This window comes from Osmerus eperlanus, chromosome 14 (genome assembly GCF_963692335.1).
Source record: "Osmerus eperlanus chromosome 14, fOsmEpe2.1, whole genome shotgun sequence".
NCBI classification, from domain to species: Eukaryota; Metazoa; Chordata; class Actinopteri; order Osmeriformes; family Osmeridae; genus Osmerus; species Osmerus eperlanus.
Window position 1 is genome coordinate 9,684,049 of NC_085031.1, and position 112,908 is coordinate 9,796,956.

Genomic DNA, 112,908 nt, shown 5'->3' on the forward strand with positions numbered 1-112,908 from the left:
ATTAGGCCTACCACAGCAAGCCTAAACTCATCACAGGGCACCTCGCTTGTTCAAAAATGTAAACTGCAAACCCTAATAACAATATTGTGCGATATTTAATATTCTGTGATAAATTATCATACATCCCATTGCTCATGGTTTTGCAGAAAACCATGACTCATTCACACTCAACTTCAACTTTTTCATGGGCGTGTAACTGAATTGCTGAGTTAGAGGGCTTGGGAGTTGGCACAGATCACGTATCAAAGACGAGTGGTATTCCGTTCTAAAAAAGCAGGTTAACGCATGAACGACACCCGCATACCTAGGTGTGGGCGTGTCTCAAACCACATCTAATGTTTACCTTACGGCTCAGCTTGACTTTACATCATATTTTGTACAGTGTCTTGTGTTCGTTTTATCACTCCAACAGTTGTGCAGTTGACACAATTATGTGGAATGCTTAGGTTAGGTGGTCAAAACAGAGAATGAGCTGTGCAATAACAGCCCTTTTAAAACCTGTTTAATAGTATTATAATAACATATTGTATAATCTCATTCATTGTTACATCAATGTACAGTGGTTTTGTGCTTTTTATGTTTTTCCAAAAGTAGAAATAGGACATGGATACACATGTAGCCATCAATAGACATTCAGGATGAACCCAGACCTGTAGGCCACCATCTCTGAGCAAAATTATGAAATTCATGTCCAGTGACCTATGTGTTTATACCTGCCATTGAAACTTGACTATTGGTGACTGACAAGTATTTAAACTAGAGGAGCGTGACACGGACTGGGGACACGATGCTGGTTCCTGTCACTCCCTCGACTAGGCTGTTACAGCAACAGAGAAATGTTTTAGATTCCACAGCCTGTATCTAACAAATATTTGACCAATTAAAATACAATACACCAGAACAACACAAAAAATATATTGGTGGACTACCAATAACCCCCTGGTATGTTTCAGTTTCTGCAGGAATTGTCAGTAAGGCAAGGAACCGCTTCCCCTTTGTAAGAAGTATTCTGGTGCAGGCAGAAGGTGAAAGATGTTCTCACAGGTGAGCATGGGCATGTTTGCTGATTGTCTGTATATAAACTACAAGACAAGGCAACACCTCAACAGATTCATAACTCCAAAAAGATACAAAAGAAACAGGCCAGGACTTTATTGAAACGATCGTCAAGCGAAGTCAAGAAAAAAGAACTGTTTACCAACTCAAATACTGTGTCAATAAAAGTAAATGTAAATAAATCTATAGGGAAGAATATTGATATATCAAAAAATGCCCCACTAAAGCGCCAGGCACATGTTTGCCTCTCCTTCATTATCAATCCCAGAGTGCCTCTTGTTGCTTTGGGAGGTCCGTATACGGATTCATACATCAAACAAGGCTGGCCAGCCCAGGTGCTACAGAGACAGACGTAACCTGCCATAGAGCCTTTTCTCTGGCTGTAGGTACAAAGGAATAGGAAAAATATAATAATTAGTATTGTCATTAGCATATGGATACGTTTAATTAGATCAATTAATTAATTAATATAAGTTATTGTTCTAAAATTGGCAATTGCACTGCTGTTTGATGTGCCCTTTACAAATGTTGAATCGTATGTTCCAATGAGAGAACGTGAAGGAGCATCTTGTGTGCTTGAGTGTGCCAATAAGTGTGAATGTGGGTGTTTGTGTGTGTCTGCGACACAGGCCTCCCCGGCTGCCTGTCTCACACACACACACACTCAGACAAACACAAACACACCATGGCTTGTTTCCGTCAACAACTCTGGCCTCTCGGTTTTCACATAAACAGGTGTCCAAAAAGTCAGGCAGTCCATGCACTCCTTCCAAAGAGCCCCCCGCAGGGGTCAGAGGTTAGCACAGCGCCTTCTCCAGTGTCACACCAGCAGCATTTACACCTGTGAAAGCCTGAGCCTAGCTAGAAATGACTCCCAAGCCAAGCACTACACACAGAAAGCAAAACCTTGCCCAGAATATTAGGACCTGGCCGCTGATTGGCTGAAAATCATAAACTTTTCATTACTCCTTGAATAGACGACACAACTGTTTAAACTATAACGATGCTTTTAGAGTTAATGGTGTGCATTGTGGATTGAACCATACACAGATAAAGAGATGTTATTTGTTAGTCCATGTAGTCAAAATCCTCGGGAATCCCAAAGGCTTTGTCGATTCGGCTGTCGTCGAAACTAAACTTTCTCTTGGCCCAGGACTTGATGGCAAATACATTATCTGAGGAGAAATGAATAGTAATTACTACAACTGGGACACTGTAAGTAAACAGTTACCTATAAAGAAAAGTCACTTCCATCTATGACATGCCAAAACAGAAGACAAGGGGATTGTTCAAGAGGTTTGCTTAAGCCCTGTCCCTTGAGGGTGGAGGGAGATAGAGAGCAGTGAGACCAGCAGACAAGCGGTGTGATTGCAAATTTGAGTGACGTTACCCAGAACAATACTAACAAACACACCTAACAACACTGGAACGAAACCATGTGTCGGCACAAGGGGTGGAGAGAGAGGTGTGCATGTGACTTTGAGAGATGGAAAAAAGTGTGTGTCAGTGATTGTGTCCAGGCATGGAGAAAAGAGTGTAAGCCTGTGGCCACTTGAGAGTAACAGGGAAAGTGTGTGTGTCTGCTCAACCAGTGTTAAAGGGGTCCTAGATTAGAGCGAGTTATAAACTGAAACATGATAGTGATGTTAATGTGTGTGTAAACTCTGACCCTGCTCTTCCTCTAAATACCACCTTAACCCCCGCCCTCTGCAATCACCCAAAGGTCAGCCATCACCAGGGTTACCCCTGGGGTCATTTGGCACATAGAGAGTAGCTTGGGTATCGTATGCTAGTAACTAAGGCATGTTTAAAAGGCAAAGGGCTTGTGGTTGGATTTGACTGTTGGATTTGGTTGGTCGTTTCTGTGTCAAGCTTTGGAGGGGGGGGGGGGGGGGGGCATTTTTTGTATGTTAGTGTGTGTGCGTGCGTGCGCATCTTTCCTTTACCCTCTGTTAAGTTGACTCATCCTAACCTATGTAAAAATACAGTCTAGCAGACAGGTTATGCAACATCAGTAGTGCGTGAGGTGTGTGTGCGCCTGTCAGTCAATGTGTGCGTTGATTTGACTCACCTGTCCACCTGGAAACAGCCTCCTTCGCAGTGACGTTGGACTTCTCTGCAAGATAAAGAAGAGAACAGCCATATTGGTAGGACACAGCATGTCTACGATGCTAGCAATCCAGGCTTCACTCCACTGTGTACACTGCGGTCTGTTGTCGTGTATGCGGGGGAGTGTGTCTGGAAGGACTCACTGCTTACAACAGGCTTCAACGCTGCTCTGCCAAACCTATTCATCAGCTGACACCCCCCCTGCCCCCCCCTTGCCCCCCCCGCCCCACCCACACACCAATTAAATTACAAAGTGGAGCGTAACTCTGTGTGGCCCATCCATTACAGCGACTCTCTGGATGGAACAGGCTCCGGGAGATGGCAGGTCAATGTGCTCTGACACCAACACAGTGCCCAGCGCACACGCGCCGCGGAGACAAGACGAAGAGAAGGGAGCTCCAAAATGAAACAGAGAGAAGGAGGGGGAAAGAGAGGGGATGGGAAGAGAGAAGGGGGGAGAGAGAGGGATGGGAAGATAGAGGGGGAGAGAGAGAGATGGGAAGAGAGAAGGGGGGAGAGCGGGACAGAAAGAGAGAGGGGGAGAGAAAGAGAGCGAAAGAGAGAGGGGGGGAGAAAGAGAGTGACAGAGAGAGAGAGAGAGAGAGAGAGAGAGAAATAGGGACAGAAAGAGAGAGGGAGGGGAGAGAGAGGCGTAGGCAGGCATCGTTCACTCTTGGCAGAGGCATAGAAGTGGCGGCCAGGCTGAACGAGGGGCTGGCAGGCGCAGCAACTGCTGCTGAAATCTGAGTCACTCCACATCTATGGGAAAATCAGAGGATGGCTGCTCTGGGATCAGATTTAGCTGCTACAAAATCTGACCCCAGTCTTTAGATGTAGGAGGGACTGGTCCTGGACCAGCCAAACATAGGGTGACATTTACAGTACCATGTGACCAAGACTGTGCCAGTGAAACGCAAAATCAGTCCTGCGTTGTGATTTTGGTTTCTATCCTCAAGACTTAGTTGGACAACATGGGTTTAAGATAGATCAAGCTAGCTTGCCCTGAATCCTTTAGGACTCCTGTAAATGTGGTGATGGCCTTGTCTGGGCGTCGATCTGTGGCGTTTGCGTTGCAGAGACTGAGAGATCAACAAGTCAATTGGACAAAGAAGTCTCTGACAGCAGGCACATCAGGCAAAACTGAAGGAAACCCAAGTTTATCGTTCCTCAACTATTTGTTTCATGAGTTGAGTTCCGGAAACACGCTGGTCTAAAGCAACTCTGAGAAAGGAAGCAGCCTGTGGTCTTATGACACCTAATAGGAGACCAACACTACCTATAGATGAGCACTATCCTAGCCCAACTGTAAAACATGAACCCAGCACAGCAGTTATGGCTGGCAAACACTAATTAAAGGTGGGCCTATATGTGTGTGTGCTCGCATGTGTACATTGCTGTGTTTACATATAGAACATGCATGTTTGAGCGAGTGTATCTATCTCTGTTGCTGAGATGAGATTGGCGTTGCCTGGTTACTTGAGCAGGTTCAGACAAGCTGTGTTGTGCATCAAACACGGTGGAAGCTGCAGCTAGCCAGCCAGCCACAAATAAACACCCAAAAGAGACAGAGATGGACTCAGGCTCATTCCCTGATGCCAGCTTTCAAATAAGGAAGTTCAGCTCCCAAGATGACCACCAGCCACAGCATGGAAGATGGCATCTTAGTGGGAGTCCAGAGAGAAGGTTTCAAGAGGGGGAAGGGAAGGGGGGGAAAAAGGGTTTCTAAAGGTTCATCTCAACATTGTGGATGTGCGTGTTCGGTCTGTATATGTGTGTGTGTGTGTGTACGCACTCAGCTCCTCGATCACTTCCGGGTCACACTCTCGGTACTTGTCCAGTTCAGCCTTCAGCTGGGCGTGCTGCTCCCTCAACTCCTGCAGCTGCTTCAGCAGAGCAGCCCGCTCCTCCTGCACACACACGCACGCGCACACACACACACGCACAGCAGGATGCATCACACTTTGGGGCAGACTCTCAGCGTCAGAGCAAAGGTGGAGGAGGATTATGAGTACATGTCTTGTGTGCGTGCGTGGGGGTGTGTGCGTGCGTGGGGGTGTGTGCGTGCGTGGGGGTGTGTGCGTGCGTGGGGGTGTGTGCGTGCGTGGGGGTGTGTGCGTGCGTGGGGGTGTGTGCGTGCGTGGGGGTGTGTGCGTGCGTGGGGGTGTGTGCGTGCGTGGGGGTGTGTGTGTGCGTGGGGGTGTGTGCGTGCTTGCAGAGGCACCTACTGTCTCCTGTCGTCCTATTCTGGCTCTCTCCCCAGCTTGCTGGAGAGTCTCTCTGCGTGTCTTGGCCTCACAATGCTACAGTTATAAGGAAACAGAAGAATGAACAGACAAAATGACAATGTGTGGATGTGATAAGAAGTCCTTTTGCTTTCAGCCCCCCACCCTCTACAAAAGAAATCCACCACCCATAAAAATCAGTTCATCCTGAGACAACAAATAGAAAGAGGCACATTTTCTTTCTTGGTTGCTCGGTCATCCTCTGGGCTCATTCTGATGACATCACCTGCGCAGCCAACTAAGGCACATAGTGTTTCTGTTCCGGCCGCAGGGGTCAATCTACTTTTAATTTCCATTCGTCAGTAAAACATTGGTCAGTAAATCCGGAAAACAATTTGAGTCATACATGGTCCTGTATTTATACACACACAAACACATCACTGCTTACTGTCATTTTGTGTTTCCACAGTGGCAGCCCACACGAAAACATGACAGAATGACGGCAGGTGGGTAATTGTCTCACAAGCAGTTTCCCCTTCTAGGGTTTGTTATTACAGGCCGGCTCAGCAGGACCCTGATGACAGACACATCCCATCTCCCTCCTCTGTGTGTGAGTGCGTGAACCTGACTGCATGGAACCAGCATCAGACCGTCACCCATAGCAACCAGGCCTTCTTTCACTCCCTCTGCCCATCGACGACGGAACATTCGCCGACCAGAAACAGTGTCTTCAACGCCCCCAGTCTGCTGCCAGTACCGGCAGAAAGTGGGTCACCGTGGGAGAGGGGGGAGGAGCTAACGAGAGGGTCGGCAACCGTTCCGAACAACAACAACTGTGGTCGGCGCCCACTGCGAGCCGCCGTGTGCCAGCGTTCGCTGACGGCAGAGCCAGGTGGAGATCGCCGGGCGAGCCGACAGGATGTGGCACCTGTGGTACCTGTTAAACAAGCTACACGGGCTACGCCAACCCACCAAAAACAGCAGATTTGTTTGTGTCTAGCAGCGGGGTTGCAGCTCGCGTCTGTCTTCATTAGGAGGTTCGGGGCTCTCACATTCTCTATTTCCAGGCTTCTCCAAATGACTCATTACCCCAAAACAATAATAGTTTGACGCAACACTCGAGTTTGGTGCAAGGCTCATGTTCGTGTTGCGCAAGGACAGTCTTGGAGAAGGTGTCTCAACAAGCCTGTAGTACACAGCATGAGGAACTCGCATACCTAAATCCTTATCAGAGACAGTCAATACGAGAGTACTGTTGTGGAACTGTAGTACGATGTGGGCCTTACAGTAAACTAGTGGGATATACATGATGGTGAGTCATCAGGAACAGGATATGCATCACTCTGGCCCTGCAAAAACGCAGGTTTCCTTCTCAGTTCCACGTCTATTCTAGGCCGGCTCTGTCTCACTCACTCACTCACACACACCTCTGCTATTTGGTTGACTGGTGACAGAACAGAGCTGACAACTATGAATCTCATACCAATGATCATATTAACATCTGTTTAAGGGCTGGCCACAGCTACTGGTAGTGTGTGTGTGTGTTTGTCACCTGTTTGTCCAGCTCGTCCAGGCGGCGCTTGCGTGTGTTCAGTGCCTTACTGGGAAACGCCCAGTAGTAGTTGGAAGTTCCTACCCTCTCACAGTCAACCATGTTGTCATCCACCAGGCTCTGCAGCACGTCCTTCACTGACATGGGGGCTGGAGAGGCAGGGGGGGGGGGAGAAACAAAGAGTGGGAGAGAGATGGGGAGGAGGTTGGAAGTATGTTAACTTACTGCATCCTTGCTTCCTGGGGTTAATAAGTACATTTGGGTGCGGGGGTGTGTGTCTCACGCACGCACACACACAAACACACACACACACACAATGCAGGAGAACAGCTAGTTAATGATCCAGATGTGGTCTCTGGGAAAGTAGCCTAGCACATCTGTGTCCATTATCCTTTTACACATGTGAGAGTGATATAAGGCAAAACAGTGATAGAGTCTGCTTTCTCCAAGGGTCTCTATAGTGTGTGTGTGTGTGTGTGTGTGTGTGTGTGTGTGTGTGTGTGTGTGTGTGTGTGTGTGTGTGGGTTAGTGTGTGTGTGAGAGAACGGTCTTCAGAACTGATGTCTCCAGAGGGTTGGCTGTAAGTGAGGTGTCCTGTATCTGAAGCTAGCTGGGACAGAGTAATATGATACTCCCTCATGCATACCCAGTCCCTGGACTGGAGAAACCAATGGTGCTGTTCTGTTGTTGCTTGGGTCTGCTCTGGGATGTTGGGGGAAAGACACGCATGCGCACACACACACACACATACCCTGCAGAACAACAGGGAGAATACAACTGAAGCAAATAGTGTGAAAACACTCATGATTGTCACTCTCGATTTCTCTGTCACCTTCTCCTCACCCACTTCTCCCTACCCTAACTACATACTGGGGGTGGGGCAGTGGGGGTCTCCCAACATGTGCTTCCAATTGGTGCCCTGGGCAGCCAGATCCAGTTTCCACCAAATTAATGTTGGGCCCGCTGTAAAAAGAGGTCCCTTTTGGGGGCGTCCCAACAGAACGCCGGTCTGGTCCTGTGCACAGGACCCTACATGCATTCCCCCTCCTTCTCAAACATCATGTAAGGGTTCATTGTGCGTTCAGGGGAATGTCATCTTGGTTAAAGGAGTGCCCTGAGAGACCCAGCCCTTTTAATGATGAGATATGATGAGATGTCACCATTGCGAGCCCACACAAGCCGGGTCATGTGGCGTTTTAGCCACATGTCAACGGGAAAGACAACGCAGTGTTACTTCACGCGTCCGCAGACCAGAGAAGAAGAGAACACGGCCACAGGACTGAGGGACGACAGCACCTGAATGGAATCAGGCCAAATGTTGGTCATAAAAAAAACAATCCAAAGGCGTTAAAAAAAGTGTACACGACTACAGCAACCGGACACATTTGGCATTTCTGAGAAGAACCAAGGCTCCCTGGCATCAATGGTTAACATCTAATTGAGGAACAGAAATGTCTTATTCTGCAGGTTTCACTCGTAAAACAATTCCCTCACATCTGGTTTGTCTCAATGAATCACTACTCACTTATTCCTTTTGTCTTGGGGGCGATTTTCTCGATGTCTTTCAGCTGAAACACGTCTTTCTGCCAGGGGAGTGTAGAGGGGGGGGGGGGGGGTCAAGGGATGAGAGAAAACAATTAAACTGCAACTGCAACACAACTCTAATTGTAAAGTAGAAAGACTGTTCTACATAGTTCAAGTTTTCTGTAGTTGTCATTTCACATCATTTGCAGTGTACAGACATACAGTGGAACGAGATGACCCAGTGTACACTGTGTGTCTAGGACTGGGGGGGATAGACTGAAAACAATCTAATCAACTATTCTACTAACAAGCTAACATTCAACTGTGCACAGTGCAACAGTACACTGTTCAAAGGACGTGTAACAAGTTTGTATCTTTTTCATGAAATAAGAATTGAATAAAACATTTCTAATCTGTTAAAAAGGTGACATTAGTGAACCACTGCACCAGTAGTGCAGTACAAGAGCAGATTTCCCTGCCAATCCATCTATTCCGTCTTGTTATTATTAATCTTAAGTAAACAGGTGGGAATGTCTGCAAAGTATGTTCTGTTTGAGACTTGTAGCCTACTTGTAAAAGCTGTGAAAAGGCAACAGTAAGTATTATTCAGATCAAAAAGGACACATATACATAAAATCGGGACCTAGAAAACATAAATATGATGGAGGCATCTTACATGTCACGTAGATGATAATTCAGTAAGTATATGATAAGTATATGATAATTCATTTTATATAAAAAGCCATGAGGGCTTTTTATATAAAATATAAAACAAGATATTACATTTACATTTAGCAGACGCCCTTATCCAGAGCGACTTACAGTAAGTACAGGGACATTCCCCTGAGGCAAGTAGGGTGAAGTGCCTTGCCCAAGGACACAACATCAGTTGGCATGACCGGGAATCGAACTGGCAACCTTCGGATTACTAGCCCGATTCCCTCACCGCTCAGCCACCTGACTCCTGAAGATATAAGAAGAGTGCAATATGTACGATGGAGGAGGGAGGGGGATGTGGATAATATAAGGCATGGGCACACTGGAAGAGGCTATGTGTGTGTTTGGGTGTGTGTGTGGGTGGGTGTGTGTGGGTGGGTGTGTGTCACGTGATGTTTTCTTTGGCTCTCAGGTGTCTTAGCATACCCTGACATCTGTCACAGATTTCTACTGAAGGAACCCACCCCTGGTTTTCACTTGCAGATTCAAATCTTACACAAACATACCATACCTCTGCTTTGATCTAGATATTACTGGACCTAAAGTTAAGTTAAACATGTCTTAACGAAAAGGATTTTCAGGATTTAAACTTACCGTTTCGAAGAAAATCTCCATCATCCGTGTCCTCTTCTCCTCCAAACTCAGACCTTTTTTTTTGGACTGACAAAAAGCTAAATCATTTTAAATTCACTACACACATAATATATATATATATATATATATATATATATAAAGTGTAGGCACATAATCAGTGTGTGTGTGTGTGTGTGTGTGTGTGTGTGTGTGTGTGTGTGTGTGTGTGTGTGTGTGTGTGTGTGTGTGTGTGTGTGTGTGTGTGTGTGTGTGTACACATGGTAGGCTTCCCTACATGTTTTAGACAGTATGATTTATTTATGGTGGAATCTCCGAACCATCCTGCATGTTGTCTGCAGGTGTGCTGCAGACACACCTACAAACTACTAGACCTACTGCACTACAGGTTTAAGGCCAGTGCTAAAAGCTAGTCTAGAACCTCCCTCTCTCACCTTAACCCGTTGATTTTTACTTTACACACAAGCTACTTTGCACAGTGTATGTATTGTTCTCTAAAGTTTGGATGCACTAGCTAACTCTAGCTAGTAATATTTTAAGTGCAATATTTGCACTTAATATTGCAATATATGCACTTAATATTGTAAAATGTGTTTATAAACACATTTTACAATATTGCATAAAACGAGCAGCTGCATTATGCTACTACTACTAGTATAGCTCCCCGTGTTATACTGGGAATAAACTATTAGCCAACTAGCTAACCCTCGCTGGCAAACTGGATATTGTTGCTAGAGCTAACAAGCTAACCACTAGCCTACTGACTGTATTTGGAACTAAAACTAAAAACAGCTAGACTAGCAAACTTAAACTAGTTAGCTTACCTAGCTAACAACAAAGCCAAGACGGTACAACAATAACTTACCATTTCCAACTCGTTAGGTGTAACACTTTAACTGGCTATATATTTTCGACTGTTATTTAAGTCTTTATATTAAGCAAAGGACGCGAAAACATGACAAAGTTCCCGCGGCAAGACCTGTCATCAGAAGGGGTAGTGCGAGCGAGACCATTCATTCACTATGTGGTCATGTGTCGCCCTCATTTGGCCAGACAGACTACAACACAAAACTTCTCATTAAGAAAAACTTCATCCTCACGTAGAACTATATAATTTTCCCTATGGTTTAATTTTCATCATTAGAATATTTCTTTTTGCTGATATTCCAGTATCGGTTCAGTAACCCCTGATCTGCATCAATAATAAATACCACAGTGCTGGACAACATAATTTTTTTTTTTAATTAAGGTTATACTGTACGTTTTTTTTTGTTTTTTTTACAGTTATCAATTTCACGGCTCATTTTTACATTCATCAGATTTTCCATGTTTAGACAGCAGGCTCTGTAACCCCCCAAACTACCGTTGCCATAGCTACGTCTCCATGGGCACCTTAACTCTCTGATGTAGTGTCCTAGATGTGTAGCGTTAGTTCGTTACCGCATGTAAAACTACGCCACCAAGTCTTCTTGGCATGGAAGACATTGCATTAATATCAGAGGTGATCAAAGCAGTGGGATGGCTTTAAACTGTGCTAACGCTCTGAATGCAATTCTTACTGATACAAGACTTAAGGAGGGCATATCTAGTCTATGCTAATCCAGATATGTCTACAAATGAAAGTGTTAAGAGTCCACTTGGATAGAGGGAAGCTATTGAGCTCAACAGAATATTTGGGGGAAGAGACACGAGTAGATATACATCCTTGTATTGGTCTTTATGTGTTACAAAAACAGCTATCTCCTTCAATGCCTAATTCCTAAATACAGTATATATTACATAACCATTATTCTTGTGCTAAAATCAAGTTTGTTTTGCATCCAGTTTCAAAAAAACATAAATCCAACATAACTCTTAACATCTATAACATACATGTTACAAGCTTTGCTGTAGTGAATGCTTTCATTGCTTAACATTGGGTGTCAGATCCCTGTGTAGACCTTAGTAGGAAAACCATACTCTATAAATGTGTGTGTGCAGTGCACTAAAGCCTGAAGAAACAGATATGTCAAAATGCCTTTACATAATGAAATACTCAATCACTCATTGGCTATATAGATGGATGCCATGGTACTGATCACATGTACGATAAAGAACACAACATCATAGGAATAGACTAATAATGATTTTGCTGTCGCCCCCATGTGCAGACTGCCAGGAGATTCTGTTTTGTGCACGTGTGGGTGTTTGTGTGTTCAGGTCAACCAACAGGCAGTACAGGGTAAACCCATCACAATAACAACAATTAAAACCCATTAAATAATGATTACAAACAAAGCAGAAACAAATATAGACATTTTTTTACAATGGGTAGGCAGACACACAGAATGCAGAATATATTACACCGATAAATGGATGTTCGTATCAACCAATGAGAACAGTTAGAAGTTCAGTGTCTCTGACATCATCTTCCACCAGTCCATCAGCTCCTCTTTTTCCTCCTCCTTCCTCTCCACAAGGGACTCCAGCTCAAAATCAACCTGAGGGAGGAATGGATGGATGGACGAGGAGGACAAAAATACAGATTAAGAACATTTAGAGGGTCAGATAGAGGGACAAAGAAAGGAAAAGTGAGTTAATATATTAATGTAATGCTTATGTTTAGTTCCCATACAGTATTCATCCTGATTGCTATGTAGGCCTACTGTAGGCGGTAGGGGATATATGCTATTATTGGATTCTTACCCTGACTGCTGGGCTGAAGGCAACGGCCACCTTCTTGATGATGGTGAGATAACCTGGAGCCGAGGCTGATATCTTGTAGTTTCCAGGTGCCAACAGGCGCCAGTAATCACCGTCTTTGGCTACATAAGTCAACAAGTAAAAAAGATCGATGAAAAGGTTTTAAGACTTATGTTGCAAATGGAAATTGCATTAACATTATAACATCACTAAGAACATCTCTCTTAAGCCTGGTTTTAGCCAGAACACTTTCCATCTTAGTTCAACACACATAGCTACACCCCTACATACTTACAGATACTGACAAAATAAGAATCAGAGCACTTAAAATCGCATGTAAGGCTTATACAAATATGTACATTTATGAAATACTTGTGTGAATTCATAACTTACAGTTACCACCTCAAATTTACCTTAATGTTAAGCCATGATTCAGCAAGCCCTGATTTAACAAGCCTCATAGAAATACCGCATACTGTGACAACTCGGACCTTTGAGGACTGTTGTAATACACAAATTGTCCACGAGATGGTAGCATTGGCTACCTTTTTGGTATGTGAGGTAATTGTGACTGATGTGTAGTTTTGACTTTGTGAAAAGTTGGAACAAAGTTGATTAGGTGGATGTGTGGGGCTATCTTGTTGTTATCAGTGACCTATGCACTTTGTAAAGCTCTCTCTTGGAAGTCGCTTTGGATAAAAGCGTCTGCTAAATGAATAAATGTAAATGTGTACCTGTGGTGATGTCATGGTCAATGCCCTCCACAGAGATGGAGGCGTTAGAAATGGGGTTCCCCTGAAGGTCACGCACAAAGCCCTTTACACCACGGTGGACCTATAAACACACACACACACTTTCTTACTGAACTGTCCGTCTTATTTTGTTATTCATTGGCTGGTAACTTTGGTTATTTAAACATTTGTAGTTAGAAATACACTAACATGTGATGAAGAACGTATTGTGTACCTGCTCTATGTAGTTCACCAGGGAGTTGCGATTCTGCTCCCAGTAGGTTTTCAGAGTGTCCTCAGCTGGGAACTTGTCACAGCTCAGCTCCAGAGTGATCTCAAAACAGTTACTGCTCAGGTAGTTGAAATCCTGCATGCCTATTTATGACAGAGAAACATTTAATCACCACCATTGTGAGTGTGTGTGTGTGTGTGTGTGTGTGTGTGGGGGGGGGTTTATGCATGTATGTGTACAGTATGCAAGCGGTGTTACTGCATAACGACTCACGACTGGACCAAATCACAAAACAGATCTGTTAGCCAGCCTGTGTATGTGTGTGCGTGTGTGTGACTAACCCCCAGGCACGCTGTACCAGGCCCCTCCGTTGGTGATGCCCTCGGTGAAGCTGGAGTCGTCGTCATTCTTGCGGCAGGGTGCTCTCTGGGGGTCCGACATGACGGGGTTGAACATGGAGTAGGCCCGCGCCAGGGACTTGAACGTCACGTCGTCGGGACTGGCGCTGTACTCGTGGGTGGAGCCTGAAGGAGGAAGAGAACGGGGGATGCAGGGAGGGAGAGAGAGAGAGAGAAAGTCAGTGAGTGTGTCTGTGACTGCAGTGAGTGTGTGTGTCAGTGTGTGGATGTGTGTATAGGACCTGGGAATGGGTGTATGCGTGTGGATACGACCTCTAAGTGCCTGTGTGGGCATGCGTACGTATAGGACCTACAAGTGCGCGTGTGTATAAGGTATGAGCGTGCCTGTGTGTGTGTGTGTGTACCAGTGCGGGTTTCGTCGTAGGGGTAGTTGGCCACCACGTCTCCTCCGTGCAGGTTGGCAGACAGGACGAAGGGGATGTCCATGATCCAGTGGATCACTGCTTTGGTTTCTGGAGCCAGCTGAGAGAGCGGGCAGAGATGCACACAGGTTAACCCAGGCCCATCGCTGCTCATGCACAGGTTCTGATTGCGCGTGTGCACGTGAGTGTGTGAGCCTGTTGAGCACGGAGGCTGCTCGTCACCTTGGCGTTCTCATCCACGGCCTTCTTCATGTTCTGCAGCAGGTGGTTGTTGGCTCCGCCCTCCTTCTCGTTGATGTAGATGATGCGGTCGAGGTCAGGGAAGTTGCGATTCAGGTCCACCCCCTGGGCGTTGCTGCGGCCCATGAACCAGTCCTTTAGCTCGCCCGGCTGCACGGCAGGGGAGGAGGAGAGGGAAGAGGTGAATGCAGCTGTTCACTGAACATAATCAGTATTTGTACTAATTTGCATGTTGAAATGCAAACTGCAATGCAAGAAAGAGAGAGAAAAGCTGAGAATAAAGGAGAGAGAGAGAGTAAACACTGACAAGAGATGAGAGAGAAAGAGAAATAGAAGGAGAGAGATACATGGGCTAAGGTCAGGGCTAAGAGGAAGTCTACAGTATAAGCTGTTGTCTGCAAACCTAAAAATACACCCCCAGACATCTTGTTTGCATAACATTTCCTAAGCGGCATTTGTTTGCGCTTTAATATATTAGTGAGCGTGTGTGTGCTGTAGTGTACGTTTCTGTATATGCACTAGTGTACTTGTGTGCATATGTACTGTATGTGTGTGTGGTGTAGTGTACTCTAGCATGTGTGTGTACCTGCGAGGCGGCCTTCTCAAAGCCGTCAGGGTTCATCGAGGGCATCAGGTGAATGCGCGTGTTGTGGACGAGATCGATGATGGTGTCATTGCCCAGCTGGTACTGGTTGCACAGGTACTCTGCCAGGTACACAATCAACTCCCGGCCTACGGCCTCATTGCCGTGCATGTTACCAATGTACTTGAACTCAGGCTCACCTGTGGAGAGAGACACATACCACACACACAAACACGTTAGGCATGACACGCTGTATACTAATGTGTTTTTTTTGTATTGAGAAAAGAGAGAGAATGACAGGGATAGATATAAACGAGACACACTTACTCCATGAGAAATAAACACCCACTAACCTATTGTAAAGTTGTTTTTTATGTGTAAATTGTCTTTCCACATAGGTCATTCAGTTCAACCTGAGCCAATGGCGCCTGAGTGAACTAAAGCCCACTTAACGGCCTGCTTCTTTTCTCTCCCAAAATCTTTCCCAGGTTTCTCTAAACATCTTAAATAGCCACAGACATGCACACAATCACCACTCAGCTCTCATTCATGAGCTGCTTCCTGAAGCTGAGAGAAGTAGCACTCAACTAGCAACTATCTCAGGCCACAATCACTGGTGAGAGCTGCTCTCCTTTCCTAAGTGTGATGAAGAACTGGGATTTTCTATGGAGATTACTAAGGAAAGGAACAAACGCACACACGCACACACACACACACAGCACATCCACACGTACACAGGCAGAGACAAAGGTGTTAACAATCACTGGCACTACCTTCACTATCACACACACGTACACAACAAAAACTGACACCAAATTGTACACAATTCAAGGGTGTTTTAGTATATAGGCTAAAACACTATAGGCTATAGACTACATATATCTTACAGAATAGAACATGTATATGATAGAAAGGGTGTTTAGTGTAGGTACACGCTCATATTTTTCAGACTAGAACAAGATGGTGTAATAAATGTAAAAGTCTTAGAGCTTCTGAAGTATTCTTAATCATCCTGCTCTCTCTCCACGTTCCATCTGTTTCATATACTAATTAGCCGATTCTTCACTCTCTTATTCTCTTTCTAGAAATCACACACACACTCCGCCAGAAAGTTCGACCATTCAGCTGCCTGTTCCCTATATCTTTATTTTCAGTATCCCAAACTCTCTCTCACAAACGAATATTTTAATATCAAACACATTCACCGCTAATCGTCTTTGTGTGTGGGAGCGGGATCGCATGTTTATGTAAATCTCTGAAACCATTTGATCTATCTTTGAAAATACCACAGCAAGCTTTCATGTTTGGGACACATGCATGCATGCACACACACACACACATCTGGAAAGCAGGTTATTTTTAAATGCTAGAGTCTGGTTCCTCTCTCTTTGCTGCTGCTAACAACTTCAAGACTATATACAATTAAATCTCCTTGAATGGTTTTAACAGGGAAACAGACCGCACGCCTCACAAACCTGATAGAGCTGTCAGCCATACACACACACACGCACACACTTTGATGTTACAGTATATTAGTTATTGCATAAACTCTTCTGCAGATGTTCAATGTCAAGGTATCCTATTCTCTTCACAACATGTTTAACTGACTAATTGTGTGTGCGCACGCGTGCGCGTGTGTGTGTGTAGAGGGAATAATGGGATACAAGCATGTGTTTCTTCTTAAAACGCAATAAAACATTTCAAGTTTAAAACTGATTCATACACACACACACACACAGACACACACACAGACACACACAAAACCATGCTAACAGTCCTGAGGCGTAATCCTCACTAATCATTATAAACACTTTGACACCCTTATATACACACTTCTATATACCCCTTTACACACACACATACACACACACACAACAAATGACAAGAGAAGCATAATCCATGTCTGTATTAATCTGTTTATGTAAGGCCACAGAGCAGTTCAGCCCATTTGGAGCCCCCATCCCCTGTACTCTGATTAGTCAACGGCGGTTGGACATGGGGTAGATCAATACAGGCGCCTCTGATGTGAACGCTGCCGTGGCAACAGTGGAGCACCACGCAAAATGTCTCTAGCACATTAGTGGTCTCCATTGTGTCATGGTCACGGTGACAGGTGACACACACACAAACATACAGGTAGTGCGTCATTACAGTGACTCAAAAACAAACCGACTGTTTGCTCTGAGGCAGCTTTAGACACCATTATCACCGTCTGACCTAATCACCTGCCTAAGGAGAACACAGTCACATCCAGACAAATGACTTCACAAGAGACTGATTGGAACAGCCACAGCCTCAGAATCCAAAATGGCCCCCTTAACCAGCCATATATCAGGGGACAGAATAAGTACAGAGACAAAGCCCTCTAAGCTCTCTTGGGAATCAAATCAAATGTATTTGCATAGCCCTTATCACAAGCAATGTCACAGAGGGCTTCACATACATCCATAGAACTGCACCTATCTAAACCCTCCCAACAAGGAACAACAAGTCAGCAATGTTTTTGTTGGAACAGCAAGGACATTGCAGGCAGGGATAAACAAGTAGCAGTGGTGGAACGTTTCAATTCAGATATTTAGTTTCGACTTTGTGTTGCCTGAAATAATAGTCTGCATAAGAATCTCACAGCCTTTACAGCTTACAAGTCCCAACTGAAAATATTGAGGACAAATAAAGAGAGAAAAAGAGCAAGAGAGTAGATAGAGGAGAAAGAGATAAAGAGTGAAGATAGAGGGAAAAATAGAGGAGAGAAAGAGATGGAGAAAATCAATATATTTGCATATGGAGGAAAGGAGAGAAAGATGAGAGTAGAGGAGGAGGGGAAAGGGAGGAAGGAAAGACTTGGCTTTCCTCTGATGTATAATAGATGACCTCTGGCTGGTACCTTAGAGATTCTCTCTCTCCATCTTTCTCTTCCTCTGTCTCACTGTCTCTGTTCCTGTATCTCACTCCTCTATCCCCTTCTCTCCCCATCTCCTTTTCTCTCCGTTCTTCTGTTCCTATACTCCTTTTATCTCTCTCCTCTTCTTTTTCTCTTTCTTTGTACTTTTGTACCGTCCAATTCTCCCTTTCTCTGTCTCCTTATCTAATTACCCCCCTCTGTATTCCACTCTCTTTTCTCTCTGTGTCTGTGCATATCCAGTATGAGATCTTGTATCTTGTAACCAATAAGATGTTCTTTCTTCGTCTTCCTCTGGAGAACAGCTCACAGTGGAACAACACATCATGAAACACTTTTCACTTCTTTGTTTTCTCTCCCATCTCCTCCTCTCTCCGTCTCTGTCATTGTATTTCCTAGATCTTCAGCATGTATGAATATGAACCAGCAGTATTTGTAACCCTCTTTCATGGTCATTGCATGTATTGTACATGTAGAGACTGCTGTGCATGTTTGGATGTGTGTGTGTGTATGTGGATGAGTGCGTTGGCGTATGTATGTGTACTAAAAGCAGGATTAGAAGCTTTCTATTCAGTCTGATTAAATAATCTACTGCTAAATCACACACATTAACATTAACTGAGATGGTAGATGTGAAAACAACATCAAAATTCACTGGAAACTCCCACTCTTTTACTGGGTCTTTATAAACCCAGAATGTTCTGTCGTACAAAAACCAACACACTACTTAGTGTCAACTCCACCTACAGAAACCAGCACACTACTTAATGTCAACACCACCTACAGGCATATCAGACCTGGAAATCAATCACAAAGACCCTTTCCCTCAGTCCTAACGAAGTCAGTGCCAGCATGTCTATACTAAGTCAGGGGAGTTCATCAGTGTGTTTACACACCCCGTGCTAGCCGGGTAGCGTGCGACAGATGGTCGGTTAGCCGACAGATGCACAAGCTCAGAGGACGCCGGTGATCGCAGTCCGAACCGGTCAATCGCGCACTCCCGGGAGGCTCACCGCCCGCTAAGCCGATCTGTTGTCACGGCAACCGCTATTTCGGCCTCACCTTAAACTTCTGACACCTTGGAGGCGATTTATTCACGTAGCAGGCTGTAGCCTGGACAGAGGATATGAACAAAGGGTGATCAATATACAAAACATTTTGGATGACCATAGAGGAAGCAGGACATACAGCCTACCAATAGAATACCTTTCAGGCCAGGCTGGAAAAAGCCCCTTGTAGGGTTCAATACAGAACCTTCCAATGCTGATAATGGTTCTGTCTGAAACCTAAAGGTTCTACCTTGTTCTCTCCCTCTATGTGTGTGAAGGAGGTGGGAGGAGAGGCTGAGGGGGGTTGATGGGCGGTATGTTGCCCCTGGAGACCAAGCAGGGGCCGGGCTGTGGAAACTCATCTGGTTATGATCAGAAGCTCCCTGCTGCTACCATGACTCACTCTGGTTGTAGCTCTACCCAGCTCTGATGTTCTTGACTGCAGCTCTACCCAGCTCTGATGTTCTTGACTGCAGCTCTACACAGCTCTGATATTACTGACTGCAGCTTTACCCAGCTCTGATGTAACTGACTGCAGCTTTACCCAGCTCTGATGTTACTGACTGCAGCTTTACCCAGCTCTGATGTAACTGACTGCAGCTTTACCCAGCTCTGATGTAACTGACTGCAGCTCTACCCAGCTCTGATGTTCCTGACTGCAGCTTTACCCAGCTCTGATATTACTGACTGCAGCTCTACCCAGCTCTGATGTTACTGACTGCAGCTCTACCCAGCTCTGATGTTACTGGTCTGTTAAGTGCACATTGTCATATGATGTAAGCACACAGTCTTCACACACACACACACGCACACACATATATACAGGGATAGTTATTTCCTTCTCTAAATGGTTGTTGGACACAAACGCATATGTATATTTACTTACTAACAAGATCAGGAAATTGGGATGTATAAGGCCTAGTGTAAGAGAACAGAACCAGTTGTGTGTGTGTGTGTGTAGTACGAGAACGTACTTCAAGTTTTATATAGTATGTATTATACAGTAGAGGTACTCACGTCAGCAAGTCACCTTAGAGAGTTAGGTTACTGAAGCCATAGAGCCGCAGTGGGCTGTTGAAGTCATATGGGACAGCCTGATGTTGTACCTGAGACTGTGCTCTGTGCCATTGTCACACCTAACCCATGCATAGTCTATGGTTACAGTTGGCTATAGGCCTGCATTAAACCACAGACAGAAGCATACTTTTACTCATCACTAGCGCCCTCTTGGCCTAAATGTGTCAATCAGGGCAGGGTACGCCCAACATTGATACATCTCTGGCCCATTGATGTTCATGCAGGTTAACTGATAGGACTATACAGTAAGGCTACACTGTACATTAACATTTATATCACTTTCTGCTCAAATGATTTAGTGTACAGGTCAAATGAGACACTCTTTTCAAATGATATTGACAAATGAGTTTACCATTGAAACCTTTTTGTTTTTACTATGTCTTTGTGTGTTTTTGTTCGTTGCCAAACCACTTCTCTATTATCTATTTCACGGTGTGTCCTGTGGCAGGTTCCATTTGCCGTGTCAACACCGTTCTCAGCATCACGATTCAGTGAAAGCTTACTGAGATTCTCTTCATCCAGCAAAATGGCGGCGTCGCCTGGTTGTTCCAACAATCTACACCCTTAAATCGGTGATAGGATACACTGTGCATCCAATGCGGCCCTTTTACGCACTAGGCTACATGACACACCTGCCTGCGACTTTTTCACACCGGACTATGAAAGGCATAAATACACGTATTTCTCGGGAAACGATTATTACTTAAGCATTATTAATGTTTCTGTGTCTTAAATGCTTAACCGCCTGCGAGCTATCAAATACAGCTCGATCACTGAGTGATTCAGCTAGCGCAATTGTGCGTGACGCGTGTGTTATTGACTGTGAAGGGCTATTGTGATAATTGGAGAGGGGAAGAGGAATGGGGGACGCAACTGACCAGGCTCGTGCGTTCCAGGGTTGTCTGACATCTCCAAAACGAGCAGTTCACGGCCCTCGAAGCTCTCCCCGATGGTGTAGATGCGCGTGATGGACGGACACTGCAGCCACACCGACACCAAAGCCTTCCGTAGCTCCTCATAACGATGATACTCGAACGAGATATCTCCATCATCGGCTCCGTTAACTGCTGCCAAGGCAACCAGAGTCCCGAATAAAACTAGTGTAATGACCGGTTTCATTTTGGTATGCTATTTCTCCTCTCTCCTCTGTCCGTCTCTGTCCTGCGACTTGGTGTCAAGCCTTATCTCTGCACCCTTGCCTCGCTCTGGACTATAAATACTATCTATCTTGCTCCGGGATGTGCTGCTGTACAGTACGTCACCTGAGCTCTCTCTCTCTCTTCCACTCTCCTCTCTGGTGCGCGTCGCGCTAAATTGCAATGACGCTGACTGCGGAAGGCAGACATGAGAGGCGTGGCCAAGCTACATTGGAGAAAAGCAGAAGAGTATCACCACAACATTTAAGTACATTCATCCATGGACACTATTGTGTAGTACAGTTCTCAACATCTCACCTATTTTCTGATGTAAATCAAATGAAAGATATTTAATATAGGTGTGTCTGGAAAAATAATGATTTGTAATCTATTTTCGTCACCATTGTCGCACACCTGAATCTACCTTTTCCTGTCATCGGAAGTGTCATTGTTTTCCCCTTATTGTTTAACTAACAAAGGACGTCTCACTTCTGCAGCCTGAACTGGGCATTTTCTGTATACCGAATTGAACTTACCGGATTGAATATCCAGTACAACAGTAACTGGAGAAAGTACACCATTGTTGGAGACAACATAGCATTTCAGCAACATAGCAATAATGTAATTTCCCGCTGAAAGACCTTAGAAATAAATTTTATTCTATTCCTTGAGTAAATGTATGATGAAAGTAACTCACCTTAAATAGAAAAGAAATGCAACATGAATGTATTTTTTATTTCAAGATCATATTTGTGGAGAGGTCATGAAAAATGTACAATTTGCTTGTACCAAAGATTCATGGATCAGGGAACATATAGAACATGGTCTCCAAAACCACCAGTTCTAACATAATAAGGTAATAACATAAAACATACAAGTCAAAATTAAACCATGTAGGGGGCTACAAAGTGCTATAATCAAACATCTCTTAAAGAGGAAGTTTCTTAGAGGTAACACAGATGTATTTCATTAGAAGTAACTGTTACATAAAATAGTTTCAAGAAGAACCAAACAAAATTTAGCAACAATGTTACTGTTCTCATTTATTCAGCTACAGTAACCCCCCAAAATATACTTGTCTCTTCAGGAAAGGCACACAGGTCAGTTCAGAGACACGTCCTCTCTGACCCTGACCCCCACTGGTAATACAATCCACTGCTCAGTCCGGGTTTCCCAATAGGAAACTCTTTTTGTGTTTGCTGTGTAAAAGTGTGTGTGTGTGTGTGTGTGTGTGTGCACGTATGTGCCTCTGATTCAAGGATAATCTTTGTGCTTCAGAAGCACTGAGACTGATTTAGAGAAGAACCCTTAAAAACCGAAGCACCTACTATAGTCACTGTATGTTTGTTTGTCTCCCACGTGTGTGTCTGTATGTATGTACAGTAGGTAGGTGTGTGTGTGTGTATGTAGGTAGGTACAGTAGGTAGGTGTGTGTGTCTGTATGTATGTACAGTAGGTGGGTGTGTGTGTCTGTATGTATTTACAGTGGGTAGGTGTGTGTGTATGTATGTAGGTAGGTACAGTGGGTAGGTCTGTGTGTGTGTGTGTGTATGTAGGTAGGTACAGTGGGTAGGTGTGTGTGTGTGTGTGTATGTAGGTAGGTACAGTGGGTAGGTGTGTGTGTCTCACTGCATCTTCTTGCCCTCGTGTTTCTGCAGGTGTTTGTTGTACTGGTTGTCAGTACTGAACAGCTTGTCCCACCAGGTGAAGGTGGAGGCGTAGTTCCCCACAAAGTTCATGTGGTGGAAGTCATGGAAACGAGTGCCAGCATAAAATGGAATGAGGTGGAGGGGGTTCAGAGGGATGTCATACCCGCTGCATAACCAGGGCAGAGAGAGAGAACATCTATGAATGTTATATAAACTACAAACATAAGTACAAATATTTACAAGTAGGCCTTAATGTAGTTGACATGTATACAGCATTTGCATTTCAGATCCTGTCTACTTAAGATGCAATTGTTGCTCTGTAGTTCAGACCTTATCGTTGCAGTGTACTTGGTAGGTACCTGGTGTGTTTTATCTCTCATTGTGATCACATACAGTTCTTTGACTCTGACCACCGAAACATCACCAAAACTATGCCCTTGTATCTGGAGTATTTGTATGTTGCTTAGGATCAAAATCATCTGCTAAATGAATACAATGTCAATTTAAATGTTCCTTTGCCCTACTGTTTAACATGCAGAAGCTAATTGTGTGGATTGGTCGCCATCCAGTGGTCAACATAGTGCATAAAGCCCATCACTCATGGCAGCGTCACAAAACCTCATGGGTACAAATTGTTCCTCGGCTATACTATTCTGTGTGTGTGCCTGCGTGTGTATGTGTTTGTATGTGTGTGTACCTGTGCACGTCGATGGTTTCCAGAAGCCGGACTGCGACCCAGGCCCATAGCAGGAGCACGTGGTTACAGAAGATCATGATTCCGATGAAGAAGCCTGAGCCCAGAATGACAGTCTCCAGAGGATGGGCGTACTCTGCCTGCATGCCAAACGGAGCCTGTAGGGGGGGGGGGGGGGGGGGGGGGGCGATCTCTTAGTCATGCACGTTGAGGTGTATGTGTGCTAGAGAAAGAGAGAATGTGTGCCTGTCTGTGCCAGTACAAGTGTGTGTGCTTGTGTTACACACATGAACTTGTGGTGGACCTTGTGAATGCATTTATAGATCTGGTGAGTGTGTGTGTGTGTGTGAGGAAAGTGTGAGTGTGTGTATGTGTCAGGGACAGCATGCGGGCGAGTGTGTGTGTGTGCGCATGAGTGTGTTGTTCACCGTGAACTCGTGGTGGACCTTGTGGATGTATTTGTAGATCCGACGGTGGTGGAGGAGGCGGTGGAGGAAGTAATGCCAAGCGTCCTCAACCACTGCACATCCAAAACACTGAGCCACCATGTAGGACCTGGACACACACACACACACATAGGGGAGTATATGAGTAAAGGATAAGGATGAAGTGTGTGTGTGTTGAGAGACATATAAAAAGTTATCTGCGGCAGAATATTGTCAAAGTGTTTATCATTTTTGCAAATGTGTGTTAGAAAGTGTGTGTGCCGGACTGTTCCACTGACCAGCGTGGCATGGAGTCCCAGTCATAGGGGATGCCAAAGTATTCAGTGAAATGATACGTTCCACAGATCATGGGCAGCTGGATACAAAAGTGGTTAAACAGCAACATCTTAAAACACTTCCACTGCTTTTCCCAGGTCTCGGGTTTATCCTGCACACACAGAAACAGAAAGAAACATATTGTTAAACACTTCAACCACCTGCAACTAAAACAGCTCAATTCAGATTCAAGTCACACACGCACACCCACACCCACAAACCGGTTGGATCTTATACTTCTGCATGAAGGGCAAGAACTGGAACAGGAAACCAGGCAGGCAGAAAAAGAAGTAGATGAACTCGTGGACGATGAGCGACCCCCAGGTGGCAATCTGGAACTTAGTGTAGTTGTCCATCATATAGGTCCAAGCATACTTGAAAGAGGGCTGTAGAGGGTTGTCTGGTAATGCTGCATCCACAAACTCCACCGCGAGGTAGGCAGAGCCCAAAATGTCGGCTGTGGCATTCACCTCCATGATGACGAACGCTGCAGGGAGTACTGGGCCCGGGGCTGAGAAGAGGATGGGACCAAAAGGAGCAGGAAGAGAATGGAAATCAGGACTAATACATAAACATGCCCACCTCCTCCCTGTCCTCCTAAAGAGAAGGAAAGAGCCTATCTTGCTTTGTGTGAAACAAAAGGATATAACGCAAACAAATAGAATGTGTATTCAATTACTTTATTCAGGTCCAGGCTACTCAAATAATTACAATTATATGTATTGAGTAAAGCTTAACAGATCTCTTTTATACAAATTAGAAAGCCGCGACAATTAGACAAAAATAAAACACGTCGTAAGTTCGAACTGGTTATTTGAAATGTATGACACTTGATTTCAAACTCTAATTTGGAAGTGCATTCCAGACTATTTTTTGATTAAATATCACTAGACATCAGGCTCAAGTATAAACATATCATGCAGCGAACATCATGTTCTTTCCCATTGGAGATTCTGACGCACATACCTTACATAAACCACACATTCCACCATCTGCCCATACTCTAAAGTCTTTAAACCAACATGCACAATAATTAAAGCTTAAAACTCTTACTGTTAGTACTATGCGGAAATATCTCACCTTAGTTGAATTATCCCGTTTACCTGAGCAAGAGGAAGCCGAGCGAGTGAAGTAGAGTAATATCCAGAATCATGATTGGCCGATGAGAAAGGAGACTGACGTTAGATAGCACAACGAGCGCGATGATTGGTCGACTGTATGGAGTGATGATAGTGAGACGCAGAGTTGCTTGAGCAACGTCCAATCAGAGAAGCGTTGTTGCTTTCATAACCTCCGAGCGCAATGTAAGTTATGGAGAGGAGATGGTACGGGACATGTACAGCTGAACTTTGAGTCACTGAGGTGTGTCCATCATAATTATTCATTCTTTCACCTCACTATAGAAACAATCAACTAATTACATCATAGGTGCACTGCTAATGCAAGTTTAGTATTCTTTTCTCTTTTTTGTCAAATTGCCACGCTGTCCATCTGCAATAAAAAGTAGAAGCAGAGCCAAATAACGAATATATACCCACATTCATTTATGTTAGATATAAATACAAGAAGCATATTTATTAATGAGAATACAAAATAAGTAATGAAACAATTTCAAAGATCATTACACAACATTCCTTGATACACGGACTGGAGACGGAGGCATCAGTACTACTAGCAATACTTAAAAAAGGGTCAGGCAGAAAGAAAGCAGAGGATTCAAAAGAAGAAAAGAGCAAAATACATTTGAGAGAACAAAAAGGGAGAGGTTTGGTCACTTTCCTGAAAGATAGCAAAGATAGATTGATAGAAAGACAGAAAAATGGATAGTGTTCAAAATAAATTGACATAAATAGAGAGAGAGATAGAAACATTCATATCAGGTCAGGGTGCAGTAGTAGTTAACAAGACCCCTACACAGATGTAGTGTGGTTAGGAGTCAGGTTAGAGGGTGGAGGTTCGGACCATGCAGAAGTTCAGCCATGGTATGTGCTACCAGCCAGTTTCAGCAACAGTCTCATCACAACGGGTTAAAAACATCCACCAATCCCATTCCCTTCTTGTCTTTTGGCACCATGACACTAAGCACCTTTTCCTTAAAATCACTTCTTTTTTTTCTTCTTTTCAAAACAGTCAAGTTTATCTTCCACATTCCTCCCCTGAAATGTACAATTTCTACAATCACGTCCGTTACAGTTGTTATAAACAATGTGTTAGCTTCAAAATGGCACCCTATTCACCAATGAAGTGCACTACTTCCGATGGGAGCTACTTAGGGATAGCCTTACACTGTAAATCTATGGTAAACAATAAGCATCTAACTGGAGAATAGGGTATCATTTGAGACCGTTTTAGGTCAGCCATGTTTTAAGCACTGTTAGAGCACTGTGTCAAGCTCTGAGTGAGACAAGTCGTCACCACAGACTCATGGGCTCACACTTGGACATGTACGCACGCAAACACACACTTACACAGGCACGTGCACACACACACCTCCACGCACCATAGCGAGGATGGAAATGAACGTGGCAGAGAATCTGCGCAAATGATCAACAGTCCTTCTAAAAAGAACAAGATCAAAAGTCTCCCATCAAATCATTGCAGCAACATTAAGACAATGTTACTTCTTGAGTGGCCTTGAGTAACTTCTCGGCGATGTCGCAATGGCTTTCGAGAGGCAACTGAAGCTCCTCCGTCCAGCAAAACTGGAATCCTGCTTCCAAAACGTTAAAAAAACACAACCGCGGTCTGACTCAGCCGTTCCAAAGCGCTACCGTCCTCCCGTTCTTTAAGTGCAGTCATCTTCATCATCCTCCTCCACATCCTTGGTGCCTATGGAGGCAACTTCAGGTGGATGTGCAGACAGACCCTTGGTTAGGTTTCTGCAGAGAGACGCGCTCTCTTCAAACAGCAGCTGCAGATCTCAGATCAGTCATAAAGGCTTGTCAATTACCGTCACTCCTGTGGAGCAGTCAACACACACACACACACACACACACACACACACACACACACACACACACACACACACACACACACACACACACACACACACACACACACACACACACACACACACACACATCAGGTTTTTATAATGCGGATAACACATAGTTTCAGACCTAAGACAAGTAGGTATTAATGTAATCCATATTGTTTTGGGAGATTTTGGTTTAAGTAGACATGGAGGGTTTTGTTATGTTTGTGTATTTCTGGTAACAATGTAATTAGTAAGAATCAGAACTGACTCAGTCCACTAGATGGCAGCATATCAGAACAATCTGTGTATTATACCCTTCACCCCAACTTCTCTCCTTGTGTGTGGGTGTGTGTGTGTGTACCTGCGTAGCTCCGCCCCGTACTCATACAGGAAGGCAGTAGTGTCCACTTGTCAGAGCTGGGGTTGTAGAACTCAACTGAGGCCAGGTTACAGCTGCCATCGTCACCTCCAACCACATACAGCAAGTCGTTAACTGCACACACACCTGGAACAAACACACACAAACACAACAATGGTAATAGTGTTTAACACATAACACATTTATGTGGAGCACGACCTTGGGTGTGTGTGTGTGTGTGCGCGCGTGTGCACAACCTTGTGTGAGCGTGTACCTGCGTTGCGTCGACACATGTTCATGTCTGCCACCTGTCTCCAGCTGTTGGAGGTGGGGTCATACACCTCGCAGCTCTTCCTGACCAACGGGCCGTCATGACCTCCAGCTGCATAGAGGAGACCCTTCAGCACTCCAACACCTGTCACACACAGTTTTATAGAACACAAATGAAAAGAACCACCTCCTAACTAAGCTAAACACAACAGGTGTTTGAATCAGAATGCACCTTGTTCGTCTCAGACACACACACACACACACACACACCTGCTCCGCTGCGTCTCGTGCCCATCTCAGAGGTGTAGCTCCAGGTGTTGCTGTTAGGGTTGTAGGCCTCTACTGTACTCAGACACTGTCTGGTGGCACCGTCATACCCTCCCACTGCATACAAGATGCCTGGAACACACAAACACATCCAACTGAGTACGCATCACAGGGAAGGGTACAGCTCAGTGGTAGAGCAGGTAAGGTTGACATTTGAATTCCCCTCTGTATGTCGCTTTGGATAAAAGTGTCTGCTAAAGGAGCACATTGCATTGTCATATGTTCCAAATGTACACGTTTGCGTGTACACACACACACACACATATAGGTGTTAAGCAGACTCACCGTTGACCACGCCCACCCCCACACTGCTGCGCCTGGTGTTCATGGGTAACACATGGAACCACTCGTTGGTCTTAGCATTATACGTTTCCACAGTGGACAGACCTGTGTTCACCCACACACATCCATGAATGCACAAAGCAGGATTTTATGCCCCTAATCACCAGAGGCATCTTCACTATCATTATCACTTAAACTAACACACACGCTTACCTGTGCTGCCGTCGAAACCCCCCACTGCATAAAGTAGTCCATTGAGTACAGCTGCCCCTAACGTCGACCGTCTGTCCTGCATGCTGCTGACACAGGTCCAACGGTCTGTTACCGGGTCATAGCAGTCCACTGTCCGCACGCGCAGCGAGCCGTTAAAACCGCCTACCGCGTACACACACCCACCCACACAAACCACTCCTGCGAACGGAGAGGCAAGTTAGAAAGATATGCACATTAATGCTCGGAGAGACAGACACACAAGCACACACGCGCACGCACACACACACGCACACACACACAGCTTACCTGCTCTGCACCTCCTTGAGGGGAGCTCTGCTAACTGGAACCATCGCTGCTCCTTAAAGTCAAAACACTCCACGCTCCGGATGGCCTTGGGAGCCTGGCCCCCAACCACCACCATCACCTACAACACAACCCATGAAGAACACAACCACCACCATCACCTACAACACAACCCATGAAGAACACAACCATAACACAACACAAACACAACTGAAACACAACTACAGTTTAACCATAACCCCAATATAACCAAAATCACTACCACACTGTAACCACAATATAACCAAAGCACAACCCTTAGCACAGGGGTGGGCAACTTTGGTCCTCGAGAGCCGCTGTTTTAGATGTTTCCCTGCTCCAGCACACCTGTTTCAAATGAATGGGTTGTTACCAAGCTCTGTGGAAGCCGGGTAATGACCATTCATTTGAATCAGGTGTACTGGAGCAGGGAAACATCTAAAACATGCAGGACAGCGGCTCTCGGGGACCAGGGTTGGCCACCCCTGCCTTAGCAGATGCCGAAGCAGTGAGGGCATTACCTTGGGGCAGCAGGCAGGCGTCCTCATGCGTGTGCGGGCAGTCTTCATCAGGGCCCGCTGGTCGGCCGGGAGCAGGTGGTATTTCATGGCCTCGATCAGGAAGTCTTTACAAGCACTGCTGTTCTTCACAAGAGCCTCCTCCTCCACGCGCTGCAACCACCAATCACAGATGCATGTGCGGCTGGATCAGGAAACACTTTGTCAACAGCTAAAGGATTAGAACTTTAACATTTTAATTGCTGCTAATGAGGGTTAGCCGGTTGCCTCTGAAGTGGATATGTTAGCACACATACATGCGCACACACACACACCTGCACCAGGTATTCCCGAGAGAGTAGGGGGAGGCGAACGTGTTCCATGAGGTGGGCCAGGTGCTCCTGACGAACATCTTTGTCATGGTTTACCCAGGCTATGACCGCCTCAAACACCTACACTCACCACACACAAAACAAAGTGTATTTCTACAGGTCTCTGATTATAATCAACTTGATTGCAACCCTATTTGTGTATGTACCTTCTCCTCTGAGGGGATGGTGAGTTTGTCACTAGCAATGAGGCTGGAAACCTGCTCCATGCCCAGATTTAGGAACTCCTCGCTCCCGACCACATCAGCAAAATGTTGCTCTGTGGACAGACAACAGACAGACAGATGTTCAGCTTTGGGGAAGATTACTGTGGACACCAACAAAAAACACTAATTTAACTACACACACATGCCTTCTGACCTGGACAAGTTCCCACACATACACAGAGAGCTCTGACATACACAAATCTCAGACACAGACACCTACACATACCCTCTGACCAAGATATGATTGCTATTTAGAACAGAACCCCCCCCCCCCCCACACACACACACACACACACACACATTAGATGCTTTAAAGCAGAAATGAGGGAAATCAAAGGTTTCTCAGAAATTGTTCATACGTTACTTGTAACACCGTCTAGACCTTGTACACACACACACGCACAACTCCGACTACACACACACGCCCATTGACCAGAGTGAGTTTCCGGTTTAGAACAGAACCCCCCCCACCTCCCACACACACGCAAACACTCTCTGACCTCAATATGTTTTCTAGTTCAGTAAAGACACACACCGACCTGCATAAGTGTTGGCCTGGGTGAGCAGCTGGCAGCAGGCATGCAGATCTGCAAAGGCCCTGATGCCCAGGCAGTTGGACGGGTGGAGCTGGGAGCTGAGGAACTCACAGCACGCCCTCCTGACCTCCGTCAGCTGGAGCAGACCCGCCGCCGGCAGCAGCGCCTGAGAACGCAACAGGCAGGGTATAGATATCACGTGTATGGATATGTACGTTAGAAGCAGCCAGGGTGTATATACATATGTGTGGTACGTAGTACAATCTGTACCCACAAACAAACCTTGTTTGCTGTGAGCTAAAGTACAATATGATTGTTAAAATTGACATATGCACACATATAGTGAGATCCAAGCTATCTATACATTAACACAGGTGATGAGTAGGCGTGGGCAATGAGTAAACTCACTGTTTACTTTGACTGCTGTGTGTGTCTGTGTGCTGTCTATGTTTACCTGTACATTGTCTTCTGTGACTTGTATCTCGGCTGTGTAAATGTAGTCTACCAGCAGTCCAAGAGTCCAACCATCCACCTCCTTTATCCGCACGCGCTTCGCCCTGCTTTCTGCCATCTCGCCTACACACACACAACGCACATGCAACACACACACACACACACACACACACTTTGATTGGAATAAAAGTGTATAATATAGGATATCATGTGCTTATTTCATTGATTGCTGAGAAACACACACACACCTGTGAACATGGCATGGAAGTAGGGGCTTCCAGCAGCCAACACTACTCTGTGAGCAGCAAGCTCCACGTCCTCAGCTACTATGGTCACGTCACACAGAAGGTTCTGACTAAAAGAGAGGGAAAGAGAGGAATAGAGAAAAGGTTGAGTTTAATAAAGAAATGAGGTGAGAGCAAAAGATAGTTATTATTGTTATTTATTGTTAGTTTATTAAACTAATAAACCTAAATCATCCTGTGCTGGTCCTTCTCGTTATCTAAACAGGTAACTTTAGATTGTGTTACACATGAAAACGTCATGTAAGAAAAACAAGGAGTTGTTCAGACACAGTTGGAACCCTTTATCCAAATGATTGAGATGTTTTAACATTGTGCCCTTCAGTGTGTTTATTAAAGCAGGGATGCTTGACTGATAGGAGTTGAATGTGTCACAAGTGTGTGCGTGTGTGTGGGTGAGCGTGTGTTACCTGCGTAGTTCGTTCATAACCCTAAAGGCCTTCTTCATGTGCCGAGGGTTGAGAGTGACTGATCCCTGCTTCTCTCCCCCATCCTCCTTACCATCCAGGACTGTGTGTGTGCACAGCTTGGTACATCTAAGACACACACACACACACTTTATCTCTAATAGCTGGGCCAGTAGTTCTGAAGAGTTTATTATTCAGTCCTCTAAATTATAAGAATATTAATGAGAACACAACAGCACCCTACCCTATGAATATTTCACACCATCACACACGCGCGCGTAAGCACGCCCCGGCACCCATGCACGAGATGTCACAGCATAACTTGCCTAACATTTCTCACGTACTGTAAATGTAACCCTCAAACACCCCCAATATTACTTGTGTACCATAACAATGAAGGGATATGCCTTTGACAAAACACGCTGACCAGGAAGTGGGTTTGTTATTGGCAAACCCGGCGCTCTATCAATGCGGCATCATCATTCACAATGTTATTGTCAGCTGCTGTTACTGACCTGCCCAACACATTCACACAAACTTACAGCGGATGAATGTCCATGTTGTCGGGGCTTTTCAGTGACTGAAAACTGGGGCCAGTGGTGTACACCATTCCATATCAAAGCGGATTTCTTGATTACACGAACAAATCCCGACAACGATTTTTTAAGGCAATGCAGCGCACACGCACAACAGCCGTCTTCAGAGCAGTGTCTCATACGGCTAGATTCGCTGCGGTGACACACCAACACACGTTACGTTACAATTCCGCTGGTTTTATGTTTGCACGTCGGTCGAAGAAGGCTGACCACAGAGTTACCGCTAACAAGCTACTCTGTTCCCAGGTGTGAAAAAGGACGGTGGCTTTAGACGGGTTACCTGTTATTTTTCCGGTCGCTGATTAAAATGCACAAACAAGGATATGTCGGCAGACATTTCTCAAATCTACCAAGGGCCTTGGCAAGAAAGGCACTGTCTCCCTCTAGCTGTGGAAGACTGCTGCAGCATTGGAATCAACATGACTTCAGCCGCTTTTCATCCCATTGTGCATATCATCCGCTATAATAACTCAAATGCAGTCGTTTTCCCTGCTGTTGATACAATTAATTTAATGCAATTATAAAGTAATTAGATTAAAATAAATGCTGGAATATTAGGCAATACATTACTAGCATAATATACCAGGGAATGTTGGGAAGATTGTATTTCTTCGATTGAGAAAGTATTCCTTTTCACGTTCCAGTGTTATTTGTCGTAACACAAAACAAATACAATATACAAATGGCACATCCCATTTATTCTCAATACAAAAGAAATATAGGCCTAGTTATCCCACTGGAAATATATACACAACTCAAAGGGAAACAGTTAAGAATGTACATAGTAATATGAACTATTGAGTAAATTTGCTGTTTTCAGATCTGAACTTCTGAACCACTGTGGAGAAGGTTCAAGCTGATGGTGTCCACGCTGTCTAGATGAATGTGTGTGTGTGTTAGTTGGGCTTCATGGGAGCCGGAGGGAGGCTGGCAGAGGCCTGCTCCAGGAAGGCTAGTGGGCCTGGGGGAGGCAAGTCGGTGGGTTTGCGGTGCTGAACGCTCACATCCTCCAGCACCTGCTGCCAGTGGTGCAGCTTGGATAGGTGTTTCTGAACCAACAGCTCCTTCCTCTGCAGCTCGTTCCGCAACTCAGATACATCCTATTGGGGGAGAGAAAGATAAAGTCTTGTTTATAGACACTGTAGTAGTACAGCAAAGTGTATAGTATTAGTATCGGAGTATCATGCGGTTATATATTATTAGACAGCATCCTTGGTTTACCTCTTTGACAACCTGTTCAGGCCTCTGGACAGACAACTGTAGTCTTTTCTGAAGGAAGAAACATTCTGTCTGCCTGGCAACGTCCAGAAACTTCTGGATACATTGGTCAACCCCTATGGAAACATCACACTTGCATTGTCGTAGGTCACATAAAGTCCCCGCGGCTCAAAGCCAAGTGCTGTGAACGTACCCGTTCTTATCTCCTCCTGGTCGGTCCCGTTAACGTAGTCTTGACTGACGAGGGAGGCAAAGCAGGCCTGCAAATAAAATAGTATTTGTAAATTCCTTTTTACAAACATTGTTTAAAAGGGCAAAAATGGGCAACCTGCGAACTCTGTAGTCAAACGCATTAGAACTGAGTTATATAACGTTACCTATATCTATTCATACAAGTGTGATTGAGGATTAAATTAATACAGCATCATTCCAAGCATGACAACAACGGCACAATGAAGAGTGCATTAATGCTATTACAGTAGCTACTACTACATCAGCTACATTTCATTTGTTCATCTTGTGATTAGATACGAGCTTCAGTCGCAGTTCATAACAATTTTCCGATAAACCAAGTAAGCGACCTAGCCGGATCAACTTAGCTAGAATTACGTAGCAAGAGATCAACAATCGAGCTACAGCAGCTAGCCTAGTCTAGTTGCTAGGATGTGATGTTCCCGACTACGGTAGTCGTAGTTAGCCTTGCTAACACTAGCAGCCGCCCCCTAGATTTACGTTACTGTACAGTACCTCGAAAGATGCCTCTAGATCATCCACCAAAGTGTTATTTCCCTGAACTCGTCCTCCTGGTGGACCGGGCAGTAAACCCGGCTGTCCCGGCCCCCCAGTACCTCCGACAGGGTGAGGACCAGTCGGTTGTTGGCCGGGAAACATTCCACCCATGGAAGAAGCCATCTTTGAAATTACTTTATACAGAACACGCATGCGCAGTGGATGGTGATAGTTCACAGAAAACACATTATGCACATTCATTAGTTTATATCCAAACTAAAATTGTGATACAACTAAATGTATTAACATACAATTAATTAATTAATGTTACATGGTTCAGTTCAATTCAAACAAAAAATATTGTACAACCAGCTTTGCTCAGGTGTTTGGAACAGTGCTCTGCTCAAACACAATTTATGTATTGTTGAAAAAGTTGTGATAAAGGGCCTGCACAGATCGACTCAGTTGTATTTTAATCAAATATACAATACAAAGTGTTCTTTAAGAAATACTTCTCTACAGTTGACACAAATCTCAAAATCTTTGCCCCTGTTTATGAGAGCTACTTATGCTTTGAATCATTGTTTGCATGCACCTCTCTCAATGTGAGTGTGTGTCATGATTGGTTAGCCAGCCTGGCAGCAAATTCCACCAATGTCCGAGTGGGCCGTCCTGACATTCCTTTCCTTAGGTAGGGAACCTCGTCCTTATTGCTCATCACCCCAGCAATGTCCAGATGTGCCCAATGAGGCGACGTCACAAATTCTTTCAGAAACGCAGCCGCTGTGCAGGCTCCACCAGACCTAGACACATACACACATGACACAGGTTCCACCAATACTCACACCGTAAGCACTTAGCAAACACAAACACTTGGAGTTCAACATGAGCTGCCATGACTCATGAGCTTACCGACTATACTTCCCAACGTTGTTGAGGTCAGCCAGCTGGCTGTCAGTCACCTGTCGGGTGTAGTGTTGGAACAGGGGCATCCTCCATACTCTGTCCCCTGTCACCACACTGGCCTGGAAACAGACATCACCACACACATCAACAGAGTGGGCTTGTTACTCAACATTGACTCAGATTAGCATCAGATGTCAGCCCTTAAATGTTTTTGTGTGTGTGTGTGTGTGTGTGTGTGTACCTTGTGGAGTTCATTCCAGAGCCAATCAGAGTTTGTAAACACTCCTGTTGCTGCTGAACCCAAAGCAACATCCATTGCCCCTGACAGAGGAAGAGAAACATATCTATAGCTCAGTATTGTTTGATTTTACAAACATATCTATTAGATCAGCTTTTAACCTTTTATGTAAATTAGCTTAGCATCATCAACCTTTATAAACACATTTATGAACTTAGCATCATCAGCCTATGCAAGCCTACCAGTTAGTGTGGCAGCGTTGACGATTGCCCGTGGGTTGAAGCTGTGAGCGTAACAGAGTGCGTCAGCCAGAATCAGTCTGCCCTCAGCATCGGTGTTGTCCACTTGAATTGTCTTTTCATTCTTGGCCCTGACCACATCACCTGGCTTGTTGGCCTTCCCACTGGGCATGTTCTCACAAAGAGGGGCCAGGCCTAATGAAGAGAGAGAGAGAAGGGCAAAGGGAGGAAGGAATAGAGAGAGGAAAAGAAAGAAGAGAGGGAGAAACACCAGAGTGAAAGACAAACGACAATAGAGGGGAAAGGGTGAGGACAGAAGACAAAAGTTTGGTGTGTGACGTTTATTACGCACACACTGTTTTGTGAGTAACATAAATCCAAAACAACACATTCCATCTGTAACGACCACCCAGTTCACCAGCCAGCAGCCTCACCAATGATGTTGATTGGCAGCTTGAGAGCCGCTGCTGTGACAATGGAGGCACACACAGTAGCAGCTCCTCCCATATCAGCTCTCATGGCATCCATACCAGAAGAGGGCTTGAGAGAAATACCACCACTATGGAGATAAATAGAAAGAGAGAGAGGGGGGGGGTGTAGATAAAAGACAATTGGCAAGAGAGACAGGACGAAAAGCAGAAAGAGAGAGGGGGAGAGTCCGTAAAAGGGAGAGAAGGATATCCATGGCCAAATCCTTGATGAGGTAAGTGTCTACGCTGCAAGGGAGGTGTGCGTGTTTACCTGTCGAATGTGATCCCCTTGCCAACCAGCAGCAGTGGGGTGTGTGTGTGGTCAGGGCAGCCGTTATAGTGCAGCTCCAAGAAGACAGGGGGCTCCTCCGAGCCTTTGGACACACTCAGGAATGCCCCCATTTTCTGCTCTTCTATCCATCCCTGAGGCCTGAACACACACAGATTGAAAGAATATGCAATTTGTTACAGTAGCTGAAAAGCCTGTGTCAATGCAGTATACACACAAACATATTTCACATACAAAGCTTTGACAAATGACAACAAATCCTTTACAGTAGCTAAAAAAGGTGGTATTCATTCAGTATACATTCGCACACACTCCTACCTCTTGTGGACAGTGACTCTGTCAGCGTAGGGTGACAGTTTCTGCTCGATGGTGTCTGCGAACACGGTAGGGGTGATGTAATTAGCTGGAGCCTCCATGAGTAGACGGGCCAGATTCTGGCCTTCACCATATAGGATTCCCTTCTCCCACCCTGCCACGTCTGCACTGGGAGGAACACACACGTTAGTGCGCAAGTGTGTGACAGTGTAATTGTCCACATACCATTGAGCTAAACGTGTGCGTGCATCAATATATGTGTGTGTCAGATTGGGTGTCAACCAAACTCAGCTCTGATGGTTTTCTGTGCGCGTCTACCTCCTGTGTGGTTGCGTGGTGACTCTGGGTTTTTTCTTGGTCTTGAGGTCATCATAGTGGAACAGTCCAAGCACAGCACCTTCTGCAGCCGACTGGGCATCACCACACCCATCCACCTCCGCATGGCTCACCTCAAGGTCCTGGAGCAGCCTGCAACCAGCTGCCATCACCCACGTAAATAAAATAAACCACAAGCAATTCACGTGGACACACACCTATGAAAACATTTCCAAAACATACCCATGCCCACAAAAATATGTATGTGTACACACACAGAAACATGGCTATATCAGCTGGAGACCTGTGACGCATGAGCAGGTGTGTCTTACCTGACACTGCTGCTCTGATGTTCTCTTTGCATGTGTCCCAGTATTCCGTTCCACACACACCTGCGTTGTTCTTACCCAAACCCACCACCGCTACACACGGAAAATCCTGCAGTGGTCGCACACAGCCACACAATAAATAACACAGCAATACATTTGCTGGCTGTAGCATCTGGATATCTGTCTTATCTCATGGTTACCTCGTGGACACCGTAGAATATCCTGTTTTTGCCCTTCTTTAGTGGTGGCCCAGATCTGCAGATACATGAAAAGGGCTTACGTCAACCAAACAACGGGGATACATGTATCTGGAATATTTATGTCTTTTTGGATGTGTATCCAAACATAAGTATGTTTATGGGTCACATTTTCAGCATCTCGGTGAGTTTGCCAGACAGGGCACGGTCAAAGGCTGCAGTTGCCTCTGTCAGCTGGAAGGTGCTACCCTCTTTTCCTTCATCATACACGCCCAATACCAAACCCTGTCAAGGCAAACATAGCACTGGTTAGGATGAACTTGTTTGTAGACAGCGGATTTGTGTCAGTTCACTCTTCTTTCACTGTCAGTAATGAACAGAATTATTTGCATTTACAACGGGCTCTCTGCTTTCTCTCTCACACACATCACGACACAAACCTTTGCTGGCCATTAAAGGAAGGCAATCTGCAGTCAGTCAACCTTAGCTAGCCCGTAGCCTACGTAGACACCTAGCTGAAAGCATTTTGAAACTTACTTTTCTGGCATTCCAGTTGTTTTGTGACGCAGAGAAATACCGGCAATGCTGTCTCTGAACCGCCAACAAAACCCCTCTTCTTAACGAAAGCATTTTTATTTGAGGATGAACTGTCTTCTGGGATGTTTTAACGTAAATTACATGTGTGGAAGGTTGTCCTCGAATTGTCGCATGCTACACGTCAGTGGCAGGCGACGACATTACAATTGCACTCTGTCGCCATCTGCCGACGACAATGATACAGTTCTTCAGTTGAGTTTTTCAGATCCATGCTTTTGTATTAAAATTGTAAAAAATATGTATACTGAAATTCTGCAGTTATACGTCGTGTGTGAAATGTACTGCAGTTGGGATGCAAAGGGACCATTTCAGAATGGGACCTCCCATTCAGTGTCATTTTAACAAATATGGTTTACATGTTTACATTTACATTTAGCAGACGCTCTTATCCAGAGCAACTTACAGTAAGTAGGCTACAGGGACATTCAAGTAGGGTGAAGTGCCTTGCCCAAGGACACAACATAATTGAGCATGGCCGGGAATCGAACCGGCAACTTTCTGATTAATAGCCCGATTCCCTGACCGCTCAGCCTCTGACCCCTTATGGTCCACTGTGTCAAGTCCGGAATACACCATGCGCTACTCAAATCAGTCACACAGTTAATCAGACCAGTTGATCAATTCCTAATGGAAGGACACAACAATGCTACAACAGCATTCGTGTGTGAGCCCTGTACTGCACATGCTTAAGTGTGTGTGTCTGTTTGTATCCCTGACAGGAAATAGTCAGTAGAGCAGGTCGAGGGCAGTGATGGTGGGCTCCTCTGGTTTCTTGTTCTGTCGTTTGGGCAGCTTGATCCTGCTCATGGCAACCACGCCACAGATGGCAGCGTGCGTGCCGATGCTTCCAATGCCCAGCCAGAAGGACCAATCCAGGCCCTCGTCTAGGACAGCGAAGGTGAAGAGAGATTCCTTGTAGTTGGCCACACGTTCTGTCAGACTGTAGCACCTCATGGAAGCCAGGAAGCACAGCACAGCTAATGCCGCAAAGAAGGCTGGAGGAGGAAGGGAGGTTGAGAGGGAGGGAAATGTGTGTGTGGGGGGACAGTCAAAAAGAGAGAGCAAGAGAGAGAGGAGAAGAGCGTAAAGGTAGAGGGGGGCAGAGAAAGGAAGCAAGAGGAGAGAGTGGGGAGTGAGGTACATGATGCGGGGTGGAGAGGGTGGAAAGCTTAGTTTCTGCAAGTGTTTCTGCATGTGTTTACACATGTGCTTGGGTGTGAGTCATACCAGAAATGCAGTTCCAGAGGTAGAGGCCCCGGGGCCCTTTAATGCTCTGGTAAGGAACCTTCCTGGCATTGTAAATGCAGAAGGACAGACTGACCAGGGCGAAACCAACAGCAACCAGCAAAAACAGAATCACCATCACATGAAGACCACCGTTTAAAGTCCGCACCAGGTTAGGGAAAACTGTACGATAAAACAGATTTATATTAATACAGGTTGACCTCTGACGTCAGTTATTGACCTCAATACAATCAGATGATCTGGTTATCGTCATCTGACGGATGTAACGCATGCACATACACACACACACCCACACACACATGCCCATAGGGGCATAGGCCTACACTTACTGTAAATTTTGGAACGACGACTCCCGAGGCCACACCTATGGGTCTTCCCGCCCTGGAAGAGCCCGTAATAGATGTCTCCGGTGAACTGCGTAAGCTCAGGGTTAGATGCATTTACAAGGTCTACGCCAGTTTTACACAAAATCCGTCCGGTAACCCACCGTTCCGATGCGAGCGCTACCACCAGCAAAGCAACGGAAGCGATGCAGAGTAATGAGGCTACCGAAAACGTAATCCGCTTCCACAGCGCAGGCATTTTACAGCCAGTTGGCCCACGAGACCATTTTGCCCCTATAACACGACCCAGACTCCAGGGTGTGTTTGTGTGTGAGAGAATGGCGCTCCTTAAATCGTGTAGGCTGCACACATTCACCCTACGTATCCCCACGGCGTAATAGGCCTATACCTGTTAGACCCATGCGACTGGAGTTTTTACAATAAAGGATAAACAAAAAACAGCTGCTTACCGAGCTGCGGCCGTGTGGTTACAGGAACAGAAACCGAATATATGGCGGTCAGAGAGATCTCTTACCAAGAGAAACACAATCCCTGCCCAGCCCGCGCGCTTCGGTTCTCAGCCAATCCCCCTGTCCTCCTCAATCCTCTGAGCGTCTCTTTTTTTAATCAATGGGCGTAATGTACCGTAGCCTAAATTGTCCTTTAGAAAGACAATTTAGTCATAAATGTCACGTTGTTGGTTGTCAACGAAGGTCAGCATTGATGTGAGGCGTGACCTCAGGAAAGGTCAGGTTAACAAAGACATGAAATACAAAGGCATTTGCCAGGCAAAAGATTAAACGTCAACATGATTTATACTGGGGTTTGAAAATGGAAAATGTAACTTTAAAAAAGCTAATTTGGTCCACCAGCAATCAAGCAGTCCAAACCGTTGACAGTCAGTGGAAATATTGCTCTTGGGATCCATAGCCATCTTTTCAGGAACTCAGGTGGGATCTAGGCTATAGCAAAGGCAAGACCAGAGGCCAGAGTCTGGTCCACAGCCATAGGCTAATCAGATTGTTGCAAGCAGGGCCAGGGCAAAACTGGTTTACAGCAGAATTAACACTTAGGCCTGAAAATTAAGACACTGACGCCGCTCTGTGGAGACCCCATGTAACTACATTTTAAGACTAATGCCTGACATTAGCGTCACCACCACAGCTGAGTTTAGGTGAAGATGGCGGACTCGGTTGCATCGGGGCTTGGAGAGGAAAAGGAGACAGAGAAGGAGGACAAGGAAAGGGAAAAGCATGCATCTAAGAGCGAGAAGAGGAGGGAGAGTTCTGAAGTGACGGAGACATTGGGGTTCTTTGACAAAAATGGTAGCAGAAAGGGCAAGAAACGCAACCTGTCCGGTGAGTGGAATCCGGACCAGCAGTGTGAAATTCAGCCAGCTAGCTGTCAGTGTGGCACACATTTGTTATGCTTTCCACATCTGCGATGTCAGCTGCGCGCTCTCAACAATCCATGCAATGGCATCCCACTAGTTGCATGTGCTATCTGTTTACTCTTATGTATTACTGTAACGTCTGCTTATAGCTAGCTAACGTTCGTCAGAATGTGGCTAGCTAAGTAGCTAGCTCAGAAGTATGTAGCTAGTTCACGAGACGATGCTGGATTTAGCTAGCAAAACTGCTAACGTTGTTAGCTATCTTGTTACTTCATCTAATGTATACGTTGTCGTCTGAACTCTGCATCTGTCTTATAAGGATCCCGTTTCCTAGTTGGTTAAAGCACTATCAGGCATGGCATCTCGCTATGCACGGGCCATAAGAAAGCACTTATTGTTCTTAAGATATGTATGAATTTATAACTTGAATGCTAGTTGTGTAGAGTAGACTGTCGTAAACTTTAATTGAATCTAGCACAGATGGCATTGGATACTTGCCCAGGTTAAATGTTTGTGTGCGGGCACACGCGATAGCTAGGTTCTTTAAGGACAGTCAGGTGATTGAGTTAAGCCAACAGCCCAGCAGTGTAGTCCAGCTAATATTTGTCCAGCCTGACTGAGGTCACATTCGCATTTTGGTCTCTTACTAAAAAAGGGAAAGGATAGGGTCAGAGGCCAAGATGAGAAAATATAACCAGCTTGTGCAGGACTTTTTGAGCTACTTTACGAGATAAAAATAGTTTTTAGCTTTAACTTTAGCACCCTGACTACAAAAGTAACCACTGAGTTTAATCACATAGTCTAAGCTTAGTCAGAGCTTGGTTTGTCACTTCACATCTGTAGTAACAACTATATTCTCTCTCCACCTCCCTTTCTTTGTTTCTCTTTCCTCAATCTCTTTACAGACCTGTCGTTGGTCAGGTTTATCAGTGCCGAGCTGACACGAGGTTACTTCCTGGAACACAATGAGGCTAAATACACAGAGCGCAGAGAAAGGGTCTACACATGCCTCCGCATCCCCAAAGAGCTGGAGAAGGTAAACTTACGAACACACACACACACACACACACACACACACTCTCTCTCTCAAACACACACACACTCTCTCTCAAACACACACACATTCCAAAAGGTAATTCTGGGTAAACTAGGGTGATGCTGGAAAACAAATAAAGTAATGCTTCTGAATTAAGTGACATTGTTTCTCTGTCTGTGTAGCTGATGACCTTTGGCTTCTTCCTGTGCCTGGATGCCTTCCTCTATGTGTTCACCCTCCTGCCCCTCAGGGTGCTGCTGGCCCTGCTGAGACTACTCACACTGCCCTGCTGCGGCCTGGGGTAACACACACATGCACACATGCACACTCACACATATTCATGCATAAGTACACGCTTGCACAAAATACAAGACCAAACAAATAAAGTTGCAGCCAGACTGATAATTAGGTTGAGTGAAATACCGCCGTCTGCCTGCAGGGGGCAGCATGGCACTGTCTGTCTGGGGTACAATTTCACTGAAGGACCAGCCATAGCACGGGTTCGTGACAAGATTATTTACTGCATTTAACCTATCACTCTCTCTTATGTATTTCTGGATGATGCGTGTGTGTGTGTGCAGCGGGTCGCGCCTGCTGCAGCCGGCCCAGGTGTGTGACGTGCTGAAGGGCTTCATCATGGTGCTGTGTTACTCCATGATGAGCTACGTGGACTACTCGATGATGTACCACCTGATCAGGGGACAGTCTGTCATCAAGCTCTACATCATCTACAACATGCTGGAGGTTTGACACGCACATACGACACAGGCACACACACACATGCTCCACCACGCACGCGCACACACACTGACCCCTCCCTCCCTCTCCCTCCCTCCCTGCCTCTCCTAGGTAGCAGACCGCCTGTTCTCCTCGTTTGGCCAGGACATCCTGGACGCTCTCTACTGGACGGCCACCGAGCCCAAGGAGAAGAAGCGAGCTCACATCGGGGTCATCCCTCACTTCCTCATGGCCGTGCTCTACGTCTGTATCCTTACCTGGAACACGTGCGTGAGTGGACAAACGGAGGTGCGTGAGTGGACAAACGGAGGTGCGTGAGTGGACAAACGGAGGTGCGTGAGTGCGTTTGAGGACAGCTTGTGTGTGTCTCTATGCGTTTTCGAGGATGGTGTGTGTGTGTGTGTGTGTGGGGGGGGGGGTTATATTCTCTTCAGAGTTTTCCTCAGCGTGTGTCAGTCCTTCATGCCATCCTCATCATGGTTCAGGCCACCACTCTCAACGTGGCCTTCAACTCACACAACAAGTCCCTGCTCACCATCATGATGTCCAACAATGTAAGTATGCTCACGCGTACACGCGACAAGTTTAAACACACACGTCAAGAAAGGTACACAGAACACTACATTTTCACACAAACACGCAAAGTTGTCTGGTGACTGATGCTGTGTGTGTGTCTGCAGTTTGTAGAGATCAAAGGAAGTGTTTTTAAAAAGTTTGAGAAGAACAACCTGTTCCAGATGTCCAACAGTGGTAAGGAGCAAAACCTGAACAGTTCCACTGCTTTACTTTATTATTATGTTAATACAACATGTTCTGTACAACTAATTGTGTGTGTGTATGTGTGTGTGTAGATATTAAAGAGAGATTTACCAACTACATACTCCTACTGATTGTCTGTCTACGGAACATGGAACAATTTTCTTGGAACCCAGGTAAGAACTTTTTTATATATTACAGTGAGTACCATACCTATCCCTACATCCATCCATCTGTCAATCAATGATAATTATGATTGTGCTTTTATGAAGAGGGTATTACAAGTCACATTGATTAATAGTGCTGATGTGTTACTTGTGTGTGATCCCAGACCACCTGTGGGTGTTGTTCCCTGATGTCCTCATGGTGATTGCCTCCGAGGTCGCCGTGGACGTCGTCAAGCATGCGTTCATCACCAAGTTCAATGACATCACCGCCGATGTAAGTTTGTGCGTGTGGGTGAAGGCTAATTCATACTCTTTGTAAGTATACAGTCATTTAAAATGACAGTTCGTGTAGGCTGATTATGTACAGACCACAATGCCCTGAGTTATGACTGGGCGGCACTACGTGTGTGTGTGTGTGTGTGTGTGCGTGTGCGTGTATGCGCGTGCTTCTGCGTGTATGTGCGCGCACTGGGAGGTTGACCCCTTTAACACTACTGGGGGGACCCTATCATTCTTGTCACTGAGAATAATACTGCCATAATAAAACTTCCACAATACTGTCTCTCTCTGGGGGACACACTTGAATGGCTTGCCTTCATTTCACGAAAATAACCCATTCTCCTGACCTACATGTGTTACCTGTCTACTTCTTGTTGGTTAGCCGGGCAGCCACTTGTGCTAATCATTGAAAAATCCACAATGGAAAGACGACAAGTATGCTCTGACAAGTATGCTCTGGAAGACCTATATTCTTCAAGCTATTGTTGAACGTAGCCTGAGAAAGCAAGCATAAGAAAAGTTGAAGTTGGTATCAATGACACTGATGACACAGTGAGGTCTTCAGACCCTCTTCCTCTCATACTGTCCCTCTTCTTGCCTTCTGTCCAGTTATCTCATCACCTCTTTGTCCCCCCTTTATCCCACTCCTCCCCTGATCTCCTTCAGGGTGGTAACTATGGTAACAGAACCCTAGCCCCCCTCCCAGCCCCCACAGGAAGAGATTAACCCTTTAACCCAGGTGTGTCAAACTCAATCCCACAGGCACTCTACCACAAACCAAATTCACCTTTCCACCTCGTCTGTCAATTTATTTAATCCCTCTCTCCCTGCTCTCCTCTTCCACTCATTCCCATTAGGGAATTACTTATCGTTGACTCCCGTTACAGAATGTAGTGGTCAAAGTTGGGAAATCACACTTTGTGATTCTTATGTTGGCTTTACGCTTAACATTGACCCATTAACCCTTACTCTGTTGAACTCTAAATGAACCTTCCTTGAGCGTGCAAAGATGCTTTCAGCTCGGAGGCACAAACTACAACTCCCTGATGATGGGATGAAAGATATTTCGATTTCGTAGGAAATGGGAAAGGGTTGGTTAGGCCTTTGAAGCACAAGTATAGTTGACTCAAATATTATGTCAACTACTCAATAGGGCATTATGGCTGCTTAATGTCTGTTCTGTGTCACCCAGGTGTACGGGGAATATCGAGCTAGCCTTGCCTTTGACCTCGTCAGCAGCCGACAGAAAAATGTGAGACACAAACACACACAAAGTTACACACACCACACACACACATGCATGCGTACCTTCTGTCTCAACTCTTTGTGTTCTTCCGACAGGCATACACGGACTACAGTGACACTGTGTCCCGAAGAATGGGTTTCATCCCCCTGCCTCTCGCCCTTTTGGTCAGTACCTCCTCATATCTAAGTGGCTGTTGGCCAGTACCTCCTCATCTCTTGAGTGGCTTTAAGCTACCTGCATATTACTGGGGAAATCGACCTGAGGAAACCTAAGAACACGACACCTCTGGAATGATGACTATGTTTACCTTAATGTGTGTGGATTCCATGGTAAGGTTGTTTTGTCTTTTGTCAGTTGATCCGAGTGGTGACCAGTTCTGTGAAGATCCAGGGCTCGCTGTCCCTGATGTGTGTGCTGCTCTTCTATCTGGGGTACGTACGTGTGTGTGTGTGTGTGTGTGTGTGTGCGGAAAAGAACAGTTGTACTCAAGCTTATAAGACTTTTGTCAAAGATTTTGACAATGAATCTTCTAAAAGTTTGCAGCGGAGGTATTCTGTTTGGGGTTTGGTGACAATATGTTAACGTGTGTGCACTGTATGTTAACGTGTGTGCACTGTATGTTAACGTGTGAGCACTGTATGTTAACGTGTGTGCACTGTATGTGTGTAGGATGATCACTCTGAAGGTGTTGAACAGCATCGTGCTGCTGGGGACATCCTGCACGTTTGTCAAACAGGCCAACATGGAGGAGAAGCTCTTCCAGACTCCGCCCTCCGCGTCCTCCAGCCGCGTCTCCTCCCGAGCACACCGTCCCAAACACACACACACCACCCCGCCGCAAGGTAACACACACACGGACCCGGCACCGTGTAATATACACACGCGCTTACAATTTGTGTGCATTTTCCTGATATCCCTCATTCATTTTTTCCTATACCTGTAGCTTCACCTTCTCTCATTATTAGTAGAATTTTTGATTTTTCTCTCCACCTCTGCCTCTTCCCTCAAGCTGCTTCTGCCTCTGCTACCTTGCCTCCTTTGGGTTCGGGGGGTACTGCTCTACCCCTCCCTGTATCCCCCATGGACCTGCTAGTACCTGCCTCCCCCTCCCCTTGCCCCCCTCTCCCCCCTGACCCCCAACCCCTCCCACAAGCAAGTCCAGGTATACGCCTCCTCTGTGCTTTTTTTAAATCTGCTCTTCCCTGCCTTTCATTAACTACCTCCTTCCTTCCCTCCCTCCCTCCTTAACCATGTTCTGCTCTGCATCTCTTCTTTTGTCACACTCTCCCAGTTATGTCAATGAAAACTGTCCACATTGTCAACGACTTGCTGCTTTTAGTTCTGTGAAATCCATTGACTTGATAGCATCTGTTGTATTAGCCACAAGTGGTCATTGCGAAACTGCTGCGATGCTGCATCGAATTCGTGGTAACAGTCACTAACCGTCCCCCAGGTGAGCCAGCAGCAGAAAAGGGAGGCGCGTCAATCATCTCTCAGCCCGCCCACCTGCCAGAGAATCCCGCCCCTAAACTTCCCACCAGTGAATCAGACACCTTCCTGACCACACCCGATGAAGAAGATGATGAAAAGGTCCTGGCGGCAGCGTCTGGAATTGAAGGGGAGGGGCTAAAGCATCGCACGCCCAAAAAAGACCTGCTGGAGATTGACCGCTTCACTATCTGTGGCAACCGCATCGACTGATGCTGCAGCCACACCGTGGCGCTGGAAAGGGCAGGGGTCAGTCTGAGGCCATGGAGCATGCTCTGACTCTGTCTCATGGTGAAACCTTGAGTATTTATTTATATTTATTTATGACTTTATACCCACGGGGGTATACCAGCCTATATGAGGATCCACCTCAGACCCACTGACCTGGCCCTCCAGACCTGGCAGCCAATGAGAGAAGGTGATCCCATGTGTCCTTGGCAACCCTCACCAACCCTGGGTGAACGGCGGTTTTCAGTTAAACACCGCCGCAGAACTACAAAATAAACTTCCAGTTCATTGTGGAAACAAACACACACTCACACACATCAAGTTGTGTGAAGTTGACTTTCTTCAAGTGTCTTGAACGTGACTGGCTGATATCTCGTGTCCTGAACGTGCTCGCCATAACGTCGCTGAAACGTCCCAGCTGGCCTGTGGAAGCGTTCAGAAGCACGACTCCACCTTGTCCATGCCCCTGAGGACTTTCCATCCTTTGATAAGTTCCCCTCAAAGACTGACGTTTTCTCAATTTGTATGGTTTTTAAAAGCTGGAAACAGTCTGAGATTTTCAATGTTTTTAATAGGAATCCCAATACTTGTATACTATGACACGTCAATATTAGTTCAACTACAAAGGCACACGTACACCCAGGCATATATATATTTATATATACATCATTAGAAAACCCAGTCCAAACTCATTCACCCCACTAAAGATAAACGATAATGGACTTTCTCGTCAGTTCTTAGGTGAAGAAATAATTTGAAGAGAAAACGTTTAATTGTTATATGAATCTGGCCCCAAGAACTGTGAAGCTGCAAAGCTGTGAAATGGGCACATTTGTTACTGGAAAATATGCTATTGAAATATTGTTGCTAAGAAAATGCTAATTACGTGTTACGCATAATAGGAGCTATTGACCAGTTTGTAAGAAAACACTAGTTAAGATTTAGAAATTGAAAGCCTGTGAGGTAGATACGCTGGACATTTCATCTAGAAATTATGTTTTCACATAAGCTCCTTATCACTGCAGATCATTCCCCACCCCCTTCGTGTAGTGTACGACAACTAGGAGCACACACACACACACACACACACACACACACACACCCCTGATGCCAGCACATGCACACACACGTACAATATAACCACATGTTGATATCGACTTTGAATCTTAGTGTATCATCAGTGCTTGGATTGATTTAAAACTCAATAACTAAGTGCATGTCAGAGGCATCACACCATATAAATATCAGCTAGCTTGTGGTCCAGCTACTCTGCGGTCTGTAGTATGTACTTGTTCACTTCACTACATGCACTCGGAACCAGGAAGTTGCTGCAGGGAGTATGTTTCTCACTGGAGTGCGAATATTCCTTCACATCGTCCCAGCATAAGGGTGTGTGACACCTTTGTTACATCGTTCTGAACATGGCCATCTTTTCAGCAGTCCTACAAATGATTATGTGCACGCTTATAACAGAACATTTGGTCGATATTTTGGACATTATTACCGGCACACATTTTGTGTTGGTGTGTGGGTGCGTGTGTGTGTGTGTAGATGTGTATGTTGTTCGTATGTCTGTGTTATGTGTATAAGGGAGGCATGTGTATGAGAGGTGTATCAGTTTTATTTCTGCACATGGAGGGACTTATTCTAGCCTCATCCACCTGTGTTCAGCAGAGACAGGATCAGATTAGTTGTAATCTCAGCCTAGACTGTTTCTCATGTCTAACCATGCATCTGTGTCTTTGTAAGAATCAAGTCTTATGACAGGAACGAGGAGGACAATAAAAACTATTTTGTTTTTCTAACTGCAGTCTTTTGTACAAGTCACATACAAATACACACACATACACGCACACACACACACACACACAGCCTGTCTCACACACAAACACATAGAAGACTATTCTATTCAGAGCCTACACTGTAGTGCTCTGTTCTCTTCATTCTCAACAGCCATTGGGAGTGTCTGTCAACACGCACACACACACACAGTGTCAACACACACACAGTGTCTGTCAACACACACACAGAAGCATAACACAATGAGTGGTACTATGGGCCCAGTTCTCAAATATTCCAGGAGGCTTTTGGATGAACAGTGTGATGATGAGGTAACAGTTATGTTATTAAGCCCTATGATTAGTGAATATTTATAGTTATGTACCCATACTGTATAATTGGGACACTTTTGCTGTTATAGCTGTTTATCAAAATACATTCAAGTTACAGTGAATATTGGTCTTAGAGTGCAGTCGCAGGTCTTAAATTTGACAAATGTAAGCGTTTAGGGATTACAGCTCCCTTTTTTCCAAGCGACTGAAAGTAATTGGACAATTACTCAATCATGATCTAAAGCATAACCCGATGGAGGCAATCTGATGGCATGGGCATGCATTACCAATGGCACTGGGTCACTAGTGTTTGTTGATGATGTCCCAGGGCAAAAGCAAACAAATTACTTTGTAATATATAAGGACATACTGTCTGTCAAATTCAGCCAAGTTGATTGGCAAAGCATCACAAAGCAGGAAACCCAGCATTTGGTGATGTATCTGATCCAAACTTCCAGCAGTCATTGCCAGCAAAGGATTCTTGACAAAGTATTAAAAATAAACATGTTATTCTTGATTATGTTAATGTATCCAATTAATGTACATTTGAGTCCATGAAATGAAGGTACTGTGTATAAAATAGTTGCAATTCCTAAACGTTTCATATTATATTTATTGTTCAAACCCCTTGACTTAAAATGAAAGTAAGTCTGTAATTCAATTGCATCTGGATGGTCCCATTTCAATTCCATTGTGGTGGCGTACAGACAGAGCCATAATTATGAAATTAGTGTTGACATATAAAGAGAGTTAGATATAGTCTATATCTAACTCCCTCTTTCTCTCTTTCCTTGTGAGTATTTTAGTTTATTTCTCTCTCAGACATATCTGCAAATAGCGATACGTTGCCAGCTGGTAACTTAGGGGTAGCCAGATGAAGCATCACATCTGTGTCTTATCCGAGGATGGAACAAGTGGCGCTGAGACGCCTCTCACGGCGTTGAACACATACAGTACAAGCACTTAATGTGAGCGCATACCTCGCACCATGCCCGTGAATCGTCGACTGCTCGCGCTCAAAGAGAGTTAGGGACGCGCACGAGAGTAACGGAGGACACCGGCATAGTATCACATTCGTTGGTTGAGGATAGTGAATTTTGCGGATATGTGAACCATGCCTTCTTGTCGATTAAATAGGAGTTGACAGAGACGTATGGTTTCTGGATAATTGGAGATTTTTTTAACCAACTTATTTTGTTTAGGGGACTTCACGTCGTTTACGCTGCGGAGGAGACAGATAAGCCGTTGAAGGAGACAGGTGTTCTCCCCGCGTCATCGAGCATTGCTCCCCAGCGTTCTTACATTTCCTATTTTAAACAGTTCTTTATTCAACTTTTTTGTAAATTTTTAAACGGGACAGCTTCGAGTCATGCGGTGGACAGCCGGACTCGTATTGCTACTATGCTGGGGATCATCGAGCAGTCAGCCACAGCGGGATTCACCTGAGGATGACTCTTTCCGTAGCCAAGCGAACTCCTCAAGACAGCGGTCCCCGCCACCTGTGCAGGCCCTAGACTTTGGTTTCGTGCCGTCAGCCGTGTATGAAACACACGCTTATTATGAGCCCGGTACCATTGGAATTCTGTTCCACATGGTACATGCGTTCCTCTACGTGGTCCAACCGAACCCCTTTCCTAAAGGTGAGCTGTTGTAGCCTACCTGCTTTGTTGAATTAGTTTTTGAAGCAGTTTTTATTTATTTAAATGTATTTATGTTTTCATTTTATGGGATATACCCAACATTAGTAGCTCCAGGCAAGATACACTTGACCCGGTAACACATAGTAAGATTCCTGGGAGCCATGGAATAGGCCCTATGTTAGTTTACCAGACTAAATCTGGTGGTGTTACTACATTGCATCTGTAGCTGGCAGTTTAAAGTATTGCCTGTATTCTATTTGAACGGACTGCCTTAACCATGTTTATAAGACTTGGGGCCTTGTGACTTCCATCTACAGGCCAACACTGCACGCGCGTGGTGTTTGTCAATGCGCGAGAGAGGCAGGGAGGATGATTTGATATGATTAGATCCATGTGCCAAATCCCACCTTTGATAAATACCATATATGCCATGACTTTGAAACTCTGTTGTGCTACACGGTCCATTAGATAGGTAACATTAATTTAAGATACATCAGTTTAAGACTATAACAGTGGTGTACAGGCCGCTGTTTGTTGTGTACTGTTTTCTTAGGAGTGGTCACGTTGGAGGATGATTTCAGCATCAATTGGATTGAAGGTTTTAAGTCTGTGCCATTTTGTGCCCATGAGTTAGGGCCATAGGCTAGGTAATCAATTAGCAGAGCAGCTATTCGGGCAGGCTTTCTCAGTCACCTGCCTCAGAAGCTAATACCTTAATCCGCAAGACCATATGTCGTTAGGTTGAGGGACTGTCCAGCATGACACACTCTCCCAAAAGGTATAGCCCACCTGAGAGTGTTGATCATACCAGCACGCCATAACTCAGGGAAGTACCAGGATGGACAACACTCACTCTTTTAGGCTCTGATGCCGTGGCTCTGAACTTAACTATAATTACTAATAGGAGAAGGATGATTTTGCTCAGTGATTCTGGGTAGCAGGTCCCAGGTGCAAAGGTCAAAGGGCAAGGTTTGGTAGATTTTCATATTTCAAATAGGCTTTGACCTGAGACTATTTTGCTTACAAGAATACAAGTATTTTTTGTTTTGATAAAAAAGCATAATTAGGATGTTTGTGTTAAACTATAAAAACCTAACTTAATAACTAAATCATCAACAACATCTCATTGGTTTTTAGTACATTCCTCTTCCAGGAACTGGGAAGTGCCAAGACACCTGATTGGTTAAATGATGTTAGGGAAGGGCAGGGGGCACGCTAATTGGCTTGACGATAAGAAACATTGCCAACAGATATCACACCCCACCTTATCACACTCAAGGCAAAGGTTTACGTTAAAAGAAAGGATAGACACAAGAACACATCTTAAAGGCAGAGTAGGTAATGTTGTTGAGAAGCAATTATTGTCATATTTTCTGAAATAAACTTCACATCCTGATTGCAGCCAATACATTTAAAGGTTTGACAGTAAAATGAAATCAATCCGATATCTGTGGGAGTCGCAGGACTGTTATAAACACAACAAAACATTAAGGTCGGACCGGCACTACTGATTGGATGGCATTCATAAAGGGGGTCTGGGAACCCCAGTCAATTAACACTGTGCTACAGCTATCCTGGTCCTATCAAGTGTCTAGGGAAAAAGGGATCTACATCTCTGCCTGTATCATGTTCCTCCTCCTCCTCTCTCTCTCTCTCTCTCTCTCTCTCTCTCTCTCTCTCTCTCTCTCTCTCTCTCTCTCTCTCTCTCTCTCTCTCTCTCTCTCTCTCTCTCTCTCTCTCTCTCTCTCTCTAATGCCACATTCCTCCCCCTTTCTCCTCCGGATCCCTTCCCCCTTTCTCTCCTGTTTCAGGGTGATGGAATGAGCGTTGCATCTCACCCAGACATCACAATCTGACTCACACCTGTCCTGCACAGCACAGCCTTAATCTATGTATAACTTCCCTCTAATGTTGCTGGGTGATGGGTCTTGTCACTGTGCTGACGTTGCCTGGTGGTCGGCATGTAACTTAACGTAGCTCTGACTCTGTCTGTGCCCACAGTTTGAATCTTATCCTCCTGAGGCACTGAGTAGAGATTAGAGGATTAGCGATAGGAGGGCTGATGCTAAAGCTATGCTAGTGTTCGCTACAGATGGCATTGTCACACGCACACATATACATACACACACACACGCACACACACACTGGTCTACGCACAGATTCACAAAGACACACACTGAAACTGGGTCATAGCTTCGGTGTTTGTCTGTTGTGTTAATTACGGTGACAGCCTCGCAATCAGGTGTTTATCCGTTAGGTGGTGGCTTTAGACAGAATACAGGGCCCCAAAACACATCATATTTATGCTGCATATTATGATAACTAAAACCTAAAAATAAAACAACATTTGTATTTAGTGATTCAGTCTCTCATGATCAGAGTTTTATGTAAGCAAGAAAAAAATATTTGAAAAAACAGGTTATGTGTCGCTTCAGGGTTGATGGTGTTGGTTCATATTTGTAATCCCTGACTCATCCATGTAAGTTGATTCTGGATAAGTCAACATGTTTACAGTGACCAGGTAAGCCTCTGATGACAGGCTTATAAAAGCACCCAAGAAAGTTGGCTGGTGATGAGTGCCTATCCGATTTAGGGCCTTGGAGTTCAAATATTTTCATTTTTGTAGTATAGTTTATTTTTTTTTATTTTTTTTGTCTTGGTAACTAAAAGGATCACAAAGTACCAATCTAGCGTGCTATAGCTGTGTAGTTTTTTAATATTTAGTTATACACCTGGCTGTATCATGATGGTATTATGTGAATGTGTTTTTATGTTTCAAAGGGTAATATATGTTTGTGTGCTTATGTGCATTAATGTGTGCATCCTTATGCGTGTGTGGCATGAAAATAAATGCGTGTGAGGTTGTGTACGGTCTTAAACCAACCACTTCATAATCCTAATGAACAGTTCAGTGTGCAGAAGAGGATTGGGTTATATTTACCCAGTAAGAAGGTTGAACTGACTTACACATCACTACACAGCATGTCCCTTGCCAACAGTAAACCAAGCAGTAGCCTAGCTTGCAGAAGTCTACATACAGTAGCTCTCCTACAGTACTAAGTATAGACATGAGTGTTTACATGGGTGGGACAGGCACTAAGTAAAGTTAGGACCAAATGGTATATTTGGAAATGCTTTATTCTAATTCTTAAGGTTATAAATATAACCTAACCTTATAAATATAACCTAAGAATAACAAGCTGTTGCTTGTTACATGTACACTGTAGGACCAGAAACCATTGAGAGACTATTCTGGGTTTATATAAATAGGCTTACCTAGTACCCGTTAAGTAAGAACTAAAGTAAGTAAGAACTAGGAGTTTACCATGTTTCTTATGTCACAATCCGAAGTCAAAATAGTTGTCTATAAGATTTGTGGTACAGCATCCCAGGTCTGGGGGGCTTTCTCCAGCCATCCCATCTGTCCAATTGTACTTCTCAGGGGTTACCCCCTTGGTTCCTTTCACTTAGCTAGCTAGCTAGCTGTTGGGTCTCTGATCTAAGCTAAGCTAAGCTAGGCTAGGCTAGGCTAAGCTTCCCAGGGAATTGAATGCAAGGGTAAGTGGCTAAGAAACTACAGGTGGCAAATATGCTGAGAAACAGTAGCCTAATACTCCAGAAACCACATTGCAATGATTGTGCAAATCAGTCCTTATTGTGAAGCTAGTCTGTAATGCATGATTTTTGATTTCAATGCTTGAGGCACATTAGAAATCTAGACAGTTTAAAGACTTGTGTCCAAATGTAGTTTTGGAGCCAGTGTGCAGCTGTGTGGCCTGTCTTAATCTCACGTTACATTTGACCTCCTTACCTCTACACACCTTAACTGTCCTCCTACCACTTGTGCTGAATTTGTGTGTCTGCGTGTGTGTGTGTGTGTGGAAGTCTTGGAAGGTGACGAGCCATGTGGAGGTTTAGGGAAAACACTTATGACTGTCAATGGTTTGTGTTGATGTGTGTGTGTGTGTACTAAACAGCATGTGTGTGTATCTGCAACAGTCCGAGACTAAACTGTTGTCCATCTGCTTGTCTCGTGCGGTGAATTTGTGTCCAGATCCAGGATGTGTGAGATTAGGAGGGGGAAATATGTGGGTCTGCGTCTGCTGCAGTCACGCACACGTGCACACAAACAACCAAACACGTAAAGACCGACTTCTAAACAAGCAGGGAATGACATTCAAAGACCGATGGGATTTACCATGTTGTGGGTCATGAACATGAACACATCCTGTTGTCAACAGACCAGCTACTAAATGTCAACAGACCAGCTACTAAAAGGAGGAGTAATATAGGATGTGTGTGTGTTATTGAGGTAGGCCTACATTTAGACAGCTGGGACAACTGTATCTGATGGGTACAATATGTGTGTCTGTGTGTTAGGTCATTAGTGTTTACATGCTGAGTAACATGTGACTCATAGTCTGAAGAAAGGTATTACTGAACATGTAGGCTTATTACTGTGTCTGCTGACCCATATAAACAACTAATGAACATCCCTATGGATAGGACAGACTCTGACGCTCACACACACACACAAATATACACACACACACTCATCCTTCACACACACATACAGTGTGCACACACACACGTGCACCTGGATCCAAAATGTGTTGTTTGGTTCTTCACTCTAAGTGATATTGCCATGAGTTCATAGCAGACAGCCAAAAAATAAAAATTGTTGGATTGAAATACCTATCTTTTTCATGCCAAATACTCACTACATATAGATGGGATGGCTTTCAACTAAAAGATAGCCAGTCTAGGTTCTCCTATAATGTCTGTTCCTACAGTACCTGCGTGACTGTTAGTATTCTTACCTTGTCAGACTACTTTGGTGATGCTAGTCAGTTTCATTTGCACCAGAACTTACTGCAACTAGTACTTTGATTAAATATTGCTACGATAACGGTTTATATCATGACTAACTTTTTCTGTGTATCTGTCTGTCTCAGATCTGATCGTTAGAGTCATTCAGCAGAACATGGGAGGCATCAAAATAGAGGAGTGGAGGAAGGTTGGTCGATGTTTTGCTCCTCATTCACTTCCCTTGATGTCTAAACTGGAACCACAAACCTTACTCTGTTTGTCTCTCTCTTTCTCTCTCTCTCTTGTGCGTGTGTGTGCTCTGTTGTGCAGCCAGACAATGTGGTCCTGTTACTCCAGGTATGGTTGCATTTACACACTCTTACACACCTCACAGAGAGAATCACAGGATGGATTGATGAAGGATGGATGAGGGTGTGGTTGATGGTTGAGCTGAATAATGGACACATGAATGGACACAAGAGGAAACAAATGACTGACAAGTCTCCTCCTACTCTTCCTCTTCTTACTCCTCCACCTCCTTCTCCTCCTCCTTCATCTCCTCCCCCTCCGTCTGTTCCTCCACTACCTCCTTCTCCTCTTCCTCCTTCTTCTCCTCCTTCTCCTGCTTCTCCTCATCCCACTCCCCCACCTCCTTTTTCTTCTCTTCCTCCATCGAATGCTCCTCCTCGTACTCCTCGCACTCCTCCACACCCTTCTCCTCCACCCCGTCCTCCTGCTCTTCCTCCAGGCCATCTACTATGAGATGGGCTTCATCGTGTGTGTGTGCGCGGGGTGTGTGTTTGTGCTGCTGATGCCCATCGTGGGGATGTGCTTCTGTGTGTGTCGCTGCTGTGAGAACTGCGGCGGCGAGATGCACCAACGCCAGAGGAAAAACATTGACTGCCAGCGAGGGTTCTTCACCACCGCGCTCGTCGCCACTTCCATCTTCATCACGTAAGTACCTCCTCCTCCTCTCTCCCCTTGTTATCATAACCAAAACTATCATCATCACAATAATCATCATCACTATTCTCTTTTTTTCCAATATTGACATGGATTACTTCAAGATGTTCACTAACTAAAAATAACAAAAAGATTTCAGAACCGGGCAGGTTTTTTGTTTTCTTCTATTAACTGCTATCATCTGCTTATTCAGTTGAGATAACTACAGTTCCCTGTTATGACACATTGACTGTCCATGGTAACCTTGTGGGTAAATGTATCCACTGTGAACAGTATGATAAAGGAACACAGGACAGACACACAAAGTCTGAACAGCGCAGGGCAGTTAGGAGCCATTGATACTGCTGGGCAGTGACACAGCTTTCTCTCTGTCTGAATGGGTGGCTGTTTGATGCCCCCTCACTCCTCACAGAAAGAGAGAGAGAGAGTGAAAAAGAGAGAGGCGGAAGGTTGTCAGAGGAACAGGATTAACATCTTTGTAGAGGCAATGTTAAGCAGGCAGTGGTTGCATAGCACCCTCTCCTGGCCAACATCTCCTACTGCTTCTATCCCCATCAGCGTCTTATTTTGCTGAAATTTGTGGTCCACATGTTTATTAACACCTGTATGTGTGTGTGTGTGTTTGCATGGGTTGCAGGGTGGGAGTTCTGTTTGCGTACGCTGCAAATCACAACATCAGCTCCCAGATCAAGAGTACCAGACGTCTTATCAACGCCAACATGAGAGACCTGAAGACCTTTGCCAACAACACCCCTGCAGTGAGTAAACACACACACACTCTCACACACTCACACACACACACAGTGAAACTTGTGTTTTCTAATGTGTCTTTGTTTTGTCTTACAGCAAATTGACTACTTGACAGCCCAGTATTCTACTGCCAAGAACAAAGTCCTTTCAGACATGGATAGTGAGTCTCAGACTTCTAACCTCACTTTCTCTTTACTGTGCTGAAAACACAACTTTGTTACATTTTGAAACATCAACAAACATATGCTTAATACAACTGAAAAGTAAAAAAGTTTTTTCCCAGACCGTCAGAATTTTTTTTGTTTACTGACACACCTAGCACAGAGCATAGACCTAGTGATTGTGCCCTCCATATAAACTGTCAGGTAGAGGTGTTGTCATGGTCACGGCTGAGTGGGCTGGCAGGTAGAGTTGTTGTTATGGTAACGACTGTGTGGATTGGCAGGCAGAGGTGTTGTTGTGGTAACGGCTGTGTCCCTGTGCTGACAGACATTGGGCCGTTGCTGGGAGGGAGGATTCAATCACAGCTGGAGAAAGAGGTGGTGCCATCTCTGGATAGCGCCCTCCGCATGGCTGGAGGTAACACACACCCTGTCACACCACAGACGCAGGAACTCACACACATCACTCACAACTCTTCAATGAAATTGTTCAATTAGTGTTCAGGCAGTTCTCATCAGATTCTGGATGTTTAGGGAAGATCCAGAATCTCAAAAAGTAATCTTGACATAGTTGTTTTCTAGATGTGCAGTTATTTGAATGTGTTTTGTGTGTCACATGCCACTACTACCGAAGACAAATTTCCACTTGTGTGGACATCAAGCTTTTTAACTAAATTATATTATTTTATATTCTACAGTATGTACATACTATAAATATATATTCTCCACAAGCACTAACAAGGCCTTATTGACTCTCTAGTTGTCTTACATATTAACATATTTCCTCCCCTAATTATTTCTCTCCTTAAAGTGAAAGTGGAGAGTGCAATCAAAGGTAACAGGAACTGACCCTGAGTCGGTGTTGTGTCCCTGTGTCCCAGTGTCACTGTGAACCCATACCATCCTTGTTTCTGGTTTGATAAGGACTAATTCTGTGTCAGTGCTGTGTCCCAGTGTCACTGTGAACCCATACCATCCTTGTTCCTAGTTTGATAAGGACTGATCCTGAGTCAGTGCTGTGTCCCTGTGCTGTTATGGTTGTGGATGTGCATAGCCGGTATGGTCATCTGTGGAGCCCAGTGTCATCTAAGAATTCTTTCTGCTGGGAAAATGTGTGTATATGTGTAACAGGCAACAGTTCCTAACTTATTCTCCTCCCCCCCTTCTCCCTTCTCCCTCCTCCTCCCCCTCCCCCCCCCCCCCCTCCCACTCCCCCCAGCCATGCGGGAGACCAAGGAGGGCCTGGAGACGGTCAGCTCCTCTCTGGAGGTGCTCCATGAGGGGACGGCCCGCTTGCAGGCCAGCCTGGCCGGGGAGCGCTCCTCCCTGTCCAACACCCTGTCGGACCCTGCCTGCACCAACGGAGCCGTGTCTCACACCTGCAACACCATCCGCTCTACACTCACACAGCTGGGGATCAACGCCGACTTCACCGGGGTAGGATACCAGGGGGCAGGGGTGACAGTCTGTGCATAGACGAACAAACAAACACCTATGCATCTCACGCACACACACACATACACACACAAACACACACATACACACGTACCACCAAGATGCAAGTTGAGCCCCTGCAGAAAAGATTCACCCAGCCCACCCACTCATCCTAGCCCATGCTAAGGTGCTCCTCCCACCTCTTTCTTACAGCTTCCTGATGTGGTCGATCAGCTGGACAGTCTGGATGCCTTACTGAAGACAGACCTCAGCAACATCGTCCAGAGGGTCTGTATACTGGTCCTGTCCTCCCAGACCTCCACACTAACACTGCATGCTGGTCTGAAAGGTTATATGTCTGTCTTTCTTTTGTCCACAGGGCTACTCATCCTTCAATGACACTCCCAGACTGGTGAAAGAGCAAACCAAGGAAGTGGTGGCAGGTGTGTGTGTTCAACTCCACTTGGCGTGTCTGTGCAACAGACCTAGTTTGATCAAATTGTATTTATTTCAAATACCTTTGAAAGACTATTTAGGTCAGGTAAGCCCCATTTCTATCATCTTTCACTTTTTTTCTCTTTCTTTTCCTCTCCATCTGCACCGTGCTTGTGGATAAAACAGCATTGCCTCGTAAGTGCTAGGGCACAGTGTGTCCCTGTTCTCTTGCCGTAGTCACCCCAAATCCCAAAAGTTAATCCTTGTGTACAAAGATGTTAGCTAAAATGGCCAGATGCTCGACAAAGATAAACACATTTCTTTCTGTGTGCGTGTGCTTGTGTAGGAGTAAAGGGAATGCTGGATAAGATTGGAGGAGAGATTATTGGCTTTTCCAAGATGTTCCCAGTGGAGCCATCTCTGGCTAACTTCACCATCTTCCTGGGTCAGGGCCAAAAGAACATCGAGTCCTACTACCCCCAGATCGACCAGCTAGATTTCTACAGGTGCGTGTGTGTGTGTGCATGTGTTACTGTATAGACTGACAGCCCTCCATTATAGTGTGTGCACATCCAATAATTGTGTGTGCGTGTCACAGGTGGATAGGCTGCGTGACTGTTCTGTGTACAGTGGTTCTGATCCTGGCTTTCAACTTCCTGGGTCTGCTGTGTGGCACCTGTGGCTACGACAAACAGGCCACGCCCACCACCCGTGGCTGCCTCTCCAACACTGGGGGCAACCTGCTCATGGCGTGAGTAACAGCAACAGGGGCAGAAACTAGAGAGGCAGGCAGGCAGGGAACCAACAGAGAGACAAGAATGGCCGAAAGACCTCTGTTCGGTTCAATGTCAAATTGTATCTCCTGCTTTCTCTCTTTCTCTCTCTATTTCTTTCTCTCTCTTTCTCATCTCCTGTCTCTCTCTCTCTTTCAGAGGGGTAGGGTTCACCTTCATCTTTGCCTGGGTGCTGATGGGAGTTGTAGCTGCTGGTTTCCTGGTCGGGGGAAACGTGGAGAAGTTGGTTTGCGAGCCTTTGGCTAACAAGCAACTGTTTAAGGTGATACTCCTCTCCCCCTCCTTCTCATCCCTCGCTTCCTGTTTCGGTCTCTCGAGCCTCTCAAACTCATCCATCCTCGTTCTCTGCCCCAGGCTCCCCCCCTCTATCTCTCGTTTTCTCACTGTCTCTCTCTCTCTCTTCCTCACTCTCTCTCTCTTTCATTTCTTCTCTCGCTCTCACTTTTTCTCTCTCCCCGCCCGCCCGCCCTCTCACTGTCACTCTGTTTGTCTTGGAACTGGATCTTGACTGAGGAGGATACACTTTTACAACAACATTGCACACTTGTATGCTGGTGCTCATAGGAGGGGGTGTGTCAGCTGACTGTTAGTGTGTGTGTGGTCGTGTGTGAATGTATGTCTGTACTGGTTATGTATATACATGTACAATAATACTATATATGTGTGTGTAGATCCTAGACACTCCTTACATGGTTCACCCATCCAAGAAGAACTTCCTCCCTGGAATGCTTTTCCAGAATCCCAACATCGACCTCACTGTAGGAAGCATGTACCGGTAAGACATGACACACACGGCACCCCCCCCCACACACACACACACACACACACACACACCCAGGAAGGTGTTCATGTGTATGTGTCCTCTCTCCTAGGGAGTGTGTGAAAAACAACGGTCTGTATCATGCTCTGCAGCTGGAAACCATGTTCAACATCAACAGCTTCCTAAACAGGACTGTGGTCAGTATTACTGTGTGTGTGTGTGCTTGTGTGCGTATTCACTGTACATTGTCTTACCATGTACTCCTTCAATTGTTGTCTGACTTGTGACCGGTGTGTGTTTTGCAGTACAACAAGGACCTGAGCAAAGTGTTTGAGGGTGTGAAGATAGACCTGCAGAGTATTCAGCTGCTGGATCCGGAGGGAAGAGACAACCTTATCAACTTTGCCAACACTGGAGTGGGAGAGATCAACTTTGCAGCCTACCTGGCTGAGGTAACCTGTCAGAGAGAGAGAGAGAGAGAGAGAGAGAGAGAGAGAGAGAGAAAGAGAGAGAGAGAGAGAGTTTGTTTTTTACTCACCCATGTGTTATGTTTTCCAGGTGAACAAGGGCGTGACTCTGGTGGATCTCTTGTCCTTCTGCAACGAGCTTGAGGCTCAGGCTGACCAACTGGTGAATCCCGTTCAACTTAAGAAATCCCAGTCGATTCCCCAAATCACACAGTCAGATGAGTCCAACCCAATTCTACTCTGTCAGATAAGAGTCAAACTCCCATATTGTAAGATGCATGTGAGCTTTAAAAAAAGAGTGTATACGTGTGTGTCCGCAGAGTAAAAATACGAATTCAGACAGTTTCCCCCCAGAAAGTTGTTTTCCTTTTCGTGGTCAGCCTTTGGGCCTCGGAGGTTTAAACAAGCCACCCATTCACCATGAACACACACACACTAATGTACATCACACACACACGCACACAAACAAACACACACATGCACACACTCATGGGACATGTGTTGGTGGGATGACTGTGGACCATTTAAAGACTGTGGTCAGATTTAGGGTTCACATAGAACATGTAATGAGTGTGTGTGTGTGTGTGTGTGTGGTGGTGGGGGGGCATCATGCAGTCTGGGTGTGGTGAAGTGTAAGGTCTGAGCGCAGCAATGAATGGTTAGGTTCAGAGCCTGGATCTTGGCCACATCAGTACAATGGAGACCAGCTACATCGTACAGGCCTGCATGAGGCACATTTGGATAAAACTGTTAACTACGCATCTTTGTCTTTCTCTCTCCCTCTCTTTCTATCCCTCTCTGTATCTCTTTCGTTCTCTCCCCCCGCTCTATCAATCTCTGTTCCTCTGTCTGTATATATACGTATCTGGTATGTGTAGCCACGAGGAGCTCTGGAGAACGCACTGAAGGGCCATGCCAGCAATATCAGACAGATTCACAAAGAACAGGTTGTCCCAATGGAGCAAGCAGTGGTAATTACAAAAACGCAGACACATTCACACAGGTATACTGATATGCACAATGTACATGTACAAAAAACATACATGTAAATGAATACACACACATGAACAGGCATTCTAACATGCATGCATGCATACACAAAACACAGACAGGTACACGCTTTCACACATACACACACATACCACCACACACAGGGACACGCTGTCACACATACACACACATACCCCCACACACAGGCACATGCTTTCACACATACACACACATACCCCCACACACAGGGACACACTTTCACACATACACACACATACCCCCACACACAGGGACACACTTTCACACATACACACACATACCCCCACACACAGGGACACGCTTTCACACATACACACATGTACCCCCACATACAAAGCCCTCTGTCCCCTGTCTCCTCCTTGGTCAGGAGAGGAATCAACTCAGCACAGTCCTCCATTTCTGTTCTCTCACCTTGTTCTCTCCCTTGTTCTCTCTCCTATAATGGTGGCTAAGAAATTTGTGAGAGCTCGGGTAAGCCGGTGACTGTTTAGGCCATGTTTTACGTTTAGAACCTCCGTCGTGAGTCGTGAAAGTGTTGTGCCTTGTGAGGCGAAATTGCGCAAGAGTGCTCCTTTACAGTATGTGTCTGTGTCTGTATGCACGTGTGTGTGTTTGTATTCATGTATGTGTGTTTGTATGCATGTGCATGTGTTTGTGTTCATGTGTGTGTGTGTGTGTTTGTATTCATGTGTGTGTGTTTGTATTCACGTGTCGTTTCTCTCAATTACAGAGTAGCCTCAGCTCAAGCATCCGCTTACTGCAGAGAACATCTAGAGAACTACCGGTAAGGAAACACACACACACACACACTCCCCCCCTTCCCCCCCACACACACACACAAACACTGATTACCCTCAATATTTCCCTCTCTCAGACCAAAGTCACAAATGTCCTGAGTGCTATCGACGCAGCCGAATACCTCATAACCCAGAATGCATCACACGTGGTCAAGCAGGTAAAGCGTTTGGTAGAACACACACACATTCACAACTCCTGTCCTAATGCCATATACGCCTTTACATGTGATCTTATCACTAAATCAACACTGCTTTTCAAGCCCCCCACACACACGTAACAGTATACATCCCCCCTCTGCTCTACAGGAAACAGACGCCTATATACAGACTTTGGTGGGCTACTTCAAACAGTACACCACTTGGGTGAAGAACTCTGTGAGTACGGAACATAGATCCGCATGCACAACATCCCACATCAAGTTGTATCATGTTATATAAACGTATGTGCGTGTGTGTTTCTCTCTCATAGCTGACGGGGGAAGTGGCTCAATGTAAACCCATCAGTAACCTGGTCGACTCCATGGAGATAGTGGCCTGCAGCTTCATAGTGGACTCAGTGGTAAGATACACTGATTATGTGTGCGTGCGTGTGTCTCTGTGTGTTTTCATTTGTGGTTGGAGTGAATGCATTTATAGTCGACATAAATGGCTCTTTTGATTCTGAGAGGGAGCTCTGGGTATTTGGGTGGAGGAAGTGGTGTGTATGTGTGATGCTATTGGGGAGAGTGGAGTTTTGGAGCCAGTCACATGTGCAGTATGTCCAAACACACTTATACACACACACACACACACACAGACCTACACACACATGCACACATTCTACAGACAGGCTGTGTATACCAGACAGGTTCCTCTCTGTTCACACGTAGACCCCCAGAGGCTTGGAGGGTCAGAAAGTGTGTGCTTGTGTGTGTGTGTGTGTGTGTGTGTGTGTGTGTGTGTGTGTGTGTGTGTGTGTGTGTGTGTGTGTGTGTGTAGTAAACAATATTCAAACTGTGGTTTCTCTATAGATTTTAAATATACTGTATAGTGTGGTTTGCATGCGTACAGAATGTTCTGCACTTGAGCCTGTCTATCTGTGTATACACGTGTATTTCTTGCAGTGCATTTGTGTGTTGAAAAAAGTCTAGCCTGTTATTAGCTGTTATTTCCCAGATGTTCAGTTGAACAAAATGTTTTGTGTGTGCGTGTGTGTTTGTGTGTGTGCTTCAGAACACGTTCTGGTTCGGTCTGGGATGCTGCTGTATCTTCCTCATCCCCAGCACCATCTTTTCTGTAAAACTGGCCAAGTACTACCGGAGGATGGACACAGAGGATGTCTTTGAGGAGTAAGTACACACAAACAACACACGTTAATATCTACCTTCCTTTGCTGCTGTAGTTATAGAGTAACACCTAACTCTTCCTCACTCTCTTTGTTTATCTTTCTCTCCTTCCCTTTATTATCCTCCCCGATCTTTTTTGATCTTTTTCTCGTTCTCACTACCTTCCTTCCTGTCTTTCTCTTTCATCTCCTGCTTCCCTCTGTTCCCTCTGTAAGTTCCTCTTACCCCTGGCTTGTTGCACTCTGACACCTCAGTCCTTCATGTCTCTGAGTTGTTTTCCGTCTTGCTAAACCCCTCACAGGTGCAACACACCTTTTTTATATTTCCCAGGGGTGTCTCTCCAAATCTCGTGCTCTTTATCCTTCATGCCCCGAACACACACACCGGAATCCATCGCTGTCTCCGTGCTTTCACGCTTTCTCGTTCTTCTTCTTCTCTCGCCTCATTGTCCTGTTACATCGGTTTCTGAATCCATCTGAGGATCTGTCCATACTTGTCGTTCACCAAGAAGAGCTCACCTTCTGTCTTTCCCAGTTGACCTCCTGTGCACCTTCATTTTTTGTGTTGCAGTATGGTTATAACAGGTTACCATGGAGAGCAGGTATTTGGTATCCATGGCAACCCAGCCATGTTCAGGTATGCACCAGAAATCTTTCAATACTGCATGGCTTCCTGAACGCTAGCGACTGGTGAAGGGGTACTGAAGGTGTATACGTGTCTGTCTCCGTGACTATTGTACTCGTCACTATGAGTTGCTAAACACAGGACGTTTGGCATGATGTAGTCATTGGTGCATGAGAAGAGTTCAAGAGAAGAAGACTGGAGGTATAATCAGAAGCCCCTGTTTATGTGTGTGTGTATGTGTGTGTGAGGGTGTGTGTGTGTCTGCGGTAGTTGCCCATCCTACAACACCCTGACTCGCTTCCCCCGAGCCTCTGCCCCTCCACAGTATCCTGACTGGTGACACTGAGGAGGGCTCTCACCACCAGAGAGGTACAGCCACAAAACTCCCAAACTATCATCAAACAACTACAAAACTACCATCAACTAACCCCAATACCGACATCAACTACTGCAAAACTACCATCAACTAACCCAATACCGCCATCAACAACTGCAAAACTACCATCAACTAATCCCAATACTACCATCAACCAACTACAAAACTACCATCAACTAACCCCAATACTACCATCAACCAACTACAAAACTACCTTCAGCCAACCATAAAACTACCATAAATCAAACATCAAACTTTAAACATCCCCAAAACATGAACCAATAAAAACCTACGTATATGTCAAACTAACTAACAAGATTTAACTGCTGGTAAAAGCCATTATGCAAGGTCTCTTCAGGTCACACTGTTTGAGGTTCTTACCTTTGTATCCTTTCTTTCTCACCATAAGCCTCTCCCTTTCTCTCATTTACCATTCATCATCATCTCTCTCACCACTCCCATCCCATCCCACCATTCCCAAATCACCAGCTGAAACAATCCTTGATCCTAAATACAAAACTATGGTGATGACGATTATTGTGTTGATGATGAAAAAGATCATGACCGTGACATTGTTCTTCTCTCCAAAGCGGCCAAGAGAACTGGAACTGACGTAGCCCTGACAGTAGGTGAAGTTCAACCTGACCCAGAAAGTACATCTCTCACCCTCACGACCCGCATCCTGTGACACAAATGTTTCTCCTCTTTTCCAGGTGAACCAGAACTCCCTTCCCAACAAGCGACACAGAAAGGGGAGGGGCAGCACACCAAAGGGGGGCAAGAATCATTGTACTGAGAGGGCTCCTGTCCTGACCCCTGACCCCAACCTTCACTCCATTAGACAAGGGTGTTGGTGATCAGCCAATTAGAATCATTCAAATGACCCCTCTCCCTGCACAACCACCACCACACATTCTAGTAATCAATCACAGCATTAGCATTTTAAACATTTCAGATGATCAGTCTGTTTCATTGGACAGTATTCCTGATGAATGAGTGTTATTTATACAGTAAATGGATATGTATTATAACTTTTTAGAATATAGGTTTGTTACAACTTCATGTGCTGTTCACCTCTCTGACAAGTGTACATTTTATACGCTTTCAAGACATTTGAAAGTTTTATATGTTTTGTTTGTCCATTTTTCTTTTATAACCATGTTTGTAGATACTTTTTTCTCTCTCTCTCTCCTGTCTGTATTATGTCTGGGAATGTTTGATACTATGGAAACTTGGTGCAAGCTTTGGCTCTGAAAGGCTCCATATCTGTAACCTGATAGCTTGCAACACCGACTCTATTTCAATTCCATCAATTCCACAAGTAATTTTTTTTTTGGATTGCTTCATTGAATAAGAACATTATTTTTTAATAAGTTAATTATAAGAAGACAGTTTTGATACTTTTTCTAATTGAATTTCATTGAAACTGATTTCCTAAATTGACGGAATTAAAGCAGGATTGTCCCCACACAATTTTAGCAGAGAAGTATCAGAAGGTACAAACAGCTCTTTATAATCTGTCATGTTGTCTCATCATCAATAGGCTGAACTTGCTCCAGTGTCTTATGCAAACTACTGAGGTTGTCCTGCTCCATGTTACTGCAGGAGGGACAGTGCTATAAGCTACCATTACTGTTAAAACACACACACACTTTGTAACAACTAACAGACATACTCATACTGTATCTTATTGTAGACTTTTTTCTTCTTTTTTTTCACAAGGCCATGTTATCAGACTCTTAGGTGATTGTGAAATCAGACCTACATAGCTATGTCCCGTCTAGATTGCCGGGTAACAGTGGTTATGTGATGTCCCTTCCTGCTCTGTCTGAGCACACCATTGTTGAGAGGTGTTCCAGCTGTGAAAACTGAGAAATAAAGACTTCAGTCGAGTAAACCTGGGTCTCCTCAATCTTTAGTTTGTCTTTCTATCTTTAGTCATTTTATGTCTTTCAGCGTGAACAGTTAATGGGATTCCACACAAGCCCAAAAGGACCATGAACAGCTTTAGAATGTTGACAACTGCTCCATGATAAACAGCAGAGGAGGAAAAGGAGGGAGAGGATGGACAGAGAAAAAAAAGAGTGGGGGGAATAATCTGTATCTGTATAGCGTCTGTGTATCAAGAGCTCCCCACTGACTGCCAAAAAACACAGGATACTGTAGAGAGCACTCATGTGACATGCACACACATGCATGCATACACACACACAGAGTGTGTTTGGGTTTGTTTCGGGGGGCTAGGGGAGTGAGGGAGGAGTTAGGGGGGCTCAAGGTGGCGTGATATAGCTGCATCCTATCAGACGAGGAATACTTTAAGTGAATTAGAAGAGAACATCTGGTACAGAGGACAACCCCTAGACACACACACACACAGGCACTCTGGCCATGATCCATGCATCCCTTTCCCAAGCTCATCACAGGCACTCGATCAAGTACATCAACACACGTACACACACAACTTTCCTGCTTTCGTTGTTTACCTTCCTTGTCCAGTGTCTCTCCAAAGGATCCTCTTTCTCCTTCAGTTAGATTAATGAAAAAATAAAAAATACAAAAAAAACGTTGTGTGCATGTTTGTGTGTTTAGATGGGGGTGGGAGGGGTGGGTGTTCTGTGCCCATGCATATGTGCACGTTTATCTTTAGCCTTCATGCGTCTATGTGTATGTAAGTCTGGCACATGGCTTCCTCCCTTCCCCCTTTCCTTCCTCTCCTCCCTCCACCCCATTCTAGTCTGCATGGAATATTTCCAGCTGCTATAATGGTGAGGTCTGTTACTGCATTCAGCCCCAGTTGACCAGGGCCAAGCCCTCACTCAGCAGTCCACTAAGAGTTCTGTTTGTCCTAAATACTAAAACAAATGTTCAGAAGAAGTGATTAGGATTATGGCTCCTAATTGCTTAGGTATGTCCCTCTGTAATTTGTGTTGATTTTGGGGTGAATTTGCCTCTACTTTCTCTGTGTCCATTTTTCTCCTCGCTGCTCATCAATAGTCAAAGACCCTCTTATGTGAGATTATATAATGTCTCAAGAAGCTTTTTTCAGGCTGTTTGGCTTCATATGTGTAAAGCCCTTCATCCTCCTCCCTCCCCATATCCCCCCCCCCACACACACACACACACACACACACACTCTCACCTCCTCTCCTGGTCATTTCTCTTCTCCCCACTTCCTCCTGTGCTCTGCCGTTTTCTTCACACACCTCCACACTATTCGTCATCCTTACCTAGGACTCACACTCTTTCTATTGGCCCTTCAAACTTTAAATCAAGATTGGTCACAGCGCAATAAGGGGTGGCAGTGGGGCATGTTTTTTTTCTGGGACTTATGGAGTTGTGAGTGTATGCGTGAATGTGTGTGCGTGTTTGTGTAGGGTTTTTTGGGCTGCATCCCCCCCCCTACTAGCCCACCTGAATGCCTTCTTTGTAGCCCGATCCTTTATAAACCCAAACGTGGCCGCCGGCTACTCTTGCACACCTCAACCTTCAGTGCACACACACTCACACATACATTCAAACCACTGCTATCCATTACCACGGTCGCCGTCATCATGAGAGCCGGGGTGAGAGCGTTGCTGCTGGTGCTAGCGGCCGGCGTGTGTGTGTCGCACGCACAGAACAACAATAGCAACGACAACAAGCAGCCGGCGGCGCAGCAGCAGCAACCGCGTAGCATCTGGGACGACCCCATCAGGTTCAACACCAAAGCCAAGGATGCCTGCACCATGGTGGTGTCCGGCGCAGGGGACTACACCCGCCTTAGAGTGTCCTGCAAAGGTCCCAGCCAGGGCCAGAGCCAGGGGCGTTCTTACTACTGTGATTTCCAGGGCAAGCCTAACCTCTGCCGCGCCTACAACACCAACCCTCGCCACTACTTCACCCAGCTGATGTGGGACATGCGCAAGCAGAACCATGCGTGCCAGGGACCCAAAGTCTTCCGCCCCCAGATGTGTAAGAAGTACCCTGAGGAAGCCCACATGACCTTCCTGGCATCCTGGCCCAAAACCACCACCCCTAAGCCTGCCAAACCCGCCGTGGAGCGCAAACCCATTACCTCCCAGTCCAAGCCTGCTGCCACCAAGGCCTCCCCAGCCCAGCCCAAGCCCCAGCCTGCCAAGCCCCAGCCTGCCAAGCCCCAGCCTGGCAAGGGCCCTGTCAAGAAGCCCACAGTCAAGCCTGGGAAGACCACCACCAAGCCCACGGAGCAGCCTGACGCCAAGGCATCCCGCCTGGCACAGGAGTACTGCTGGAAGAGCTTCAAAGGGATCTGCACCTACTTCATCAGCTGGTTCCAGAACTAATGGAACACAAGAACACATGCAGAACACATGCAGAACACAGGTAGGCAGAACACAGGTAGGCAGAACACAGGTATGTGAGGGAGAATCATGTCATAAAGACTTGGTGAAAGACGCAGAGCAGGGGAGGAGACACTGGTAGAGATATGGAGAGGGAGAGAACAGAGGGATGGATGAAGGAAGCGACCGAGAATGGAATTTGGGTTGTAAAAGGTAAACTGGCTCGTGTGAGAAAGAGGGAGTCGGGAATGGCACAGAGCTCTGCAGGTTGAAGTTTGAGACATCTGTATGGTGGTGGTGGTATCGGGAGTGTAAACTACTTAGCTGAATGATAGATTTAAAGTAGACCCATGGTATGAGATTTTTGAACACTGATAGTTTACTGAGGCATTCATTCACAGCCTCACCAGTGCAGCAAACTACAGATAGTTCTACTGTTGAGTTCAGGGAAGTTGTCAACATTGGATTTAGAATTTTCTCTCACTCTCTATTTTTCTCTCTTTCTCTTCTCTCCTACCTTTGAACTGCATCACAAAGACTGTTGATGAATATGTTGTTTCTGTATTGTTTATTTTGATTTTAATATAAAGTTTACTTGAAAGCACCAGTAAAAATATAAGATCCTATTACTAGTTGAATGTACTGAGGCTACTCTCTCTTTCTCACGCAGCAGGGTTTGTAACTTCATCGACAGAGAGTAACACCAGCTAACATGAGGGCGTGGGGTGGTGGTGTGTGGAGGGCTGGGGAGCACAGCCCTGTGTCCACAAGCCCTCCTACTCACCTCAAACACCCCAAAACAACCAACTGCAGTAGATCACAATCTAACGTCTGTTCAACGTTTTAGTGTGTTGTTGTTTCTCTTTGTTTCTGCTCATTCACCACATCTCTTTGTACATGAATCATCAAATAAATACTGTGACACACACAAACACAGACACACAGACACACAGATAACAGTAGATATGAGACTTGTGATTTTATTTGTATATTCTGTAATATTCCCACGTCATGTCACGCTAACACACATAATCTGAAAACATGGAGAATAAACTAAAAAAGTGAGCAATAAAGTTTAAGATACAAAATTGTGAATGTAAACAAAATAAAGTTAGAATGGGGACTTTTTCTCCTGTATCCTCAACTTGTCCTGCCTTGTTTCAATTGTGTATTTTTTTTCTCATGCATATTATTAAATTTTTATTTAAGCCCCTTTTTGCTTTTAACAGTGCCTTCTTGGTATAACAGTCGCACTTGTCTCAACGCACTTGTCTCAACTACCACCGTAAGATTAATTATCTATGCATAGGTAGCCTGTGAAAGCTAAGTCACAGAGCGTGTCGCCCCCTAAAACTGTGCTATGACTGTGAAATCTCAAATATGAAAGCAGAGAGGTTTGTAGGCAGGCTCCAACGGTACGGTTGGTAGTGTGCGCTCTAAAATCCCGACTCCAGGATAGGCTGCAAGGGCTGAATATTTAAGCAGTCGTACATACAACTGAATTAATTAGTGATATAATAATTTACAGTGGCAGATCTTTTGGAGACACTATACAATTCTAATAGAATTTACATTATCGTAGCCTAAACAGGTAAATATTGTATAGCAGAATGGAATACATATGAAGGACTTATTTGTTTGATGACACAGTGGTTTCTAATTATCGGACATTAATGTGGAACAGGTGTAAATCAGAAATGGCAGGAAGACATAGCGTCCAGATTTGTTTTAAAATGTACGTTACCTGATTGCATGTTGGAACCTGCGAGGTCGTAAACTAATACAATAAGACAGGACTCGAAACTGTAACCTAGCTACATCTCAGTGTAGAATGACTGAACAGTTCATAACAACTTGCACATGCTTCGTTTTGGGCGGATGTTAAGCAGTCTGTAAGTATTTTTTATAATCTTACAATGTAGCATGCCATTAGAATTGTATAAAGAAAATTATAGTCAATACAAGTACAATTGGTCTTATGAAGGAGAAACAGTTTGTCAGATTTATGACTTTGCCAATTTCCCTCTGTACCAATGTTCACCACTTGGAAGCGCTGCACTGCCAAGAACGCAAGCAGGCAGCTGGTTTTCAGTTCTCAGAAGCAAAATATTACGTTTGACAGTAGACTCAGACTGGCAGGAATTCAGTTATTTGTCCCCTTCCCCTACATCTTCTTCGATACTCTCACAGTTATCTTAATCCAAATCTCTCTCCCCTCCTTCTTTCTTTCTTTCTCTCTCTCTCTCTCTCTCTCTCTCTCTCTCTCTCTCTCTCTCTCTCTCTCTCTCTCTCTCTCTCTCTCTCTCTCTCTCTCTCTCTCTCTCTCTCTCACTCTCTCACTCTCTCACTCTGAGTGAGAGCGCAAATCCTGATCGTAGCGTAAGTATTTCTGGAACACCGCGCAGGCACATTTAGGCCTCTGCGGTCAACTTCAAGCACTTCCGCACACATGCAACCGCTCAGCTTTAGAGAACATGGGCTCGGGTCTCAGAGTGATTAAGGTATACCCCGCAGCCATACATCGTTGCGCGCGAGCCCACACACACGCATTGTGTCAGTGGCTTGGTTCATAAGCCACGCCTCCACCTAAAAACGGCTGCATTCCTCAAGTTGCCATGGGGATCCTAGATTTGGGAATAAAGAGAAAAACTGGGATGAGGAGAGAAAAAACAAAGGGGGAGATATTTAGGAGTAGAGGTGATAAAAGACGAGAGACCCCCCCTGCACACACACTCCCTTAGGTCAGAATAGGGTCAAGGCATTTTTTTTGCATGTTTTACTCCAATAGCTTTAAACTAATGCAAGTGTAATTAAACACTCAATTATACGCTCCTAAATCCACTCCATTGAAACTAAGCACTACTGCACCTGAGGCGTGTGTGTGTGTAGGCGTGTGTTTGTGACGCTCTTTGTAGGGAGACTGGACGTGTCATGTCAGGCTTTAAACCACCAGCAAAGAAAATCCTTCTTTGATTCTCGCGCGCACTAGGAAAACATCTAGAGCGCGTACATTGTATTTTGTGTGTGTGCGCGTGTGTTTAGAGCGGGAAAGATGGGCGTGTTGCAGGATCTATAAATACTAGATGCGTGCTACACACAAGAGCCACAACATCGTACTTTACGCACGTGGAAACCCTGTTATTGTCGGTAAGTAAAGCATCCTACATGCTCCAGAATAATGCAGAGTATATCTTTTTGTCAAACGTGTCCTTTCTAGAACATCAATGTTTAATACATTTTAATTTGTGTTTGATAGTGCTAGATGGAACAAAATCCACGCATTGTGGGAGAAGCCACTCAAGCACATGGCATACACAACTTTTAAAAATAGATGATATTTATCTCTTTTCATAGGTCACTTAATTTCCGTACAAAATGCTATTCTTGAGGACCCTCGCGCTCTGGTTGTTCGTAGCTTGCCTCGCTCAGCAGGTCTTAGTGTCCATTGGCAAAGGGGATGGAAAGGGACGCAAAGGCAAAGGAGGCAGCGAAAAATCAGAGCAATCCCCCAACGCTGCGCCAAGCAGGACGGAGAGGGCCGCGACGAAAGGAAAATTTTCCACTAAGGATAAACTGCAGTGTACATGGGCAGTGCGTGGCAAGGAAACAGTTACGTTAGCGGTTACTTGCAAGAACCCCGAAGCGCAAGTTACCGGAGGACTCACTGAATTAAGATGCGACTACAACGCGAAACCCACTACCTGTCCAGGATTCGGTACCAATCCAGCGGGCTACTGGAAGCAGGTTGCTCGCGCGCTAAAAAAGTTGCAGCGAAAGCTTTGCCAGGATGAACGTGCACTGGTTAAAGCAGGCATGTGCAAGCGCGCTACTCCGGATGCGCACTTCAAACTGGACATCGGCTCGATTCATTCCGCAGCTCGCCAGCCCAGCGACACAGTGAGCCCCCAGAAGATTCCCCGTACCAACGCCATGGCTACCACAACCACTACGCCACCGGTGAGGCACAGCAAAGGTAGCTCATGTACGGAGCGCGTGGACCAGCAGAAGCTCGCGGAGGAATATTGCAGTAACTCATGGGCGAGCCTGTGCACTTTCTTTTTCTCCATGTTGCAAAGCGGAGACTGTTAAGTGCGTGCGTGTGGACCAGACTAAAGTCATTCCGAGATTAATTGACAGTTTCATTGACTTGTGGGGAATTAGTATCCTGGTTATTTTTTTTGGGTAGCTGCGCTGTTTATGTAGCCCCAAGAACACTTGAGAAGGCATAACTATAATAACCAGTAAATCGATGTAATAAGAACTCCACTGTTGGCTACTATATCATGATCAACAACTATTCTCAAATCATACTGTTGCTGCAAATACACATATACTGTATTTATTTTTCGAAAATAAATGTTTTCTATTTATTCAAGTTGTTTCTTTATGTTAGCCTGACTCAGATACTTATGTACCATATAGTTGCAAAGGATTTTGAGGGGTGTATTTTGATACAGAGCGTGTTTGTGTTAGCCCGTTTAAGCTGGGTACCGGGAGTTCCTTTACTCGCGCGCTCAAAAATGAGGTAGAAACATGCTCTGGTAAAGTCGACAAAATGTGTGTGTGTGTGTGAGAGAGAGAGCGTGTGTCTATATTTGTATGTGTGTTAAAGTGTGTGTGTGTGACTGTGGTTCTTTGTGTGTGAGTGTGTGTCTGTTTGATTTGGATATAGCCGACCATTATGTCCCGCATAGGTATGAAAGACCAAACACTTCGTGACAGACTTCCCAAAGAGTATCCCACTCACATAAACACACGCACACACACACACACACACACACACACACCCACACACACACACACACACACACACACACACACACACACACGTACACTACACATTCAGTGGAGGCCTCTAAGGAGAGCATTAGACAATAGTCTTATCCTCACTCCCCTCTCCTTTTGTCTCTTCCAGCCAAGCAGTTGTTAAGATGACATGCTTTTGGGAAAGGGTGCCTCACATGGGATTGGTTTACAGATAAGGGTGTGTGTGTGTGTGGAAGTGTTGGAGAGAGTATTATGTTTGCTGGTTAGTTGAGGTATAATCAGGTGAGAACATCTTGTAGCTGTAAATATAACACACTCCCACATGGACACACACAGATGTGTTGCACACACACACATGTACGCACAAACGCTGTGTAGGTTAGCGACCAGATGTAAGGGTATATGAGGGTACATCTCCTGTTTCCTCCTCTCTCTAATTACTTTCACAGAGACGGCAACCAGCTGTGTTATGAACACACACACACTCACACAAAGAGGTACTCACACATGGATCCACAAAGATTCACAAATACACACAGGAGAGCTGTTAAGAGTTATATAAGAGCTGTATAAGGTTGTGGCTTCTGTTTGAATATATAGGGTATGAGTACCATAGTCAGTGTGTCTGGTTGTCTGTGTTTGTAAAAACACATACTCACTCACACATACACTTTAGTTTCCTTCCACTCTATGAATTTCACTCTTTGAAGACTGACATTAAGTTGTCAGCACTTCATCAGACAGAAAGGAAGTTGTTCAAGGGAAAGGTCACAGGTGAGAGATGGACATGTGACCTCTGCCCTTCGTGCTCTCCCTGGGCCTGTTCCATTCAGTCACGCCCTTCACTCTGTCTGTCGACCTTGAACACTCAAAGCAAATGCACTGTGTGTGTGTGTGTGATCTTTGAAAAGTGTCTTACGGGAACAGTTTCTTCTTTGCAGAGTAGAATGACAGAAGGACAATCGCTTCACAGAGAGGGAAACTACTCTTAATTCCTAAACTTTTTTTCTGAGCACATGCCTTTGAACTTTTTCTTCTCTCTGTCTCCTAGTTTCTCGTTCCCCCTCTCTCTTTCTCTGTAGTTAAATCAGTCCTGCCACATTCCATTATCTTCCTCTCTGCCCCCTCTTCCAAAGACATGGAAGTGTGTGTGTGTGTGAGAGTGAGTGAGTGTGTGTGTGAGAGTGAGTGAGTGTGTGTGTGAGAGTGTGTGTGTGTGTGTGAGAGCGTGCCATCTAGGGTCCTCTGCAGCAGGAGCTTGTAGTTTAAACAAATGACTCTCTTCTGGAGAGGAGGCAAATCTTAAGCCAAATGTAAGTTTAGCAGATACAGTTTACATTTGTGTGTGTGTGTGTGTTTAAGCTGCTATAATTCACTGATTCCATATCATTATCAGGTGGTTGGCTTTGGAATGTTCTAAGAAGCAGTGTCAAGTCAGAGAAGTATCGGTTTGACACACACACTCATGTATTGGATCCAAATCAACAGAGCTACATATGCACAAGAAAAAGAATATTACCGTGGGAGGTTTTGACTGGAGGAAAATATATATCATCATAACTTGCCTGATTGCTCTTTTGAGGATTAACTATATTTAGAGGTCATGGTAAGGGTTTGGGTACTGGTTAATGTTAGGGCAGCACTGTGAAGGTTAGGGTACGGACAAGGTCACATTATATACACCTAAAGCCCAAATCAAAAGAACTATTGCTGCAAAACGTTGATTGATCAGCAGATTTGTATCTCAATCTGATGTAGGACATCTGTTTAATTCCCATGTTAACAACATTTGTTCTATGACCAGTTACAGCCTGCGTCCAGACAATATGCAGCAGGACGTTTAGACATGCACATATGGTGCATGGTTTCACGAAGATGTGTCAAAGCCCAGAACCCCCCAGTGTTTCCCTCTGGAGTGGGCCAAGGGGCATTCCCATGACAGTCCTATGGAATTCCATCTTTCTGGTCTTTTCCGACAGCCGCCAACTCACCACCTGTCCCATCCGGATATGAACTCCCCCAAGCCCTCTTTCCTTCACTTGTCTTTGTCTTCTTCCGTTCTCTCTCTTTGTAGGATCAGACTTGTAGGGAGCTGCAAGTCTCTTCATGTTCTTTCACATAGAGAGGAAATGTCCAGATCCTCTTAACAAAACATCACACACAAGACCATTATGTGATTAGAGTGCACACTTCTCCCAGCGTCTTTTGAGGCCTCATGTCTTCTTCACGACAAGTACAAACACGATGTGATGAACGGCAGAGCCATCAATATCAAATGTTGCATGTTTGTTCCTGCATGCGTGTTAGAGACAGAGAAAGGAAAACACAGGGAGAATAGCAATGACGAATGCGAGAATAAGAGAAAGAAAGAATGTGCAAGGATGAATGAAAGAGTATTTGTGAAAGTTTGACGTGCCACAAGTGCCTGTCGGACCTTGCAACAGATTAGTCTGGCCAGACAAGCTGAACCTCCTGTTTATCATGACAGTATAGGCATAACCCAAGTATTAGTGAAGTAGAACAGGCTGCAGTCACCATCCTCAGCAACCAATCTCTTGACTCTGTGCTCACCCTAGCTGTGGATTTACTGTTTGATAGCTATGGTAGGTTGTATTTTTTAGAAATTTGCAAAGAAAATGTCTAAGATCTTGTTTTCACTTTGTCATTATGAGTAATTGAGTTTAGATTAATGGGCAAAAACAATTTTGTCAATTTACAATTATACTTACAACATATAAAATAAAACCTTAAAGTGAAAGAGTATGAATACTTTCTGAAGCCACTGTATGTTGATAGTGTGTGGCTATCTATTAAGATAAAAGCTCAATCTGTTTAAGGAACTTGAAGAAAAACATCAGCTTGAATCAATTCAGATTATTGATTGTGTGAAGTTAATCGGCTCAGTTCAGGGCTGGTGGAGTGGGGGCTAGGGGCTTTGGAGTGGAAGGAAATAAAACTTCAAAACAAAATTCAGTGACCTCATCATTACTGAAGTGTAAAGTGTGACCTGCAAAGATGACCTATTGCCTCTCGTACACACGCACACGCACACGCACACACACACACACACACACACACTGGGCGGTAGGAGGAGTTAGAGGTATTGTTCTTCCCGTGGCTCGATGTGGCCTGACCCCATGCCCTGCTGGTTGCCCACAGTTATTGGCTAGCTGTAACAATCGCGGCAGCAATCAAGGGCAATGGCCTCTGCAACAACAAATGACAGTTAGGGACTCCGTTTAGAGTTCAAGTTCAGAGTAACAGGAACTGAGGTGACTGAACACACACGCACATACACACACACACACACACACACAGAGGAAATGCCGCCCACGTTATCATGGAACCATAAGAAACCTACATTATCTAAAATCTATGGTAAACATTACTTAGATAGTTGATGAATAATCAATCATTCACTGTAACTCATTCACTTCCTAGTTAGTTATGAAGAGTTATGAACTTATATCAGACACACATTTCTGGATATATATGTACAGCCTTGTGTTACGAAGAAGCCTTCTCACTGGTGAATCTCCACTGACAAGCAGTTTAATGAAAAAATCTGGCTTTTGTTTTTGTCTGTTAGTCTAGTAGTGAAGCTAATGTGGTGTCCTTTATCCTTCAGGATAAAAACTGGGTATAAACTGGCTGTACTACACTAATACTAAATACTAATATCTATATCTTATATGCAGCTTTCACTTTGAGATCTTATGAAGGATCCCAACAATCAAAGGCTTAACATTGCGTGTGAGATCTGAAGTTTGAGAACTACTGTATCTGGGTACTCACAAACATGACCACATGATGGGTGTTTACCTTAGAGTCTCTGGTGTTTACCCAAAGCAATATGGAAAGATTTGTATCATGGGCTAGGACACAACCTTTCTTGACACTATTGGCACAGGTGTGTGTATGTATGTTTGAGGCGTGGGCACTAAAGAATAATGTGGCAGCCAGTAATACTCCCTCACCCAAAGGACATCCTGTTGGTCTATTACACTTTCATTCGTGCTGAAACATGTCGCCATGAACACACACACACATCAGTTCACAGCTGAATAGGATTTCTGCTTTTCTATATATTTTCTATATTTGAATGCTGTCTCTCTATTCCCAGACACATTATTGTACTGCTACTGCAAAACCAAAAACCTTTCATTATTGCAAACATCATTGATGCACTTATGGGTAGACACAATATATGTGTCTATTCTATTATAGTACTGAAGAGCGTGTAATGCAAATCATCTGGTGATTTTAAAAGCTAATTTATTGAGTGTTTCTAATCAGAGACATGGTTAGCCTCCCCGTGTTCCATTCATAGTGTTTTAGCTTCCCCTAGTGGACAGAGTGTGTCAATGCACATTATCACATTAACTCTACATCTGAACTTCATTGTCTGTTCTAATGCTCTTAGATCTCTCTCTCTCCATATGATGATTCACATGAAAGTTAGTTAAAACACATCGTAGAGGTTCTATTAACTCTGTGGAAAGTGATTGAGTAAAACGAGAATTAGGTGTGTGAGATTGCAGTTCAGTTGTGGAGTTGAAGACACAGAAATAAATACATTTAGAGACACCATGTTGATTGCAACATTTATTTTCGCTGTGGAATGTTCTTTGATGTAGACCTTAGAAACAGTACAAAACACTAAGCTAAGACTAAATAATGCCTGAGAGCACCAACTTCATGTTAATCATGTTAAGCATATTAGTGGGTTAAAAGCTTCATGTAAGAGTCATTATTAACTGGATTAGCTACCTTGGAGTTGGATATCAAATTATTTTGGGCTAAAGACGTGGAAGGACATCGTCCCATTCACAGCCAATCACAAAGCTTTGTTGTGGCTTCTCTATTGGATGACAGGTGATTGACAGCCAGTGGGGCTACTCAGAGCAGAAGCGTTTTGAGGACCCTCCAGATGGTTAGGTTCACCTACATGGTTATGCATCGTCCCCGCCACAGAGCAGAAGCAGGGTCTTGCGGTAGTCACCAGAGGTGTCACCCTGTAACACACACAGCCAGACAGTGTGAGTTTCTGCATGTGCATTCACATGGAACAGTGTGTGTGTGTGTGTGTGAGAGAGAGAGCAGATTTGTGAGACTGTGATCTTGTGTGTGCAAGTGTGTACCTTGATCATGGAGTGAAGAGAGCAGGCAAACATCTTCCTGTACTCTGCTCTGATGTCCATCATGTCCACCTCGCTACGAGACACCATCACCCTCATCAGGGTCTGGTCTTCAGTTCCTGCCCCCTGGGACACACACACATACCGTGTGTTTCATAAAACTCATACAAACATATATGACAACACATTAAGTATTGTTCTTTTTGTCAGATTTTCAAGCACTAACATGTCTACTTACCGTCATATAGTGCTGCTATTGATTGATCTGCTTACCTTTAAGGAGTTGTAGAGAGTCTCAGCAAAGTAGGCTGGCACACTCCTAGCACACTTCACTACAGGTTAGAGATGGACGAAGATGATGTGAGGAGAGAGAATTAGTAGTACTACTTTAGAATGTCTGTATAAGAGATACAGTGTGTGTGTGTGAGCAGTCCTAGCACACTTGGTGCCCTAGGCAAGGTTTACCCCCCCCCCCCCCCCTCAGGCGCCAACCACAACGTGGACATATGACGTGCCGTGGTTGGCGCCATCTGCTGGTCGTGCGTTTGAAACTCAAGGACAGCAGGAGGGTTAATTTAGTTGCATACACTTGGGAAATTGCATCACTTGGGAAATTGCATCATGCCGCCCTAGGCGGCTGCCTATGTCGCCTATAGCAAGGACCGGCACTGTGTGTGAGTGAGGTTGTGTGTCTTACCCACGGCCAGCAACAGGTTCTCCAGGTTTCCAGAAGTTTCTCTTTTGATGCTCTCCTCAATCTGATACCCCGACAGCTTCATATAGGCATCAAACACTGCAACACAGACACACCTTCAATATTTGACTCACCTGCATTATCCCCCCCCCCCCTTCCCCCTCCCATCCACACACACACCTTTCCTCAGGTGCTCTGCACTCCTGTTTCCCAGGATGGTGACAAATTCCTGCTCATCGGTGCCAAATTTCTTCTCTCCAGCCTGGAACAGGGCCTTAAACCAAACACACAGCGTCATCTTACAGGCGATAAGGACGAGTGACTGCAGATATAAATTGGGAGTCAGGTGGCTGAGCGGTTAGGGAATCGGACTAGTAATCTGAAGGTTGCCAGTTCGATTCCCGGCCGTGCCAAATGACAATGTGTCCTTGGGCAAGGCACTTCACCCTACTTGCCTCGGGGGGGAATGTCCCTGTACTTACTGTAAGTCGCTCTGGATAAGAGCGTCTACTAAATGTAAATGTAATAAATATTCCCTCGACTAAGCTGAAAATGTTCAACTGCAATAACATAATCACGACACTATGGATCCCAACTCACTTGGATGAATTTCTATTCTTCCTTAATTCCCATCTCTCTTTCTCTCTCTTTCACATACATTCCAAGTGAAAGTGACATTTCTGTGAAATTCTTACATGTGATGGTCACACATTTGTGGGCAAAACATTGCTCAATGGGGCCATAGAGACAGCAGTGCAGTCTGGAGTCTGACCCATATCTCAGAAACCTACTATTTACATACACACTTACTTGAGCATCAGCCTCCACATTCCCCTGCTGTACTCCCTGTTGCCTGCTGGCCTGTGAAGACAAATAAGTTGTTAGAGGAGAGGACGAGGAGATGGGATGAGGGTCGGAGAGAAGACAAGGGAAGGGGAGAGGAAGGGAGGAAAGAGGAGGAGGGGAAAGAGGAGGAGAGGAGAGGTCAACCATACCTGGAGCAGAATGACCAGCAGCCTTTGGAAGTGACCTGAGGTATCTCCTGCTATGTCCTTCTCCAGGTCATGGTCATACTCTGAAACAAACACACACGTTCTCATTCTCTGCTTGCCATGATCCTGTAGGGGAATGACATGGGACGTGTGGGATTACCTTGTTTATAGGCAGCATTAATTTCCTTAACCTGCTGGCAAGTTCTGGAGGCCAGGATCTCCACCAGCACTGTCTCATCTGTCCCAGCCCCCTGGAGGGCAGAGGGCAGAGGTTGAAGGTCCCACCTGTCTGTTTCTGCCTGTCTGTCTGTCTGTCTGTCTGCCTGTCTGTTTCTGCCTGTCTGTCTGTCTGTTTCTGCCTGCATGTCTGTCTGCCTGTCTGTCTGTTTCTGCCTGCCTGTCTGTCTGTCCATCTCTTATTGATCCAGTCAACCATGTACCTTGATGGCATCGTGTAGAGACTTGACATCATAGGCGAGGGGTGCGGTCATGAGAGCAACGATGAGAGTCTCAAACTTTCCCCCCAGTTCTCCCTTCAGATCACTGATCAGGTCCTAGAGGGGGGAGAGGGGAGGGAGAGAGAGAGTGAGAGAGATAGAAAGAAAGAGGGATACATGTGGGTTGGGTTGATGTATAAAAAGGGGTGCTAAGACTTTGTTTCTACTTATAGTGTTGTTGTGTTAAGGTATGTGCAGGTTGATAGACTTCTGTCCAGAAGGTATGGTTGCATTGGGGCTCTGGTGTGCAGGGTCTTCTAACGGTTGCCTTGTGGTCGGGTTGCAGCGTGGTTATGTTGAGCCCTCACCTTGCCGTGGAGGGTCTTGTAGGAAGCTTTGATCTGCTGCCTCTGGCTGTTGCTACGGGACACCACCAACTGCAGGATCGCGTCCTCGTCCGTTCCTACAGCAACAACTCAGGTTACCTCTTCCACCCCCAGGCAACGGCAACCATAGTAACAGTCTCTGTGTGTTAGTACGCTGCATGTTCTAGAACATATGTGGCTCCGGTGAGGTGAAAGACAGACTCCTTAAAGACAGCCTCACTCACTGGCTCCTCTACAATATCCACAGGGAAACACTGTGGATCGATTAACACTCAAACACATCCTTTACAACATCCAATAAAATAGAAGTCACACTCACACACTCAAAAACACATATTCAACACACACACACACTCACCAATCCCTTTCATGGCCTTGTACAGAACCTCAGCATCTGCGTTGGCGTTGAAGTTGCCGCTGGATTTCACAGTTCCTCTGCCGGCCTATCAGAGCAGCACAACAGAGGTGGATGATAGGTAAAGCAGTTTAATCCTGTTATCTCCATCTGCTGTTTCCAGAGGCAACATACACCAATATAGATAAAAGTAATATCATGGTTATTTCAGCCAGATAAGAAAAGCCTGACAAGCGTTCGCTGTTATTGGTGTGGTAAAATGTTTTATTGTCCTAATTGGGGAAGCAGCAGGGTGATAAAAACAATGCCAGATGTTAGATAAAGTTGTTGGACAAATTGTACATAATGCTCACATAAATAGAAAGATCTGTAATGCAGCTTTATAAACTGTTTCTAAGCTACGTAAAAGGACATCATCTCTCCCTGTTCTAAAGTGGCTGGAAAATGTAAATCACTAAAGAGGGTGGTGGTTACCATGGGTGTGTGTGTCTGTTCCATAGAGCCATATTCTTCAACAACACCAAATAGGCATCCATTGCACCACTCAGCTCACTCAACTCAATAACTGAACACACACAAGCAAGCACACACATTCACACCCACGCTCTTTATCCAGTCATGTTGCTGGAGATGGTAGGATGGGGCAACTACATTTATAAGTATAACGTATTTTAACTACAATACAGCCTCATAATACTGCTACAGTGCAATAAGCTTCTTAATTATGGTTGGAAAATAACGTGTCAGAATAGCTGGCGTATTTGGTGGTGGTCTTTATTACATGTAGGAAGCATTGTTTAAAGTGGAAAACCACAGGAATGTTTTGACAGTGAGCTGACTGAGCCCAACATAATTCCAATTCTGTCTTCTGGAATTCCCAAAACAAGCCGTTATAACAACCAGGATTCTGTCTGTCATTGTCAGAAACGTCATACCAAATCAAACTCTCCTGAAAATCTCCCTCTCACACACAGATACAGAAACACACCCACAGATGCAGACACACACACACACACACACACACAGGACTCAGCACCACAAGCTATCTGAGATCTAATCAAGATGCCATTGAGACTAATTGAATAACAGAAGTGTAGAGTACACCACCTTATCCACCTGGAACAAAGCTCAACCCTATTCACCACAACCTCACTCTCTGTCCTGACTACAACATTACACTGGCCACCTTAGTTAAGCCAGTACAGTTGTAAGTAAAATATTTCACAGCCCCTAGCCCCTCTCTTTTTCTGTTTGTTTCCAGAAAGGCAAGTCAAGACACTGCTGATACAAACGAGGGGGAGGCAGGGAGCACAAGTGATGAAATGAGAGGGGGCCATTGTAAGAGTGAGTGTTGAAAAAGTAAAAAAAAAAAAAAAAAAAAAAGTATTTTAGAAAGTATTAATAGGAAACATTAGAAAGGGTCAGCAGAGAATGAGGTACCACCACACACACCCTATCTGACGGCTTTCTCCCCACTGTATTTAAATAATCTGGAGAACAAGCCTAGCCACACCCCTCCCACATTTATGGTCTGTCGTTGCTATGGACACACTCAGTCTTTCCAGCCCAGGTTGACCCCAGACTAGAGGATGGGCTCATGGCAGCTCGGATTGGTTCATCCCTCAGTAAGTTAGCTTGACCTGAGCAGGATGAACAGAGCTTGACTCTGCTTAAGATGTTCCAGAGAGTTTGCTCATTCTCATGTCGTTTATATGGCAGATTAAACAGTTTACTTTCAACAGATGCCTTGAAATTCAAACCTTAAGTGAACTTCAACTTCCTCTTTTGGTCTCTCTGTCTCTGAGGAAGGAGACAGAGTCTGGTTGCCAGGAGAAGGATAGCATTATGCCTTTAGGTAAACATGTAACACATCCAGCCTGTTTACTGGTGGCTCCTCCCAGGCTGTGTATTTGCATGTGGTTGTGTTGGTGTGAGTGAGTGAGTGAGTGAGTGAGTGAGTGAGTGAGTGAGTGAGTGAGTGAAAGGTAAAGAGAGAGTTTACATTTTTTATTAAGCAGAAGGAAAAATATGTGATCCCTGAGATAAGTGTGAGAAAAACAGACAACTAGATAAAGTGAGAAAGAATAAAGAGGCAGGGTGGAGGACCCAGCCGGGATGGAGAAAAAACCACGATTATGAGTCATTGAGCTTCCCCAAAAGCAGCCCCTCAGCTCTGAACACGCGCACAAAACGAGATGAACTGTGCCCGTTAAAGGAGCAAAGTCCTTTTCCTGAGTTAACATAACGTTACATGAACGTTAAATGAAAGGGACTGATCTAGTGGTCAACGCCGTATAGAGATAGCCTACATTTTTGTTTAATTCTCAGGAAGGAAGGGGATTACTTTCTGTCTAACTAAAGTAGGCATAATCAATGATTCATGTTTTCCATACGGCCTTTTACTCACAGATAATACAAATTATTATTTAATGGAGAAGTGAGGGCGTTACCATGGATTGAGTTACACAGGCGCAAACGAAATGGAAAGCGATTTCATAAATAAATGTTTTTTTTTAATCATTTTCTTCAACTTGTACTATAACAACAGCTTATGAAACTTCACGTTAATAAGTGTTTGACAGCTTACCATGTTGAAAGTAGACTTCAGTTTGATTCCAGACCGGAGAGAGATAAGTCTGTGAGGGAAATACATTCACATTATGATCGAAAATTAGATATCCACTTTATCCAAGTTTGAAATAGCTATTGACTATTAGTTAGCTAGCTATAACCTACGTTTCTCATCACAAAGATAGCCTACCATTTGAATGTGTATGGCATTATTAACATGTCTGCAGCCAGGTAACACACAAACACTCGAAGACAAAATAGGACTTTATTCAACATAGATGTAACGTTAATCTTTGTCTAAAAAGTGAGATCGAAACTTACCGGAGGCACTGACGAAACTGTTACAGCACGGGATTTACAGTGAACAATCTATGAAGAGAGAGGGACAGCTCCGGTGCAGAGTAGCCTATTGAGTTTAGGTGGAGTTGTAATTCTTGGAAAATCTAACTCCAGCCGTACTGTCTAAACGGGCCACACCCAGATGACTAACCTCCTCGCTCACAGCACAGCAACCTGGCAGTCTGGGAAATTGTGTTTTTAGGTCATAGGCTCAACCCGAATTGGAAAGGATACTGTATTTGAGTTTTTAAAGCTACAAATTGTAACATTAATTGCAACGAACGTATATTACTCACTGCATATGGTTACAGGAAAACTTTCATAACAACATATTAAGATATTACATTGAATTCACGCCACATCATGACATCGAATTTCTTTAAACCGTTAACATGACTTCTTACAAACATTATGCCACAATATTATCAATTGATTCACTTGTTGAGTGCACAACTTTTCCTTTGGTTCTATGGTGTGAATTAAATCAAATATTTAGAAGTATTTACAAGACCTTTTTTTGAGCCGAGCTCAGAGTCTGGTTATGGAGCATCATAGCTCTCGTAGGAGAAACCAGATTAGCACAGCCAATAGGCTGACCAGACAGGCAAACAGACACAGGTATGTCCCTAGACTCCACCCCCAGCCCAATGCCAGGGGTGGCACGCCAGGGACCCCAGTGAAATGCATGAGGTCAAAAAAGGGCCAGGGACAAGTCAGAGGGCACTGGACAGAGGCTCTTCTTTCCCAGTCAAATTTCACTTGTAAAGATGTCTGTCCAAAAAATGTGCCTATAAATTGATTTCTGTAGATGTTGTGGAAATGTCCTGTCCACCTATAATTCCAGGATTAACAATTGTGAAACAACCTGGTTGCAGAGATTATTCTTGGTCTCTTCTTCTTTGTCTTTCGGGCAGTGCTGTGTTGACCTAAGCCTGTGTGAAAACACACATGCAGATTGCAGCAGAGGGGTAATCGAACAAAAGATAAGGTTGATATAGTTCTGTGAGAGGAAGACGTCCTTTCCCTTCCAAGTTCTATCGTTCTTGAAGAGTAGTTAAAAATCCCCAAATGTGTTTTTCAGAACAACAGTTTGTATGCTCAGGAGTAAACCCTGCCCTCTACCCCATCACGAAACACCTTGAAGGTCCACTTCAGAAATGCAGAATCTCCCAAGTAAAGAATCCTTCTTTACTGTCTGGTCTGGACACCAAGACTGCATAGTGCCGAGAAAAAGGTAGATACCCACGGACACACACACACGCGCACACACACACTCTTACTAACACATGCCTATTTGACCAGAGGGCACAGGCTATTTCAAATCAATAAGACACCTATCATCATCATCTGATTACAACCGATATCTTCACCACATTCATCCTCATTACTGGAAATGTACCAATGTACGGAATTGTCTTTTATCAGTTTCTTTATGACCTTGTGAGACTAATGAAGAAACAGTTTATGGACAAGCTGTTTAGGTCCAATTATGTCCTGTGTAAGATGTGTGACAGATGTGTAGACATTAAACACATGCGCGAGAGGGCACATTTGAACCCTAACACTAATGCATTCTTTTTTTCAAAGGCGGACGTTTTAGCAGTGTTTTCCACACATTTTGTAGGCTATTTAATCATGAAGTAAAACAACATCTGGACAGTTCGTTCGAAGTACCCGAACCCCCCTGTCTACGGGCATGTCTAGTAGTGTTGTTATGTTCAGTGCCTTGCTCAGTGACATAGCCTAATTGTAGGGTCTGGGGCTCATTTCCTGGTTGAAGCAACTTCTGTGTTGCTTACGGTCTGCGCACCAGCCGCTAAACTCACAACAGCACCTTTATATATTGCTGCTCAGAACTATTACCGCCACCTGCTGGCGTCGATCTGCCACAATGGCTATAACTAATTTATACCAGCAGTATATGCTATGTAATGAATAATTTGTAAACAGTAGCGTTATGCCAGTACTCTACAGTAGGCTAAATTGAATGTGATTCCTCGATGTTATTAAGATTTGAATGATAAAATGTTTTCCAGTGCAATGCATATACACCACTTAATGGTTATTTGGGTAGGGCTTGTTTATTGTTCCAAACGTTTCCAAATATTACTACTCCACGCATGCCTTTTTGTTTCGTAGCTGGTAACAGAGCATTTGCATCCCAGAACCAGGAGAGGGCGCCTTTGTGCCTTTTTCAGAGATGATTTTGATATAATTTATGTAGGCTAGGCGTATGTACACGCGTAAGGTCAGCTGCTCAGAGACCCCAAATACTGCGGAGAGAAAGGCACTTCAACCGCGCAGACCGTTTCCACAGTGATCTTATCTCGAAGTCATTAGACTAGTAGAGCTACTCGAACTAAAGAGAGCATGTCTCCTATGCCTTTTTACGATGTGCCGGTCGGCGACACATCACCATGACAACTCAACCTACTGCAATGATGCGTTTTCCAGATAGTTACGAGGGAGATTAGTTTGGGGAATTACTTTTGGTTTGTTGATTTCCTGGAAACAGGGTAAAGTTATCAAACATGTATTCTTAGAAAATACTTGCGAAACTTGAATGTCTGGTTTGAGAGTATGCTCAGACAGACAGAGGTGCTGTCGTTGTAAGCCATGTGAGCTTCGCCTTACACATTTTACAGTTATTGCTATACAGTACTGTACAGTAGGCTGTTGTTCTCTGGGCAAATCAAAGCAGTCCCCCCCTAGAAAGGAAGGAAGGAAGTCACGTTATTTGACAGGTGCCAGTAAAAGTGGGTTCGAGCCGGTGGCATAGTGAAGCAGAAATCCCAAGTCTCCCGGAAGGTCCGGGAGACTTGGGGGGGGGGGGGGGGGGGGGGGAGTCTGCAGGTTGGGATGTCTGGTGAAGTATTCATTAAGAGACTGAAAATGAGTTTCTCTCTGCTCAGTCCCTTCTTTCCAAAAGGCAGCTGTATTAATTTGTATCACAACGGGTGTTTAGCGAGGCACAATAGAGAGTGGCCTTTATCGATGAGAGGTTGTTGACCACATGTTAAATCCTTCAGAAGGGTAGCTAGCTGGGTGGCAGTCAGTAATGTATCTGTGCAGTTTTTGAATGTGTTTTCTATGTCCTTCTGTAATTACATGTGTATTGTGTCACAAAATCTCTTTTGTTGTCAGCATGCAGTCAGAGCTGCAGTGCTAAAAACGACTGAAGAAACTAAGCCAAAAAGACAACATGCTCGTGTGTGTGGAATATAATTATTGTGGTGGTATGTACAGTACACTTTATTTACAGTTAAGGCGAAAATCCTTTGAGTCATTTTGAGATTAATATTCCATTCACTGAGTCATTCACCGTCATTTCCCCTCAGGGATATGATGTGAGAAAGTTGCTTACACCAGCAGACACAGCAGTAGCCAGAGGATGGGGATGGATTTGAACTAACTGTAAACAGACTACAACATAGGAAAGTAAGAGATGGAGGAGAGGTGGGGAGAAATTATGGAATAGGGGTGAGAGAGAGAGGAAGAGAAAGAAAGGGCGAGAGAGAGGGAACAGAAGGGAGAGAGGGGGTGACAGGAAGAGAGGGAGAGATAGGGAAAGAGCAATAGAGAGTGGGAGGGAGAGAGAGACAGGTAGAAGGACAGAAGATGAGAGGAGTTAGGGAGAAGGATAGAGTAAGAGAGATGTAGTGGGATTGAGAGAAAGAGAGATGGATGGAAATGGATCAGAATGACAGCAGCTTGCTGCTTCATTGATTTGAGCTAGAACCATGAATATGGATGTGCAGTATCTCTACGTCATATCGATGAGTGATGAGGTTGTGAGTTTGCCATTTTTGTATGTGTGGGGGTGTGTCTGTGTTCATGCACGCGATCAGACAGGGTCAGACAGGTCGTTTCCACCCACTGATTTGTTCAGTAATTGAGTGAGCTCTGGCAGTTTTTCTCTCCATCTCCTCAGAGAATGATAGAGCTGTGTGGACCATGCTTTGCCCCATAGGGCCCCTAATGATACTAACCTGCAGCTGGCCAATTCCAATGTCAATGCAGTCAGCCACAAAAGTGTCTATTATATTCACAGTGTGAAGCCTGCGATGTGGGGTGCCTGCAGAGACAAAGCCGTAGACCTGGCCGTCATCCTATTATGGACATTAGGCTTCATTAAGGACAATTGGAGTTGTGTTTCATACTTTTGTGAAAAAACAACAACATTGGTCCAAGGTGAGTCATGAATATTTAGGCTCGCTCACAAGAGAGTAGAGGAGTGTGTGTCTTGGTGTAACAGGTGTCATCGTGTCCCTGGTCAGGAGGCTTCCCTTTGATCTGCCCATACTACGGTGCAAACTCGGGTCCTCTGACTTGCGATGACCACGTGCCATAAACACCGCTTTAACTAGTCACACCACCGAAAAGCTTGCTTTTTGATGGCACGTGAGTGCCGTTTATATTGAGCAGTAATGTAAGTTTAACAAATTCAACATGGTTACACTCATACCCCTAAACTCACTCGGAGGTACTTGAATCCATGACTGTTGGATTTCCCATTAGACCAAAGAGGAGTTCCCTGGTCTTACACACAATGTTCAAGATCTCTAGGTCTATAGAGGGGGGAGGTGTTAGCGAAGGCCTTCTCCCAACCACCAGCTTTTTAAAAGTAAAGTCTGATCTACAGGCTTTGCACAAGGAAGTACATTCATCTTGAAGTGTGTTGATGACAAAGTTTTGAACCCAACGGCGTTTCAGAACCCACAATATCCCTCTCTCTGTCACTCTTAGGCATTATAGGCAGTATAGGCATTCCATTCCACCAAGCGTAGGATAAATCCTCATTTGTTTGTGTGCGTATTTATTGTCTTTTGTGTGTGTGTGTGCGTGTCTTGGCCCGGTGTGTGTGTGTGCCAGGTTGATTTGTCCCAGGAAGAAAGTCCTTCTCATAAGAATTAGTCTCCATGAGTAATATCTTCCTCCACCTCTCATTTATACTGATCAAGTAGAGATAAATCAAAACTTTACAGTGGCCCGCGCCCACTTGATTGTGAAGAAACACCATTCATCATTTATTAGCCTCTTCCACACAAAGGTCAGGGATGAGAGATTCAAAGAGTTTTTTTCTAAACTTGACTTCTCCTTAATTTTCTCCGTCACTGCAAAAAGGAATTGCATTTAACCATCAGCATGTCCCTTGTAATTGTTTTTATATACAGTAGACCGGTTGTTGTATGATAATAGCACAGCAGTGTTCCTTCGCCAGGGAAGGGGGAGAGAAATCTGTGTGGCTTTTAAAATGGCTCCAGGCCTCAGTATGTATACAATAGTGAGGCCACGCGATTCTGTCAGAGAACCTGTATATTCCTCCTTCTCCCCACATTTATTTATGAGAGGACTCACAGGAGGCGTTAGGACCATGTTCATGTTAGGTACAGGGACAGTGACTCCTATAAAACTGGAATACGAGGCTCAAGGCTGGGTGGGCTCTGATGTAAGATGGCTGTCAGCTGGCTCTGCCTTTGTTGCCCATGGTTTATTAGACCCAGGCCTGGACGGAACAGACAGCTACAACTTTGAACAAAAACAAGTTCTGTGCAAGCATAAAATGGCTGACCTTGCAGCAACAAGGCAATAACACCAAGGGTATGAGGGAAGCTGGTTTTTCAGCTGATTAGTTTGGACATGATGTGTGAGGAACCTTGATACTGTATGCATCGGGATGACAAGTCACAGCTTCTATGTGCTCATCGCCATGTGGAAATGTTTCAAGCTGTTTTCATTATTTCAACACCCCTGACTAATGCACTGAAGACACACAAAATGACAAACACACACATGCCCTCACTCCACACACACACACACAAACAACATACAGGGTTGTTGTACTATCCTAGCGAGGACCGACAATTCACTCCCATTCAGAATTGTACTAGCCCTAAACCCAAACCCTAACCTTGACCCTTGATGGAATTCTAACCCTAATACTAATTCTAATCCTAATTTCCTTAAACCCCGTAGAAAGAGCATTTGAAGTTGTGTGGCCCAAGAAAATATCCCCAGCTAGTACATATTTTCGGTGCTATGTCGGGAATTTACTTAGCGAGCTAAGCGCCACCAATGAATCACAGAGAATTGCTAACCCATTTCCTCACCATATTGTTGAAGTACTTTAGATGGACGCCCCCGCGCTGACGGATGAAGAGGGAAGGGGTGTCATCAATTGAGGGTGGCTGTCTCCTCCAGGGGCCTTGTTGCTCCGGTTAAAAAATGGAGGTTTAAGGATGCCAGGCGCTAGGAGAGGTAAATGGATCAACATCCCATGGAAGTGAGTCACTTGTCGTCCTCCGCAGGCAGAGGAGACATCTCAGGGCTCTGAGTCTTCCTTCTTTGTCCTCTGTGTAGAGAGGCATTCAGAGGAGGTGCTCAGATACAGTTATATTGATTATGAGTTCAATTGAATTTACTTTATTAATCCCGAAGGACATTCGAGAGCTGAGGAAACAGAGTGGGAGAGACATTAAGTCTGGTTGAGATACTATAGGCAATTGTGGCATAGGTCTTCTTATTGATATGTCATATTAACACTGGTGTGCTATAAAAGTCTGAAACTATATTAGTGAAAGGAAACATGTAAGCCAGTAGGCTATACAGGAAATGTATACAGTATGTAAGAATAGTTATTGTTCATTGGTATGATTCGATTAGGCAGATTGGGACATTATTCTCCACCAAACAGGCTTGTCTGACCTATAATCCATCTAAACCCAGAGGGAACCCAGGGGGAACAGAGGGAACCCAGAGGGAACAGAGGGAACAGAGGGAACCCAGAGGGAACATGATCCCAGCCGTCCTCCCAGACTTTCAACATTCATTTCACCTCCTGCACTTCTTGTTTCATTGTTTGTGTTGTTTTACTGTTTCAAAACCATTTGTCTTATGTGGGCGAATAAAGTTCACTTTTAATTCAAATTAGAGCTCTCAACTTTCTGAGGGGAGCTGTGAATATGACATGCCCATGTGCTGCCCAAACTCAGGGGACCTGTATTTTGTGCTAGTTTGTATAAGAGGGTGGGATGGGAGGGATGCTTGTGTGTGTGTGTGTTTGTGGGGAGGGGGGGTAGGGGTAGGGTAAGGGGGCTCCTGTGGAGAGCCTAAGAGAGTACACATGCAACCCAATCACAATCACAACAGGGGGTCCATTCATCACCCATTGGATCAAATAATTCCTCCACACATGGCTGCACACATTATTACCTTCATGTACCATAAAGTGAACCGGCATCCTTTTCTCTTCCCTCACTCCGAAAATAACACTGAGATTCCTTTTCACCATTATTCGTGCTCTGGCACACCTATCTTCTTGGAACGACTCCATCGTTCTTTGTTTCATCTTGTTGTGGTAATGGATGAGTTCCAGCTGTGATTAGACATTACTGTTTGTGATTAGACGGCTTCTTACTTGGGTCAATAAATGCCTGTTATAGCAATAAAACCCTTTATATATGGATAGATTTTACAACACCTAGGAACATCCCCATTCTCAGAATATAAACAAGCAGTTTATTCCAACTTTATACTTAGATATTTTATTACATTATATATGGGTTTGGGGTGTTGACATTTATTTCATGGCTCTGTTCCATTTTTCTGAGACACTCATAACAGCCACAAGGGCTGTGTGTGCGTCTTAAGGGATAAACATCAGAATTTGTATTTCCTTAAAGTCGTGTCAATGACTGTTTCTGTTTGTATGGGATTCTTTAGTCCATCCACCTGAATTCCCTCTGAGACTTTTATTCATTTATTACGTTCCTTGTCTTTCTTCCTGTCCTCCCTCCATTCCCGGGCCCTTTACGGAAAACCAGAAATGGCGAGCGAACAAAACAACTTCCCAGCCAACCTGAGTCATGAAAACCCAAGAGGACCCCTAATCCGATGCCATCTATGTTACAATTAAGAGCCTAGCACTTTTAAATAGATGAGTTTGTCTCACAAGGGGGTTCTTTGCTACACAGTGTTGACATGTGAAGTGAATCATGTGTACAGTATGTTTAGTAGGCCACAGGGAGTGGAAATGAAAACGTTATATACAGTCTCTGTGAGCATACAGAGAATACACAGTCACCACCCACATACGGCAGAAGTTGCTGCCTGTGTAATGCTTTGCATTCTGATTATTACAATGCAGTGCAGTTTTTCAGGATGTGCTTTTGTGTGTCTGTAAGCCTGTGTGCGTGGTTGTGTATGTCTGTGCAGTCAAGGGTTTGTTTGTGTTTTATTGGTTGTGGAGATGCATAAAGACACTAGCTTTAATTACCACAGTAAAAACAAGTAGTTGTTCATGTTCCACAGCAGCCTTGGTTCCAGCTTTATAGTTGGCAGTGTCGTAAATTTGTCACGCTGTTCACAAAAAGTTGTAAAATATTATAGTTTGTCAAACTTGAAACTTTAGAAAACTTTGAGTTTGCATGATAGTAAAACCATTTCAGATATGACTACAGAAGGGCTGTTGGCTGGAAGCTTACCTGTTAATCCGTACAGCAGGTAATTGTCCATAACGATGTTGTTTGTTTTCTGGGCTTTGATGTGTGAAATGATTTTTTAAAAGTTTTTATTTTTTCTGTTGAAACAATAAGTTATTCTTTCAGTGTATAGCAGCTATTTGGCCAATGAGCCCCATGTGATTGATCAGCCTATGTTCTATAATGCCATGTGACCTTGTTACTGCAATGCTGCTTCCTGTAGCCTCTAGCGACTGAACTAAGTTGAAGACAGGGCAAGTTTGGGTGATTTTTCTTTCTCACAGTAGAAAACTTCTTTTTGCGTGGGTTACTGTGAGTACATCAATGTTTTGAGTTTATAGTTGCTCTTAAACTCCCTTCGAAAAGCGAGAGGCTCCCAGAGGACAATTAATAATTGATGATGCTTGCCTCTTCTGTCTGTCACTCTTTTTTCTTCCTCTCATTTGTTCTCTCCATCCTACTGTGTTCTGTCATTCCTGACAGATCAATGAACTCCTCGTGTTTGTCTCTCTCATGCTCTCTCTCCTTCACTTTTTGTCCTATTAACTATCTGCTTTGGTGCACACACAGAGACACACACAAACAAACACACACACACACACACACACACACACACATACACACCCCATGAATGATTACTACAAGGACTATTGTGTTGAGGCTGTAGTCTGTCTCTCTGCTGATGGCACACTGTGTCAGTGATTTTGGAGCATGGCTGCCTGTTACTAGAGCACGTTTCCCCATCTCCTCCTTATGCATAAAATCCAAGTGGCAGACCCATGTGCTGAACCATGAATCATTCATGCTTGAAAAATGCTTGAGTGTGTGTGCATCAGTCTGTCATCTCAGGAGAAAAAAAAATGAGGCGGGGATAACTTGAAGGTGATAGATGCTCTCTCATCTCCAGCCTCTGATGACCTTTGACCCATTGTGTGTGTGTGTGTTTGTCTAAGGACACTGATGTTGCCATGAGATGCCACAGAAGACAGTGAATACACTCCAGCAGGCCTGACTTACGGCACAGAGGGTCTGTGGACATGAGTCACAAACACTGGCATACAGGTGCTGTGGGGATACGATGTTCACCAGGGACACACCACGGAACAAACTGGAGGGATGAAAAACAAACGTTTGGCATTTCATAGACACTCTGATACCTTTAACTTTCTTTGTGAAAAAGTTCAAGTGATGTGTTTCGTACTCGGTTGCTGTACACTTTAATTTCAGTTCACAGTCAAATTTCACACTTTTTATTCCACGCCGGCGCAACTTCACTCTGCTGACATCAGCACCCAGGAGGTTCTGCTTCGAAAGAACTCCTCCTTCCTCTGTGACACTATGTTCTCTCCCTCAGTGGCTCTGAGGTATTGCTGCAGGAGATGGAGGAGACTCTGCGCCGGGCTTACGGCCTGCGCACACCTCCCGAGGCTTCCTCACATTCAGACCCACCATCACTTTGCTAAAGATGACACACCATCTTAGAAGTGGTGGAATGTGTCTCGGTAAAACCAGTGACTGGATGTGTTGGCGTGCCTCACTGTCCCGTTATGGTGAGGGACAGATGGACAACCAGACAAGTCGACAGACTGACTGACAGACAGACAGATGGATGCCTCTGTTCAACTCTCTCATAGCTTCCCATTGTGCTCTCCCAGAGAGACTCAGAGACAGTCCGCTATCTACCCCACACACAACCTGTGAAGCAAACAAAACCCCTCCGCTGGAGTCAGGGAATGCAGACGTAAATAATCCAGAACCTCTAGACAGCGGTAACACAATGCACAATGCATCCACGAACTAGGCGCCATGCATTTTCCAGAGCAGGGGACAAAAGATAGGGAGGGCTGGCTTTGTCATCCTTATCAGTTGGGGACATATTATTACGGAGTCCATTTGCCTTGGATACTTAATTTTGAGCATCAGTGCAGTTGCAGTCGCTAAGGGGGTGTTGGGGTGGTGCAAGACTCCTATAGTCTGTGCTGGATTTTGTAGTTCAAAGATTAAATGGAAAAATTTGAAAAATGATCATACATACAAATGCATATGCACGCACACACACACACACACACACACACGCACGCACACACACACACACACACACACACACACACACACACACACACACACACACACACACACACACACACACACACACACACACATATAGACTCTCCAGGGGTAAAAGATAGCCACCGAATCTCCCCAACCATATTTCATGCTTGACGCTGGTCTAAATGATTAATTTCTTCTCATGTATTAAATCATGAATGATCTTTAAATTTATGGTTCTGGGTACTGTACTGTTCTGAAGCCCCCCGAGTAGAATTCTAGAGTAGAGTGTGTTATATGCATCTCTTCTACTGTCAGAGTGTATCTGTGCGTGCATGAATGTGTGAGTGTGTATAAAAGAACAACCTCCACCGACTACCTGAACGACATTAAACACACTCCACCACCCTCATACAACCATGTGAAAGAAATGCTTTCAAAATAGAGGCACTTTCCCTCTCACACAAGCACTTCGCATGCTGTGGAACCCTCATTCTAACCTACCAGGTAGCGCCCTAGCGGCTATCATCCAATCATGAATCCAGATTTCAATCCAAACGCTGATCAGACGACTTTTTCATGTACTGTCTGATTATACTTCAATGGGCAGACTGGAGAGTGTGAAACATTTGTTACAATTAAACCTCAGAGCATGGAAGCAGATGATGGGACAAAGAGGTGAGAGAGGAGGGGTGGAGGGAGGGGGATGTGGCAGGGTGGGGTCAGTGGAGGCGGATTACTGGTTGTGTACAATAGAGAGAAGAAAGGAGGGATGTGACAAGATAACTACTGAGATTACTGCCTCAATGCATGACAGGAGAAGACAATCTTGGCAGGGGAAAGAGAGATAAACCTGTATGATAACAGACTTCCTACTTCCTGATCAGCAGGGGGGAGTGAGAATACAGTATTCAATTCCTGTTCCATGCTTTAGTATGAACCTGTTTCGGTTAATTTAGAATATGAACGATATGAACACCTGGTCCACTTTCCTCTTTTATTTGTGTCCAGTGGCATGTATTTCATCAAACCTGTTCCGCATTCATATAGTGGGATGGCTCTGCAGTACAGAACTTCCTCTGATGGTGTGGACTGTTTCCTCTACCACAGGATTGTGTAGGTTTTCTGGTTGTTGGCCTTGAGGTTTCAGACTAGGACTTGATTAGGGTTGGAGCTAGAGCCAAGTTGGAGTTTCAAACACCATCCCACGTCCAAAACTGTGAACCTTGACCGTAACTTGGTTGCAACTCGGAAGATCTTCACAAGTACTTGCCAAAGTTCTCTTATGCACACATCAGCAATTCAATAAGCATATACGAAATATTGATTTATAGAAGGACACATTAAAGGTTCATGCCAAATAAAACACATTTTGTCAGAATGGATACAGTTCAAAATGAGATTTAAAGAAAAAATTCTGTCTAGCTCCAGAGCAGCTAAATCTCTTCCTGTGGTGAGCTCACTCTGTTGCTAACAGAGTGATAGCTAATGTCACCAAAGGTTAATTGCATGGATTTGGGATCAGGCATGTTTTGAATACAGAAAAAAATGCTCCTATCTATTTTGCCTGAGACCTGACAGACTGTGACTAATTGGACTCTCTGAGTTTTGCTTTGATATCTGATATCTTGTAGTGTTTTCATGAAGAGAGCAATGCCTAATACTCACCACACTTTTCCTCAGGTAATGTGGCTTCATTTATTTCGGAAAGTGCATGGTAGTTTTTCAACCCCTTAGTTTAAGTAGAGGTCCTCTATTTGTTTTGCTCCCGGACTAATTGTCTGATTAATCTCAGCAATTCCAGTGATTAAACTTAAAGTCGCTTTCATAGTTGTCTGGGACTACTAATCCAATCCTTGGCCTCCAACTGTCATTAGGAATTTGCTACCATGCAGGCAGGGGATGGTTATGCTTGTGGCAGTTTGAGACCAGGACAATTACTAGTGATTGGTGAACACACTACACATCATATTGGCCTGTTACATTGCTTGTTTTAAATATGTTGAAAATGGAAATGGACACTGATGTTGATATTTGAAATGTTATCTTAGAAACAGAGAGAGAGGAGAGAGAGAGATAATTTGAGTGGGAGTGAGATGGACATAACCAGACAGACGAGATAAAGAGTGCAAAGGGAGAGTGTCAAAAAGAGAGAGAGAGCTGAGGGAAGAGCAGAAGAACTAAAATGTTCCCCAAACCTTAGCTTCTGGACATCCACCACTGCCAAAAGATAAGGACTCAGTTTTATGCTCATAGCATAAATGTACAGGAACACATGTTTTCGTAGCAGAATTGCCCCTTGGATGAGATTGTCCAGTCACCCTCCTCAATGTAGATCTGACCAGATGTTCCTCTGTGGTGTGAAATGGAGGAAACCATGTCATCTTGGTTAACAGGCAACGATCATGAGAGCAGTGCTAGTCCTAGCACATTTGGTGCGGCAAGCTTCACTTCTAGAGCAACGACAGTGGTACATTACAAGACGGGGTTCATTGGTGTTCTTTCGGTTCAACGTGCAATTTAAGACTTGGAAAGTGGTGCCCCCCTCTTCACGGCGCCCTAGGCGGCAGCCAATGTTGCCTAAACCAATGACCATCTCCGTCTGAGACTGTGACAGACTGAGGAACATAACCAATGCTCAGTTGGTAATGGGGAAAGTAGCTTCAGGGTGGAGTTTCAGAGATAAATCCCACTTCTACCTTCTTCCAATATTTTGTTATTTATCATTTTTTGGGGGTGTCTTTTCCTTCTGCTAGGTTGAGATAATGACTCTTTCCTTGTCCTTATAAAAATGGTATGAAGTGAATCGCTGACCTCTTTACAGTGGAAGCGTGACAGAATAGTGTCCAAAGGAACATTTGAGGGTGGAACTGCCTGGTTTGCCTCCAGTGATGTAATTGCCTACTCTTTTGTGTGTGTGTATATTTGTGTGTGTGTGTGTGTGTGTGTGAGAGAGAGAGAGAGAGCATTTTGTGTGTGAGAGTAAGGCTCCAGCTGGACACTGGGGTGGGCTCTGAACATGTGGCCCAAACAGATGGAAGTTTTATGGTCACCCAGCCTGTACACAGTCCTTGTTAAAACACATACACTATAAGTTATCACCCAAGGGGAACAAGTGGGTTGCTAAAATTACTAATTGCACAGTTACAATCGTCATTCTTTCTTTTATCACCAATTGAAATAGTATTTTGGATGGAAGGGGACTGTTTCACACTTCCCACTTCACCCATTGAGCTTCTGAAAGTTGCATTTAACAACTCACTCTATTTCCTCCAGTAGCATCATGTAAAACCCCTCACTACTTCAGTTTTCAGTGTACCAGGCTAGTCAATCCATCTAAACGCAATGCGGGTGGAAATATGGTTGCGTCCCCGTACACGCAGACAGAGATAGCTCTATTCCCAGTGGCAGCTTTGCTCCAGATGAAGCTGGCCAGATCAGCAGATGGTGATGGGCTGAGAGTAGGACCGGGTGGCAGTGGGAGTGCCCACTGTGGGAGCTCCGTAATCCCACAAAGCCACAGAGTCTAACTGACAAATGAGAAATGTCCACCTTGCAAGCCGCAGCTTGTGCCAGGCCACTGCCATGCTCCGAGGAACCCGTTTTAGCTGGGAAAGACAATGGACTGCTGTTCTGTTTCCCATTTTTCTTTTTGTCCTTTGTCTCCAGGGAAGTAAGGAGGGGGGAGGGATAAAGGAGGGAAGAAATAAAGTGCTTTTTTCTTTTTCTTCTGGTGACCACTTTCGCATTGTCTTTGGACCCTGGGATGACCAGTAGGTCATCAGAAGGTAGGTTTCTACCAACGTTGATGGGCGGACGTGGTTTAATAAAAGACTTACAACAACCGCACAGACTTAAACAATACATTTGGGTTGTAGTAGGGTATTTTAAGACACAAAGCCTTCCAAATCCTATGGAGAAAGAACAGTATTTAAAAAGAATGGGCATTGGTTATAACGAATAGCAAGGACCAATATAATGTATGAATGCAGCTGAAAAACCGATACTGACCAACGTCATTGGATTTAGGTTTATTTATTCACTCCAGCTCATTGCTCTGTCAGTCTGCAGTATGACATGCATTAACATAATAGCATTTTCTTCACATGCTTAATGGGCTGGCAGAAAGTAAGAGAAAGAGCCTTCTGACAAATGACCAGTCAGCTACCAACCACCCTCCTCCACTCCCCCTCCCCCTCCCTCTCTACCAGGCCACAGTAGTCGGAGGGCGGACCCTCATGGGTGTCTGATTGTTCCCCCTTCCGTCCTTCCTTCTGCATAAAATGGATGAATATTTGAGAATGTCACATCAGACATCCTGATATCTCATTATGGTAACTGCCATCTCCCCCTGGGAGACGCGGAATAAGCGGAATCAGCAGAACAGGAGAGAGTGGGAAAATCAGGAGATTCTGAGATACTGTCCCTTGGTTTCATTGTTTGACAGGCAACTCACACACGCTCACACACTCACACACAACACACACACAACACACACACATTAGGGTGATATGGCAACAAAATTGGCTTGGTTGGATTCCATACACTACGGAGAAGGGAAATGGATGCTGATTGTACGCATGATGGAAAATATATTCAGATTAGCACAGGAAATAAAGACCTTTATGTGAAAGCCAATTATGGGCCAGCGAAAGCATAATGTGCTTGTGTCACTTCAGAGAAGGTATCTCTACGTTCACGCCCATCATTCTAATTTGTACAAATCCAAATCATACATGGCAGATACAGCATATAGGCTCAGTCATTTGATTGAGTTATAGATGTGGCCTTTATGTGGCAACTCCATGAGTATTAATCAAATAGGCAGTGTAGTTGGAAAGACAGTAGAGTTAATGTGTCTCTCCGAATGTAGAGGCACATCTCTGTAAAAGCTGTCTCAAAATATAATACTAGCTAGTTTGTACTAAGCTTGTACAGTGAGTAAAATTGTCATATCACCATATGAAAAAGATACATGATACATATATGATACACCATAACATCACAGGATGGTCAGGTAGTAAAAAAAAAGATGGAGAGCCAGGGGCCTCATTACAGAAACTTCCTAAAGAAAATTAAATCCTATTTTAACTCAATTTTGGATGACAATTAGGATTTTTGGTATTCTAGAAACATGTTTCCTAACTGCCTTTAGGGAAAAAATCATGTTATCTTAGGATAGGATATGAATTTAGTTGTTACAGAAGCATCCTAATTTAGGAATTTTCCAAATTAGGAATCCTAAATTAGGATGGCAAAGACCCTGTTCTAAATTCTAAATTTCAGCAAAAAATGGCAGCAGCACTCTTGTTTGGTCTGTGTGGTCATGAAGATACGGAACATGACCACAGAAATAGAATGATTGAAAGGTCACTCACAGTGGATGATTACACTTTACATTTCCCGAACCATGCATTCATGGGTAAATATAGATTACCAAGACGATTCATTTTGTATTTGATTGACATGCTATGCCTGGCTGTGGAGAGGCCTACACGGAGGCATGGGGCTCTGCTAGTGGTGGGACGGATCCCAAATGGACTTCATTTTTTTTGTTGCTAAGGGTGACTTCCAGACTGAGGTTGCAGATCTTGCTTGGTTGCAGAAAAGAAGAAATACTCGACACTGCACATCTTTGACATGTCTAGGAGCCCTGAATTGTGAATCTCTAACTCGGGTGCAGACGAATAATACTCTTTGGGAGCTGTTTATTGAAGATTTTTACTTTTTTATTACAGGAATCATTGCTTTTGAGTTTGACTATTTAGTCCCATATATGTCCCTGTCATCATGTAACAGCACAGATGTCCAATTTGTATATATTTTGGGGAGCAGAGTAGTATCATCCAATTGTCCCACTGCAGGAATGCCTGAGTTCCAATTGGCAAAGATGCGCATTACAAATCCTCCGTCAATGTGGCTCACTAGTAGGATGCTTTCTCGAATGAATCACTACGCATGCGGGGATGAGAGCGAGTCCCCTGATTTGACGGCCCTTTCAATGTAGCCTACCTCACTATTTGGCAAGGCACACCCTCTTCCACCGAGCTGCGCACAATCGGCACCTGTCTTCTCTGTGGCTTCAGCCCGTGCGGTGGGAGGGGTCATTATTTGGCAGGGAGCGGAGTAGAGGAGAAGTATTTCCTAGATACCGACAGCCGCGCGTGTAGTGTTTCAGATTCAGCACTGACCGAAAGGAAAGCGCACGGATTTAGGCGTTCCAAGGGAAGATATTGAGAAGGCTATCTGTTTGGAAATACACAATTAATCACAGTCTACATTATACGTATTTTATTGGAGTGAAAGAACTGTCATTTTAATAAGGTAGGTACGAAAGCCAGCTTCAAACACCCGGGTTGTCTTGCCGTTTCACGGCTGCTGGCTGGGTCTGGCAATGAATGAGCATTCACATTCAAATTTAAGCAGTTTTCCTGATATTTGAGTTTGTTGTCAGGTGTAAAACCAGTCTGTTACGAAGGTGACCTGTGTCACTACACGTTTACTTATTTAGTTACGTCGTAACTGGCATAACCGAGTATTTTTCGTGAAGCAAGATATCTGTTTTCAAAGCCGCCGGGTACCATCCAACAAACACGGTGCTGAAGCCTACTCTGACAGCCTTGCTTTCGCGAGCCTCCGATGGCTAGAGCTAGCTTAGCATAGCCCTTAGCTCGGACTGCCTTGTCACCTTTATTGTAGTGAATATCGGTGAAAAAAACAAATTCAACTGTGGTCCTGAATACACGTTTAAAAATGTCTCCAAATACATCGGGATTCCAGTTTAATTTGCCACTATTTTATGAATCTCAAATCAGCATCCTCTCATCTGGACCACCTTCTATTGTCGGTGCGCTTTCCGTTCTCTTCTATCCCGGATAACGATGCCCGGTAATTCTTTGTCTGGGTTATGCTTTTGTCAAATTACAAACATGTGCTCATGCATTAGGCCTAAATATCAGACGTTAATTTTAAAATTCCATCCTATAACATTCCTGGGAAGACTACTTATCTCTTCCTAGCGGAATCATTTTGAATTTTTAATAAGGCTAACTTGCTTGTTTGATGGTTGGGTTCAGGTAAGCTATAGACGCCTTTACTTGGATTTTCGGGTAGAGCTAGTGCTCCTTAGATTCAGAGTTCTGCCCTCCCAGTCGTACAAACATGGATATTTGGTTTATCGTTTCTGTTGGCCTTGGCAGTGAACTGTTGGTATTTGTGAGCTAGTTTATCAGGTTATTGTTTTAATATCAACTTCACTACAGCTAGCCTACGTTATGCGTGGATTGCAGATTGCAAAAAAAGCACCGGTATTATTAGCCTATGCTACACACTTTAGTCGGTGCTGTCGGTGCACAGCAACACTTTTGAAAACAGCTTGATTTTGCATTATGTTGGGTGAAAAGTCTGAATTAGTTTTGGGGCGACTTTCTTGTAATATAAGCCTGGTTAATAATCTTAAATAGCCTCATGCTTTCCGTTCTATTATCAAACAGTGAGAGTAGGCTGTAAATACACAACAAAACAGTAGGCTACGTGATCGTTCTATTAGGCTATTGGTAAAATACACAGTTTATCAATCATGTTTAATATCGAGGTCAGATCGACCATAAATGTAGTCTATCGACTGTTGTGTTCGTCAGTCGGTAGCCTATCTCTCTATGCTCTGTGGCTGTAGCTGCGTGTTAGCATTTCTTCTTGGCTTTTCTCTGCGAAACAGTCTTGTGAGGTGTAGTACAGCTGGAGTTATGACTCAGTGTGTAGTTTGCCACATTATGTCCCCGGTAACCGGAGCCGTGTGTGGAATCTACCATGGGCTCTGGGGGTCAGAAAGTGGCTGCATTTAGAACGTGAACTTTTGATTGGCGTGGAGGCATGCGGACAGGACACTCAGTGACAGTGTTGAACACATGTAGCCTATGAGAAAAACACAACCATATATATATGGTTGTGTTTTTCTCAATGGATTTTTGAATGTTTCTGTAATAGGGAACATGAAAGTGAATTTTTCCATTTACTTAATTTGAATAGAACACATAGGAATACAGTTTATTCCTATATGAATGGGAAATTGCACCACCTAATCGTATAGGCTAATGCATTGCACACACGGTTGAGCAATTTATTTAAAATGTATAGGCTAATTAATTAATATTTTCCATACAGTCCCTATCAACACAGGTTAATAGGGACTGTTTTGTATGTTGTGTTGTTATCTCACAGACAGTATGACAGTAAGTGCAGCGCAATACTTTGATTGAAAGTAGTGTCAGAACACAAAAATTGGTCCTGTATCTTGTTGTGTTTAGACAGAGTTAGATTTGTGGCTTAGTTCCATAGAGACCAGCCTGTGGACTTTCACCATAACAAAGTGTATCCTGGGAGACAAGGCCATGCCTGCAGGGCACGGTTGCTGCTGGACAGTCTCAGGGTAGCCATAGTATCTCTATACTAGTAGAGTTATGCACCACTAGAGAAGAAGAGCTCAGTCTTTCATTCCAACTCTAAACATTTCAACTCTCTCAAGGTCTTGAAGGGGGCAATGAGCTTACTTGAAAACTGTGAACAAACTCTTGTATCTGTTTGGAGGAATCAATAGCATTGACGTGTGAATCCAACATATCAATTTCAGCTCTCTTACACCGCACATCAAATACTTTACCTTCACATAATACAAGAGTCCATTCTTTTGGACATTGTATCAGACAGTTGTTTAGAATAAGGTTGGGCAAACTGTATTGTGTGAGATAGGCCTACTTAATTAGTTACATTGCTGTAATGTCAAATATAGCAGGCTTGAGTTTCCAATGTTATGACTTGACCATATTTTTTATGCAAAATTCAGTAACTGAGGGTGTCTTATCAAGATCATTTTATCACCCAGATCTACTTTTAATTGATGCCTGCCTAGTGCCTGTTTTCAAAGACCGCGGTGCACCAAGTAAATCTCTTTCTTTAGTTCTGTTCGGCCCAGTGATTTTAGTTGGTTGCATTTTGTATTGCTCGACTTTTTGAAGAGCCCACATGAAGTGACCGTAGGATTCATAGCGATGATCTCGTGACAGTACCGCCACGTTTGGGAGTACGGCCTTTCAGCGACCACTTTAGTCTGGGAGAATGGAAGCATTGGACTCCACTGTCCAGCACTCTCATGTGTGTGTCAAACAGTCAAAGACGACACGTCCCACCAGTCAGGGCCTAGGTCTCTATGGACACTGGTTAGCAACCCAACAACACCGTTTAATGCTTTGAATTATGCAATATACAAAAGAATTACATCATCAATCATATTATTTGCATTAAAATAATATCAAGAATTCTAGTTGTCAGGCCAAGCGCAGACCGTCAAATGAACTCAACTTTAATCTTTTATTGTAATTAGCTGATTATTGCATTTCACTGCTTACTGCTGAGGCACTGTTTATTTGTTTTGGGGCGTTCAGTTGATGAATCGGTCCTTGGAAGTCTTTTGGGCACAGAAAGAAAGCACCCCTCTTGCAAAATGAAAGCGCTTCTCTGATAGAAACGTGAGTAATTAAGGGTGCAATTACCTGTGATAAAGTCCCTATTGGCCTAATTAGAAAGGGTTTGGGTTAGGGAGAAATTAGGTGGATGGAGACTAACAAAAACATTAAAAACACAGGTCCATTCCAGAAAAGAGACCCATCTCCGAAAACGTCCAGTGTACGGTGTCTAGGGACAGGGGAGATGTAGGGCGTTTATAACACTGTTTCGGGGTGTCTATAACTTTTGCATTAAGAATATTTAATGATCCTCTCCCGGTATAAAGATATCTCTCCTCTTTTTATCGCAGGCATTATTGATTTTGAGAATGTTGCATTAACATGTAGAATGTTAATGCAGTCTTCTTGTTCTCTGCCTCTCTCTTGGATGTCGGTGGCTTCGTTGACAAGCCGACCTTTCTACGTTCACTAACTGACAGCGTTGATTGCAGAGTGGAAGCCTGTTCCATCAGACACAACGTTTGGTATCTTCTTTAAAGTGGATCACCTTGTCCTCTCCAAGTGCCCACTTTGAACCTCTGCAACTCTATGCCCTTGGCTTGAGTGACTACTGAGCCTTTAATTTTTACCCTTCAGAGTCCAGAATAATCTCACTTTAGGACTGTGTCAAATCCCGTTCGTCATTAAAAGAAAAGTCTTTGGGATATTTTGTGAGGGAGACCGCCAGGGGAGAGCAGTCTAAGTGACTTCGCAACCCAAGCCTCAAATATCTTTCTTGTCCTTCCAGGAGTCTAGATGAAGCACGTAACACCAGAGTTTGTTGGCCATCAGCCTGTGTTATGGAAACAGATGGTTGACAGCTCTCTATATCTCTGAAGCCACGGCGTCATTGCTGTGACCCTTCACAGTGGAAGCCCTGCAGAGCAGTTTGATCACCATGACATAGTTTGATGTCCTTCAGAAGAAGCGCAGATGAATCAGTGCTGTGATCAGCTGCTCTTGTGGAAGCCTTTCAACCAGAGGTGTCTACAAGGCATCAAGATTCATTTTCGTTCCTTCATGGGAAACCTTTTCCAGAGCAGTCGAGGCTCACCTTTGAAAGACCTTGAGCTGCGTCAGTGTTTTTAGAGTTTTTCCATCACCTCTAGCCTCGGGATCCTGAGTTACTTAGCCCCTTTGAATCACCTGCCTGCAGCCCTGCAGACTGCTGTCTGACCTGGGCTGCCTTCGTTCCAGACTGGGGCCAGTCACAGGCTCTGGGTGTTGAGATCCAGCGTGACAAACCAGCCAGAGGCTTTCCACCGGCTGCCATTCTGACGGTAATGAGATGGAGACGTTGCCCTTTAAAAGCAGACACTTTTGAAGGGATTTAATTTGTAGCAATTTAAATGGTGGAGCATGCGGTTCGATTACTGCTCTCCGGAGTCATTCCTTCTTCATTCCTTTTAATAAAAGTGCAAGCTATAGACCAGTTTTATAGGAAAGGTAAGCTTAAATGACTTATTTTGTGATCTGGCACTATATATATATATTTTTTTTTACTTGACCTTCCAGGGGGGGGGGGGGCGGGGGGGGTGCCGTTGGGGGGGCGGGCCCCCACTAATATAATGGTAGGGGAAACACTGCAGAAGGTTGTTGGTTCGATTCCCGGCCGTGCCAAATGACGTTGTGTCCTTGGGCAAGGCACTTCACCCTACTTGCCTCGGGGAGAATGTCCCTGTACTTACTGTAAGTCGCTCTGGATAAGAGCTAAATGACTAAATGTAAATGTATTTCAAGTCCATGCGGGCCCTTCTTTCAGTTGCCCCACAGCACAACAGTACACAGTCTAGTCTCTATCAGCACAATCTTGTGTTTGCTGCGCGACGGTGAGGATGTGATATTCCTATCCTTGATGTTCCTTCACGGCACTCTGGGCATATCTACTCTTTCTCTCTACTTTTCTCCCTCTCGTTCTCGCTCTCTCTCTCTCTTTTTCTCTCTCTTTTATCTCTCTCCCTTCAATTCTTTACTTCTGCCTCGCTGTCTCCGCTGTGCAGACAGAGAAACACACCCGTTTTCTTTCTTTCTGTTCAGTCCTTCACCTCCCGTCTTCACCTCTGGTCCTCTCTCGCTTACTCTCTCGCTTACTCTCTCGCTTACTCTCTTTCTCTTGCTCTCTCTCTCATATCTCTGTCTCTCTCTCTTGTTTATTCCTTCTCTCTGCCCTGTTGTCCCTCTAGTTCCATTTGCAGTAAATCGGAGAGGAGAATCTAGCTGGAGGGCTCAGAGGCAGGCGCCGTCTGCCCACCCCCCCATCTCCATTGTCCCTGGTGCAGCACTGTCTCTCTCTCCACACACACACACACACACACACACACACACACACACACACACACACACACACACACACACACACACACACACACACACACACACACACACACACACACACACACACACACAAAATGCATCTGGAACTCAGTGTGGCCCCCTGTTCAGGCATTGCTCCTCCCCTGCAGTTCACACGTCTCTGTGGTAATGTGTCTTTTGTTGAACAGGGGCTGTGTTTTTCTGTCTTTTCCAACCCCATCTCTCTTGTTATCATGGTCATATTCCCCTACCATTCTTTTTCGGAAATTTCACATTTGAACGCCCCCCTTTTTTCTACAGAGAACACCATCTGTCAATCAACCCTTCCATTCATAATCTCTTTCGCACACACTCTCCTTCCTGTAGAGTCATGGTTCCTGCCGTCAAAATATGTTTGAATACTGCACGTGACGTGGATTTCTTTGTTTCGCGTGTGGTGGAAATACAAACCCAGTCTTTCACAAATGAAGTTGCTCGCAGAAGCCAATTTACATTTAATCCTCCCATACTTGTGATGAATCACTTTGCCAGAATGCCAAAGCACTAAAGAGCCAACATAGAACAATAACAATAACAACAATAACAACAACAGGAAACAAATTGTGCAAAACTCATTTCAAAGCCTTATGAATGTCCTTTTTTAAGACTCAAAAATGGGAAGTGAATAGATGTTGCGTTGGTTTTTGTTTTTAATTTAATCAATTTATTACATTTGGATTAAATATTGCAGTGTCGAAGTTTTGGTATGTGGCTTATCTCCTGTCAGTCCATGCCCACGTCTTTAACATGAATCCCCCATGTGCTCTGGCTGAGCCTGACTATGATGCTCCACAGGCAGCAGGTGGCATTTGATCCCCCCCACACACACAGACAGAACCCAGGGTGCTAAATTATGTTTCTTAAGAAAATACAAATTCTTGAGCATGTAGGAAGGAAAGCTGTATTGTTAGGAATGTTATGTGTGTGATTTTACAGTCGGCGTGTTTGTAGGTGGTTGTGGCGCTGACTGTGTTGTTGGATCAAAGAGGCTCAGGGAGACACCCCCACGCTGCTGGGAGACACCCCCACGTTCTCCATGTTCTCTGTTTCACCTGCTGGTTCTACTTCTCATGTTCTACAAAGACGGCCTTTGGTGTTTTGAAAAGGAATAATTAGGGGGAGCGGCGTGAAATTGGAAAATTAATTTACGTCCAGAAAGAGTGTGAGTGTGTGTGTGTGTTGGAGACAGGGCTCGTGGTTGTGTGTTGTGTGACTACTACAGTCACCCATCCAAAGACACCAGAGGTTGTACCTCATTTACTTCTCCTTTCGTGCTGCAGCTTTTCTACCGCAAACATACAAAGCAACTCCAAAGCCCCCAAATCATTTTCAACCAGTAAAACCAAAAAGATAACCTTGAATCAAGACAATCTCATACACACCTGAACCAAATTGCTTGTCAGTCTCGTCAGTTGTGAAAAATGTTATTGGTTTAAGCCTGATCAATTTGTTGCTGGAAAAAAAAGTAATAAAGAATATAAACCGTAATTTTGTCGGAAAAGCAATCTGATTCTGTCATCGTGGCCTTTTTATTTACTAATGAGACCCGCAGTGGAAGGAAAATGTGTACGACGGATCATTTGTTTCTCGACCGCAATAAAGAAGGAATTTGTCTTCTAATGTGTCTGCCATGTGAGGGGAAGGCTGACTGATCTGTGTAGCCTTACCTTCTTTGTATCTCCCACTGCATCTGGGCTGGACATTAGAGAGCAGTGCTGGGGAGCTGGTGGGATGGGACTGGGACTGGGTGGCTGGGACTGGAAGACTGGGGTGTTAGGCTGGGACTGGGAGCCTGGTGGGCTGGGACTGGGAGCCTGGTGATTAGTCTGAGTCTGATCTGTATGCTGTGAAGACCACTGCCTTGAAAGCCACTAACACAGATGTCACACCACTGTGATGCGACTTTGATTCATTGCATCGTTTGTAGCATGTGTAGATTCCAGCAAGGGAGGGGGGTGGTGTGTGTGTGTGTGTGTGTGTGTGGGGGGGGGGGGGGGTAGGGTGGGATGGGATGGTGAAAACCATGGATGACTATGAATTGATTTGGCTCAGTTATTCAAAGGTCAGAGATTCCAGTGCTCATAAAAGCGAGGTGATACTTGCACATTTAGTGTTAGGCCTCCCCCTCCCATTGCGTCTCGAAGATGAGTTGCCTTGATTTATGAAGGTGATCATCAAGGTGAAGATCACAGCTCTTCACCTCATCCTGTAAGCAGTCTTCTCACTGCATCTCTATTGAACTTGCACAGTATGAATATGTTTGGGGAGTGTATGTGTGTGTGTGTGTGTGTGTGTGTCGGGGTGTGTGTTGGGCTGTGTGTTGGGGTGTGCTCTGAGGCCTCACAAATGTTCCCTGCTGCTTTGATCAGCCTACTCTGGTTGCTCTGTGGTGTGTATTTGTGTTAGGTTGTGTTGTGCTCTGTGTGTGTGTGTAGTGAGTGTATATGCTTTGAAACCCCAACTCTGGAGAGCAGCGATATGACAGTTTGAGCCTCGACTGCTGCTTCAGAGACTTTTCCACTTTACTAGCCAAACTGTGTTTGAGTGTGTGAATGTGTGTGTGTATGTGCACGCCTAGAGGCTCTGAATCTGGGCCACTGCAGTGTCAACATATTACCTCCCTAATTATTTGAAAGGATAGCTGGATTTCTGAACTCCCAGGCGTGTGATGTCACATTGTATAGACATGGATTTCCATGTGGATTTTCTGTAAGCAGACTGCTGTACTTTAAGAAGTTTACTATTCTGACACTTGCATTAGGCGGTCGGCAGATACTTATTTAGGATTTACATAATTTCAGGAAGAGAGAGGGAGATGGAGATTGCGACAAAGTGCAGGTTTTGCTGGAAAAGCGGGCACTTTTTTGACATGCACTTATGAATTATTGAGAGAGCCTGTCTTTGAGTCATCATAACTTGGCGTCACTGTGACGCTGCTCTCTTAACTCTTCTCTCATATTCGTATCCATACAGCTTAGTGGAAGTGGTCTCTGAGCATATCATAGCTACAGTCTTTTTACCTTAGTGGAACTTAGCCAGACATTGCAATCGTAGCCAGTGAAGTGTGTGAGAGACAGACGGAGAGACAGAGAGAGAGACAGAGAGAGAGAGAGAGAGACAGAGAGAGAGAGAGAGAGAGAGAGAGAGAGAGAGAGACAGAGAGAGAGAGAGACAGAGAGAGAGAGAGAGAGAGAGACAGAGAGAGAGGGAGAGAGAGAGACAGAGAGAGAGAGAGAGAGAGAGAGAGAGAGAGAGAGAGAGAGAGAGAGAGAGAGAGAGAGAGAGAGAGAGAGAGAGAGAGAGAGAGAGAGAGAGAGAGAGAGAGACCTGTGGCTGAATGGTATTTGAAAAGCTGCCGGGAAGTGATTTGGTAACATATTGACCAGACATAATCTCTGAGTAGTTTGTCGTAGAGATATGCAGGCGTCCACTGTCAGCAGTTTCTAAGGAGATGATGCAGTCTACAAGATGTAGTGTTCTTTCCTGTCTGTTGTTCTAAAGGCAGGAAGAAAGAGGAGGGGTGACAGATGGGGGGAGGGAGGGTGCGTATTGAGCATTCATGCGGTAAAGCATCGTTCATGTCCGGGACACAAGTGTGCACGCACACACAAAGCTGGTATAGGTTTGACCTTATTTTGTAGCCCCCCCCCCCCCCCCCACACACACACACACACACACACCAACCCATGGATACTTATCATGGCATTGACCTCATTTACTCATTTATGGTGTAGGGCTAGAATCAGTAATCTGTGTCAACATGGCCTGCCGACAGGGAATAAGACCATGACCTCATCCAGACCATATGAATGGATGCTGTAGTTCACATTCATTTAGCATGTTCTCAGTATTTTGTTGTCTAATTCTTTTTAATTTCCCATGTCACAGCTCTATAGGTCAGTGAAGAAGGAAACAGAGTCATAAAGTCTCTGTGTTTGAAACATTTTAATATCCGTGGCTGCAGTATCCTGCCTTGAGCCACTCGAGGGATTCATCTGACAATTCAATTCGGTGCAATGAAATGCAGTTCAGTTTAGTTCAATTATCAATGCCTAAACAGAGGTAACACAATGGAAAGCTATCCGGCAGACATTGCCAGTGTCAGGGATCGAACCGTGCTCTCCATAGACGCTCTCACAGAGGCTGAGGTGGGTCCTGAATGCAGGGCCAGCGGGCTGGGGCTCGCTGTTACGCAACGCCTGACGGACATCTGCTGTCAGCTGACTGCAGCCCAAATGGCATGTCATGATAAGTAGAAAGAAACACAATACATTGTCATCTCAGTAAGCGGATTGGAGATTTCCCTAGATATGAGTGTGGTTCTTGTGCTGGTTCTTTAGTAAATCCTGATCTTCAGAGTAGGAGTAAGCACATTCAGTACGTGTGGTTGTGTGTGGCTGTGTGTGGTTGTGTGTGGCTGTGTGTGGTTGTGTGTGGCTGTGTGTGGCTGGGAGGGTTTAGCGTGTTTAGTGTATTTGTTTGACTGTGACTGTAGCATTTGGCAGTGTGCTTGTGTTCACCGTATTTAATATGGGTGGTTGTGTGTGTGCAGATTATCTCTGATATTTAGGGTATCTCCTGTACTTGTATCTGATCTCTTGTAGTTTAGCCTAGTTTCTCTGTCCTTGGTAACAGGCCATGACGGACAGCTGCTACCAGAAGCCTTGTAGACGATGCTTGTAGACGATGCAGGTTGCCCGATCACCTCCCCACCAGAGCTACGGGCTGGGCAGAGGGCTGAGGATGGGATTGATTTCTATTCTGTGGTTTTGAAAGGAGTCCAAGACACCATGATGAGTGTTCAGTGAGGATCTCAGCTGGTGTGCCACTTTGCAAAGATGCCAAATCCCTACGCTCCCTCCCCTGCCCCCGCCCCGCCCCCAACTGAACTCAGTATGACTTGACAGGTCTTCTC

The 112,908-nt window shown here is 44.7% G+C and overlaps 13 protein-coding genes across 27 annotated transcripts in view; 5 read left to right on the forward strand and 8 right to left on the reverse strand.

Moving 5' to 3' along the window:
- Nucleotides 1-1,137: 1,137 nt before the first annotated feature.
- Nucleotides 1,138-10,794, reverse strand: mnd1 (meiotic nuclear divisions 1 homolog (S. cerevisiae)). 4 transcript variants are annotated; one of them, XR_009932105.1, is made up of 10 exons: nucleotides 10,637-10,793; nucleotides 9,775-9,840; nucleotides 8,465-8,522; nucleotides 8,191-8,235; nucleotides 6,940-7,088; nucleotides 5,391-5,465; nucleotides 4,958-5,072; nucleotides 3,128-3,172; nucleotides 1,741-2,231; nucleotides 1,138-1,436 (listed from the first exon to the last, which is right to left on the reverse strand). XR_009932105.1 is itself a non-coding variant. In XM_062477386.1 (10 exons), the coding sequence occupies exons 1-9, from the start codon at nucleotides 10,637-10,639 to the stop codon at nucleotides 2,125-2,127; spliced, it is 663 nt and encodes a 220-aa protein (XP_062333370.1). In that variant the 5' UTR covers nucleotides 10,640-10,794; the 3' UTR covers nucleotides 1,138-1,436; nucleotides 2,103-2,124. The 4 variants fall into 4 exon arrangements, 3 of the variants coding, with proteins under 3 accessions (XP_062333370.1, XP_062333369.1, XP_062333371.1); XM_062477386.1 differs by having other exon boundaries at nucleotides 2,103-2,231; nucleotides 10,637-10,794; XM_062477385.1 differs by having other exon boundaries at nucleotides 1,138-2,231.
- Nucleotides 10,795-11,463: 669 nt separating this feature from the next.
- On the reverse strand, nucleotides 11,464-21,338 carry cpe (carboxypeptidase E). The gene is made up of 9 exons (XM_062477349.1): nucleotides 20,924-21,338; nucleotides 15,024-15,220; nucleotides 14,420-14,587; nucleotides 14,180-14,297; nucleotides 13,758-13,940; nucleotides 13,420-13,559; nucleotides 13,188-13,287; nucleotides 12,457-12,575; nucleotides 11,464-12,251 (listed from the first exon to the last, which is right to left on the reverse strand). The coding sequence occupies exons 1-9, from the start codon at nucleotides 21,162-21,164 to the stop codon at nucleotides 12,153-12,155; spliced, it is 1,365 nt and encodes a 454-aa protein (XP_062333333.1). The 5' UTR covers nucleotides 21,165-21,338; the 3' UTR covers nucleotides 11,464-12,152.
- An 866-nt stretch (nucleotides 21,339-22,204) lies between these two features.
- msmo1 (methylsterol monooxygenase 1) lies at nucleotides 22,205-25,468 on the reverse strand. 3 transcript variants are annotated; one of them, XR_009932103.1, is made up of 7 exons: nucleotides 25,366-25,468; nucleotides 24,507-24,796; nucleotides 24,249-24,397; nucleotides 23,953-24,079; nucleotides 23,528-23,682; nucleotides 22,755-22,996; nucleotides 22,205-22,610 (listed from the first exon to the last, which is right to left on the reverse strand). XR_009932103.1 is itself a non-coding variant. In XM_062477370.1 (7 exons), the coding sequence occupies exons 2-6, from the start codon at nucleotides 24,759-24,761 to the stop codon at nucleotides 22,807-22,809; spliced, it is 876 nt and encodes a 291-aa protein (XP_062333354.1). In that variant the 5' UTR covers nucleotides 24,762-24,796; nucleotides 25,366-25,468; the 3' UTR covers nucleotides 22,205-22,737; nucleotides 22,779-22,806. The 3 variants fall into 3 exon arrangements, 2 of the variants coding, with proteins under 2 accessions (XP_062333354.1, XP_062333353.1); XM_062477370.1 differs by having other exon boundaries at nucleotides 22,205-22,737; nucleotides 22,779-22,996; XM_062477369.1 differs by having other exon boundaries at nucleotides 22,205-22,996.
- A 307-nt stretch (nucleotides 25,469-25,775) lies between these two features.
- Nucleotides 25,776-32,755, reverse strand: klhl2 (kelch-like family member 2). Its single transcript, XM_062477327.1, has 15 exons — nucleotides 32,366-32,755; nucleotides 31,827-31,952; nucleotides 31,363-31,469; nucleotides 31,116-31,237; nucleotides 30,665-30,827; nucleotides 30,069-30,178; nucleotides 29,866-29,982; nucleotides 29,555-29,704; nucleotides 29,019-29,136; nucleotides 28,713-28,910; nucleotides 28,503-28,604; nucleotides 28,161-28,289; nucleotides 27,895-28,035; nucleotides 27,624-27,767; nucleotides 25,776-27,243 (listed from the first exon to the last, which is right to left on the reverse strand). The coding sequence occupies exons 1-15, from the start codon at nucleotides 32,431-32,433 to the stop codon at nucleotides 27,215-27,217; spliced, it is 1,824 nt and encodes a 607-aa protein (XP_062333311.1). The 5' UTR covers nucleotides 32,434-32,755; the 3' UTR covers nucleotides 25,776-27,214.
- Nucleotides 32,756-33,096: 341 nt separating this feature from the next.
- On the reverse strand, nucleotides 33,097-34,688 carry med28 (mediator complex subunit 28). The gene is made up of 4 exons (XM_062477389.1): nucleotides 34,385-34,688; nucleotides 33,831-33,897; nucleotides 33,641-33,753; nucleotides 33,097-33,519 (listed from the first exon to the last, which is right to left on the reverse strand). The coding sequence occupies exons 1-4, from the start codon at nucleotides 34,625-34,627 to the stop codon at nucleotides 33,316-33,318; spliced, it is 627 nt and encodes a 208-aa protein (XP_062333373.1). The 5' UTR covers nucleotides 34,628-34,688; the 3' UTR covers nucleotides 33,097-33,315.
- Nucleotides 34,689-34,822: 134 nt separating this feature from the next.
- Nucleotides 34,823-38,421, reverse strand: lap3 (leucine aminopeptidase 3). The gene is made up of 12 exons (XM_062477343.1): nucleotides 38,202-38,421; nucleotides 37,834-37,949; nucleotides 37,668-37,722; nucleotides 37,471-37,576; nucleotides 37,142-37,301; nucleotides 36,827-36,991; nucleotides 36,491-36,649; nucleotides 36,184-36,308; nucleotides 35,753-35,944; nucleotides 35,514-35,593; nucleotides 35,279-35,391; nucleotides 34,823-35,169 (listed from the first exon to the last, which is right to left on the reverse strand). The coding sequence occupies exons 1-12, from the start codon at nucleotides 38,292-38,294 to the stop codon at nucleotides 34,983-34,985; spliced, it is 1,551 nt and encodes a 516-aa protein (XP_062333327.1). The 5' UTR covers nucleotides 38,295-38,421; the 3' UTR covers nucleotides 34,823-34,982.
- Nucleotides 38,422-38,791: 370 nt separating this feature from the next.
- On the reverse strand, nucleotides 38,792-40,318 carry clrn2 (clarin 2). Its single transcript, XM_062477382.1, has 3 exons — nucleotides 39,836-40,318; nucleotides 39,489-39,668; nucleotides 38,792-39,256 (listed from the first exon to the last, which is right to left on the reverse strand). The coding sequence occupies exons 1-3, from the start codon at nucleotides 40,086-40,088 to the stop codon at nucleotides 38,988-38,990; spliced, it is 702 nt and encodes a 233-aa protein (XP_062333366.1). The 5' UTR covers nucleotides 40,089-40,318; the 3' UTR covers nucleotides 38,792-38,987.
- A 675-nt stretch (nucleotides 40,319-40,993) lies between these two features.
- tapt1b (transmembrane anterior posterior transformation 1b) lies at nucleotides 40,994-48,970 on the forward strand. The gene is made up of 14 exons (XM_062477330.1): nucleotides 40,994-41,187; nucleotides 42,128-42,258; nucleotides 42,441-42,559; nucleotides 42,840-43,002; nucleotides 43,108-43,243; nucleotides 43,453-43,550; nucleotides 43,677-43,746; nucleotides 43,848-43,928; nucleotides 44,084-44,193; nucleotides 45,391-45,450; nucleotides 45,540-45,608; nucleotides 45,799-45,875; nucleotides 46,114-46,286; nucleotides 46,898-48,970. The coding sequence occupies exons 1-14, from the start codon at nucleotides 41,010-41,012 to the stop codon at nucleotides 47,143-47,145; spliced, it is 1,713 nt and encodes a 570-aa protein (XP_062333314.1). The 5' UTR covers nucleotides 40,994-41,009; the 3' UTR covers nucleotides 47,146-48,970.
- Nucleotides 48,971-50,268: 1,298 nt separating this feature from the next.
- Nucleotides 50,269-67,532, forward strand: prom1b (prominin 1 b). Of its 6 annotated transcripts, XM_062477294.1 has the most exons (29): nucleotides 50,269-50,911; nucleotides 55,867-55,928; nucleotides 56,051-56,077; nucleotides 56,469-56,674; nucleotides 57,321-57,441; nucleotides 57,530-57,593; nucleotides 57,923-58,012; nucleotides 58,406-58,429; nucleotides 58,814-59,031; nucleotides 59,242-59,316; nucleotides 59,408-59,471; nucleotides 59,650-59,658; nucleotides 59,810-59,969; nucleotides 60,062-60,214; nucleotides 60,396-60,519; nucleotides 60,929-61,032; nucleotides 61,130-61,214; nucleotides 61,323-61,469; nucleotides 61,576-61,647; nucleotides 62,363-62,455; nucleotides 62,967-62,984; nucleotides 63,244-63,297; nucleotides 63,388-63,468; nucleotides 63,617-63,685; nucleotides 63,780-63,869; nucleotides 64,523-64,638; nucleotides 65,206-65,271; nucleotides 65,530-65,628; nucleotides 66,226-67,532. In XM_062477294.1, exons 1-28 carry the CDS (start codon nucleotides 50,641-50,643, stop codon nucleotides 65,597-65,599), a joined length of 2,733 nt encoding a protein of 910 aa, XP_062333278.1. In that variant the 5' UTR covers nucleotides 50,269-50,640; the 3' UTR covers nucleotides 65,600-65,628; nucleotides 66,226-67,532. The 6 variants fall into 6 exon arrangements, 5 of the variants coding, with proteins under 5 accessions (XP_062333278.1, XP_062333279.1, XP_062333280.1 ...); XR_009932102.1 differs by having other exon boundaries at nucleotides 64,851-65,628; XM_062477295.1 differs by lacking the exon at nucleotides 62,967-62,984.
- Nucleotides 67,533-69,113: 1,581 nt separating this feature from the next.
- LOC134033277 (fibroblast growth factor-binding protein 2-like) lies at nucleotides 69,114-71,082 on the forward strand. Of its 3 annotated transcripts, none has more exons than XR_009932104.1 (2): nucleotides 69,114-69,991; nucleotides 70,604-71,082. XR_009932104.1 is itself a non-coding variant. In XM_062477375.1 (2 exons), exon 1 carries the CDS (start codon nucleotides 69,187-69,189, stop codon nucleotides 69,934-69,936), a length of 750 nt encoding a protein of 249 aa, XP_062333359.1. In that variant the 5' UTR covers nucleotides 69,114-69,186; the 3' UTR covers nucleotides 69,937-69,976; nucleotides 70,604-71,082. The 3 variants fall into 3 exon arrangements, 2 of the variants coding, with proteins under 2 accessions (XP_062333359.1, XP_062333360.1); XM_062477375.1 differs by having other exon boundaries at nucleotides 69,114-69,976; XM_062477376.1 differs by having other exon boundaries at nucleotides 69,114-69,976; nucleotides 70,607-71,082.
- Nucleotides 71,083-71,672: 590 nt separating this feature from the next.
- Nucleotides 71,673-74,303, forward strand: LOC134033281 (fibroblast growth factor-binding protein 1-like). Of its 2 annotated transcripts, none has more exons than XM_062477381.1 (2): nucleotides 71,673-71,825; nucleotides 73,288-74,303. In XM_062477381.1, the coding sequence occupies exon 2, from the start codon at nucleotides 73,309-73,311 to the stop codon at nucleotides 74,020-74,022; it is 714 nt and encodes a 237-aa protein (XP_062333365.1). In that variant the 5' UTR covers nucleotides 71,673-71,825; nucleotides 73,288-73,308; the 3' UTR covers nucleotides 74,023-74,303. The 2 variants fall into 2 exon arrangements, with proteins under 2 accessions (XP_062333365.1, XP_062333364.1); XM_062477380.1 differs by lacking the exon at nucleotides 71,673-71,825 and adding an exon at nucleotides 72,917-73,080.
- A 4,987-nt stretch (nucleotides 74,304-79,290) lies between these two features.
- Nucleotides 79,291-85,750, reverse strand: anxa5b (annexin A5b). 2 transcript variants are annotated; one of them, XM_062477362.1, is made up of 13 exons: nucleotides 85,595-85,750; nucleotides 85,290-85,338; nucleotides 82,706-82,790; nucleotides 82,330-82,424; nucleotides 81,965-82,078; nucleotides 81,685-81,775; nucleotides 81,528-81,607; nucleotides 81,343-81,393; nucleotides 80,713-80,806; nucleotides 80,536-80,631; nucleotides 80,112-80,170; nucleotides 79,842-79,964; nucleotides 79,291-79,715 (listed from the first exon to the last, which is right to left on the reverse strand). In XM_062477362.1, the coding sequence occupies exons 2-13, from the start codon at nucleotides 85,290-85,292 to the stop codon at nucleotides 79,653-79,655; spliced, it is 954 nt and encodes a 317-aa protein (XP_062333346.1). In that variant the 5' UTR covers nucleotides 85,293-85,338; nucleotides 85,595-85,750; the 3' UTR covers nucleotides 79,291-79,652. The 2 variants fall into 2 exon arrangements, with proteins under 2 accessions (XP_062333346.1, XP_062333347.1); XM_062477363.1 differs by lacking the exon at nucleotides 81,343-81,393.
- Nucleotides 85,751-102,250: 16,500 nt separating this feature from the next.
- The window catches only part of LOC134033889 (catenin alpha-2-like), a 119,351-nt gene continuing 108,693 nt past the window's right edge, over nucleotides 102,251-112,908 (forward strand). The window contains exon 1 of the mRNA XM_062478174.1: nucleotides 102,251-102,465. The gene's annotated coding sequence lies outside the window, so the exon portion shown is untranslated. The remainder of the gene's footprint in view (nucleotides 102,466-112,908) is intronic.

Coding starts and splice junctions, on each gene's coding strand:
- mnd1 (XM_062477386.1), bottom strand. Junction 5,073..5,390: donor GAATAGGACGACAGGAGACA/GTAGGTGCCTCT, acceptor GTGTGTGTGCAG/GAGGAGCGGGCTGCTCTGCT. Junction 2,232..3,127: donor GGCTGTTTCCAGGTGGACAG/GTGAGTCAAATC, acceptor ATTTCTCCTCAG/ATAATGTATTTGCCATCAAG.
- cpe (XM_062477349.1), bottom strand. CDS start 21,164: ATGAAACCGGTCATTACACTAGTTTTATTCGGGACTCTGGTTGCCTTG. Junction 15,221..20,923: donor CCCTGGAACGCACGAGCCTG/GTCAGTTGCGTC, acceptor CTCTCTCCACAG/GTGAGCCTGAGTTCAAGTAC. Junction 12,252..12,456: donor CCTTCAGCCCAGCAGTCAGG/GTAAGAATCCAA, acceptor TTCCTCCCTCAG/GTTGATTTTGAGCTGGAGTC.
- msmo1 (XM_062477370.1), bottom strand. CDS start 24,761: ATGGAGGTGAATGCCACAGCCGACATTTTGGGCTCTGCCTACCTCGCG. Junction 24,398..24,506: donor AGAAGTATAAGATCCAACCG/GTTTGTGGGTGT, acceptor CTGTGTGTGCAG/GATAAACCCGAGACCTGGGA. Junction 23,683..23,952: donor AGGTCCACCACGAGTTCACG/GTGAACAACACA, acceptor CCCCCCCTACAG/GCTCCGTTTGGCATGCAGGC.
- klhl2 (XM_062477327.1), bottom strand. CDS start 32,433: ATGGTGTACACCACTGGCCCCAGTTTTCAGTCACTGAAAAGCCCCGAC. Junction 31,238..31,362: donor CTTCCATGCCATGTTCACAG/GTGTGTGTGTGT, acceptor GTGTGTGTGTAG/GCGAGATGGCAGAAAGCAGG. Junction 29,705..29,865: donor CTCGGGAATACCTGGTGCAG/GTGTGTGTGTGT, acceptor TGGTGGTTGCAG/CGCGTGGAGGAGGAGGCTCT.
- med28 (XM_062477389.1), bottom strand. CDS start 34,627: ATGAATGTGCATAATGTGTTTTCTGTGAACTATCACCATCCACTGCGC. Junction 33,898..34,384: donor ATCTAGAGGCATCTTTCGAG/GTACTGTACAGT, acceptor TTTTATTTGCAG/GCCTGCTTTGCCTCCCTCGT. Junction 33,520..33,640: donor CTGAACAGGTTGTCAAAGAG/GTAAACCAAGGA, acceptor CTCCCCCAATAG/GATGTATCTGAGTTGCGGAA.
- lap3 (XM_062477343.1), bottom strand. CDS start 38,294: ATGCTTTCGTTAAGAAGAGGGGTTTTGTTGGCGGTTCAGAGACAGCAT. Junction 37,577..37,667: donor TATTCTACGGTGTCCACGAG/GTAACCATGAGA, acceptor CGACCACTGCAG/GATTTTCCGTGTGTAGCGGT. Junction 37,302..37,470: donor CATCAGAGCAGCAGTGTCAG/GTAAGACACACC, acceptor GGGTGATGGCAG/CTGGTTGCAGGCTGCTCCAG.
- clrn2 (XM_062477382.1), bottom strand. CDS start 40,088: ATGCCTGCGCTGTGGAAGCGGATTACGTTTTCGGTAGCCTCATTACTC. Junction 39,669..39,835: donor TCGTCGTTCCAAAATTTACA/GTAAGTGTAGGC, acceptor TTTATCGTACAG/TTTTCCCTAACCTGGTGCGG. Junction 39,257..39,488: donor CCTCTGGAACTGCATTTCTG/GTATGACTCACA, acceptor TTCCTCCTCCAG/CCTTCTTTGCGGCATTAGCT.
- tapt1b (XM_062477330.1), top strand. CDS start 41,010: ATGGCGGACTCGGTTGCATCGGGGCTTGGAGAGGAAAAGGAGACAGAG. Junction 43,551..43,676: donor CCATCATGATGTCCAACAAT/GTAAGTATGCTC, acceptor GTGTGTCTGCAG/TTTGTAGAGATCAAAGGAAG. Junction 43,747..43,847: donor GTTCCAGATGTCCAACAGTG/GTAAGGAGCAAA, acceptor GTGTGTGTGTAG/ATATTAAAGAGAGATTTACC.
- prom1b (XM_062477294.1), top strand. CDS start 50,641: ATGCGGTGGACAGCCGGACTCGTATTGCTACTATGCTGGGGATCATCG. Junction 63,686..63,779: donor CCACTTGGGTGAAGAACTCT/GTGAGTACGGAA, acceptor TCTCTCTCATAG/CTGACGGGGGAAGTGGCTCA. Junction 65,272..65,529: donor GGCAACCCAGCCATGTTCAG/GTATGCACCAGA, acceptor TGTCTGCGGTAG/TTGCCCATCCTACAACACCC.
- LOC134033277 (XM_062477375.1), top strand. CDS start 69,187: ATGAGAGCCGGGGTGAGAGCGTTGCTGCTGGTGCTAGCGGCCGGCGTG.
- LOC134033281 (XM_062477381.1), top strand. CDS start 73,309: ATGCTATTCTTGAGGACCCTCGCGCTCTGGTTGTTCGTAGCTTGCCTC.
- anxa5b (XM_062477362.1), bottom strand. Junction 82,425..82,705: donor CAAGGCCATGAAAGGGATTG/GTGAGTGTGTGT, acceptor TTGTTGCTGTAG/GAACGGACGAGGACGCGATC. Junction 80,632..80,712: donor TGCAGAGCACCTGAGGAAAG/GTGTGTGTGTGG, acceptor TCTGTGTTGCAG/TGTTTGATGCCTATATGAAG.